Genomic DNA, 119,425 nt, shown 5'->3' with positions numbered 1-119,425 from the left:
CATTCTAGCCGGACGGAAGCCATTTCGGGGATATTAGACACCTGAAGATGAGGCAATTTGTTGCTGGGCGCATGGGAGATTTAGTTGCCTAGCGACTAATCGCCTCTTCTTCTGGGCAACAATCTCTCCAAACTACCTTCCCCTACCTTCCTGCCGGTTATAATGAGGAATTGCCAGCGGGATGGCACTCGCGGCACTTCGTTTTCTGAAGTCGCCCGAAGTTGCCTCACAAGGAGATTTAGTCGCCAGGCGACTAAATCTCCCTGAAACTCCCCATGTGCCCTTACCCTTAGTACAGGAATCTGTTATCTGGAATGTTTGGGACCTGGAGTTTTCCGGATAAGGGTTCATCCTATAATTTAAAGCAACCTTCTTTAAGCCTGATCAAAACCATTTAAACTTTAAATAAAACCAGTTGGGTTGTTTTGCCACCAATATGGATTCATGCAAAGTACTATTTTATCACTACCAAGAAAAATTAAATAATTTTGCTTAAAATGGAGTCTATGGAAGATGGCCTTCCTGTAATTTTCGAGCTTTCTGGATAAGGGATCCTATAAGATAGGGAAAACTCTACTAATCCCCCCATAATTCGTATGAACCTATCATCTCAAAACAAATTCTCTTAGTGGGTCAGTAAAAATTTAAAGCCAATTTCCCTTTATATAACCCAACAGAAAATGACCTATGAGCCAAGAAGAATTTTTTGAACGGCAAGTGAAGCTGGTATAGTGGTATGCCCTGGGAAACAGTTGTCTTTGAGACTGACCTCATATTATGTGACTTCCAGGAGATACTTTTCTCACTGCTAACAGGAAAAGTGTATACATTTCAGGAAATACTGACCTGTCTCCAAATCAAGTTCACACTACATGACCCACTGGTTTTAGCTGCATATGGAAAATGTCCTTTCATCTCTGTGTCCTTAATACATAATTTCTACTTGCAGAATAGTGCATTTTTTGACTGACTCAAAATATACAGTACACATAAAATACAAAAATACAAATGCAATATAAGGCTGATTAGTAATTAATGCAGATAATTACTACATGGCAGCACAAAAACCAGTCCAACTAGCATCAGAATTTAAAGCGGAACTATCGCAAAAATGAAAATGTAATAGAAAATTTAATATAAGCTACAATAATCTTCATGCAGCAGTTGGGTGTCAGATGAATGATCCAATATAGCTGATAGGGGAGGCTCCCTTTCCTAGCAGATGTATTAGAGCTTACTCAAATAACTGATTCCAGTAAAAACAAGATCTAACAAAATAACTGCCTTGTGCACAAATTCTGTATGTAGAGAGACAGGATTTCTGGTGATTTTAATAGAGTGAGCTCTTCTAGGCAAAAGGAGCCCCTCTATAAGATATATTGGATCATTCATCTGGCACCCAACTCCTGAATGAAGACAGAATGAGGAGAAACAGATACTGAGAGAGGAATAGTGAAGATAAACTTGATTATTTCAGAAACTGTACAGAATTTTTAATTGATTGTATTAAGAAAGTTTATTTCAGTATGTTGAAGCTTATATTAAATTTTAATTTTCACGATAGTTCCCCTTCAAGTCAGCCTTGTAGCATCAGCTTATATTACAGGTAAACCTAAATCTCTGTTTGATAATTTGCGACAACCCCAACAGCTGCTCAGAGCCCACTGAGCATGTAAATGTCGCAGACACTTTCCAAGATGGTGACCCCCTGTGATCCAAATCCTGGATCATTGCTGTTTTGAAGAAGATGACACTTTAAGCTGGTGCAATAAAGTCATTAAATAAAATATGGTATTTTTAGCCTTATAATTATTTTTAGAATTTAGTTCTCCTTTAAAAACAAACAAGAGGCCGTCTTTAACCAGATCCCTCCTTGTATTAACGAAAACCAGCTCCTCCTTCCTAAGCCTCCTTTTGCATGCCTTAATTCCTTCCATCCAATAACAACGTCTGAAGTCTCCAAGCTTCACTAAGGTAGGGGTGCCACAAGGCTCTGTACTTGGTCTGTTGTTGTTCTCCCTGTACACTCTGTCTTGGGAGATCTCATCCACTCATTTGGCTTTAATTATCATCTGTATGTTGATGATACCCAAATATATTATCTATCCAGCGCCGATCCTGGGGCTGCTGCCGCCTGAGGCAGCAGCCCAGATGCCGCCCCCCTCCTCTCCCGCTCCACGCTTAAAAATTAGCGTCGGAGCGGGTTTCAGGGGGCAGTATCGCTAGTGCATTGAGCGCTAGAGCGCTCTTTGCACTAGCGGAGCCGAATTTCCGGATTAAAACCCGGAAGTTCGGCTCTTAAAGTTACAAGAGGCGGCTTTTTGCCGCCCCTTGTAACTGGCCGCTCGCTGCCGCCTGAGGCAAGGGTTTCACCTTGCCTCATGGCAGAAGCGGCCCTGTATCTATCCCTTCAGCTGGAACCGTGACTTAAGGCCCCCATACACGGGCCGATAAAAGCTGCTGACAAACCAAGTCGGCAGCTTATCGGCCCGTGTATAGAGCCCCGACGGGCTTTCCCAATCGATATCTGGCCGATATCTAATTGCCTTTCCACCTAAGCCTGGCCCTACTCCCTAATTTACTATCTCTACTGATGACATGCTCATTAACCCATCAAAACAGCACACTGGCTGGGGGTACTTTTTGCCGTTTCTCTTTCTCTGAACATATTAACACCACTATCAAAACCTGTCACTTTTTCTAATATTGCTAAAATCTGTCCCTTTCTTTCACCTGCTATGGCCAAGCCACTCATGTGACTATGTTACTGTAACTTTCTACTAACTGTCCTCCCTAACTCCCATCTCTACTCTCTACAGCAGTGATCCCCAACCAGTAGCTCGTGAGCAACATGTTGCTCTCCAACCCCTTGGATGTTGCTCTCGGTGTCCTCAAAGCAGGTGCTTATTTTTGAATTTTAAGCTTGAAAGCTAATTTTAATTGCATAAAAACTAAGTATAATGCCAGGGAGAGCCTCTTGTAGGCTGCCAGTCCAAATAGGGGCTACCAAATAGCCAATCACAGCACTTATTTGGCACCCCAGGGGACTTTTTGCTCCCCAACTCGTTTTACATTTGAATGTGGCTCACGGGTTAAAAAGGTTGGGGATCTCTGCTCTACAGTCTGTATTAAATACTGCTGCCAGAATACTTCTCCTCTCATCCAAGAAGGTGCAGAACAGTCCCCTCCCCTGCTGAAGTCCTTAACATGGCTTCCCATAAAAAAGAATAACTTACAAATTCCTCCTCATAACCTTCAAAGCCTTTCATGCCTCTGCACCTAACTACCTCTCGTCTCCTGGCCAAAACCTGTGTAAGTTACCCTCCCATTTAGAGCTCTATGGGGCAGGGCCATCATTTTGTCTCATTGAGACACATTTAATCTGTATTGTAACTGTACTTTATATTTATGTGTATTGTATTTTTGTACTTATTTGTATTTACAATGACTCAGTTTGTTCTACTAATTTATTGCTCTGCTGTACAGTGTTTTGCCCTCAAGGAGCACTAATACAAATAACATACAACACAAAAAACACCAATACTCCTTGAATTTGCAAGTGCTGGTGACTTTTGTTTTATATGTGGTTCACCCTTAGCGGGGGTTGGACACTGTGCACCCAGAGAAGAGACAATGTGGAGTACTGCAGACACATTGGGGTATTGCAGACATACATACATACATACATTTAGTATCTGGCGAAGTCAGCAGGGCACCCTAGGCATCCAGGCATCCCTAGGCATCAATTTCAGTTTGTGGTTTTTTTTTACAATTTTCTTTTCAATGGTTTGCTTTCCTCTGTCTGGCTTAGTACTAAATAGTTTTTACAAAGATTATATATCAGTGGTAGCACAAAATTGTGAGTTTTATTGAGAACCATTTAATCTGCCTCTATAGTTTTGTAGTGTGGGGGGCAAGTATATACTGGGTAGAAACCCATGGAATCAGAAGGAGAAGTACAGACTTCTTTCTGATCTAATCCTAGGATCCCAGAGCTGCAAAGAAGCACTAAAAACTGCTACAACACTGGAAGATGTATAAGATCAACACATTCAAAACTATTTTTATAGCAATATGACTACTTTAATACAATTATTAAGTGCAATATAGCATACAGTTTACCATTAGCCAGGATGAGTGGCCTTTAGGGGGTGTGGGGCCCATGAGGTGGTATCCCCAGTGAGCCCCAATGTCCCCAGTTCAATGTTGCTATGTGGCCATTGGGTTCAGGTAAATACATCAGCAAAAACTGTTTTCATGAAACAGATTTTTTTCACAATCCTGGCAAGTTTCTTCCATTTTGAAAAAACCCAGAAATTTTTGGGGAAAAATAAATTCCTGAAAAACCAAACAAGTTAAAGAACTCACTTTTGGATTTTGCCTTTACCTGCCTCTAAAGCCGATAATTTGTTAATAATAACAAATCTGCCCAAAGTACTGATTAACTGTTTCTTAGCGAATAGCATAAAATACCAGTCACGTTCATAGTAAATTTCGATTGACTTAACAGTTAAATTTCTACATCTACTGGCACTGAGAGAAATTCTTCTGGCCATAGAAGAAAATAATATATATTAGGGATGTACCGAATCCTACTTTTTGGGATTTAGCCGAATCCTTTCCCATGGGCAAAAATCAGTGTTCTGCACCAAGGAGTTGGACATGTGCAGTGTTGGACTGGCCCACCGGGATACCAGGAAAACTCCCGGTGGGCCAAGGTGTCAGTGGGCCCTTGAGCTGCTAAATATTTGGCCTATTTCATGGCCATTCCCTATTTCTATGAGAACAAAGAGGCTAAATAGATGGAATAATAGATTATAGTATGTAAAACTATGAATAGAGGTTGAGATAGGAGAGGAAGAATAATAGTACTGAGAGAGGGCACCTGGTCTAAATTTTCTTGGTGGGCCCCTGGTATCCCAGTCCGACACTGGACATGTGCATGCACAAACTGGTGTTCATTTACATTGACATGCACATGAAGCATGTGCAGGAAATTTATAATATTATATAATTTTATGGCCAGACTCTTGGATTTGGCTGAATCCAGTTGATATTCAACTGAATCCTGAACCAAGTCCTGGATTCGGTGCATCCCTAACATATGTCAGCATGGCATACATAAACATTCATAATATAAATTCTGACATATTGCTGTAAGACTATACACAATACCAAAGGAACAAACAAATTTGAACATTTAGTAGATATTACTGTTCTGACTTACTTAATAATTTAGGGCAACAGACAATGCCAGAAGTGTAAATGTGTTGGAACATGCATTTTAGGGCATTCTCAGATAAATAATGCTATGGAGACATACAATTCATAGATATATGCACAATTCTAGTGATTATGTATACTGGTGCAATCCATAAAAATATTGATGTAAGGAGATACTGCTGGCAGAAAATGCATATATACATGCATGCATGCACACAGTATAATAGGGCAGGTAGAATCAGCCTGTGAGGATATAGCAGGTTTACGTTAAAAATATTTTTTTTCATTTAACCATTACACTAATATTTGAGTTAGGAAGAATAACTATACTTTAAGTACACAAGTCTAGGCTCTACTCTGTTTCCTGATTGATACATTTATGATGCTCTTTCCATTGTTTCTGATTCTTAATAGGCTGCATTAAGCTGCTAGCTATAAATAAAGTAATACTTATATTGAGTAACGCTGGAAATAGCTGTTGCTCCCTTCTTTTAGTTTTACAGTTGGGGCAGTTCTTGATGGACTTGTAATCATTATGTGATGGAAATGAGAATACGTTATACATGCTTTGTAACTTTGTCCTTTTTCTGCCTAATTTTCCTTTCCAGTCCCTCTTTCTGATACTCTTTTTGCAACTGGACCAGAAAATCTACTAGCCAACCTCCACAATGATTTCACATTTTGGTCTGATTTCAATGGCGTTAATCCAGCTATTATACAATACAAAGATGATGAATAATAGTAGTGATGGAAACTAATTATCTGTTTCTACCATGTACTTCAAGCATTCCTTAATATTTTGGCCTCTTTTTTATAGTTGTCCAGTCCAGTGCGTTTTGTGGAGAAAAGGAAAAATTACTATATTAGTCTTTTGTTCTCATAGGGTAATTCAGAATACACACTGTACTTTCAACAATCCCCAATAGCTTTAGTAAATTGCAGCGATACATTGGTTTTCGCACAGGGTGTTGTTAAGAGCTAAAAGGTTGGCAGCAAACCATAACATTTATGCATTGAATGGTCAAGTCCAGTTTGCATCAGTCCCAAACCCCAGATTGGAAGATTGGGTATAGTTTAGACCAGTTATGACTGTAAATCAAATAATCAATAATTAGATTAGCTCTTTCTACTGCAGGTCGATTCATGTTAGTAATTGAGGCCCAGTGGAATTACAGTGTAAACCTAATAAATGCTTACTTAACTGCTTCATGTTTCATTTCTGCAACCTTCTTTTGAGCTAAAGAATTGAACCTCAAAGAGGGGCTTCAGCTGAAATGTCTGTGAACCTGTGATATAGGCTCAGTGAAATGCATTGTGTTACACATGCTTCTACCACAAGGGTCACTAAGACAAGCCATCCTCTGTTCAGGAAACAGCTAAGACTAAACATCCCTTTTATATGTGCTCAAAAAGTTTGTCTATGGCATGATAACTTTGGTCACACTGCAACTTGCATTGTGGGTAAAAAAGATGATGATGAATATTTGTACTTTGCTCATAGTGGGAGTTTAGTAAACAGGTTCTATAGAGAGTGTATTTACCTACAAGAACAGATAACTTATCATGAAACTCAAAGCAGAAGCACTGTAATGATAACTTAATTACTAAATAATATACAGGATAAACACCTAATGCATGAAGGGAAACAACTGTCCTACTCCCATGAATTTTTCCAATTCCCAAATTCTTACAGCACCTTGCGCATCATGTCTGTCAGTGTGAAGGATGAGCTGGGCACTCCAGACTTATTCACAGCCAAGAACATTCACCAATTAGAATAGTGAGATTACTCAAGCTACTTGTATTTATAGTCTAGAAGACTCTTTAAATAAATCTCAGTTCTATATCGAGCACAGTACAAGGTAGTGATATTATCCTGATTATCTACATTCACATAATCTTGATAAATATGTTTCTATCAATTGCAGGTGGATTAAAGAACTAATAACATTGATCTTATAAACATTAAAATGAGAGAAGCTGTATCAGAACTAGATAGACTCATATGCAAGAGTAATGTTAGGTTTGCTAGAAACAATTGAAGTCTCTACATTTTTATTGAATGTGCTTCTGTACAAATGGGAATCCTGACCCTGGGTCAAAGCCATCTGGTTTCAGCTTTCCCAAAAAAACCCAAAACAGTCTGAATCCCTTTTGGGCTAGGGCCAGTTTATTGTGGATTCTCCTGCTGCTCCCCCCTCTTTTCTTTAGGCAGGATGGATTTTGTTGCAAAATGGAAAATGTTGTGCTTTGGTGCCAAAATCTACTGTGTCTGCCTGCACCCTAGGGAGACAATGCTAATGCTAATGGACAGCTTTTGTGCAATTCTGCTCCCTTCCTCTACTTTCTATGCATCTGCACCATTTACTGTTCTCACCCTTATTGCCTTTGGCCATTGACCACACTTCACACTGCTCTTTCCTGTTGCCCATTTTTTCTGCTCTGCAGTACTTGTATTCATAGTTTGAGTAGAATCTGCAGCTGTACAGTATGTACAGGTATGGGACTAGTTATCCAGAATGCTTAGGACCTGGGGGTTTCCAGATAAGGGATGTTTCTGTCATTTGATTCTCTATATCTTCTTTAGTCTACTAAAAAATTACTTAAACATTTATTAAACGTAATTTGATTGTTTGCCTTGAGTAATGATCATTTACATCTAAGTTAGGAACAAGTTACTGTTTTTACTGTTGAAAAAGGAAGTAATTTTTAAACATTTTAATTATTTATTTAAAATGAACTATATGAGAAATGACCCATAATTTGGAGCTCTTTGGATAATTGCTTTCTGGATAATCATTCCCATACCTGTACCAGTCTATAGCTCAGTAGACATGCTACACAAAAGGAGCAGTAAAAAATAAAAAAACTTTTCAAAAAGCATCATCATAGCAATATTCTGAATACAATGTAAGGTTCCTACATACTAATGTTTTGAAATATTAGCAGGATGACCTAATACCATGAATATGTTCATCAGGTCAAAGGGTCTATCCATTGTGGATAAAAGTGAGTTGTAAAGGGGTGTAGTGACAATAGCATTTCCCATGTTGAGAGAGTGAAGGGAAGGAAGAGCCCTAAATATGTGGTTGGATCAGGTCCAGATTTAACCAACAGGGACCCTTGGTCCTCGTTGGCCCCATTGGCCCAGACCCACTCCCTGCATGAAGCTGCTAGTGCGGTTTCCGACCTTCCTCCCTGGCCCTCCTCACCTGCAAGAAGGAGAAGGCAGGGTTGCTGGATGGGGTTGCAGCGGGGGCGGAGCTTTGTGGCTAGGGCGTGGTGGGCCCCAATGCAGCAGCCCTAGTTGGCCCTTGTTCTTCACTCCAGATAAAGGTCTCTGTGTGAAGCATCGAGTAGTAAACCTTTCGTATATACGTGTGTGTGTGTGTGTATATATATATATATATATATATATACACATACATACATACATATATATATATATATATATATATAGCCAAATCATAACTTTTTTTGGCAGAATTTGGTCAAATCAAAGTGAAAGCAGAATCCTAAAATAACATGACATTAGATCACTTCATCAAAGAAATTTCCTTCCTTAGCCACATTCACAATTCAGATGGATCCCAAAAATGTGAATTCAGTGCATCTCTAGTCTCTGTAGCTAACTGATGGAGCATTATGATGACATGCTAGGAACAAGGCAGGATCTCGCACACCCAATCAATAACAACGGTATGCCTGGTGCACAATTGTAGAGATTCGGCAAGCCCCACAACAGAGTACAGCAAAGGAATTCCAACGGCACACAGGACTGTAGGAAATCTTCAAAATTTATTTTTATAGCGGAGTGAGATGCAACGTTGATGATGCTTGACAAAGGGGTTTTACTCCCCAAAACATTGCATCGCACTCCGCTTTGAAATAAATTTTGAAGATTTCCTACAGTCCTGTGTGCCGTTGGAATTCCTTTGCATTATGATGACATGGCATGAGTATTGTGTCATGATGGTAGGAGGGCTCTCTTCAGCAGAAGCAGTGATTGGTCAGAACAGAGACACCTCTCGGACAGTGACTGATATGGTTGGAGTGCCCTGGCAAATGGTATGCTTCACCAGAGAAAAGTTCTGTCCATAACAAAGTATTCTAACCAGCTGATGGTAGCTGGGGAATTCAGCAGCATCTGGAGGACTACACGGGAAAGGTCCCTGCTCTGTAAAGCTATTGAAATCCTTTCAGTTATACATAGGTGCCAAAGAGAATCCCTCATCTCAAGTATTTTTAAATCTAATATTTGACTATAGAGATGGCATTTGTTCCTACTACATTTTCTGAATGAGGGGGGTGCAGAAACCAACACTGATGTGTAAGGGCCCTTACACATGGGTGTTTTTTTTTGCCAATTGATGTTTGACATGCAGGTTTGAGCTTACCTAAATGCATAAGCTAAGAATTCCATTTTACTCTGCCTGGTTGACTATTCGGCTTTTGCTCCATGTTTGATTGTATTTTTTAGATGCCACATGATGGATTATCTTGTGCTTTGCACAAATTGGGAACTTGCCACTGACAAGTATAGCTTCCACCTGAGTAGAGGCAGGGTCGGACTGGATAGGCTACCCCTTAAAGTGTATAGTGTGCGGAGGAGGGTTCGGGAATGGGTCCAGAGTTTGGAAACCGAGAGGGGACCCTCGTGACTGCCAGGGGGCCCTTGGTGTTGCAGCTCCGGTGGGGCCCCAATGTTCCAGTCCGACCCTGAGTAGAGGTACACTCAGGCCTATACTTTCAGTGCAGATACACGGAGCTGTGGAAGAGAGTGAATCCGCTTCTCTCTACTTTTTTGTATTTTGAAGAAGCAGAGCCAGTATTTTGTCTTTAAAATTCCCTAAATGCATGTACTCATTGGGGGAAGATTTACCAAGGATTGAATTTAGATTTTGATCTCTTCCAAATAGTATGAATAACTATTTTGATGAAGCGTACTTGTATGGAGTAACTAGGCTATAGTTATTAAACTCTGTAATAAAATGTCTTTTATTTTTCTGATGTGGTTCATGAAATCATCCCAAGATCTTTGATTAATAATAATTTGTAACCATATTCAGAGCTTGGGGATCTTTCTTGTTTTGTGGTTAGTACATACATGCCAAAATCAAATAGGATAGTAATTGGCAACATAGAAATTATAGTAGAAACACATTAGTGGTCAAAGCCACAAACTGTCTGCTACTCTTACATGTACATTGCTCATCAGCCTTTCCAGAACCTTCACTATTATGCAAACAAATATATATATATATATATATATATATATATATATATATATATATATATATATATATATATATTTATAGCATTCACAAAGACCAGCAACACTGGTATATAACCTTGTATGTCACCCTTCAATAAAGAATAATTCTGCCATCTATTCTGAGTCAGAATGGATGATAGGACTGTAAATAATACATGTTTTTTTCCAGGTTTTTCAGATATTTGCTCTTTTTTGGCTCGTGGAGTCTGAAACGTTAGAGTTAATTTTCTTGCAGATCCAAATAGATATTAAGATCTGACTTCCACGTGACCAAAATAGAACCTGCAGCACTTAACAGTACACATAACTGCTATTAAAATACCTCCTGTTACCATACCTCTCCGTACATTCTATTATTTCCTTTTACCTTGATAGAATCAATGTTAATGCTGCATAATGCCTGCAATAGTCTTTATACTATTGTGCAAAGAAAGTATAAATTGCAAAACTGGTTTGGACCCACAGGTGATGCAGGGGGGGGGAAGTATTGCTCTTTCTACCAAACAGCAGCAGTGGTCAACATACCTTGTATGCCATAGGTCCTAGTTGTAGCATTATAAGAAGCACATAAGGGGTCCATGTAACCAGTTTAATGTCAACACGACTGATCATTAGATAAAGTAATAATACTATAATTAAATATGTGATTTGGCAGTGACAAGCTACTGTGTGACAATGACTCTGCATCCCTGTCTAATCTTTTAATATAGGAAGTATGGGAATCATGGTTAATGATGGATGGTTTGTAGCTATGTGGGACATGCTAGATAAACGGTAGTGTGACTAGTGTCAGAGTTAGATGTAAACTGCATGTGTGCTGTTCAGTGACCACACACATCAATTGCTATTCTAGGAGCAGCATCACAGGAGAAATATGAATGTCCCCCTCCCCTACATGTCTCTCTTCTTTTCCCTTCTTTATTTTTTCCAGTCATTTCCAGTCATTTTTTTTTCCAGTTATTTTTTCCAGTCACTTCATATTGGCCTTTTCAGCTTCTAGTTTTAGAGGACAATCCTTTGAATGATCCTCATTTTTTTACTAGCTACATTGATTACATTATTTGCATTTGCGTTTTAGCTTCCTTTTTTGTATACTTTCCCAAAACTCCAATCCCATGACTGGGTTAAGCAAGTATCACACAACAAACTGAAATATTTTTTACACATTTATGTTGTACTATTATGAAAATTACTAATAGTATTAGTTAAATGTTATGTTTGGAAAACTAACTTGTAGTATTAGTTAAATATAATGTTTGGAAAACTAACTTGACCTATCTCCCATTTAGCTTATTTATAAAGAAATCAGGTTGAAAAAGTCAGGTTAAGAAAAAACTAGAAAAAATTGTGTAACAATTCAAATCATCCGACTTTTTAAAATTGTCATGTGACAAACTTCAATTTATCGAATTTAAAGCCAAAAAACTTCCAAGTGAAAACTAGCTTCAAATGTATAAATGGACAGCTGCCACTGACTTTTATATGAATTTGACAGGTTTAAGATGGAGAAAAAATTAAAAAATATATTTTTCACTGCAAGAAATTGAGTTTTCATAAATAACTCCCAGAGTTTCTTGTTTACTTTTTACCATGAAGCACAAAAACATGTGAAAATTTGGAAATGTGAACTTGAAAAATAAAGGTGTAAAGATATCATATATAGGCTTAAAAACATATAAAAATTGTGCAATATTAAGCCAATTCAGAGTTAATGCAAAAACTTTAGGTCAAGAAAGGGTTTTTATTTTTCATTACTCAGTAACTTCTACATTGTCTGAAACATATTGTGCCATGTCATTACTATACTGCTTATTAAACTTGTTTATTATGAACTGGCAAAAACATCAGCTGTTGTCATTCACAAAACTACTCAAAAGAAGCACCCATCATTTAAGGACCATAAATTGATGCACATATACAGTAATAATGACTTAGATTTTGTAGAAAAAATGGTTTCAACACTATCTGAACTTATAAATATAAATGTATGTGTTCTACACAAACATACCTAATTGTACAGATTGAGAAAAAAATTTATTTATATCTGTAAGTTCAGATAGGGGCCCGTTTAATATCGCTTGTGCCGGCACCTAAAAGCTTTTTTTATTACGAAAGCCTGTTCAAACAAACGTACGAAGATTGCCAAGCTATTTTTTTTTAGCACAAAACCCTGTGTGATTAGTAAATTCACATGGGGGTTTATTAAAGATTGTTTCAAAAAACATTAGCAATCTTAAATGGGCCCAATAGTGAGCGGTATATTTACCATTAATTTCCATTTAGCTGCTCACCTCAACTTCTAAGGACTGGTTGAACAGACAGCTTAACTTTATTTTTATATCCTTAAACATCTGACAAGCTGTCAACAAGCTAGAAACTGCAAATAGCTCACGCAGCACAGAGTTTAGGAGCTTATTCTTCTGGGCAGCACCCAAAAATTCTTTGTTGCATGCTTTTGTGCCTAAAACTGTCCTAAATGAATACTGACAGCCGGGTGTCATACCTTTCATTCTGCTGAATCACAGGGTGGATGGCAGAGCTTTGGCAATTTGCCGTTTGTGACAGCCTAAGGGGTAAATTTATCAAAGAGTGAAGTTCCGCCACTAGAGTGAAATTCCGCAGCTCTCAATTCATTTCTATGGGATTTTGAAAGGCGTATTTATCAATGGGTGAAAGTGAAAGTTCACCCTTTGATAAATACGCCTTTAAAAATCCCATAGAAATGAATGGGGAGTGGCGGCATTTCACTCTAGTGGCGAAACTTCACTATTAACTTCACTCTTTGATAAATATACCCCAAAGTGTTTGTCCAGTTTCCTAGACTTTGTTCCTTAAAAGTGTACATTTCATTATGATTACCATTTATTTGAGATTAAAGATGTTGTCAGTTAGGTTGGGAGAATGGAGACTGATGAACAATTATTTTAGACCACTGCAAAAATACATATAAAAATGGGGAATCCAAGTAAAAAAAATAAGCAACTGTGTAAGAAGTTATTGTACAAAACTCTTACATCTACACGTCAGTGTGAAACAATGCAGCTATGCTTTAAAATCTAATGTAACTTGCAGAAAGTACACGAGGCATTTTTCATCTGAGGAAATAAGGAGCTGAGTTAATAATCCAGATTATATAGGTACTATAAAGGTACACAAGATATGTAGCAAAGAAGCAGGAAATACCAGGACAATATATTCAGCCCTGAACCAAGGGACTCCCAGTGATTCTACTCAAGGCTTGAGGATCCCAATATAAATCAGATATGTCCAATAAGGCCCTGCAACTAAAACTCCCTTCAGCTGTCAGAGGAAGATGGGTGTTAAAGTCCAACAAACAAAGAACTGCATGCATCCTTGATTATAACAAAATAACTTTATGTTATACCCCTACTCCTGTAAATAATGATGTCAAAGATGAAAATGTCTTTTAAAACAAGTAATGCAATCTGTATAGGCTCTAGTTCTGGTTCTGGCTCTAGATCTTTCAGCCCTAGCTGAATTAAATCAAATTAACTTTACTGGCCTTTAAAGAGCTGTTCTGATGTACTCTCTTACTGCATAAGTATTCATTTGCTTTTTTTTTTTTTTTACCAAGAGCTGGTTAAGAGATTGCCTTTATGGTGTGCACTATGTGCTAACATTTTTTTAAATCTCTCTTTATTTAAGAATTCAAATTCAAGTATACAAAAAAGTCACCAATAACTAGTGTTTGGTGTTATTTCAGACAAAAGTATGAAGCGTATTCTGAATGGCAAAATCAGGTGTAATTGTAACAAATTGGACATATTGGCAAAGTGTAGACTTCAAGATAGACGGACTAATTCCCAAATTTGTTTGTACTGATCAATTTTATCCCTAAATAGAGCCAACACATAAGACATAGAAGGTACATAGTCCACTCTGAATTTTAAGTTGAGACAAGGAAAGAAAGGGTGATAACCAGTTCAGGGCTATTGTCCATCTGGCTGCTGATGAAATATGAGAGGCTAATTTGTTTTGAAGTATGGAGAAGTTTGGAGTTTTTACTGAAGGAAAAATAATCGGGCCATTTACAGGTCAGGTCTATTTGTAACATGAATAGTTGAGATTAATTTGCAAGCATGTGCCTAATTTTTAAGAAATTGGTCTGATTTCCAGATCAGAAGAAGTTTTGGCTTCTAAGAATGGGGTTGGATTATGACCAATTTGGGTGGTTGCAACACATTAAGGGGAAGTCTGGGTTGACTACAGGCATTACCAAAATCTGCCATTGTTTGAATTGGAAGTGCTACTAATGCTTTCTCTTCTGTGGCCTGTGACTATTTCCAATTGGACTTGTATATATATATATATTTTTTTTATATAGCACTACTTATGTACACAGCACTGTACAGCAGAACAATAAATTAATTGAACAAACAGGGAGTCATTAGAATAATAAATAAAATAAGTACAAAGTACAATAATAAATACAAATTAAAACAAAGTACAGTTACAATCAAGATTAAGACTGTAAGAGAGACAAGAGACTATAGGACCCTGCCCCTTAGAGCTTATAATCTAAATCGGAGGGTAAGTTACAGGAAGTACAGCAGGTTAAAGTGGGTTTCACTGCAATAAAATGGCAATTACCAGTTAAGGAGTAATCTAAGTGTGCCAAAAGGTAGTCTTTGAGTTTAGATCCAAAGAGACTGATGGAGGATCCTTTCCAGAGAAATTCACAGATGGAATTCCAAATTTAAGGAGCAGCAAGACAGACGGGTTTAAGGCGGAAAACAGCAGTAGTAGTGGGGTGAAATCAAGAGGTTGCTCTGAGAGGGGCAGAAGAGTGGGCCAGGAACATATGGATATCCAAGAGAAGAGATGTAGTGAGGCATAGAGAAAATAAGGGCTTTGAAGGAGTTTGTAGGTTATGCTTTGCTGTATGGGAAGCCATGATAAGGACTTAAGCAGGGGAGGGGTCTGTACCCTCTTGGATGAGAGGAGGAGAATTCTGGCATCAGTATTTAATACAGACTGTAGTGAGGAGACAGAAATGGGAATAGGATGAGCGGAGACGTGAGCTATACCAGGTGAAAGCATTTTGCCAATATTGCATTACAAAAAATGACAGGTTTTGACGGTGGTGTTAATATGGTCAGAGAAAAGACAATGGAGTCAAATACTAATCCCAGACAACATGTGTGTTGACAGGATTAAAGAGCATGCCATCAATAGAGACAAAGGGGTATATTTATCAAAGAGTGAAGTTAGAGATCTCCACAATCTGCTAGAGTGAAATTCTAGAACTTTCCATTCATTCCTATGGCATTTTGAAGGCATATTAACAAAGCGTGAACTTTCACTTTCACCCATTGATAAATACTCTTTTAAAAATCCCAGAGAAATGAATAGAGAGTGGCGGAATTTCACTCTAAGGCTGTGGAGATCTATAAGTTCACTCTTTGATATATATGCGCCAGTGATTGGTGGAGTAGGACCAGGCTTAGGTGGAAAGATGATTAGTTTAATGTGGGCTTGGTGTTTAACTTTATGGATTTAGAGAGTTTCTCTTTCCCCTCTGTTTCCTTACCTACCTAGTTGAGCTCACAAATGCATCTTCATTGCTGATCCAGTGAATTCTGAAAATTATCGTCAGTTGTGCTTAAAGAGTTAAAAAAAAATCCTCATTTCAAAATAAATCCATAGCAAATGGAACTGATCTCTGCATTAACATTTTATGTCTCTGAAAAAATTAATAATTTTGGCTATTAAAGTTTTTCCACATCCAGACTGAGTAAGTGCTCTCACAAATTCTCCTGGCAGATTGTCCATATTTGTCCTGCTAAAACCCCTTTAGGTTTTTTCAAGTAATAAAACCTCTCCTATTATCAAAAGAATTGTTCTTTATACATTTCTATGAAATGTGTGATCTGTGAGATTCCTCCTATATTTCCGTGTGTTTTTACAGAATAAATTCCTAAATGTGTCATATTTAGAGCTAACAAGCCCAGTCTAAATAATATACTGTATATTCCTCATAACTTAAATATTATGTTCCTGTCCTGCATGCACCTCCAGTGCTTGAACTGGGAAAAGGGTGGAAACAATTTAATTTAACCTCCTGGCAGCAATATCAGAAGTTTCCATTTTTATTTTATTGCCCTTCTTTGCCCTTTTCCCAGCACAATAGTTAGAATTCTCCCTAAGAGATGGTACTAAAGGATAGTCAAGGTGTGGCCTTACAGGGACTTAAAACAAGGCAACATTATTCACGAACATACATTTCATACAGTTATTTACATTTCACAATGTACCCCCACTCCTGTACCCCTCTTTTAATTAAAGTCTAACATTTCAGAAACTTTAGGGTTTATTGAACAAAGTGTGATTTTGAGAGTGATTGCCATGTTTTATTCCCCATTTTACAGAATTCCAGCATCCCTGTGGTCATAAGGGGGTGTTGCATCTGACACTATTGGGAGCAATAGGTCAAAATTAACACAATTTTACACACTTTATCATAAAAAGATTGCAATTGTGCTAAACATTGTCCAAATGCAGTTTGTATCATTTCTGGTATTTGGAGTGACACATGCTCCTAGTTGTTTAAGTGCACGTGTGCTGTGCCTGTTGATGCAGGTTGCTGAGGGAACCCTAGAGCTAATATCTGTTCAGAGGTGGCAGTAGCTCCAGGGTTCCTCTGCATCAATAGGTGCAACTGCGCTCGATTTGGAACAGGAGGCAGGAAGGACTGAATGGTGGCAAGAGCAAACCTCTAATGAATGGAGCTTTACATGCAACTGACTGCTGGGAAATGTGTCCAAACACAACTGAGCTTATTGTAATAAATGATCCCTCTAGTCCTTGTCATTTATAAGTTAAAAATAAGTGGTCAAAGTAAAAACCTTTAAAGGAGAAGCAAAGCTTAACTAAAGAAGTATGTTAAAAATACTGTACATTATGTTTTGGGGTTCTGTACCAGCCCAAGGCAACCACAGCCCTTTACCAGTAAATATTTATGCATCCAAGGATGCCCCTGTAGCTCCCCATCTTCTTTTCTGCTGATTCACTGCACATGCTCTGTGCTGATGTCACTTACTAAGCTTAGGGACCGACTTAAAATGTAAAGTACTTATGACTTTTCTTCCAGGAACTGCTATTTGCAAGCAAAGGGCAAATAATAGTAACTGAGGTCAAGTAAGTAAACCAAGCCTGACATTTGCTGCTCAAGGACCTACATATTTTACCATTGCCTTAAACACTAATTTGCACCCAGTGTATTGTTTCCATCACAATCCATATGCAGCATAAGTTGCCTGAAGTTTCCTCGTGCGGCAAGTTCGGAAAACGAAACGATCAGAATGCCATCCCGCCGGTGATTTAGATTCTAGCCAGCAGGGAGGTAGTTCGGGGAGACTAAATCCCCCCTAATCTTCTCGTCTGTCTCTGCCCTAAGACTCTTCAGTTGTTACTGTACTACAATTCCCAGCAGCCTCTGTAAGTCACTGACTGCTGTAGCGACAAGCAGTCAGCAGCAGATATGTGCCAGCGGCTGCATAACTGTGCTATCATACATTGTATACAGCAGTTAGCACTGAACAAAACTTGTTTTGATTTATTTTTCCCTGAGGGAATTATCCTGTTTCCCTTGTGGGGCCAGCTGTGAGCTGTAGCCAACTGCCATAGCAGTGTAAATGTTAACATCTGTGCGGGGAAAGTTCCTCCCTCCTTCTGAGTTCACTGCTGGAGTAACTTCTCCTCCATTGCCCACTGGAACAATGGGTTTGTTACAGCCCAACCATAGTGCTTCATTAGACCATTCATAAAAAGTTTCCTCATATTGCCATGCATGCCATCCTCAGACCTCATCATCAGTTATTTTATTGTTCCAAGTCAAGCCCTTTTTAGGTCTTGTAATACTAAAACGTCATAGGACTGTGCATAGGTCTAGTCCACTCACATTTGCATTTATTTACATTTGTATTTATTAATATGTGGTTGTAGCGAACAGCTGGAGAATTAAATTATTAAAATGCCTGATCAAATTATACTTTCCTTTAGTTATTTGACAAAGTAGAATCATGTTTTTTTAATTCTTAATTTTGCAAGGACCAGTACATATTTCTTAACTATAATGCATTAAAGCTACATTAAACTGTAAAATATGTCTTTAGACACAGTGTTTGGTGATGTCACAGAAAGCCTACATACACAGAAAAGCTTATCTACATATTTGTATTTATCTGTATGAGCGGTAGATTCCACACTCTGCTGTATTAAAGGCTACTTACCTCAACAGCATTTGCCTGACACTCTTCACCATGGCCAGACCTGCAGCATGTACAAAGGGGCAGGCAGGTGCCATTGAAGCCATTGGTTGGTATTGAGGAGTGGATGGTATTGGGTGGTATTTGACACACAAAATATTGGCAGGGTCCTCGAGCTATAATGAAAAGTGAAATAAAATATTGTTGAATGGATCAATTCCCACTAATGATTTATTCTGAATGGAAACTATCATACAAAGTGTACTGTTTTCCAAATTCATAACTAATCATTAAAATATAGTTTCGACTGGGACTTGACATTTTACTACAGACCTCTGTTTCCAAATATGCTAATACTACTGGTGGAAGCCCTGTGGAGATCCCTATTCCCTTGGTAGCAGATGCAAAACATTTCTAGACAGTGATCAGGGTTAACTCCTTCCTGCCCTGAGTGAATGTGACACACAATCATTGCAACTCATTGCTCTGACTCATGCATCTCCTAGTAAGAGGGACTGGCTTAGTTCTTACTCATTACATTACTATGTATATATATATATATATATATATATATATATATATATATATATATATATATATATATATATATATATATATATATATAATGAGATAAGAATTTAGAAACAGGTTTGGGTTATTTAGATTTTTTGGCTGGTTGGATATAATCTAGTGATGTGTACTGACCTGAAACTCATAGTTTGTTTAGGTTCGGGCTGGAATCCACAAATCCTTGGCAGGCTGAGTGGGTTCATTCTAAACTCTGCCATTTGCACTCTCATCGTGCCTGCTCTGTCCTGTTCCCTTCAATTTCATCAGAGATGGGGCAGTTGGGCACAGTTTGGCTGGTTGGGCATGGCCCTATCAACACCATTATCTTGTTGGGTTGGGTGCAGGTTGGGAATGGGCAAGTTAGGATTGCATATAATAACTGCCAGTATACCTAGAAGCAACCAGACAGGTGTATGTAAAAATAATAAAATAAGGAAATTGATAAAACTTTTAAATCAAGCCTAAAAATGATCAATTATCTGGAAAGCCCCAGGCCCCGAGCATTCTGGATAACGGGTGCCATACTTGTACATCAGTCCTAGTTGAGCTAAGGTCCCTGTCACATTCTGCATATGTATGTACAGGTATACAGTAACTTTATTTATACTATAGATTGGTCTTCTTAGCAAACTTTCCATTGGTCTTCATTATTTTATAGTTTCTATATTTCTAGTCTGCCTCTTTCCAGCTCTCAAATGGGGGTCACTGACTCGAGCAGCCAGAAAACTATTGCTCTGTGAGGCTCCAATTATATTGCTATTCTTTATTACTAATCTTTCTGTTCATGTCGCTCCTAGTCTCTTAGTCTCACTACCTTGCTACTATGGTAAATTGGACCCTAGCATCCAGATACTAAAATTCCATACTGGAGAGCTGATGAACAAAAACCTAAATATTGTCTCAGAATATCACTATTGAAATCATACTAAAAGTTGAGTTAAAGGTGAACTAGCGATTTAACATCTAAGTATATCATTTTTGACATCTGCACACAAAATATGGTCAGTTTTATTAGGGATCAATTTACCTTTCTACAATTAACCCACATATTACCAATTGAGGCATACATAAAAAGGCCAGATTTACTGAGAAGGTTTAGTGGTGCCTGGTATGTGCGGTGTATAGGAAGGGAAAGAAGACAAAGGTATATATAGAGGGTAGGAAAGTTACGAACATACTTTAGCATGGAAGTTGATACACACATTTTTAAGCCACGGTATCTAAATAGAGGTAACTAAAAACAATGTTTAGTATTAAGTAGATACAATTGATAAATTGTTTCTAGAATAAGTACTGATACATATGGAGAAGGAAAAAGCATGTCAATCTATAAAGAGCTGGTATTATGGTAAAGGCCGAAGGGACGTATACAGTCTAAATAAAACATCCTAAGGGCAAAGTTTAATTCAATTCCAGGGGAGTGACAGTGTCTAGTCGATAAATCCACCTAGATTCTCATCTTAATAATGCCAGGTCCCTGTTGCCACCTCTTGGCAGTTGGGGTTGAAAGTCTATCGCCATACAGCAAAATATGGGTAGTCCAAGTCCCATCTGTAAAAAATGTCTCACCACTGGTTTTCTTTTAGTGCTTTACTGATGGCCGATCTATGATTTGCGATTTGGTCTCTCAGTGGGGTAGTGGCTTTGCCTACATAGTAGAGGCCACACGGGCATGTAACAATGTATACCACAAAGGAAGTGCTACAGGTGAGTTTGTATTGAATTTTAAACCTCTTGCCCATGTGGGGATGGGGGAAGTCTTTTCCCGTAAACATTGATCTGCATGTTTTACAGTCAGGGCAGCCATAGCAACCAAGTATTTGTCCAGTCAGCCAATTCGTAGTTGTGTTGTTTTTGTTAATAAATGTTTATTTATATATATATATATATATATATATATATATATATATATATATATATATATATATATATATATATATATATATATATATATATATATATATATAATTTTTGTGTTCCCCAATAGAATTTTTCCTGTGATTTATTTTCTGTACACTGATATAACTGATATAACTATACAGTGTATAGAGCATGGTGACTTTTAAAGAAACTGCTTACTGAAGGATTTTCTCATTGCAGCAAGGTTTCCTGTGTACTTGTGAGTGTCTGTGAGAGGGCTTGCCCTGCTGTCTACAGAATGAGTTAATGCAGAAGTAATGTTTTTGGGTGGTAGAGGGTGATTGATTAGGTGGGTGAGGGTGGTGGTCTCCCCTTGCATTACATCTGTTGCTTTTGTTAACTTGTGTTGTAAGATCCCTTCCTTCTACCCCCTCTCCCTCTCCCCTCACAGCCAGTCCTCCCTGACATGAGGTGTCTAAAAATACAGAGATGTTACAAGCAGTGAGAGAATGGGCTGCCTAAACCAATGGGAGCCCCTGCTATCCTTAGCACCCAATCGTGCCCCTGCTCACTATCTCACTGGGGATTAGGAAAATAGTCATCTTAGTTGTATATGGTCATAGCACAAGCATTCCAGGGAGTCCATGCCTCTGACGTTGGGGGTGGGTGGGGGAGAGGAGACCAAAGAGGGTGGGGGCATCAGTTTTCTTTAAAACCAACTCCATGCAGGACTCCACACTTTCACACAAGTTGCCAAAGACCTGCAGACTCACTTCTCTCTGTCTCTTGCCTGCTTTCTGCTGTGGGATTGAAAGCCCCAGGACTGAACAGCCTCTCTGCTTTATCTCTTTCATTCCTTTTTCCATCTTCCTCTCTAACACAAACAACAGGCCTGACCTGCTGCACTTCTATCCCGTGCTCCCCCTAGTCACCCCCAAAAAGGACTCACAGAAAGGAAACAGAAGACAGGAAGAAAAAAAGAAACATTGGGAAGGGAACTTCGGTCAAAGTCTCTCCTCCCTCGCAGCTCTGAGTCAGGACACTGGGGACTGAGGAAGCCCCTGCAAGGGTTAATCGAACTGTAGCCAAAAAGCATCTCACTGTTTCCGAGCGGTGGACAAATAATAAGGGAACTAATTTGATTGTTGAGGTCAGTTACAGCGGCTTCAGCTTGATTTCACAGAGTTGGGGCTTTGGATCCAGCAGTTGCCTGCTCGCTTTTTCTCTGATTTCCTCCCACCCTTTTTGTTTCGTTAACTGATCCCCTTATAAAAAACAGAAAGTTTCCAAAGCAAAGTCATCATGAGCAGCAACGATTATTATGACCAGCAGCAATTTTACCAAGGCGAAGAGGCAGAAGAGATGCCCGCCACAGAGAAGGACTTGGCAGAAGATGCCCCGTGGAAGAAGATCCAACAGAACACCTTCACCAGGTGGTGCAATGAGCATATCAAGTGCATGAACAAGCGCATTGGGGACCTGCAGAAGGACCTCAGTGATGGCCTCAAGCTCATAACCCTGCTCGAAGTGCTTAGTCAGAAGAAGATGTACAGAAAGTACCACTCCAGACCCAACTTCAGGCAGATGAAACTGGAGAACGTGTCCGTGGCTTTGGAATTCTTGGATCGGGAGCACATCAAGCTGGTGTCAATAGGTCAGTTCTTGGGGAGTCACTTATAGGGGGGCAGCTATGCATACATATATGTATAATACTTATGTTTATAGTGTGTATCACATGTGCTAAATGCACATGGGAAATTATCTTACTTTGATAATGTTTATTTGATTTAATTTTGTCTGTGTAGATATATTCCTTTAAAGTTCTGCTACTGGAGGTAATTGAATGTAATACTTTGTGTATTACATTCGCCAGAAATGTCTAAGGTAAAGAACATAACGTTTAAGAATGACGTTGGGACCAGTGAGGACTATACTTACTTTATGGGAGGTGGCCCCACTGCAGCACATGTGTAATACACTCAGTGATTTACAGTTCTATAAATTTTCATGTTAGAATTAGCTCTTTATATTGTCAATAATGTACCCCTACTGTAAAATATAAGGATATTAGAAGTCACCAAGGAGTTCCATATATTTTACAGGATTTACAGGATATTCCTAACTTTTTATATTTTTATTCTTGTTATAAATTACAATAATCATTTTATATTTTTTTCAAACTTTACCTGTAATTTAAAGATGTCATTGCCTCATTTATGAGCTCACTTCAACCCTTTTCACTGTCACCTCATTCACTGGTAAACTCACTAGAGACCTTACAATGCATTGTGGGATTATAGCCCTTTTCAAATTTTGACAATTTCACACTGACTTTAAAGCACATAATATTTACTGACAACGTGGCACATATTTACTGTGCATTGTGGGAAATGTAGTATCTTGCGACAAGTTGTATACAGTATTAACTAATAAAAGACTACAGCAAGAGTCAGTGCTGTAAAGTGGGTGAGACTGTGGCAGCAGGTTATGATGACTGTTGAATAAGGGTATTTTTAATTGCAATGTTCTTTACCAATAGGGAATTTAGGCAATGGGGGCAGTTTTAGCTATATTAAATTCATTTTATATTGGTTATTATGTTTTCAGACTGGAGAATGTACCTTCTGATAAAACTTTTAAAGATTTGTGCTCAGAATAAAATCACAAGTCAAATGTCTGGCTTAATGTCCAGATAATTTATTAGCTTCCATATGAAATAAGATAATGTATTCAACAATATGGAGCAACATCTGGAAACCTTTTCTGTTTAACTATTGATCCAAGTCCTTGAATAAATGATTCACTAAAGTGCTGAACCACAACTTTAACAACTTATTCTATAAGTGTATATGAGAAAAAAGGGCCAGGTCAGGATTATCTACATCTAGAAAGGCTCTCAGTGGGTAGTAAAAAAATATATAATTTCTCCAAATATATAGGTGGGATTATTAAGGTAGGAGCTGTCTTTCTATATAAAAGAGGAGTGTGCATCTGTAACAGGAGTGTTTGAGACTTGTTTGGCTCAACCCCTTCCGCATTCTCTGGTCCATTATGTGGTCTGATTTCATATAACTGTTTGCTTACAGGGCATTTAAAATCACACTAGTCACTGTAAGTGTTCACCCCAAACTGACTGAACTTTCCAATCACTATTTTAGGCTTTCCTAGGTGGGGCACGTTTCTAACTTGGGAAGTTTATAAAATGAATAACATAATAAACAATTTTAGCAGCCAATGGGACTTTCACTTAATACTTGTGCTGGTGCATGAGAACAACTTGTTTCAATTATTACTGTCCCTTTCAATGACCTTTTAGAGGAATCTTGTTTAAAAAAGAAAAGATTCACTAATGTGAACGGAAGGAGCATTGACAGGGAAATGATCTCATCTGTATATTAAGTAACAGTGGGGTCTACTTACAAAGGTCGAATTGGCATGCAATGACACTGCATACAAAATGACTGGCCAGGCTGAACTTGGACAGTTTGATAAGATGCAAAATAATACAAGTTGCTTGAAAAATATGGCCCTGCACACACCTGCTATTCTGAATAAAACTTTTAATTTTGATGTGTTATCATAAGAAACTATAGGCCAAATAATATTTTTTCAAGCAAGCTTAGTGCATACAAAGCAAAATCCCATATAGTCTATATGTACGGAAGAGAAAACAGAAGAAGTGGCTTGGTACAGGGAATAATAGTTTCAAGTCCCAAGCCCTGGGTGTAATCATAACACCTACAATCCCTGTGTGAATGATGGGAGGTGCAGTTCACCACACCTAGATTTTTTTGTTAAATCTGTGTCTCGTGTAATATAAAGGGGAAGTTACAATTATATTTTAGTATCCTATAGTCTATGTAATATAGTATTTTACATATCTTTTTTGCTTGTGCTTGTTTTTTTAATTATTTGACTTTATATTCTATTCTGGTTGCTAGTCGGTGACCCTAGAAATCAAACTTGGATTTATTTATTATTATTATTTTTTATACTTGGCCCCGAAGCTTGTTTGTTACGGTCAGTATAGATAATTAGAAACGGATGAGGATAAAAAGTGGAAACGACCATTAGTTTATATATAACATTTCATCCTTAGGCTTCTTTCCATGGTTGTTTGAACCAAAGGCACATCAGATTTATTTATTTTTATTATTTATTTTATTTATATATATTTATTAACATAGTAGCAACCAGTGAGCAATTACCTTTGAACAAAGCTACTACAAGTTAGAAATTTCAAGCAAAAGTCTGATTGGTTGCTATGGGTAAATTTACAGTATTCGGAAATCAGCCACACAAATAAAAGATGAACCTCCCATGGTCAGAGGGATCTCGTTTTGTTAGTACATCTTCACACAAATGTTTTATCCTGTATTCCAGTTAAATTGCCTTTTGTGCATTATGCCACATGGCAATTTAAAAGATACACACAGGATAAACACAGAACAGCTTTTGTCATAAAATCCCACTGTTGGAACTATGGGAGTTGCAGATTCGATACAACTGGAGACTGCAGTGTGCAGCTGATATAAAATGCCACTGATTCCGCCTTGCCCTGTTATACATACTTTATCACAGGTACAATCCCTTCCGAAGCAAAGGGATAAATCTTCAGGGAGGTCACCCCTGCTGCTTGCACCCCACAAAAGGCAGAGATCTGCCAAGATTTTACTGCCTTCAGTCTTGCTTCCCCGAGGGCTTGGGTGGATCCTATGATGATAAATACTGGACTGAATTTATATAGCTTTATATAAATGCTCTCACAACTAATATATTTACAGTTTCAAAGTTATGTGAAATTTGTATCACACCTGCTATGAGATATCCCAATGCTTGAGGCAGTGTGAGAATTGATCTGCTTATGCAAACCAGAGGGAACCTTCATTTCCCCTCTTTTACTTGGTGACGATCTGCAAATGTTTATTACTATATGTACTGATAAAACATAAGAACCATAGCATTAGGAAGACATCCATTTATGCGAGGGGTTTTAAACCCTTGTGTTCAACGTTTTTGCACAAACAAAAATATGAATTGCTATAAGCAATAGAGTAAAATGGTGACAGGCAGCAGGACTGATGTTTTCAAAAGGTGAATGTCCCCTTTTAAAATGTAAGCAAAACTGTCATATGAGGAAGATTTAAAAGCATAATATACCCAGGTGCTGTATACATAGCTCCAATAAGATGCTTGCTTTAAAACAGGTGACCAGTAAATGCTTACTACTGATTGGTTGCTCTAGGTGACTATTCCTATTGCAAACTTTGCATCTTTTATTACATTTCTACAGAGCTTTATAGGTACACTTGGAGCAGACTTTGTTTTGACATCACAACATGCTTGAATTTATTTCAGTGGCAAAAGAGATAATATTCCATGTAAATGGAATACATGGTGAGCTATAACATCCAAATGCTGACATAAAGTTTACCCCATCTGCAAATCCTTCTGTAACACAGAGCAGCTGGAACTCTCTGCTCTTGAGAAAATTTTACAACAAAATAAATTCTTGCCATTATTGTGCTGCCAGATAGCATACAATACCATATTTAGTATATTTATATATATATATATATATATATATATATATATATATATTCCATAGTAATCAAGTGTTACTTTTATAAATATGGAAGAAGGACTTTGCAGCACAAGTATTGATTTAATACATGAAGGAACCCAACTTGCCAATGACAGTTTACATGATAGTCTGACTGGTTAAATGACTGGTGGAATGAAAGCCCACGAGAGCTTCCAACACAGGGGCCCCCCTGCCTCCACTACAACCCCTCTACAGCCCCCCCACCTCAGTCATAACACCCCTCTGAGCCCCCACGTGTACCTGTCCTGTAGTTGTGGTGCGATCGGGGCCAAGGGGGGCAAGATTAAGGGCAGGGAGGCAGTGCTGGTCTGGGTTGGCGGGGCCCACTGGGTTTTTACCCGGTGTTCCATCGCCAATTCCGATTCTGTACATCGCTGCCCACTATACATAGTAAACTGCAATATGCATCTGTTCTCAGCCACATTCATAGATTTGGTCAGTCTATCCAAGAATATTGGACATTACACTTCCACTTTCTGTCCCACAGGAGAAAATCCTTATTAAAAATTGTATTATTTTTATGTCCTCCCACGAATTTGATTCATACTGCATGTGAATACTGGGCATTAATGATAAAACTCGTCCTTTTTTTGCTCTCGTTCCCCCTCCCTTAACAGCAGATGGTCTGCCTGTTGCTTGTTTATTCAACAGGAGCAGTTGCTGTGGATTCCTTAAATTCCACCCCCATGTGGCTTGCCTCTGATCAAAACACTCAACATATTCCACAACCCTTGGCATGTGGTACAATCTCACTGGAACTGATGCAGCACTGCGGGGCACATCTCCTGTTTTCTTTTTTTAGAGAAAACTATAGCTAAAAAGTTGTTTGGATATGCTTATAATGGTCACAAATAAATAAGTAAACACTGCATACTGTAACTAAATACATCTGAAGCTGACTGCTTGGCATTGGGAAAAATTCTTGTTTTCAACAAATGATTTTTGAGGTTTTTGAAACCACAACTAAATTCACCCACTCTAAAACCATAGATTATCATTGAATTTATTAAAAGTTCCAATTATAGAAAGTACGAATGAAAAAAGCGCTGAAAGCATTAAAGGCATTCGAAGGTTTTTCCACCTAATAAATATCAAATTTTTAGATCTTTTTAGAAATATAGGAAAACCACACATTTCTTGTGATTTGTGGGAAAAAATACAATTTGATTGTTAGTATACTTACTAAATATATTTCATATATTCATCTAAACCCATTTAACCATTGATTATTAATAGCCATTTTAGTAATACAAATGTATAAAGCACCAAAGTATTACCCATTTCTGTACAATAGATGGGTATATACATCGAACATACAGATTTACATTCAAAAAATTGATCTATACAGGATGTAGGGAGGGCGCTGCTCAAGATTAGGCATAATGGTGATGGTATGAGCTCTGTATTTTTATGCTACAGAAAATGGCAGAGCACAGCAAAAAATTAAATTGATTATTACCATTGTATTTTCATTTAAATTAGGGCAATGGCACATGGGGTGTTCCTTATCGGTGGTTAAAGTTACTCCTTTCAGTAGACTATAATGATCATCACTCTGACGCTGCTGGTACAATCAAGGGTCAGGTTGATAAATGTTTGAAAATTTGGCAGTGAGTGGATACATTGGGAACTTTCCCTTATAAATTAGTGGCATTTAAATGATTTTTAAAGCAGAGCCCATGACTAAGGTGTGAAACGCGTAGGGTAGATGGAGATGCAGATATATTTTTAACTTTTCTACAAATAAAATTATTTTTTAACTGAATCCCTTGGTCCTGTGGATCCATTTGAGTGCCAGTCAGCTCTGCTTTCATATCCATTGCTGTACCGCTCCCTAAAGCTGGGGATCTGGGGCTGGTGCACCCGGACCACTTTAACTGTTTGGTGAGTCACTTTATATTTCATTCTGGAGCACCTTGTTTTCTTCTAACTATTAAATGTAAATGATTTTAACATTAGCATTTTAACAAATCTACTAGTGAGATAATGATCTCCTAATGTCCTAATGTCCTAATGTTGGAGCCATCTGTACTTAGGCTGGATATTCTGAACTGCACTTAAGTTTTGAAGTTTGAGAGGGGGTGAAAATTAGTCCTTAAGTGTATATTTATACTGCATACTGCGTGGTTCTTTACACTACACATGTAATGCAGAATAATTAGGGTTAGGGTCAAAATGCATAATATCACATACAGTTAAAGGTAGCATTGTGCTCAATGTATTCTTGAATCAGTTATACTTGAGTGGCAAGTATCATATTAAAGTATGTCCTACCGCCCTACACAAATTATTCTATTACTTACAAACCTTCAAATTTTTAATCCTTGTTTACAAAAGTGACTTTCAGATCTGAGCATAACATAAACTACATGCCACTAATTCTGTGTTGTTTGAATTGTAGCAAACTTTGGGGTTTATGCAGTGGCGGAACTACTGGGGGGTGAGGTAGGTGTGATTATGTCAGAGGGGTTGGGGGCCCTGCACAACTACTTCTTCCATTATTGTCACAGAATACCAATATCATTGCAGTTGCAAGGGGACAATGCACTTGTTGCCATTGCACTGCCACCACAATTATGCATAGGGTTGCCATCTGTCTGTTTTTGACCCAAATAGCCTGGTTTTTGGAAGGGCTGTTTGGCTAGAAACCGCCTGCCAGGTTTTCCGAGCAGGATTCCCTGAGATTGACATGTCATAGCTCCACATGCCGGCGTTTTGGAGGGGGCGGGTTAGGGTCGGATTTCTCGACCCACATACCTCTAATGTGCTATATATGAAGTGCTATCATTTATGATATATAAACCATAGTAATTGCTCAAGTTTGTAAGAGCAAGTTTTTGATTTGTGTGACACAGGCCTAACTGCCATTTTATGCGATTAATTAAGAGGCTCTCTGTATGAGGTATTAGATAAGCCATGCCTGCTTGTCCCTTGCAGTGAGCAGATATGATAGGTGTGTATGACACAGAGCAGGAGACACATTACTGATAGTGAGCTGACAGCTTGACGGATAACAGGATCACTGGGGCAGGGAAACAAACAACACTGTAAAGCCATATTTTCTGGATTTAAGAGAGACAAGAAGCATGCTGTGAATTAAATACACACATAGTTATATATTAATATTTTAATATTGAGCAGAGCCCTCTTTACCTCTTGCGTTGGTTATTGGCTGTATTCTTGCATGCAATAAGGTGAGTGAAACAGGTAGTCTGAGCATTCTCACCTGTATTATTAATAGCTGCTAGGAAAGGTGACAAAATGCTCATAATGGATCACAATTAATTTTATAGGCAAGGCAAATGTCAGGGCAATTGATGTGGCAAAATTACTGCGGGCCTAAGCTGTTGGTTTAGTATAAGTAATTGGCACATTGGCAGTGTTGGATGACACTGAAAACTCACGGTGGGCCCAGGTGTCAGTGGGCCCTCATGCTATTAAACATTTGGCCTATTTCATGGCCATTTTCTATTTCTATGAGAACAAAGAGGCTTTATAGATGGAATAAAAGATTATGTTATGTAAAGAAAAGAGACTAGGAGAATAGAGGTTGAGTGAGGAGATGAAGAATATTGGTACTGAGAGTGGGCCCCTGGTCTAAGGTTTTTGGGTGGGCCCCCAGTGTCACAGTCCAACACTGCACAGGTATCTTTGATGCATTTGACCTGGTGCTCAAGTTTTTATTCACTAAGGTCACATCATTTAAGTAAGAAAAAAAAGGGGGGGGGGACCAGGGTAATTGCTTTTATAATAAATAAACTGAAAATTGTCCCCAGTGTGTGTGGGATATTCTGCCTCCATCTTGGGACTATGGCACATTGGCACTGAAGCCAACAAGCAGAGCTTAGCTAGATAAGCTAAAGTGAGCTGCACTGTTTATCATAGACATATGCAGTATCCTTTTATTAAATTACAGAGAGCACTAGCAAGACCCCCTTATGTATCCCCAGCTAGCAGCTACTCTTGTGAGTAGGGCACGATCTCAAGGAGCATGAAGGAGGAATGAACTAAAATGAAGGATTTATAGCAGAATCATAGCAAAAACATAAACAATATTAATATATTTATATGCACTTAAAGAAAAATGAAGTTGCACAGGGTCTTATATGTGGTAAGGTATTTAGTGAGTATATGAACAGATTACCATACCAGTGCAGCTTTACAGACAGATGGCAGATCAGTTATAAATAGACATTGCTAGTGTTTTTAGCCTAGACTTCACTAAATGTGATATGTGGCACTGATAAAGCTATATGTTCTATAACTGCCAATCCAGCTTGGAAGTAGGCCTGCATACAGAACATTCTCGGGACCGGCCTAGGCATCATTCACCTTAAAGTTAACTTTTAGCCTGATAGTGGGGTTGTGATACAAGTTGCAATTAGTCTTCATATTTTGTAGCTTTTGAACTGTCTCTAGTCTGTTTTTGTACCACCAGAAGCTCTAAATAAGTCCGCAATGACCATTAATCAGAGATCATATTTATGCTTAGGCTAGATTGTTATTGTTTTTTTTATCTAATTATGCAGACTCACTTCTATTTATCTTCCTTCCTTCAATCTGCCATTCAAACCACTGCCTGGTTGCTAACTTTAGATCTTCAGAATAAACGTTCAGCAACAAAAAACCATATTAAATATAAAATGAAGACCAACTGCAATCTGTGTGAATACCATTGTATTCAGTTCACAAAATGTTTAGATTAGAGGTAACTGTGGTAGGGCACAAGGTAGCAGGGGGTTGTATTATTATAACTGGAGGCTGCGGGGGTAGATGTCAACCCTAGTATTTAATTTGTTTGTTTACAAAAGATTCTGATATTTCATTCTTTTTGCAGCCACAGAGTTTATTTATACAGAATATAAAGCACAGGCATTTTCCACAGTGTTTTACAACAAAGGGCAAAGATACATTTTTAATGCAATTATGTGCAACTGGACGGAGTAAATGGTTTGCAGCAAGTCCAGTTCTCAAATCAGATGGAATTTATATAACTGGATTAGCCTTTTATGAATAAGATCATAAAGCAATTTAATGACAGTGTTTATGAATACCACATGGAATGTTTGGCAGTGTACAGATGTAGTAGTGCATTATTTGGCATGACAATTGCAGATGTATTATCATCCTTGGCATATGTAGGGGAAAATATATCTTTTCTTATTTACTGCCACTGGGGCCTGTCTTTACACAGCACTGAAGTTAATGGCATGGTATGGCTTACAACTCCTAGCTAACCCTCAGAGAGCTGCCAGATTGCTGAGTTTTACTCCAGTACTGCAAGAATGCTGCTTGGCTTGGATCCATTCTTGAGCCCTGGCATAGATGGACACAGCTGTCACCAGGCACCTCACAAGGTTTTTATATAGGGCACAAAAAATAGCCTGTATCAGTGACACAGCAAATAGCCCTGCTTGTTCAGGAAGGTCAGGCAGGGAAAGGCCCACAGCACGTGTCGCTCTGGAAAATGACTGCAACATATGCTGGGATCACACACAGGAACCGTCTCCTCTCACACAGTGGGTTATAAAGCTCTAGGGTGCAGATCAGTGGTATCTAACACTTTCTGCAGTTTTCCTTTTCTGTGTGTCAGTGTGTTTGGGGCTGTGCAAATGAAGGACAAGCACTGAGTGTCAGACATGTGCTCCTGCAGCTGCTTATTGTTGAATCAGCTGACAAGTGCCATTGCGACAAGTTTAGTGGCTGTGCCTCTTTCCACTGAAGTCAGCTGTGCCTCCACAGACATAGTTAAGTCTAGATTTCACAGCAAAACCCCTTCTCTTTTGCCTGACAATTTACATTGCAGTGGTCAGGCCATTCCTGTCATATTTCTAATTATTATATGTCATTGCTATACTTGTGTTTGTAGAGCAAACCCTTGTATAAAAATCTTCCTTTTGTTTTCACTTGAGGCTTATTTTTGAGACAAACGTCCTCTTTCAATTGTTAAATAGTTTCTGCATGTTTGTATTCATAAATAACATTGCTGCCATATTGCTTGCCTGGAAACAAGCTTGTAGGCTGCAAATGCAAAACTGTATTTGAGAGCTATGAAATCTCATCCACATCTAATCTGAATGACAACTGCCATAGCATGTTAAATGGATTTTCATTACACGGACTATGGTATTATTTTATATGGTTTTTGATTGGACTTTGCAGGTGAAATTTCATTGTACCTTGACAAAGGAAGTCGTTTGGCAGCTACCAATAAATGCAAACACTGTATGCAGATACATAAGACTGTCTAATGAAATCGTTCCAATGCCTTTATGCAGTAGTTTTTCCCTATTTGACTGTGTGAATTGAAAGAAAGCAATTTTTTAAAACGTGTATTGAGTGAAATTTTATTTTTGTAGATAAAAAGGCATTTGATGGATATTTTGTAAGGTTTCCTATATGCCCTACTGGTATTCTAATTTACTTATTGGCTGTTCTAGAGAAATTCAGCTTATGAATGAGAGTAATTCATATCAGGTTATCCCCAAAACATGCAAGCTTAACCCCTAATGAGTCAGTAACTTTGTGTCAGATTCACTTAACATGAATCACAGAAACTGATCCTAAAATAACATGCCTTCATTCACTAAGGCCGGCCACTAATGTAACTGACAGAAAATGACTTCAGCTATTTATATTAGACTCAAAACTGAGGTCACGGCGTCAATCAAAACTGCCTGCTGTGTTTCGTTATCCTAGGAAGTTATAATTGGGGAAACTGCTCTTGCTAGTTACTCTATTATTCAAGAGCAGCTCTCTAGATCTTGTTTAACTGCAACTCCCAGAATACCACAACAGCCTAACTCCCAACAAACAGTGAGGAGGATACTGGAAACATGGTTGTTGATGTGATATTGGGTTTTTACTCAGCCTTGTGACATTTGGGATATTGAGGGTCATTTAACTTGGCCTTGTGACTTCTTACTGCCGTTTGCCACAACTGTTTAATGACTACTTACACTAAGTGGAGATTAGACTTCAGGCTTTTGTTTCGACTTTCATCAAGATAAGGATAAGCTACATATGTTTCTGATATTGTTACCAACGCCTGTCATAAATAATAGCAACATAGAAAGTAGTGGTTACTTCTTTTTTTTTTTATCAAAGAGGGAAACATTATTTAAAGCTTGCATCATGCAAACCAGCTTTTGCTAGTCCTTAGCATAAACCTTACATAGATCATTTATGCGCAGGGATTTATGTAGCAATGTGTTCAATATGTTTACGAAGTATTACTATGCATGTCTTTTCTGTAGCTGCTGCAACTTTCAATCATGTCACAATATTATTTTAAAAGATCAATGTCACCAGCAAATTAAAATGCCATAAAACATTGACCCATCACTCCTGAACCTCAAAAATACATCACCAATTCTAAAAAGGGTGAAACTTAGTTTCCAATGAACACAATAGATGGGTGAGCTTTGTTTAAGAAAGACATAAAAGATGGCTGGACTGATAGCAAACTCACTGCAATACAAACATGTGCCTCAAATAAAACATGGTTAAAAGTACAGGATAAACTTAATATTACATTAAATCAAATAATAGTTCTCATTGTTTGGTGCCTTTTATAAAAAGGTATAGGCTCTCTTACCCCTTAAACCAATGCGCAGAAAGCTATTTAGCTATAAGCAAACAATATTTTTTTTTTTTTTACAATTATTATCTTTTTCTCTGTAATACTAAAACAGTACCTTGTACTTGATCCCAACTTAACAGCAGAAAACCATACTGGTTGCAAAATAATCCTATTGGATTTATTGAATATTTAAATGTTTTATTATGTTTTAGTAGATTTAAGGTATGGTGATAGAAGCTATTGAAATAACCATTATTTTGAAAATCTCAGCTCAAGATAATAGATCCTGTACCTTTGTATTTATCTTATTTTTATTATTACTATTATTTTTGTTAATGTTAGTTATTCACAATGGGAAGCCCAATCACCTTTAACAGCCAAAGTTTCTTAGAGAACACAATAGTTTAATAGCCACAACAACAAATTCTTAGAGGGATCCCAGCCTTACTGCATTTCCCAGACATATTTGTTCTTTATCTGTGGGCCTGGCTGGTAGCAGGACAGGTGTAAAACACACAGGCACCCTAGCATTTGGCTCTGAACTACCAGGAGCAGACAGCTGAGAAAACCAAAAAGCTGTGTGATCTGGAGTAAGAACAACATTCTTATTAACGACAGCTGTCTTTCTCTTGTTATCTGGATCAGGTACATATTTTCTTCACAAATAAATGCAAATGGTCTAGTTTTTTCTCCTGTGAATCTCTCCATCTGTCAATGATGATGTCTGTAGAATGGCATTTTCCAGCTCAAGCTGTTACAGTGGAACTTTTGGTTTATGTCTAACCTCACTAACTGGAACAAGAATATTAACGCAAATAAAGATTTCTGATCCAGAAAATTGTCTTTATTTGTTGGCCATGCACAAATAAAAGATGCAGATTTTTGCTCTCCAACAAAACTGGCAACTTCAAAAACAGTCTGTACAATTCGACTTAAATGTTATGTTCAGCTTCCATGTAGTTGCAGTGTGCTTGCAAATCCACTTCATCAGTAAACAAAAACAGAAAATGGAAGGAGAACTCCAGCAGATTAGATCACTGCAAAAATGTATTCCAGGTTGTGGTTAACATGTTGACATGTTTCGGGTCAAAACCCTTTATCAATTTGATCCTCATTTATACCAGTTGTGATCTTAAGTCCAATTAAGCCCAAAGCATTCTGGGTGAACACTTAAATTTAAACCCAGTAATTAAACATGGCTATTAAAAAGTGAAACATTGCAATATAATACATAAAAGGCAACAATAAATAACATTTAAAACAGTGTACATTCAGGGGCAGATTTATATAGGGTCGAATATCGGGGGTTAATTAACCCTCGATATTCGACTGCCGAATGTAAATCCTTCGACTTCGAATATCGAAGTCGAAGGATTTACCTCAAATATTTCGATACAACGATCGAACGAAAAACCGTTTGAATTATGAAATCCTTCGAATCGTTCGAATCCTTCAAATCGATTGAACGATTTTTCTTCGACCAAAAAATTTATAGAAAGCCTATGGGGACCTTCCCCATAGGCTAACATGGTAGGTTTTAGGTCGCGAAGTAGGGGGTCGAAGTTTTTTTTAAGGAGACAGTATTTTGACTATCGAATGGTCGAATAGTCGAACGATTTTTAGTTTGAATCATTCGATTCGAAGTCGAAGTCGTACTCGAAGTAGCCAATTCGATGGTCGAAGTAGCCAAAAAAATCATTCGAAATTCGAAGTTTTTTTTATTCTATTCCTTCACTCGAGCTAAGTAAATGGGCCCCACAATGTTGCATAATGTCTAAATAGTATCCAATAATAAAATACTGGCAATTTATCAGTCTTTATTAGAAATCGGGCAGATATTTATCATTGCAGCTTTAAAAATCCTGTGGTATGAAGACCAAATCAGTGCAATAATGTGATTTTTGAATGACAGGTCTCCGTAGAGCAGCTGTATGATTTAATCATTGTCCCGGGATCTTGCCACAGTAGCAGATATTACAGTATATGGACAGCTTTATCCTATTTGTAGCTCAATCAGTATAAATCTTACTGTACTTTTAACATACTGTGTGCCATCTGATGTAAAGATATAAGTAAGGGATCAACCAATTATTATTTGCTGAGGTCTGTTGCATTAGTTCTGCTCTATATTGACAGTGAGAAAACATGGCAGAAGGTGAGAAATAGACAGAATCACTGTGTGTTTCTAAAGGAATCCTAACTACAGATGACACAGATTGCCAGCAACAACACTTGCTCCTTTCCAGTGCATATCTCACTGCCTTTGTTTTATATTATGGAAAGAATGAGAATCCAATGGAACAGAGAGGATGTATGACTCATAGTAATTGTTGTCACGATTGTGCACATGTCCAGAGAGCTTGTCTGCAGATATATAGTGAAACAGATGTGTGCATAGGTAAATGTAATTGGGTGATTGCATATATTATAATATATCTACTTGAGGGTTATTATAAAGTGAGTCTCAAACAATGCAATACCTCAAAGCAAACCCTATATTTAGTTCACGGGGAAGATTTCAAACCAGACCTAATTTGTTTTGCCAACTACCAAATGTTGTTGTGCTTGAAGGCCAAAATAGAGACAGAACAACTGCAGTTTTTCTCTTCTATTGGCTCTTAATTGCTTTTTTTAGTGAGCATATTATATTCTTGCTAACTAACTAAGCACTTGCTTAGATTATTTGCTCTGCCCTATCCTTAAGTACATAAATCATAGAGATATCACACATTTTTTTTTTGTCTCTTGAACATCTTGAAACATGTACTTGCACAGTTTGCATTAAATCTCTATCTTGCCTGGCACAATAAATAGTTTCAGTATTAAAATAGAAATAAAACTTCTATTGGGAAAAGCAAAGCACACAAAATACTTGAGCACATTTACACTTCAATGTTATTTTACAGTTGTTCTAACAAAGAAGAAGCTTTGAAAAGCCTCTTCCCCTCTGGGTCGCCACCCTTCCACTGATCAAGGGCTACTGGCCCTAAGTGCTGGGTAACTAGCAAGGAAAAGAATGTACCAGCTCTAAGCATGCTTTCCTAGACGTACTGGTGTAGTTCTGTAACTACATGGTTGTATAGATAAGTAAACCATCTGTGCCAGACGCATGTTTAATGTTTGGCTTATGCACCATTACTCATTTGGGGGTATGACCCTCCTGTCTATAGCTGAGCATTTAAATAAACCACAGTTAGCAGCAATGGCCTAATGGCATCCTGTCTGTATTTAAACTTCACTACTTTATCATAACTTGCCATACAGCAAATTTTGGTTTTTTTCTGTGTGTGTCATGGAACAGACATGCCATATGTCCATTCCTTTTCTAAGGAACCGGAAAGCCAGTCTCCATATCAGTGGAATTTCCATCAGTTTTCAGTGTCTGGGTTTCAGGATCACCCTTGTTTGAGCACAGATGGTGTAAAAATGATAGGACCAGTGACTGAACCACTGATTCTTAATGGGATGCATTGCATCAGGATTGTGTTTCTTTCTTCAGTCATTCAGTTGCGCCCAAAACCTTTGTTGATGTACTTTAGTAGATTATTTTGCTGACTGGCAACTGCCATAATGCTATATATATACTCATATATATATATATATATATATATATATATATATATATATATATATATATATATATATATATATATTTGTGAGAGTAATAAGAAGCAAGTCTTTTGTTGGAGACCACCTGAGTTTAAAGGAACAGTAACATGAAAAAATAAAAGTGTTTTAAAGTAATGAAAATATAATGTACTGTTGTGTTGCACTGGTATAACTGGTGTGTTTGATTCAGAAACACTAATATAGTTTATATAAACAAGCTGCAGTGTAGCCATGGGGGCAGCCATTCAAAGGAGATGATAGATAAGCTATGGGCAGCCATTGAATGCTGAAAAAGAAGAACAGCCACAGGATAAACAGCTGAAATTAGATAAGCTCTGTACACAATGGGATTCTTCAGAACATATCTGTTATCTACTGTGTATCCTGTGCTTGAATGCCCCAAGGCTAAACAGCAGCTTGTTTGTATAAACTATAGCTTTATTTCTGTACATTATACTGTCATTCCTTTAAAACACTTTCATTTTTTTGGTGTACCGTTTGTTCCTATCACAAATTGCTCTGTATATCCCAGGTAATTTTAGAGTTGGACTGGTATAAAGTTATGAGATATATTTTTTCACTGATTGAAGACATTTTAATAACAGCCCTCTAAAAAAATAATAACATTGGAAGTGTACAGCTTTAAGAAAGTGCAGACTATTTTATGAATGTATGCATGTATTGCTGCATTTTATTGGATACCGTATGTGTATTTCAGATGTCCCTGTTTTAATTATAGTTTTCATTTCTCATTTTGCCCTTTTTCATTATACCTTGATTATCAGTATGGTTCAGAGGTTGATAAACATTTTATTCTGCAGATTCAAAAGCCATTGTAGATGGGAACCTAAAACTGATCCTGGGTCTAATCTGGACACTTATCCTGCACTACTCTATTTCTATGCCAATGTGGGAGGATGAGGATGAAGAAGATGCAAAGAAGCAGACTCCAAAGCAGAGGCTTTTGGGTTGGATACAAAACAAAGTACCAGAGCTTCCAATCACCAATTTCCACCGTGACTGGAAGGATGGCAAAGCTTTGGGAGCTCTTGTGGACAACTGTGCCCCAGGTTAGTGTCTCCCACACCCTAACACTGCCTCTAATAAGCATATTTTGCTGATGTTACTAAATACGCCTCATTACACCAAGATTTAGAGATTTAGGGAGTGTATCTGAAGACTGGGACTCATATATCAACACTAGTTAAAGGAAAACTATACCCCCCAAACAATGTAGGTCTCTATAAAAAGATATTGCATAAAACAGCTCATATGTAAAATCCTGCTTCATGTAAATAAACCATTTTCATAATAATATACTTTTCTAGTAGTATGTGCCATTGGGTAATCATAAATGGAAAATTGCCATTTTAAAAAATAAGAGCCGCCCCCTGGGATCGTAGGATTCACTGTACTCACAAACATACCAACAAACCATACATATTAGGTCACATTAGCCAATTAACAGACAGAGTTGTGTCTTTTGCTTCCACACTTCTTCCTGTTACAGTTAGAGTTGTAGTATTTCTGGTCAGGTGATCTGAGGCAGCACACAGACCATCACGAAATGGTGGCTCAAGGCAAGAGAAGTAAAAGGGCAAGATTTACTGAAATATATATTCCAGTTTGGTAAGATTCTTTAATATGCCACTTAATATGATATGAACTATCTGTTGCTTAAGTGTTCATTTTGGGGGTATAGTTTTCCTTTAAGCTAGGCAGTAACCTATGGAAACCAATGGAATGTTGGTTGTATTGTTCTAACTGCAACTTGCTAAAATAATTTAATAACTGATTGGTTGTTAGGGGTTACTGCCCATGTGCAAATTTGCCCAAGATTGAGCTCTTAAATGTGCTGTCTGTAGTACTATTCTGCACTGCAAATATTCTTAAAGATTTTGCCACTTTTACTAGTTGTATAAGGGAAAATATTTCATTCTAACCCCTTCTAATTTAGCAGTGATTGTAACAGCTAGTTAGGAAAAATCAGTTAGTAGCATCACATATTATTGTTTCCAAGTATATTGTACATTTAAAAGGTAAAGGGAAATGATCACTTGATTTTGTTATCTTAAATACTCCACTTTACTTGTGTAACCACATTATTAGGCTGAATGGTTGTGGTATAACTGATATTGTTTAGGTTACAGTGAACTATCATCATGTGACTGGAACAAAAGATATGGGTCCTTATGTTCCAGGAACTATGCATTCGTTTTTTTCCCAGTGCTAAGCATATTCATTAACCATACTGTCCTTTTAAAGAACTTTTATTACATTTGTAATTGGTGTTTGTTGTATACTTTGTTTTCAATTCTGCCTCTCTCCATTTTGACGAAAGCAACTACAACATGGGGCATGAATTATGATCTGGAAGCTACATTTTTGTTGTTATTATAAAGAAAAGTATGATGTCAAAGCTTTGGAATCCTTATTTATACCAAAATCCATATAAATATATTTTAATAAAGCAAATCTACATGGCCCTAGGAATGTGCCATGTATTTGCTATAGGTTACTAGTCTCTTTGACTTGAAAGGAAGTCGGACTTCTGTCACTCAGTCAAGCTGTAACACATAAGAATGCTCTATTAATATTAATAACACATATTTGTAAAACGCCAACATATTCTACAGCACTCTACAATAAATGGTTGTACAGGCTGACATGCAAGATTCCAAAAACCTCAACCAATAACAAGTACAAGAGGTAAAGAGGGTCCTGCCAGAAAAGAGCTTACACACTAAGGGGCAGATTTACTAAGGGTCCAATTTCGAAGTTAAAAATACTTCGAAATTCGACCCTCGAATTGAAATCCTTCGACTTCGAATATCGAAGTCGAAGGATTTTTCACCGAATTTAGCATTTGAACGATCGAAGGAAAATCGTTCGATCGAACAATTAAATTCTTTGAATCGAACGATTCAAACGATTTTAGAGTATGATCAAAGGATTTTCGTTCGATATTCAAAGACTTGGAAAATGGTTGTAGAAGGTCCCCATAGGCTAACATAGCACTTCGGCAGGTTTAATTTGGCGAAGTATTGCAGTCAACGTTTTTTTAAAGAGACAGTACTTCGATTATCGAATAGTCGAATATTCGAACGATTTTTACTTCGAAACAAAGTCGAAGTAAATCCGAAGTCGTAGTATCCTTTTCGATGGACGAAGTATTCAAAAAATTACTTCGAAATTCAAACTTTTTTAACACTCGAACATTAGTAAATCTGCCCCTAAATATCCCTTGATATTCCTGCTGAGATCTGATAAAAATAGTGAAGGAGCAAAGAAAGATGGATTCCCAAGCTTTGGGTGGAATTTCAGCTGTTTATATCTGGGATAGTCTTTGCAGCTAACAGCTGAAATTCAAGCCAAAGTATGTGCATACATTTCTCTTTCCTGTGCCAATGAACTTGCCCATAGATGGCACACATTGCTCAGCTTATCAGCAAAGGACTGTCTAGCTAATACTTGCAACTGCCAATGAAATATTTAACTCCAATTACATGGACACTAGATTAGACTCATACTTACAGTCATACTTTGCTATAAGAGGAAAATTTGATATGCTATGCAAACAAAAAGCATATACATAAATTGTTTGCCACTGTAGAAAATGAATGCAAAGGTTCCTTCGTTCAAGCCTGGAAATTAGCATTTAGAGCATTGGATTTCTTAGGATGGAAACAGATAGATTGTTCAAATGAGGTCAAGGCATATCATATATGGATATATATTTAATTTGCACCACCTGATTGTATCATACTTGTCAGCATTGCTCTATAAATTGTTTGAAATGCAGCACGAGGAATGCGAAAATCTCCAGTTGGACTGATCCATCCAACATTCCCCTTCAAATAAATGAATTATTAGTGTATGTATTTAAAGGGCAGTGCTGGAGAGTATGTTATTATGCCATATATAACGTTTTTAGACATTGTTCTTATGGAAATATTGTTTTCAGAAACCAAAAGGTTAATAACAATTGTCTAGAACACACATTACTACTCAAAATCAGCTAAAGGTTCTGTGATCAGTATCCAGCTATTAGATCATAGACAGAAATATCCAGAGACACCCAGGGGAGTGAGTCAATCCCCCTCCTCAGAGGCTAAGAACAGCTGGCAGCCCCCACATATGCTCCTGATTTATCTCAGTGTCCAGTTTATTCATTCATATACAAAGAGCTCCATCTACAAAACCAGTTCAACTCTAGCCATGCGAACAGAAAATGTACACCCAAGTGACAACCTTTTCAGAAACAAGCCTAGACTGTTATTATTCCTTTATGTACATTTGGGGGGACATTTCACTTCCCAGTAACTTGCACAATATCATGAAAATATAATTGGATGTATGAAAAGAAACACGTTTCCTTGTCACAAAAAATATAATTGATACATAGATAAAGATATTGCTACAACTTTATATATGGACAGAATATGTAGAAGTTCCAATCTGCTATTCATTGGTTTTTGAGATACTTATATTGTTCCTCGGCAGCCCAAGATTGGGATATTCTTTATGCTAGTATAGGATACACCAACCTTTGGCAGCCCACGAAACAATAAAATGCATTAACTGACACCCTGTACATATAGAACAATAGGTTTTGGCACCAGTAATTAGCCAATCAAATACACATTATGATAAGCCCTGCACAAACATCTACATTCCCTTTTATATAATCAACTGTAACCGTATAGAGAATACCTTCTACTGTAAATGATCCCATTTTTAATCACAGTGGCCCTTGCCATACTTTTATTTGCTGTTCCTGCATTATTTCCAAATAAGGCAAAGTGGCTTTTATTGATTGCTAAAATCTTACATTATGCTTGCTGGAAGGAGCACAAGCAGTTATAGGAGCATAGCTCCAGTTGATTTTATTCAGACGCATATAGTAATTCCCAGTGTTAATTTGTGCTGCTGCCTGCTCGATTCAATGACAAGGATAAAATGCATCTGTAACATTATCCAGCTTAGCTGTCTGAGAGAGAGGGAGAGAGCTTGGGAGACAACTCTGAAATCACAAATAAGGCAACAAGCTGAGAGTATACCTAACTTATACTTGATGACAGCAGAATACTTCCAAGACTCAAATATATGTAATTATATGATATATGATAATTATGCATAAAATAGAAAATAGACCATATTTTGCCAGCTATACCTGTATACAACGTGTCTTTTCATCTATTCACAAACTACAACTCTCAACATCCAGTAGCAGTTAAAAGCTGTTTCAGGATCCTTGGAGTTATTTGCAAAATCAGATGGTAGGACAGCAATACTTATTAATAATAATAATAATAATAATAATATCTTATAATAATATAATTTTTGTTTATTTTCTAATGCTGACATATTTACCAAGCACTATACAGAGAATACACATCATTCACTGTCCCAGTGGAGTATACAATCTAAGGTCCCTATTTGATAAGGAGCCAATTAACCTGCCTGTTTTTCAGTGTATGTGAGGGAATGCCTGGAAGAAACCCATAGAGAGAGCATACAAACTCCATGCAGATAGTACCTGGGCCAGAATACCCCCAGCATTGCAAGGCAGAAGTGCTACCCACTGAGATACCACATTACCCACATTTAGCTGAATTCATGCTATACAATCTGTAAAGAGAGTACAAGAATTTTGTACATCCACTTAACCAATATTTTTCTTTCTATGGAAACCACTAAATTCAAATATTATTATTAATAAAAACATATTGCATGTTTTTTAATCTTAGTACTGGTCCAGGATCCCCGAACTCCCTCTGCATTGTCATTAAGATCTCATTTTTAGATCTTACAGATGCATGACTATTGTTTTTGATTTTTATCACAGGTCTCTGTCCGGACTGGGAGGCTTGGGATCCCAACCAGCCTGTGGAGAATGCAAGAGAGGCCATGCAGCAGGCAGATGATTGGTTGGGAGTACCACAGGTAAGAATGAGTGGGAATAAACTTGCAGATAAATGATTGTAGTGTTTTTGCAGCCAAAAAGAACATTTTGGTAACTATACTTGCCTAAAAGAACCAATGCAACCATAGTACAACCATTGCTGCTACAAAACACCAGCTCACAGAAAGCAATAGTAATGTTGTAGACCGTTGATACATATATTACTAACTTTTCCAGACAGTAGTATAATTTGGAACCTTTTCCTACCCCAGGTCATTGCTCCAGAGGAAATTGTGGATCCCAACGTGGATGAACATTCAGTGATGACTTACTTATCTCAGTTTCCTAAAGCCAAATTGAAACCAGGAGCACCACTTCGATCTAAACAGTTACACCCCAAGAAAGCAACTGCTTATGGACCAGGTATGGGAACTACGTTTCGTTGCCTCAAAAATGGATAATTGATTTTACAGGATAACATAACTATCATAGGGGTTTTTACCTTATCATGGGGGAGCATTTACGCTAACTGTAAAGTGGCTATAATATATACCCTTTTAGGTCAGCCCTGAAGGGGTTACTAATTTTTTAGCCTAGGAAGCCCCCGCAGTTCCCTTATTGCTGGCGTTCCCAAAGTATCATGATGTTTGGGTGACCTCATAGACTCAATCTTCTCTGCGCCATCTCCATTTGGCAGGATTAAGACATTTATGTTGTTCTGCAGCCCACTGCCAAAATTCCCAAATGTGGACTATAAGAAGACAGTCATGGCTAAAACATAACTGCTCAAGGACCTTGTATTTTTTCCCAAAAAAAGGGAGGATGAGAACTTATTCACCATACAGTTATGCAGAAATATTTGCCATCAGTAAAATATTTCAGAGCATTATAACAGAAGTAGAATCAAGACATATGTAATAGGAATAATCTAAGTATGAATTTAAAAATGCTGGAAGCATTTCACCTTTTTCGCTGGAAGCTTCCAGCTGTATTCCTATTCCGAACTTGATCTATCATATGGTTGTTGAAAGTCAGCTCACTTGGGGAAACTTTTATTGGAGTAATGATGTCTTGTAAAAACATTAACCAAATACTCACCTTCTGTAGTAAATACACTAGACGTATCAGTTGCACATATGGAGTTCTCTGTTGGTTCCATCCATGAAAGTCTTTATGCTGATAACATTGCTTAAAAGTGATAACTAGAATGTAATCTCATGCCCCATGCATAAAACATAGATTACTAGAAGGATTGTTATTACTAAAGGAACAGTAACACCAAAAAATGAAAGTGTTTTAAAGAGGACCTGTCACCGAGGCATAAAAAGCTGTATAATAAAAGTCCTTTTCAAATTAAACATAAAACCAAAATTAATTTTTTTATTAAAGCATCCGTACCTGTTATAAATGCATTTAAATATCTCAGCAGTCAATCATGTTTTGCCTGCCCCACCTCTATGCCTTTCCTAGATATCACTGCACTCCCCACATTCCCACTCATTCCTTACCATCTAATTCTGTAACCAGTGCATGGGCATGTGCATCAAGTCCCCTATTCTAGCACATAAACAAGATTTTGGGATAATGCAAAGCTTGCCTAATAACAGTGTTTATAAAAAAAAAAAGGCACCTGCCTGCTTGCTGTGATTGTACATTTCCAGATTAAAGGGAACAAGACTGAAATAATGTATGTAGTGCGAATAAATTTTATCTTGTTTGACTAACATGATAATATATGATTTGGATTTATTTCCTGGGGTGGCAGGTCGTCTTTTAAGGAATGACATTATAATATACTGTTGCCCTGCACTAGTAAAACAGGTGTGTTTGCTTCAGAAACCCAACTATAGTTTATATAAACAAGCTACTGTGTAGCCATGGGGCAGCCATTCAAGCACAGGATACACAGTAAATAACAGATAAGTTTTGAAGAATACCATTGTATATTTCAGAGCTTATCTACTATCAGCTGTTTATCCGGTGGCTTTTTCAGCTTTGAATGGCTGCCCCCATGGCTACACAGAAGTTTGTTGGTATAAACTATAGTAGTCTTTCTGAAGCAAACACTGTACCAGTGCAAGGCAACAGGACCAGGGGCATAACAACAGCGCATGGGGACACTCCCCCCACCCCACCACTCACGTGATCGCTCACTGAAGCGTGAGCATGTCACGTTAAAGAAAAAGAAAGGGGACTTTCAGTACTATAGAGGAAACAGACCCTTAGGTCCGGGCCCCCCTTTTCCCTTCCCTCCCCCCCGCGACCAGGGGGGTCTGCTTTCTCTATAGTTATGCCAGTGAACAGCACATTATATTTTCATTACTTTAAAATCTTGACCAAAACCACTGTTAATATTAATATTCTTATTGTGGGTGTTAATATTAATATTAACAGAGCTGATTGTAATGTTATATGCTATACATGTAGCATGAGCAATGTCCATACTTTCACTGCATTTTTTGCCCATTGGTTAGCTATATAACTTTTCTCTTTTTCAGTCTTTGAAAACCAGTGTTTAAATCAGCAGTGGCCTTTGCTTAATTGCAGTGTTATTTAACTTCTTCTACAGGTATTGAGCCTCATGGAAACATAGTTCTGAAACCTGCCTACTTTACAGTAGAGACCATAGATGCTGGTTTGGGAGAGGTCTTAGTGTTTGTGGAAGATCCCGAAGGACACAATGAAGAGGCAAGTTCGCTATGATGCTATTATAGTGTTTAATGTTGTTAGAAAATATTTATCTGTGTCTCCAGCTGCATTTTGATTTCATTATTTCTTATCAACACTCATAGCTTAGATTAGAGTTGGCCAATATTTTGTTGAGTGTGTTTCTAATTTACTTTGCTAGGGACGTAGGGAAAAGTTGGAATCGAGAAAGGGGAAAGTACAAGAGTACATACAAACCCCCAGAAATATCCCTTGAGGGCACCATCTGGTCCCTATGTTATATAATAAAGATACAGTAGGCCAAGTATTAATGATCCATATTTCATTGTTAGGCCAAAGTTATTCCCAACAATGACAAGAACAGAACCTACTCAGTAAGCTATGTTCCAAAGGTCGCTGGACTCCATAAGGTAAGAAAATCAGCCTGGATGAAATGCCAGTTTATCATTTTAACGTCTGTTACACTTATTTAAAGAAGTGGTGGGAAGACAACACTAGCATCTTAACATACAGCATGGTGTAATACGTCAATGTCTGTAAAGCTAGAACAGTATAATGTTTCTGGATTATTATTCACCAATTTATTAGAATCCACAAATCTGCTGGTATCCATCTTTATTGACCTTTGACTTTGCTACTATAGGTTACTGTGCTGTTTGCTGGTCAGAATATCAACAAAAGTCCATTTAATGTTAATGTTGCCATGGCATTGGGAGATGCTAATAAGGTTACAGCACGAGGACCTGGACTAGAGCCTGTTGGAAATGTTGCCAATAAACCAACATATTTTGATATCTACACTGCAGGTAACATATTTTAAAATGACAGAATCACTAAATAAGCTCCATTTGCATTATGCATGTGTCTTAATAAAGATTTGAGATAATTATGGGTTTCTCCTGTGCTTTCCAGGTGCTGGGTCTGGCGATGTTGGTGTAATCATTGTAGACCCACAGAACTGTCAAGATACAGTAGAAGTCATTTTAGAAGATAAAGGAGACAATACATATCGCTGCACATATCGTCCCAACATGGAGGGACCCCACAAAGTATTCATTACTTTTGCTGGTTCTCAAATCCCCAAATGCCCATATGTTGTCAATATCTCAGAAGGTAACTGCATTTGCACTTTACCCCTTCCCCCTCTTGTTCATAGTGCTTTTGCTTCTACACAGACAATGTTTTCAAATACCTTTACCACTACTTTGAATGGCATCTTTTGGCTTCTCAAGTGTCTTATCTGTTCATACATTGTGATGTTTGTTTCTCTAGCTGCTCTTAACATTTTAGGTACATATGTCATTTCATGTGAAAAATTTGTCTTTTTTCAACACCCACTTTCTTACTTTCTCAGCTATTATATCATTATAATTGTATATAATAATAATTAATAATAATAATAATAATAATTATAATTGTATAGGTTTGGGTTTGTGGGGAGGCAGTCAATCCATGTTGAACATACCTTCCTAGGTGTGTTCAATTGCATGTCTAAAATCATCTGATCAAACAGGGACTGGGAACCCAACCCTACCCTTTATTTGTCAGATACTCTTGTCCTGGTTAATAGATGAAGATTAGAACAGTGGCAGTGGCAGTGACATTACAGAGTTTGTGCAACAACAGTAACACAATTACTTAACACAGATCCTTCATTTATGCAATACCTGCTTTACTATACTATTTTTTATAGATTTTGGCAGATCCTGTGTATATATTTCATATTGCTGTGTTTCTCCTACTAATTGTTTCTGTCCAGTTTTGTATGTTGTTTCTAACAACAAATGTGTTCATTAATGTGTTCTAACTTACAAAGCACGTGCGATGTAAGTATTCAGCTGTTATACTGTATTTTGGTAGGAAATATGTATATGTGTGTGTACTTATGTGTGCAACTGCTTAGTATTAAAGTAGTGATTGTGTGATTGTCGTAAACTGTAATACAATGCATCCACTTCTTTTCTGCTTGGAAATATACAGCAGAACGGGTTTTAGTGCAAAACGTTCTGACCGTGCATTAATGCATAACTCTGCCTTTGCTTATTTAACTGTATTTCCCCATGTCTTTTTGCTTCTCCATTAGCTGTAGTGTTGCCTCAGGCTCCCAGCACACCTCCCCTGCAGATCACCCCTCAGGCAATTGTCACCCCAACACCTGATAAAGCCAAGAAAGTGGCCCCCCCACCTCCACCCAAACCCAAACCACGCAAGTCAAGTTAGTATGGCCTTGGCATGGCCTCCCTAGCATGAGTAGTTGTAGAAAAAGCACAGCTTGCAGACTGAACAAGCAGAGCTTGAGCATGGCTTTCCCTGTGTGAACGAGTAGTGAAATCAGTTCATGGTCCATCTAGTCAGTACCTTTCTATGTGTCTTTGTATTGCTTAAATGCATTATACCATTCATACTCATGGATGTTCAAAGCCTTATCTTTGCTAATGGCCAGTATAGGAGCATGGCTTAGCTGCAGAATGACTATATGGCACATCATAGATGATACTAGTTAAGTAGCTGGATGTATGTTTATAAAGTAAAAAAAAATGAGAGTGCTCAATTCTTTTACTTGAAACCTTTCTCACGGTCCCCATCCCCATATAAGTAAAGTGATCTGACCTGGGCCCAAACTATGTTTAAGTTTAAGGTCTGAGAGGGTTGCATTTGGTGGCAAGATTATTCTGGGTAGGGTTCTCTGTATATTGTTAGTGCCTCTTGCAAAAGAGACTTGAATGGGCAAAAATGATGATGGGATTACATCAAAACAGTTTTCCACATGGTAAGAGCTTGACCACACTCTCGCTTTCCAGAATGTAACTTTTTTTTGAGCTTTTACCAGTGCATGTTGAACTTTGCATTGGATGCGCTACAGGTCACTGTGGGTATGTGAATATAGTATTGCTTCTTCAGGGTCACATCCATGCAGTTACAGCTCATATATACATGATTTTATTTATATATATTTGTATAATTCATTTATTTATTTAAGGGTGAATTTCATTGATGTTAAAACAAGCCCACGAATAGGGTGTCATTACAGAATCCACTAGGATATATATGTGGGTGGAATATCCCATCATCTCCCTCATATATGTCCTACCTAAGATTCATTAATCCACCGGGCAGGCCAATTGTAGCCGGTATTGGGTCATTAACCAGTAAAGCTGCTGAAATGTTGGATAAAATTCTTAGCCATTTGATTCAAACAACAAAATCCTATGTAAGGGATACTTCTGATTTTTTACTCAAACTTAAAACACTGGGTGAGGTTAATGGACAGGTCTGGCTTGCCACACTAGATGTCTCAAGCCCGTACACGTCCATACCCCACACCCAATGTTTACATGCTATGGAAATTTTGTTGCAACAAAGTAACCTATATAGCCCCAAAGAGATTATTTTTTCCTGGAGATATTAAGCTTTATGCTACATAGAAACTATTTCAGATTTCGGGAACCATTCTACTTGCAACTCCGGGGGACGGCCATGGGATCCAACGTGGCCCCGGCATATGCCAACTCATTCATGAGTTGGTTTGAGGAGGGACACGTCTATACCAATGGTGGAAAATTGATGACGTGTTCCTCCTATGTCAGGGAGACTTGGCTTCCTTGCATGCCTAAATATAAAATTTACCATGAATGCTAGTCTAAAGGAAATTGTTTTTCTAGATGTCACAGTAATACGGGCACAAGATAAGTTTGCAACTTAAATATTCACCAAACCAACAGATCGTAACCAGTTACTATCATATAGAAGCTTTCATCCAGCAGCGGTGAAGAAATCCATTCCCACTAGCCAATTTACTAGGGTACATCGGATCACAAATGAGCCAGCCCAATTAGAACAGGATCTAGATAAAATGAGAGGCAAATTATCAGATAGAAGTTACCCACAAGAAATTTTGGATACTAGTCTAACCAAAGCCAGAGAAAATTTGAGGAGAACAACTAATAGAAACAAAACTGCAGACTGGCAGCGCTTGGTTTTTGTTGGGCTATTCACGAAGTGATGATTTTTGACAGTTTATGCAAGCATTGACATCTGTTGAGGGATGCTTATCCCACAATTTCAGAATTTGAACAAAGCCTGTGATGTTGTTCAGAAAGGGTTGTAATATAGGCACAAAAGTTACACAGGCAGAAATAACACCTTCACCCAGACAATACACCTTTATGGGGCCCCCAAAGGTGGGTATGTTTCGATGTAGGGGATGTGCACAATGCCGGTTTGTTCTAACTGGAGCTACCTTTACTAATCCAACAACAAACAGTGAATATAAAATTCAGGGTCATAATAGCTGTGATACTAGTTTTGCAGTGTACATGTTAGTCTGCCCTTGTAATCTTGTATATGTGGGTGAAACCACTCAAAAAGTAAAGGATACATTTTCACAACATAGATCCATGGTCAATTCTTGCAACAGTGTTCTGCCAGTCTCTAAACACTGTATAGAAAAGGGACACATAGCGGAGGATTTAAAATTTAGGGTTATTCAACAGGTGCCCCAGCCCCGTAGGGGAGGTGACAGGGTACTCCTATTGAAAAAGACAGAAGTTCAATGGATACATAGGTTAGAAACCCTTAGCCCATTGGGCTTGAATAAGGATTTTGACCTTCATCTATTCATCCCTCTGGGATACTTATAACATTTGTTTATTCATGCATTCTATATAAACTATTTCTATTCCTTCAAAGATGTTCATAATCATGCCAATATTATCAATGTATGTATTCTGGCTATTCTTCTATTTTTGTGTATTGAAACAATAATGTCTTACATACTGAGCCCATTTCTAAAATGGTGGCCACTGTTGAAATGTCCATGGTGAGGGAAATTACGCCAGCGTGATGGCTTTATGCTTTAGCAAGCATATGAATCACAAAAGTGGGACAGTTTGCCTTAAAATTAACGTACATTATGTTATGGACCACAATATTTATCCACTAACGTTTTCACATATACCCAAGCCTCACCTATTTAAAACAACACTACTATTAGCATTACTGATGTCTGCACACATTTTTGTAATCGACACCACAATGCAACATTTTATTTTAGGAATGTAAAAGATAGTCTTGTGGAATCATTCTAGAACACAACCTTGGATCAGGTTCCATTTGGAGTTTTTTGATCATGATTAAAGGCATACACTTGTGACTTGCAAGTGGTCCTCAATGTTGAGACAAGTCTACATCAATAATTTTAGAACTTTAAATGATATGGTTTGCTCTGTGGCCTTCCAGTTTGAAATATGTGATTGCTAGGTATTCACTGACCCTAGTAACCCAGCAGTAGGTTGCATGCTAGAATATAAGACAGATAGAGGGTTTAAAAAGAGATATAAATAACAGTATATCACAAGACCATTTTAATGTTTTAACAATGGAAGCAACTTTATTAATTTTCAAATATTAAATACTCAGTGAAGAAGAACTGTTGTTTTGCCCACTATATGTTGCCTGTGTAAATCTCTAATGCTTTCCTGTGCTCGCATGGTTGCCAGCTCGTATGGCACTTGTACACTGAAAGGAGCTGCTCTGTTATCTGCACAGAATTCTAGAATGGGCTGTGAAATATGAGAGCCATGTAGTAACTTGGCAATGTTTTATTTTCTAAGCTAGATGAGAAGATATTTAAGCAGTGATATCTCTAAATATACTGTATAAAAAGGACAACAGTTATAAACATGCCTTCATAGTTAATATCATGTTGTTGCCTGTACAAATGTTAAAGGAATAATGTTAATGAGATGTTCTTGTTAACCCCAAAACAGTTTGCTCTAATTTTTTGTGGGAAAAAGACTACTTTTGTTGTTTTAGTCGTTTTCATGTATTTACATGGAGTGTACCTACAAGTTTTTGACATTTTTAACAGAAAATAGCTCAACACTACTTGTGCACAGTATTAAACAGGATTAAATTAAACAGGATTAAAAAGACGTAATTATGTGGTGACATTATCCTTTTAAACATCTTCCTTTGTTACACTATGAATAACACTTCCAACCTGCAGGCAACATTTCAGCATATTTTTGTTTAAACTATTCTTTTGTATTTCAGCATGTAATCCCAATGCCTGCAGAGCCACAGGCCGAGGCCTACAGCCCAAAGGTGTGCGTGTGAAGGAGGTGGCTGATTTTAAAGTATTCACTAAAGGAGCTGGAAGTGGAGAGCTAAACGTCACTGTTAAAGGGCCAAGTGAGTAAAATGAATGGGTATTTTCTATATTGGGGCTTGAAGCTTATAATGAAGGACAAGAGAATATGGGTATAAATATTTTTTGTATGGGAAATGGAATATAGAAAAGAGTGGCACAATTGCAGATAGAGAAAAAAAACTGTGATTTAATAGTGAAAATTGTAAATTGTATTTAAATTCATATTAAAGGGTTGCAAATCTGGACTATTGCCTTCAGAGTAACAAACGGGTCTGGCATGCAAGATAGGAATGGTAAATAGCTTCAAAATTATAGACAGATTTTTCTGCACTCTTTTCATAGAAGTAATATTAAATAGAAATGTGTAATAAAGAAAAGGAAATTTATGCAGAACTAACTAGCTAGCTAAATGGAATTTCATAGAAGGCTAATAAACGCACTCCATGTGTCTGCTTATGGGACAACCCCATGGAGTAGATATGAGCGCATCTGCTTTTCTCTGCTGAAAAAACAATAGTAAGAAACAGCTCACTGTGCCATTAGCCTTAACACTGAACAGTAACTGGATGAAGTTCCTGGATGTCTCAAGATGTTTTTTTAGCATCAATAAATGTGTCACTAGGTAGACATGGTAGTATTAAAATGTGTTTCTGAAACACTTATTATTAAAGGGGACCTGTCACCTTAAGAAATAAATCCAAATTATTTTCTATCATGCTAGTTGAGCAAAATAAACTTTACTTACACTCTATTTATTATTTAAATTGTGTTTCCTTCAGTTTTGGAATTACACAATCCCAGCATGCAGGCAGGAGCAATTTTGTGGCAATTTGTTATTGAGGCAAATTGTGTATCACTCCAAGATCTTGTATATGCACCAGTGCCCTACACCATTATAGAGTGAGAAGAGGGAAGGGGGAATGTGAGGAGGGCAGTAACATCCAGGAATTGCTGAATTAAAAGTGAAAGTAATTGACTGCCCTAACTCTGGCATAGAGGCGGAGCAGGTAATATTTGATTGACAGCTCAGATATTTAAACACCTTTATAACAGGTATGGGTGTTTAAATAAATAAAAAATAATTTTGGTTCTATGTTTAATTTTCAAAGGACTTTCATTATATGTAGGTGACAGGTCTGCGTTAACAAATTCCATCTTATATTTGTCTGCAGGCTGCTTATCTCTTAATGTGTGTTATATTCTCTTAGAAGGTACAGAGGAACCAGTCAAAATCCGAGATGCAGGGGATGGTGTATACGAATGTGATTATTATCCAGTGTTGCCAGGAAAATACACAGTGACTATCACATGGGGTGGATTTGCGATCCCCAGGAGGTGAGCATATAATACACAATCAATACAAACCCGACACATAAGATACCTTTGTACCCTTTCTATTCATCATTTATAGCTCTGACTTCTCTATAGTTTTTTGAGTGGTCCACCATTTTTGTTTTATTTTATGTCAGTTATATCAGTTTTTCTCATAGTCTATTCTTTCTTTGCACAGCCCCTTTGAAGTCCATGTTAGTGCAGAAGTAGGATTACAGAAAGTGAGGGCTTGGGGTCCTGGCCTGGAGACTGGCATGGTTGGTAAATCAGCTGATTTTGTAGTGGAAGCAATAGGCATAGAAGTTGGAACTCTTGGTAAGTAACAGATTATAGCCATGGAATAAATGGTGAATTTAGCTTCATGTAGACCATGCCAATCTCATTGCACTATCCTTTTTCCTCCATAGGCTTCTCCATTGAGGGCCCATCCCAGGCAAAGATTGAGTGCGATGACAAGGGTGATGGGTCTTGTGATGTGCGCTACTGGCCCACAGAACCGGGCGAGTATGCAGTTCATGTGATTTGTGATGATGAAGATATAAAAGACAGTCCTTTCATTGCTCATATCCTGCCAGCTAGCAACAAAGGATTCCCTGAGAAGGTAAAACTTATGTAAAACTAAGTAAATCACATTGATTTATAAATAGGTGGTTTGCTTAAACTATTTTTCAAGACACAAACCTTTAGCATTTCTTTTATAGTATAAATGCATTTTAATTTGGAAGTTAATTAATGTGGTATTTGTTCTTTATAAACAGTAGTTGAAAAAGCCAGTGGTCTCATGAAGTCTCATGATATCAGGGGTGTTAGCTCTTAAAATCAGATTAGAATATGATGTTAACATGCAGCAATACAGAATGACATGTTATTGTTCTTTTTTGTACACATTTGTTTATTCATTTTTATTAAAGGGACCACTTTCCACAGAAGTCATCAAAAAGTACCAGAAAAGTCACTGTAATTGCCTCTTTTTATAATTGCACTGTAAATAATATGTTATGTGCCATCAGTCAACCAGCTGCCACTTTGCATCGCAATGGATTATGATCTTTCAGCAATGTCGTTTGGAAAGAGCAAGCCCAAAGTTCTCTGCCAGGAACACTGACCTTTGTAGACCCATCTCTTAATACCTTGTTCCTTTCCAAACATAACATATATTGCTGAGAAACTATTGCAAACTTCAAAAGCTCAGTATTCCTGACTCATGGATTGATAGATGGGAGCATCTCAGGAGAGATAATCTCTGGGTTTAAAGCCAGCTGATAAAATGTAAGGGCCTCTGCCTGAGAAGTATTGAATGTTGGAATAAATAAATGAAACACTCTATAAAGAAAATGAATTAAAACAAAAAAAAAAGAAAAAACAGTGCACCAAACAAAATAAAGAGACAGAGGAAAACAAACAGAAAATTGCGTATAATGATAACACTGTGGCAGGCCAGGGTCATATAGCTTTTAGTTATTGCAGAGTGTTAGCTCTTTTAAGACAACATTCAAAAATGCACCTAAGAGATGGGAATGCGTAAAGTACCCATGTCTACTTTACATTTCAGGTCAAAGCATATGGACAAGGCTTAGAACCCACAGGCTGCATAGTAGAACATCCTGCTGAATTTACTATTGATGCTCAGGCTGCTGGCACGGCCGAACTGAAAATATATGCTCAGGTGAGTGAAACATTGTGATGAACAGAGCAAGGACTGCCAAGGCAGTATAATGCATTGTGGTGCCCAAGGGTGGACAGTCAGTTTTTTTAATATTATGATGTAAGTTATACATTGGAGGTGAACTGTGTTATTTATATTTTACCAATTTATTTTACACTATAATGTCTTAAACCTGTCCTTTTGCTTAACCCAATGCAGGATGCAGAGGGGTCAGCAATTGACATCAAGATAAAGGACAATGGTGACAACACATATGTGTGTGTCTATGTGCCAACCAAGCCAATCAAGCACACAATCATCATAACATGGGGAGGAGTCAATATTCCAAATAGCCCTTACAGGGTGAGTTTACAGTTTAAATGCAAATGAATAGGTAATTACATGTGTTTTAGATGTTCCATTTTTTGCATGTAATAAAGAATTGGATTATGCTTTTGTCATCTTTCCTTCTTTAGCATATAGGAGGATATAGTCAATGCTTGGGTTCAAAGATGTAACTGTAAGAACATTCTCTTGTGTACAATTCATTAGGTGTCAGTAGGAGAAGGCAGTCATCCCAGTAAAGTAAAGGTTTATGGACCTGGTGTAGAGAAGACAGGACTAAAAGCAAGTGAGCCAACATATTTTACCGTGGACTGCAGTGAGGCTGGACAAGGTATAACTTGCATTCTGTGATGGAGCATTTATTTTGTTTGTCACTGGATTCATCTTATTAGGTGTATTACTAAGTGTTGGCGGTATTAATAGCAATGTTATTTGTTAATCTTGTCAACAGGAGATGTAAGCATTGGGATTAAGTGTGCTCCTGGAGTTCTGGGACCAGCAGAAGCAGATATTGACTTTGACATTATCAAGAATGACAATGATACTTTTACTGTAAAATACACACCACCTGGAGCAGGGAGATATACCATCATGGTGCTTTTTGCTGACCAGGTATGAAGCTAATTAGGACAACAAAAATGTAAACTACCATTAAGATCCATTTCAACATATACGTTGAGTTCTTAAGAGTTCTTAAGAAACATGACCTAAATGATATGCATTAAGATGACAAAGATATCTTCCGTAGCTAATCTTAATCTTTAGATATCCGAAACATAAATCCTACCCTACCAGAACTCACATTTTCGCATATTCACATTCATCAACGCATACATGCTTCTTTAATGCATTATCAACATGCATGGACACTGACTGTTTTCTTTCATGTAAGGCATTTACCCAGCAGCACACAGATATTATATGGTGACTAACTGTTCCCTCTTTAGGAAATACCTATCAGTCCATTCCGAGTTAAAGTAGATCCATCACATGATGCTAGTAAAGTTCGTGCAGAAGGCCCAGGCTTAAACCGTACAGGTAAGAAGTTTTGTGAAATAGTGAACATTGCAAAAGACTCGAACACAGAACAAGGAAATAATTTATGAATATGTATAAATATATATATATATATATATATATATATATATATATATATATATATATATATATGTGTGTGTTTGTGTGTGTATGAAGTATATAAATTACATTTGATTTGTTAGCTGTAACTCTATCTAACACACACCATGTTCTTCTTCTGATATAGGAGTGGAGGTCGGAAAACCAACACATTTTACTGTTTATACCAAGGGAGCTGGCAAGGCCAAGCTTGATGTTCAGTTTACTGGGAGCATTAAGGGTGAAGCTGTGCAAGACTTTGAAATCATTGATAACCATGACTATTCTTACACTGTGAAGTATACAGCTGTGCAGCAGGTAAGCTGCCTGTTCAGATTTGTTATAGATATGTACTATACTCATACTTGGATTATTACATATCTTATTTTTCCTTTTTCTTATCATTTGTAGGGAAGCCTGACCGTGTCAGTAACTTATGGGGGGGACCCAATCCCTAAAAGTCCATTCATTGTTAATGTGGCACCTCCTCTAGATCTAAGCAAAGTCAAGGTTCAAGGACTTAACAACAGTGAGTATTCATTTGTAGTAAGTGTTCATCTTGTCCAAGTACCTTGGTAAATGGGTTTTAAATGGGTGTTTATGTACCCATTTTGACTACTTTATCCTGAATCATTTTTCCTCTTGCAGAGGTGGATGTCGGGAAAGATCAGGAATTTTCAATTGATACCAGTGGAGCTGGAGGTCAAGGGAAAGTGGATGTGAAGATCACATCTCCTTCTCGTCGCCCAATACCCTGCAAAGTAGAAACAGGAGTCACAAGTGACATTCACACAGTGAAATACATGCCTCCTGAGGAGGGCCCATACAAGGTTGACATTAGCTATGATGGACATCCTGTGCCAGGAAGCCCCTTCTCTGTGGAGGCAGTGATGCCACCTGACCCTTCAAAGGTAAAAAAAAAAACTATCTGGCAAAGCAGGGCTATGGTTTGGTAATATGTTTGCCCTTTGATATTTTTATTGCTTTTTCCCTTGGATTGTCTTGCAGTTTTGGGAGTAGAAGATATAAACAATAAACAATATTATTCCATTTATACAATGTCTTGCATGTTTCCATGCCCAAAATTGTAACCCAAGTGAATTCCAATATGTACAAACTCTGTCTAAAATACTGATGCAGACATACACCCTTATACTGTATATCTATTTTATATGTTCAGGCCTTTATTGTGTTTCCTGCCATGTGTTATTCATTGCTGCATGTGTATGTGTGTTGGATTTAGGAGTGAGTATCAACATTTAGCAGGGAGAGAAGAGGGAAAAGCACGGCTGTATTGAGTGAGCAGCTTAACATAGTGGCCTGCAGTGCTGATCCCAAGGAGAAATATAAGATCTTGTCATATAATGCCTCGGTTATATCTCAGTCACACCTTTCTCCAGCTTCTTGTTCATAGCAGTAAGATTATGACCTGTTCAGTTGGTCTCTAGAGAGATTAAAATGTGGTCTGACTGTGGAAACATTTCCACATGGCTTATTGAGACACAACATTATTGTCTGCATCTGTATGAAAGTATAGGATAAGGACTGCGAGTGGTTAGATGAACAGATAGAAGGGGGTTACATGGTGAGTCTCTGTTGCAGGAATCAGATGATAGGAAAAAAATAGAAGACAATACTGGGTATGAATATTATGAGGAATATTAGACGCTATTGACACAGTTTGTGTGAAGTAGACAATATTGAACTTACCAGACTTACATGAGGTAGGATGTTATTTGACATGGAAAGCGGTTGAATAGAACAAAAAGTGATGAATTTCAGTCCAACGCAGTGGTTTGCTGCAAAATCAGTGCTTTTATTCAACACAACATGTTTCGAGCTAGGCTCTTTATCAAGTTAAAAGCGGTTGGTTTAGATAAGTGGATAATATTGATATATATTTGTATCTTAGACAGTGAATCATTGATGATGAATCTTGTGCATTGTCATTTTTATGCTTATCATGGAATACACATTTCAATTTATATTTTTTACTTGCTGCTTTATAGGTTCGTGCCTATGGACCAGGATTGAAAGGAGGTTTTGTAGGAAAACCAGCTCCATTTGCCATTGACACCAAAGGAGCTGGTACGGGAGGATTGGGTCTTACAGTAGAAGGTCCATGTGAGGCAAAAATTGAATGCCAGGATAATGGGGATGGTTCCTGCTCAGTTTCTTACCTTCCCACTGAACCAGGGGAATATTCTATAAACATCCTTTTTGCAGACTCCCACATTCCTGGCTCTCCATTTAAGGCTGACATCCGTCCTGTCTTTGACCCCAGCAAGGTCACAGCTAGTGGGCCTGGCCTTGAAAAGGGGAAAGCTGGTGAAGTGGCCACCTTCACTGTGGATTGCTCTAAAGCTGGGGATGCTGAGCTTACAATCGAGATCCTGTCAGATTCAGGTTCAAAGGCTGAAGTACTGATCCAGAATAACAGTGATGGGACCTACAGCATCACGTACATTCCATCATGCCCTGGTGCCTACACAATTACCATCAAGTATGGAGGACATGCTGTGCCAAAATTCCCTGTGCGTGTGAATGTAGAGCCTGCAGTAGACACCAGTGGAGTGAAGGTGTTTGGCCCAGGGGTGGAACCCAGAGGTAAGTGAAAAGATAAATCAATATACAGTAAGTGTAACTGAATTTGTAGGAGAAATTGTGGTAATATGAAGCTCTCATCAAATAAGAAGGCACACTTGCGGGGGTCACATGCATAATTAGCCCCTGCAGGGTGGCAGTAGTACGTTAAAGGAGTGTAGAATTGCTGAATCATACACTAGAAAGTTCTTTGCTATTTATAATGTGAAAAATGAGTTCCTTAACAAAAAGGTTCCTTAATTGTACAACATGGAGGAAATAATAGTTATATTCATACTGTCATTAAAATAAAACACTTCAGTTCAGTGTTGAACAACAAATGCCAGTGTCCATTTTTATCCTGAAAAATATGTAGTAATGAAGTAATGTTTTGTATAGTGATGCATCAAATACATCATTTTTTGATTCAGCCAAATACTCCACCAATAAGCTTTCACTGCTGTAATTAGATCTAATCTTCATCCTCTACATTAAATTACAATGCACTTTGCAAATTAAAGTGAGTGATATAAGCAGGCAGATTGTTTTGCAATGGCAATTATGTGCTAAATTATTCATACTCTATGTCAGAGTTGCAGACCAAAGAGAAACTGAAGGCTCAATGGGAGTCTCAGTCCAATACTTTCTGACCATATAAGCTTGTGGATATCATGTTATCTCTCTTGTGCCTAAAATTAGAGTGTGAGTACTACAGAGCTATAACCTGTTATGTAGAACACTCTACTGACACCTGGCAATGCTATATTAATTATTTTCTATTGCTGCCATAAATGTGTGGGTTAGGACATTTTTATTCTAGTACACCTTTAAGGTTTAGGGCCTAGCCCATAAAAGATACATAAAAGCAGTCCTGTATAAACCAAGCAGCTGCACTTTCAAGAACATCAGGGCAAATAAATGCTCACTCCTAAGCTCACGATACAATACCTTCAGGTTGAACTTCTGAAGTATCTAGGAAAGCAAATAAGCATTCTTTCCAAGTTCATCATAACTGCCTTCCTTTCAGGCTTGGCCTATACCAGCCACTGTCCAAGACCTCCCAAGGCAAGCCAAGCCCACCAATTTGAAAAAAAAATTATGCATTAAGCACGCTTAAACAGATTTTCCCATTTAGGAGTTCTTCGCGAGGTTACTACAGAATTCACCATTGATGCTCGCTCTCTTACTAAGACTGGTGGCAGCCATGTGACCACACGTGTCCTTGGTCCTTCTGGAGTTGTCACCGAGAGTTTTATATCAGACAATGGAGATGGCACCTACCATGTGCAGTACACAGCCTATGAAGATGGTAAGATTTGAATAGACGATGCAAAAGGAAATTCACTGGCACACAGGTAGTACTAGCAGGGTAAACCCTTGCTGTTTTATTCGATGAATAGCAGCATGCAGATTTGAATAGACACACAAGATCAACCACCAACCAAAACATTATTTACAAAGAAATTTCAGACACCCCAGTGAAAGTTCAGCAACTGTTATCTGAGTAGCAGTTTAGGCAAGTCCTTGATTGCATTATGAACAATGATAATATTCACTGGGTCTATATAATTTAGGTATTCTCAAAAATGTGAGGGATGCATGTTGCTAACACCTGATAAAGTACCTATGTTAGTTTGTCTGTGCCTCAGCTCTTACATGCATTCAAGATCCAATAAAATATGATACATTCTGATTTGTAACACTTGTAACACAGGGGGTTATTTACTAAACTCCGAATACCCGAAAATACCCGAAATCTGAAAAATTTGTGATTTTTTTGTGTTATTATAGGCTTTTAAAAAAATCACAAATTTTTCAGAATTTATTAAACCACGAGGGCTAAAAAGCCCGAATATAAAAACACGGCATCTCAAACCTGTCGAAGTTGCATAAAAGTCAATGGGAACAGTCCCATTGATTTTTGGTTGTGTCGGGGGTTTCGGGCAATTTCACAATGTTTTCGGAGCTTTCACGAAAAAATCTTGAAAATCTGAGCTTTTCCCGCAAAGATAATTTTCAGGAAAAGGTAATAATAAATAAGCATTAAAAACCCAAGCGGCTTAGATCGGAGTTTGTAGCAGCCGATATTGAGATAAATTCGGACCTTGATAAATAACACCCTTAGCGTGTTATTTATCAAAGTCTGGTCGAACCTTCAAGGGGGAAACTACCATTTTTTCATATGAAAATTTTTCATAATTTATTAAACCCAGATGCTGCTAAAAGTTGACTCCAACTCCAAGTTCATGTAGAAGTCAATGGCAGATGTCCCATTGATATCCTGATCAGAGCTGGGTTTCTTTCAATAATCTGAAGATTTTGTGGGTTTTCAGGTGTCAAACACAATCGCAATTTTGGGCAACAAAACCCGAAAAATTCTTACGATTCAGATTTTTTTCACGATTTTAACAATTTTTTTTCCCAAACAAGAAATTTTCAGAAAACTTTATTGATAAAAAGGGGGAAAAAGCCAGTTGGAATTGGTCAGAGTAGTTTTCAGAAAGTAGTTTCAGATTTTGATAACCCCCCCTTAGATCCATACTCATCCTGCATTACAAATTGTGACTTGCTACTATTCCTTCTCTAGGAGTGCACTTAATTGAAGTTCTCTATGATGAAGTTCCAGTGCCCAAGAGCCCATTCCGTGTGCCTGTGACTGAGGGCTGTGATCCATCTCGTGTACGGGCATATGGTCCAGGGCTTGAAGGAGGTCTTCTTAACAAGTCTAACCATTTTACAGTGGAGACACGGTAAGCATTTCATTTTAGAACTTTTATATGACCAAAAGTATGTGGACCCCTGCCTGCCCCACATTAAGGTTCCTGCCTTTGCTTTTGCTTCCTATAGAAATGGGGATATTTTTCACATCAAATTGAATATATCCCATTGTTGGTGTCATTACATACTATGAAAATGTTCATATTTTTATGTTTTATTTCAGGGGAGCTGGCACTGGGGGGCTCGGTCTGGCCATAGAAGGTCCTTCTGAGGCAAAAATGTCATGTAAGGATAATAAAGATGGAAGCTGCAGTGTGGAATACATACCATTTACTCCAGGAGATTATGATGTGAATATTACATTTGGAGGACGTCCCATACCAGGTGTGTGCATAAGTTTCCCTGTTGTAACACACTGCTCTATTATCAGAATTTAAACATACAGCACACTTTTAATGAGGCCTGTATGTCTCTTACATAATCACTGCCACTAAAGATGCCATCTGACTGGTAAAAATGGTGCCTGATGACAATGTTATTAATATGAAAGAAATATAAAAATAGTTAGTATTTTTTTCCAGAAAGGTGGCAACTCTAACTGTAGCATGTTATACTCATTAAGGTTAGTTAAAAAAAAAAAAGAGACGAAAAAAGCGATGAAGAATCCTCTTTTCCCTTTCCCCAGCCTTAACATGGGATGTCATTGTTTGAGCCTTCCTTAGCCTCTGATTTATGCTGCCTGTTTTTTACCCCTTAAGGAAGCCCCTTCCGTGTTCCAGTTAAGGAGATTGTGGACCCCAGCAAAGTGAAATGTTCTGGTCCTGGTCTTGGATCTGGTGTCAGAGCCCATGTGCCTCAGACTTTCACAGTGGATTGTAGTAAAGCTGGACTGGCACCACTTGAAGTACTGGTGCAAGGACCCTCAGGTATGGTGAAAAGAGAAGGCAAGGAAGAAGAGCATAGGAGTAGTGTGTTAAAAACTGAGCAGGGGATAACAATTACAAATATTAGGGAACATGGAAACGATATTAGTTTCTAATGCATTCTTCTTCTTCTTTCCCAGGTTTGGTGGAGCCTGTAGATATAAGAGATAATGGAGATGGGACACACACTGTTAACTATACTCCAGCTACAGATGGACCATACACTGTGTCTGTAAGATATGCTGATCAGGAGGTGCCACGAAGGTAAGGCACTGAGTGACAGAAAGAGTTGTGAGCACTGAGAATAACTAAATCAGGAACATTTATGATCTTATGCCAATTTTCTTTCTCCTTCGGGACACAGCCCATTCAAGATCAAAGTGATGCCAACCCACGATGCCAGCAAAGTTCGTGCCAGTGGCCCTGGTCTCAACACAGCAGGTATTCCAGCCAGTCTGCCTGTTGAGTTCACCATTGATGCCCGTGATGCAGGGGAAGGTCTGCTAACTGTTCAGATTCTGGTGAGTACCAAAATGTATCAAAACTGCTAGATTGTCAGGTGTACATTTATATGTTATTTTATTTTTTGCCTGGTTAATCAGAATGTACAGCACAGCTGATAAAACAGTAAACAACTGTAGAAAACTGATCTGTAGAAAATACTGATCAGTCTCCCAGTAAATAATAATTTATTCTTCATATCAGCCCTGTATGATCAATTGCAACAAGCAAGAATCCATAACTATTTTTTTCTGGGTTAAAACTGATAGTACTAGAGTAAGGCATACAGGCTACTTACCAATAAGTGGATAAATGTTCTCTTTGAACTTTTCAATTCTGCCGCAGAACTTTGACATTGATGGCATGAAGCATAGGGAATTATCTGCAAACAAAAAAATAAGCCATCATATATTTTTGGAGGAAAAATTCATATTATTTACATTATACTGCATGAACCACTAATCTAGGCAAACTATTCCAGTCCACATGGCATGTTTATAAGAGTGAGTGATGTGATCTCTAATATGTTCCTGGAACAGCTGGGAGCTTTGTGCATCCCATTAGAATGAGCTCATTTATATTTAGGGCTTGAACCAGAGTCCAATAACTCCATTTAGTGTGGAGAGGTGGAACTGCAGCTAACTTTGCTCATGCTAGAACTAATCACTAAGCTTATCTGGCTGCATTTCTCACATCTGATTTACATTTTTTATTCTATTGCATACAGACAGCCAAATTCAATTAAAATTGCATAAATATTAGTAAACACCTTAGCACATGATGGCCTCATAACATGCCATGTTATACCTTTTAACATGGTACGGGTAACAACCCTTGTCTCTACAGTTCTGACACTACTACTAGTACACCTCCTAGAATACTCAGTCTTTATAGAGCATTATATGCCATAAATAAAGAAATCTGAAAAAATATATAAAATTGATAAAAACTCACATGAATCTGGTGAATTCTTCTTCACATAGGACCCAGAAGGTAAACCAAAGAAAGCAAACATTAGAGGCAATGGTGATGGTACCTACACAGTGTCTTATGTACCAGACATGGCTGGAAGATACACTATCACCATCAAATATGGAGGAGATGAAATTCCTTACTCACCTTTCCGAATCCATGCTGTGCCCACTGGTGATGCCAGCAAGTGCTTAGTGACAGGTGAGTCTGCTATTCAGGACTGTGAGATGTGCATGAGAACGGTTGTCACTAACAATTAGATAATTGACTGGAGAACCATGTTCGTACTGAACTACAGTTGGCAAATATTATTATTGGATGCAGGTTGGCAAAGACCTCAATTTGTCACCCTCATAAATGAATTGAGGATATTTAGGCTTGAACATGTATTATGTAGGGCTGATGGAATGTGTGAACAGTATTACTGTATGTCTCTGAAAAGTGGGGTGGGGTGAACTGGTTAAAGATTTCACTGCACTAACTCCAATTGTATTTTTTTCCAGTGTCTATTGGAGAGCATGGATTAGGTAAGTTCTCGGTAAATCTAGCCTACGCTACATTTATGTTTAGTTAGTAGTCTAGATGTAGCAGATTGGTGTAAAGGTTCTTACTTATGAAGATCTGTCTGGGGGGGTCGGTTGATACATTTGTTATATTTAGCCCTGCTGAGCAGAATTCCTGAGTTTCATTAAAGGGCAAACAAACCCATAACATAAAAACCCTACCCCCCTACGCTTTGTTGACCCCCCTCCCTCCCCCCCCCCCAGCCTAAGTTGTACCCGCAACAAATGCCCCAAACTTTTTACTTACCCCTCGGTACAGATTCTGTCCCCCGCAGTTCATGGCAGCCATCTTCTTTTCTTCGTTAAACTTCGGAAGCAGACCTTCATTTTCGGCGCATGTGCAGTTAGAGTAATTTTCCGGTCCTGAACAACTGCGCATGCGCCGAAATTCTTTTTAGTGCAATAGTACACACTAGTGATACAAGAGGAGCACAGGTGAATTGAAAAGGTCTTGTTAGAGTTAGACTGAGCCTCCTATACTAACATTAAGGGCCACTCTCACAACAATTAAATAGAGTCAGTGTTAGTGATTGTTATACACACTTAAAGTGCGAAAAAATAAAGGGCTCTGAGAGGTCAGACCAACCCTGGGTTTGATTTTTGACAGAACTCTATAACAATCAGGGCTTCTGTGTGAATATCTAAATAACATGCACTATACTGTACCAACATCCTTACTATGTTGAGTTGACTGTTAGAAGCAGCATTCAACAGTTAAGACATTTCTTAGAAAAAAAAATCCCTACAATATATAGTCTGTGAATTTCAGGAACCTGCCTGGGACCCTCAATTCAGATTGGAGAGGAGACTGTAATTACAGTGGATGCTAAAGCTGCAGGGAAAGGCAAGGTGACCTGCAAAGTATCAACACCTGATGGAGCAGAGCTGGATGTCGATGTAGTGGAAAATCAGGATGGAACTTTTGACATTTACTACACAGCTCCTGAGCCCGGCAAATATGTAATCACAATCCGTTTTGGTGGCGAGCACATACCCAACAGCCCCTTCCATGTTGTGGTAAGTAAACAGGAAGTCATGAAAAGTGCTTCCAGTTAAGCCTTCAATGTGTAACATGTGTGACTTCCCTCCCTTCTACCAGGCATGTGACACCATTCCCATCATAGAGGAACCGTGTGATTCAGTACAGCTACATCAGCCCTACCCCGCACACCTCCCTGGCTATCCAACTAACTGGGTATAACTTAAAACCCTGTACTCCTCTGCCAAGAGACTGTCATATTCCTCTGCCCCTTGCTTAATCTTTCTTCTTGCATACTGCTGCTCAATCTATGTGAGCTTGTGTCTTGATATTAAAATTAAATACAACATTATGCAGTATTATAAAGATTCAGGGGATTTTAATAGGCCACCAAAATAGGGTGTGGCCTGAACCAGGGAGCTGAGTATTTAAAAAAAATAAAAACAAAAATGCACATAGGAAGAACGCGCTTAGCAAAGTTACATGTAACCCCCAAATACAGTATACATATATATTGTGCAAAAAAATCCAAAATCTGTATTCATATATACATATATACTGTAGATAGCAATATATAATTTATAATCATATGTAGTTAGATGCCACTGAAGTAAAAAACGTATAAAATGCTCAATCCCCAAATGGTGGGGTTCGCCAAATCCACTTAACCATTTGAAGTGTAGTTAAACAATATCCACTGCAGTTTGCAGAACCAGAGGAAGAACCCCTGAGATCCGAAACATGGAATGCGATTAATCTCTAAATAAACTACACAGAAGCTGTACCCGCATGCTTTCTAGTGGAACTACAATATAAACTTTCCCTTCTTCTTTGAAGCCAACCTATCAGAGAGCCTTTTAGCTTTCAGATGCCTTTTCTTTTACTTCACTATGTTACTTACCACTATTTGTGTTTTAATAACTTAATTTCTCCCTGCTCCTGGATGATCTTTGCCTCACAGACTCAGAAATGACTTTTACTATTATCTGTATTATGTTTCTCTTTCAAAATGTCCATTTGTGGGCTACTGTCATATTCTTCTACATTTGAGATTGCTTGACATTTTATCAGAGGTAACTGACATTTGGCCAGAAGTTTATAATTTCTGTAACATTCATTCTTCATTTTTTCTTTCTTTGTCCAATACAGGCCACAGAGGAGCCAGTAGTCCCTGTAGAGAATCTGGATACCATGCTAAGGCCATTTAATCTAGTCATTCCCTTTACTGTACAAAAAGGGGAAATTACAGGTATATTTCCTAAACTCGTCTGAATAGAATATAATTATAATTACAACATATTGAATTTTTCTTGGACATGTTTGCACATGAAAGGTGTACCACAATGACACCCTTTTACAAAAAACCCAAAATGTAGTCAATAGTGAGAGGCACTGAAACCTTACTGAGGCCTTGTTTGCTTCTAAATGTCATTGCCTTAACCAGCAGAACACACACACACACACACTGGGTTTTTACTCTAACTTACTTTTATACATCTGTATAACAGTCAAATACTTCAGAATGTAAAGATATAGATAGCTCTCTATGAATTCTACATGTCTTAGTTATCTAATATGTCTTTTTATGTTGTTTTTGAATATAGGTGAAGTCCGAATGCCTTCTGGGAAGACAGCTCGGCCCAATATTACAGATAACAAAGATGGGACGGTCACTGTGAAATTTGCACCTGTTGAAAAAGGACTACATGAGATGGACATAAAGTATGATGGAAACCATATCCCAGGTAACTAAGTCACAGTGAGAACCATAGACCTTCAGTGACAACATAGTAACTGTTGTAAGGATGTATTATATGTGTCATCCTACCTGAAAGAAAAAAATTCATCTTTTATAGGAAGCCCACTGCAATTTTATGTAGATGCCATTAATAGCAGACATGTAAGTGCATATGGGCCAGGACTGAGTCATGGAATGGTGAATAAACCAGCAACATTTACTATTGTTACAAAGGACGCCGGGGAAGGTAAGTGCATTTATAACACTCATTAACAACAGTCATTTCCATCAGTCAACAATGAATGTCTTCTTACTTTGAAGTCTAATGTTTTGCTTTGTATGTATGCCTACACATAATGAGACTCCTCTGTTTATTCTCTGTCTTTTTTTCGGCACTTCACTTTCATACTTTTAAACATTGATAACAGACACCTACGTTTTTTTTTTTTCTGATAAAGGTGGATTGTCCCTGGCAGTAGAAGGACCATCCAAAGCTGAGATCACTTGCAAAGACAATAAAGATGGTACTTGTACTGTATCCTACTTGCCAACAGCCCCTGGTGACTATAACATCATTGTGAGATTTGATGATAAGCACATCTCTGGTAGTCCCTTTACTGCCAAAATAACAGGTGATGAACAATAAAGATTTCTATTGATTTTGTGCTTACTCCACACTTTGCAAAATAGTATTTTGTCTTCAGACATGATATGTGTTGTCAAACCTGCACACCATCTTTAACAATGATGTTACCCTATACCTAGGTATCCAATTTTTTTGTTTGTAGTCACACAAGCTTATTTTGCTCCAACAGGAGATGACTCAATGAGAACTTCCCAGTTGAATGTGGGAACCTCCACAGATGTTTCTCTCAAGATTACAGAATCAGACTTGAGTTTGCTTACTGCTAGCATCAGAGCTCCATCTGGAAATGAGGAGCCATGTCTACTGAAGAGGCTTCCCAACAGGCATATTGGTGAGCAATATAATATAGCACATACTTAGCAGAGAACTGCTTCTTACAATAGTAATATACTGCAATGTATAACAGACCATTTGTACTCAAGCCACTGTTTGATATACAGTAGAACATCTAACTATAGCACTTTAATCTTGTTGTGTATGACAGATTGCTATCACAAGGAATTTATAGAACAGCAAAAAAAGTGTTCCACCCAACTCTGACCTTAATTTCAGGCTAGGCCTGAAATAACATCATAGTCTCTCTAGGAAAAGCTGCACAATGCATTAGGTACCTCTAATTAGTGTATGCACAGAGAAACAACATTTTTCTCTTCTACAGGTATCTCATTTACGCCAAAAGAAGTTGGTGAGCATGTAGTGAGCGTAAAGAAGAATGGAAAGCATGTCACTAACAGCCCATTCAAAATCGTGGTGGGTCCATCTGAAATCGGGGATGCCAGCAAGGTGAAGGTGTCTGGAAAGGGATTGCTTGAGGGAATAACTTTTGAAGTGGCTGAATTCATTGTGGACACCAGGAATGCAGGTAAGAATTGGAATGCAGCCTAGGCATTCTACTTCATGCAGTTCTTTTTTATGACTTTAAGTTTACTGGTCTTATTTTCATTCTCAGGATACGGAGGATTGGGCTTATCCATTGAAGGTCCAAGTAAGGTGGATATTAACTGTGAAGATATGGAAGATGGAACATGTAAAGTATCATACTGCCCTACTGAGCCTGGAACATATATTATAAACATAAAATTTGCAGAAAAGCATGTGCCAGGTGAGTGAGGGAAGCTACAAACATGTTATGGGTCCATCTCTGCTATTACAAACACATTTTAGGACTTACTTGCTAAATATGTGCAAAGTCAACACTCATGCTCTTTTTTTTTCTACAGGAAGTCCATTTATGGTAAAGGTAACTGGTGAGGGACGTATGAAGGAGAGCATAACCCGAAAGCGTCAGGCTCCTTCTATTGCGAGCATTGGCAGCACCTGCGACCTCAACTTGAAGATACCAGGTAGATAGCTGAAAAGGTCAAGAACAGGCAGCAGTGCATGACCAAATGTCTAAATATCTCCAAAGAACAAAGAAGTATTAAAGAAAGATAGCGTAACGCATACAGTTGGTTCTTTCATAAGATTCAGGTCACAAATTGGGCAAAGGAAAGCTGCTTCCCCATCTTGATGGAAAACAACACATGTTGGCCTTTGCACAATATTTGGCATAAAAGGGGTTTTAAAGCATTGCATGAACCTTGGACCTTGAACATTGATCACTGTCCTGGCACCAGTCATGAAACAGTTATTTAGGATGGATTGCTCTGTCAAGTACTATGATATAATTATAGCCATAAATACCACATTACATCACAATTCCTGTTTTTCTGCTCCATAATTTGAAATAGTTAACTGGAAATGAAAATGATCACACGCGATATAAACCACTATATTCATTGAAAGAAAGCTTTGCTCTACATGCCTTTAATAATATTATTATTATTATTATTATTATGATATTTTTGTAACTTTTTCAATTTGTCTCTGTAAATCCAGGCAATTGGTTCCAGATGGTGTCAGCTCAAGAACGTCATACTCGCACATTCTCGCGCAGCAGCCACACATACACACGTACTGAGCGCACAGAGATCAGCAAGACCAGAGGAGGTGAGACAAAGCGAGAAGTACGTGTGGAGGAGTCTACACAAGTTGGTGGTGATCCTTTCCATAACGTGTTTGGAGACTTTTTGGGTCGGGAGAGCCTAGGATCATTCAGCAGCATTGCACGGCAGGAGGGTGAGTGCTACTCAAGTACATAATACTTAATTTAAAATTGGAAATGAGAACTTATTGTACCTGTTCTCCTGTTCTCTATTATACATTATACATACATGTGATCCAACTTACATTCACCTGCTACCAAAAACTACACCAAGAAACCACATTCCCGAAGACCTCAAAAAACCACCCTTCTAACCCCTTACATATTTAAACAAACAAAACACCACATTTAATAAGCATATTATTCCATTGATAAGATTTGGAAGCCCAAGATCATCAAACTTAAAAAGTATATTTATGTGATAAGCCTTAAAAACATATAGTATACCAATACATTTCCTAAATTAAAACTTCTTACTTCCTCAGCCATAATAATTTTGTTTTGCATTCACTGAAACCATTAACCACCCCCCCACATTTTAGTAAAAAATACTGCAGAAGGTGTTGATATAGGATAGCCAAAAGCTAAGCTATATGTTGTATCTTACTAGCAGTATAGGACAATGTAGAACTGTTTTTATCTCATAAATAATGAAAAATAATTATTGTAAGGTTTCAGACCAGCACCACATGTTTTCCCAAGTATTCTTAAAACTTGCAGGATTACCTGTTAAATTGGCAATTTAAGGAACCACTTTAAATACTTTTGTTTGGGAACTTTTATTGGCATGTACGAAGAAATGTGTTTTACAATGTTGTTTTTGAAAAATATTTGTGCTGAACAATGTCTCCAATGTAATTATGTGTTTGTACTTTGCTTTTGAGCCTAGTACAAGCACTTTTAAAATGGTGCTATATTACTTTTCATCTAGGAGAGGCAGGTGCCCAGGAAATGACAGCCCAAGTAACAAGCCCCTCTGGACAGACAGCAGATGCAGAAATAATTGATGGTGAAGATAACACATACAGTGTGCGTTTTGTGCCACAGGAGATGGGTGCTCACACAGTTAGTGTCAAGTACCGTGGCCAGCATGTTCCTGGTAGTCCCTTCCAGTTCACTGTTGGGCCTATGGGTGAGGGAGGCTCCCATAAAGTCAGGGCTGGAGGCCCTGGCCTGGAAAGGGGAGTTGCAGGTGTAGCAGGTAAGAAACTGGAAGGTGAAAAAGAAAATTGAATTAAATTAAAAAGGATTGTAGTTATTAAAATACAATTCTGAATGTAAATTTCATGATTTTACAGAATGTTTTCCTTTATTCCTATAGCTGAATTTAGCATCTGGACACGAGAAGCAGGAGCTGGAGGTCTGTCAATAGCAGTGGAAGGTCCAAGTAAAGCAGAAATCTCTTTTGAGGATCGTAAGGATGGATCCTGTGGGGTGTCTTACACTGTACAAGAAGCAGGTTAGTTGGAGAAATTGACGATGGGTAAACCAGTTAATTATTTGACTATACAAAATACAGACCCAAGTCTTTCTCATTCCCACAAATGCTCTAAAAAAACAGGCGCACTGCATGGCTTGCAAACATAGTCAAGCAATCATAAGAAAGTATGTAAATACCAACATCTAGTAAAATTATAAATGTACTGTATGTTGCTCTGTGCCTCCATAGATATACTTAATAGGACACATGTAGTAATAGTTTGTCTTCTATGGAAACTGCCTGACACCACATGTACAGAAGGGATACAGTCTGAAAATGCAAATTAAAACAATTGCACACCACATACTGCCACGTTCCCATTAAAGTCAGTGGGAGGTGCAGGCAGTAAATGGAAACAGGTCATTGTCCTTGGTTTCTTAACTCTTGTACAGATCATATTCACCAAATATCTATGATTTACTGAACCGATTATATTATCAAAACACCTTTCTTAAAATAAATTGAAAATGCATAGAGAATTTATTCAGACAATGAACAAAAACTTAGTTTATTAATGGCATAAACCTTTTAATTTTTGTCTGTTCAGGTGATTATGAGGTTTCCATCAAATTCAATGATGAGCACATTCCAGACAGCCCATTTGTAGTACCTGTTGCTTCTCATTCTGATGATGCCCGGCGATTGACAGTCACCAGCCTACAGGTGCGAATGTCTTTGTGCTGTTATTGGGACACTCCTGAGTTGTTGTTATCAAATGTATTGTTTAGCAGCCTGATTGATGTTACAGCTCATTTACTAATTTTGGGCATAAAAACAGAGCAACCATTTAACATTATCCTGGAATTCCAATATTATTGTGAGTGGGGAAAAAAATGTATAATGAGGTGCAAATTTCTGTGGCATCAGTGTGGGCATTCTGAAGTATACATATCAAGAAAACTACATGATTCAGCTGGCACATCTATAGAGTAAAGGGATCACTGTACTTACCTTATGCTCAAGGCAGTATAGTGGTCCAATGTAGCATGGAAGGCATAAAGCACTTTTGTTTTTCATAAAGCGCAGCACCATATTATCATAAATGAACCATATTATGAATTATAAATGACAAACCAAAACTCTGTGGGGGCAAGATTTCTCTTTTGTTTACTCAAATGTTGGTTCATGCTATTCAATATAACCATTATTATTTACAGGAGACCGGATTAATAGTTAATCAACCTGCCTCATTTGCTGTACAACTGAATGGAGCCCGTGGAGTGATAGATGCCAAGGTTCACACCTCATCAGGAATGGTTGAAGAGTGTTATGTAACAGAAGTTGATAGTGGTAAGATTGATACACAAGGACATGTTTGGTTGATGAAATGCTGCTTTGTATGCTTACATTATTTACCTATACTCTTTTTGCTTCCAATTTCTTTAGATAAGTACTCAATCCGTTTCATTCCACGGGAAAATGGTGTGCACTCCATTGATGTTAAATTCAATGGACGCCACATACCAGGCAGTCCCTTCAAGATTCGTGTGGGAGAACAAAGTCAAGCAGGCGATCCTGGCCTTGTTACTGCTTATGGGCCTGGACTGGAGAGTGGAGTCACAGGTAACATTTGTGGCTTATTAGTATATATGACATTATTTTTGGATATGTTTTTTTTTCTTCATATTGTTTGGTAATGCTATATAAATATTAATGTCTTAAGTGAGCTCATATTTTTACAAGTGCTTTCAGCACTATAACAGTTTGCGGCATATGCAGACATAAGATCATAATCATTGGCCTCTCTGACATGCCTCCTCTACAGGCAGACCCTCTGATTTCATTATAAGCACTCTGAATGCTGGAGCTGGATCTCTCTCTGTGACTATTGATGGACCTTCTAAAGTGAAATTGGATTGTCAGGATTCCCCTGAAGGCTACAAAGTCTCCTACACACCAATGGCCCCTGGAAACTACCTGATTTCCATCAAATATGGAGGTCCACAACACATTGTAAGAAGTCCATTTAAGGCCAGAGTGACAGGTGCGTGAAAAAATGGCTTAGGGGCACATTTACTAATGTTCGAATGGTAAATTAGAATTTTTTAATTTTTTTTGGTCAAAACTCACAATTTCGAATTTAAAACCACCAACTCGAATTTGAATTTGAATGTGAGATTTATCACATCTTGACCTTAGAACAGTTCTAATTCGATACTTCGCCACCTAAAACCTGGCAAGTTCATGTAGAAGTCAATGGCAGAGGTCCGTTGAACCATTTGAAGATGGGGGGGTTTTTTCAGTGGAAAACTACATTCAAATTCGATTTGGATTTTCAGGTCGTTCCTATTCGATCAAGTTTATTAGAGTTAAAAAAAATTCACGTAACTTCAAAATTAAACTTTTGATAAATAACCCCCTTAGTGTGCCTTGAGGCATTTTTAAAAAATTTTATGTTCCATGGCTTCTCATACAGTATCTGTGGTGCAATCAGCCAGATATTATTCAGTATCGGTAGAAGACAGAGATAAACAGAATATAGCATGTGCCACACACATGATTAATAAGGAAAATGGCCTTACCTAAGATGCATTATTAACAAAAACATACTTAAAGGTATTCCTTATATACAGGTTGTGTACTACTGACTTATCTATAAATGTGTGTTTTTTTCTATATCTATTACATACAAATGTATAGAAAAAGAATTTGCCAAACATGGCTAAAATGTGCTCCATAATAATCAGGCCCGGATTTGTGGAAAGGCCACCTAGGCCCGGGCCTAGGGCGGCAGGATTTTAGGGGGGCGGCATGCTGCCCAACCACACCCACATTTGTTCACAAACAGAGGGGATGCGCTGGAGAGACAATAATTTTTTTAATTTCCCGTGCCCCAATCCCCATTGCTCCTGTCCCCCTGGAGGCGACAGGGGTGATGAACGGTAGTGGGCCTAGGGGCGCCCCCTATGTAAATCCGGCCCTGATAATAATACAGTGCCATTTGGTTTCTAACCCATTTTATTATTGTTTACTTTCACAGGTGCACGTCTTTCAGGTGGCCACAGCCTTCATGAAACATCCACAGTGTTGGTGGAAACTGTAACCAAATCCTCTGCATCTGTTGGGGAATATGGCATGGCAGGGCCTAAATTCTCATCAGATGCTTCTAAAGTGGTATCCCGTGGGCCTGGCCTGTCTAAAGCCTTTGTGGGACAGAAAAACACATTCACTGTAGATTGCAGCAAAGCAGGTAAAATACAACATCCATTTTAAAAAAATCATATATTATTAAATTAAACTAGTTCTTATTTTTCATTCAGGTGCACTTAATACAAACAGGTATATGAGTTGATTATTTTTATAATAACCAATATAGCATAAGCATTTGCATTGAATAAGAAAATATCCTGTATTAGGTTTATTTTGTATTATTGGGTTTATTATGGGATTGAATTGATAGCTATATAACGGATAAATATTCACTGACTGACTATTGATTTGTATTTTACAGGCACCAACATGCTGATGGTAGGAGTGCATGGGCCAAAGACCCCGTGTGAGGAGGTGTATGTAAAGCACATGGGGAACAGACTATACAATGTGACCTACACTGTTAAAGATAAAGGGGACTACATCCTGATCGTCAAATGGGGGGACCAGAGTGTCCCTGGGAGTCCATTTCAAGTTTCTGTCCCTTGAGACAGTTCTATATTCCCTAACATTGGGGTGGCATCACAGTGAGCAAGCCCTATGTGCCACTGAAGGACATGACACTTATTTTTTTATGCAAATGCACTGAACCAAAAAAACAAACTGTAATAGCAAGATACCATAATTTCACTAAGTGCCTTTGCACATATAACCTAAGAACTCTCCTACTGCATGCAGGCACAGCAGATATGCCAGAAGCAGGGCACAGGGAGAGGAGGGCAGCAAGCATGCACGTTACCCACAATGCCCATTTTGCTTCTTACAAAATGTTCCTTTATATTCCGGCTGGTGTTTTATTTTATAATGTTGCTACCTGTTGTGTTTTATATGCGCTTTTTGTGTTTTTTTCTATTGTTGGGTGGGGGTTTGAGTTAAATGATTAAAGGAGGTATCAGAGGTCAAGGGGTCAACAAAGCAGGTTACTGCTAGCCATTGGCAATATCGACAGTGAAATTCCTTGTACTACAGCACATAGCTGCTTTATGTCCAACCTTACTTTATTTACACATATCTGGTTATTTGTTTTTCTTAGATTCCTCATTTCTATTGTGTCAAAATAACATATTGATACACTAGCTGCACAAAAAAATCGCAGCTAGAAGGATTAGGGTGACTTTTAAAGTAACCTGACATATGCAGTATAATGCATCCCTGAAGGAAAGTTCAAAGAATGAAATATAATTGTTTCAAATATAATAAATCAGAATTGATTTGATACAAATGGAAGAAACTGAGGCTACTGATCCAGGTTTTTTTATAAAATATATTCACATTTAATACCTTATCTCAAGCAAAATATATATTTTTTAATAAAAACATTTAAGCTATAAACATATTGATCCCTTGACCCCTGATATGGCCAGTCTCAACGAATAAGATTGGTTGTCGAAGCACTGTGATAAAGAATCAAGGTCATGTGGACCTTTGCCATGTGACTGCGTTGCACAGGCCTTAAAAAGTCTGTGTTTATTTGTTAGAGATCTTTTAATTGGTGCATCTAACGTAAAATAAAATGTATTGCTAATGTGACTTTGATGGCTTTATTCTGACTGCTGTACTCTCGGGACTTAGTCCAAAATTGTGTATTTATTCCATATCGACCCTTACTGAATAAACACACTCTCACAAGGATGCAACCAGCAGCCATAACAACTATAAGAAGTGCATACATCAGGTAGAGGAAAGCCCATAGTCCATATGTGTTGATATTGCACTGCCATCTAAAGGTGAGAGAGTTGTTTACAAATACATTTCAAACAGTAATATTTTCCATTAATTTAAAGCCATATAATTTATCATGTATGCAAAAATAGCAAATATGAACAATTTTGATCCCTGAAGACCCCTACATCGAAAAACGTTTTTCCATTTTAACATAGTAACATAGTAAGTTAGGTTGAAAAAAAGACATATCCCTCAAGTTCAACCTTTTAATTCTAGATATAAACTGCCTAACTGCTTGCTGCAATTTGCCGCAGAGGGGGAAAAATTCCTTCCTAACTCAAAGATGGCAATTGGACTAGTCCCTGGTTCAACTTGTACTATGATCTATCTCCCATAACCCTGTATTCCTTCACTTGCTAAAAAGCCATCCAACCCTTTCTTAAAGCTATCTAATGTATCAGCCAGCAGGACTGATTCAGGGAGAGAATTCCACATCTTCACAGCTTTTGCTGTAAAAAAAACCCCTTCTGAATATTTAGCCGGAACCTCCTTTCTTCTAATCGGGATCAATAAAGAGGTGGAAAAGACCTACTGGTAAATAAAGCATTAGAGAGATTATTATAATAATCCCCTTATATATTTATACATAGTTATCATATCAACCCTCAAATGCCCCTTTTCCAGATTGAACAACCCCAATTTAGCCAGTTTTCCCTCATAGCTTAGATTTCCCATACCATGTTCCAGCTTTGTTGCCCTTCCCTGTACCCTCTCTAAAAACTGTACAGCGTATTCCAGATGGGACTTTACCAGTGCTCTGTACAGTGGAAGAATGACCCCCTACTCCCGTGACTCTATGCCCCTTTTAATACAGCTCAAGACCTTATTTGCCCTTGATGCTGCTGACTGGCATAGCTTGCTACAGCCAAGTTTATCATCTACAAGGACTCCAAGGTCCTTTTCCATTATGGATTTGCCTAGTGCAGTCCCATTAAGGGTATAAATATCTTGGATATTTTTAGATCCCAGGTGCATGACTTTACATTTAACACCATTGAATCTCATCTGTCACTTAGCAACTTAGATTGCCAGTTTGTCAAGATCATGTTGCAAGGATGCCACATCCTGGATGGAATGACATGGGCTGCATAGTTTTGTGTCATCTGCAAACACTGATACATTACTTACAGTAACCTCCCCTAAGTCATTAATGAACAAGTTCAATAAAAGTGCAGCCAATAAAGAGCCCTGAGGGACCCCCCTAGGAACCTTACTCCAAGTAGAAAATGGCAATGTAGCACACTTGTAGGTGGGCCTGACAAAACAAATAAACCTCTTTATTGATAAAGCAGACAGGCCTATAGTGACTGCAGAAGTTCTCAATGGCAGTCTGTACTAATTCACATCAATCCCAGAGATCCTCTCAATAGATTGACACACTAACAGATAAGAATCCTCTTGGTAAATCTCTTCTTCAGAGGTAGTACTGCCTGTCTTAGTGATCCTTTCCCCAGCAGAGGTATACTCACAGTGGTATCTTGCTCTCTGGCAGCTCCCCCTGCCCTTGTGTTCACCCATGCTCTGGTGGTATCTTGCTTTCTTGGCAGACCTCCTGCCCCTGAGTTCACCCACACACCAGTGGTGTCTTGCTCCCTGGCAAATCTCCTGCTCTAAGCTCAGCCACTTGTGTCCCTATGCTGGTGACTGATCACCACAAGGGTACTAACCCCACTGTCCTCCTCGTTGGGACCTCGAGCTGCCCGGCTACACAACCTAGCCCTGCCTTTTGCTCCTAGAGCTACTATAACAATGTTAACTATACTGAACTTTTAACTAACAGTCCTGAGAACTGCCCAAACCCAATCCTGTATTCATCTCCCCCCAGGAAAAGCCCTGAGAAACTGTGCTCTCCTTTTATCCAAAATGATACTTCCACCTACTGAGCAAACCTTGAACTACAATGGACCCAGGAAGAGGGACATAGCTGCATGGGTGAATCAAAGGACTACGTAGAAAAGCAGAAAGAAAAAAAGGCGCAATAGATGGGGTGCTTTTAAAAAGTTGGGGAGGGTACTTCTGATGGGGCATGGGACAGGGATATCCCGGTGAATGCTGATGCTGGAGTACGTCCAGGGAAAGAACATTATCCATTAATTTGGTCATGTGACCTAACATGTATATGTGCCCTTGGTTTGTTTGTGTGCACCATGAATTGAATGGTGCAATGGGACAACCCTTAGTTCTTAAAATGACAATGTTCTATTTAGGATTACCAAATGGTACATACAGGTATAAGACCTGTTATCCAGAATGCTCGGGACCTGTGGTTTTCCGGACAATGGATCTTTCGGTAATTTGGATCTTTATACCTTAAATCTACGAGAAAATCATGTAAACAGTAAATAAACCCAATAGACTTGATTTGCTTCCAGTAAGGATTAATTGTATCTTAGTTTGGATCAAATACAAGGTACTGTTTTATTACTATGGAGAAAAAGGTAATCATTTTTAAAAATTTGAGTTATTTGGCTAAAATGGAGTCTATGGGAGAAGGCCTTTCCATAATTCGCAGCTTTCTGGATATCGGGTTTCCGTATAACGTATCCCATACAATAACTACTAAAAAACTATATCATTATAAGAAAAGGTTTATTTACATGAAGCAGGGTTTTACATACGAGTTCATTTATGCAATATATTTATATAGAAACCTACATAGTTTGGGGGTATAGTTTTCCTGTAAGCATGCATTAAAATATGTTTAGTGTTGCAAAAGGTGATTGCCTACAACAGTGCTGTAGAACAAGAAGAATGTGAGTCTCATGTATCCCTCCAAATTATTATTTACCTTCCCATGTACTGAGTGTTCCCAAAAACATCATATAGCCAGCCTGTACTAGATGCGTCTGTAAAAGGCTTTAAATGTGCCTGTAAACATTTAATAAACCCAATAGGCTGGTTTTGCTTCCAATAAGGATTAATTATATTTTAGATGGGATCAAGTACAAAGTACTGTTTTATTATTACAGAGAAAAAGGAAATTAGTTTTAAAAATCTGGATTATTTGGCTAAAATGGAGTCTATGGGGGGAAATTCCCTAACCGGTGAAAATTTGCATGCCATCGCAACAATTCGCCAGGCATAAATTCGCTAAGACAACGCTAATTCACTAAAGAGCGAAGTTGCGTCCAGGGCGCCGAACGCTGGCGAAATTTTGCTATCGTTACTTCGGCAATCAAAGCAAAGATGCGGTAGCGTTGCCTAATTTGCGTAATGAATAAAATAGAGTTGTTATAATGCCCTACACATGAGCCCACTGTATAATTTATGTTCCATATGTTGGAAAATGGAGGGGGGAACACGGTTACCCAAAAAAAAATTTCCGGACCTTTGCAGGCTATCACTCAGAAAAAAGGAAAAGACGCCAGCATTTTTGCACTAAAAATTTAGGAAGTCCTATGCACTCCATTGCACTTCGCCTGGTCTGAGCTGGCGAAGGCAAGTCTGGCAAATGAGGTGACGTTCAGTAAAATCCGCATCTTAGTGAAGTCACTTCGCCCTTTAGGGAATCTGCCCCTTTGGGAGGTGGCCATTCCGTAATTCAGAACTTTCTAGATAATGGGTTTCCGGATAACGGATTACATATAGTACCTGTACTAAGATGCATTACTTAGTGGAGGGTTTCTTATTATTTGTTCATATTGTTGTAAAAAACTGTTTAGGTGGCAAGCTTTGTGTTTTTTTTCTTAAAAAAAAACAGATTGTGGATTGCAAAAACATGATTGTGAAAAGAAACTATTTAATGAATGTAAGTAAGATTTCTATCATATTTTCTTACAATGATAAGCCTGAAACTAAAGTAGAAATAATATTAATCTGTTCCTTACAATGCATAAACTTTCCATTTCTGAAACCGTGTTGTAACCATAAAATGGATTACCGAGTTATACTGTACCTGGTAATAGTGATTTCAGGAGATGTTTTAGGAAGAGTTATGGATCCAACAGTGCTATGGTAAACTCTAAAACTGGCAATATGTTGGGGGGGGTTTAATAGGGTTGGAAAATGTTACCGCACTCTGCCTTTCAGATCTAACAATTTATATTCCTAAATATTGTCCAAATAATTTCTCCACATAAAACCTGAACCCCTGATAATAGGATCTAGTGCTGCTGCTGGGCACTGTTTCCCCACAGATCAAATTAAGTAAATTCTTTGTCCCTGGCAAAATCAGGAAGCGGAATGGAAATTTCTCTCAGGATTCCCCAGTTTCATATACAGGTATGGGATCTGTTATCTGAAAACCCGTTGTACAGAATGCTCCGAATTACGGAAAGGCTATCACCCATAGACTCCATTTTATCCAAATTTTTTAAAATGATTTCTTTTTTCTCTGTAATAGTAAGACAGTATCTTGTACTTGATCCAAACTAAGGTATAATAAATCCTTATTGGAAGCAAAACCAGCCAATTGGGTTTATTTAATGTTTATATGATTTTCTATTAGACTTAAGATATGAAGATCCAAAATTATGGAAAGATCCATTATCTAAAACCCCCAATTCTATAATATTCTGGATAACAGGTCTCATACCTGCATAATAAATCAAACCCATGGTCTTAATGGAGGTAATGCATTGAAATGGCGCTCCCCTCATACTGTACCAAAAATATAAAGGCTTTGCTATGTGAATCATCTGTGTCAGGCAACCAGCATCTACAGAAAACCTGGCTGATTTTCAGTCATCCTGTTTGTGGAAAAACTTCTGACTCAGCCTCTGCATTGGGGAAGAAGGTTTGATTAATGAATTAGACTAAAAAGCCAGACATTTAGGAACAAATATGGGTAAAGTCCTTATCTCCTTGCTGAGGTAATTGATGCTAGAAACCAGGGTCGTCACCAGGGGGGCACAAGGGGTATGGTCATACCTAAAGGGGAAAAAAGAGCAAAAATTTTTTTCAGAAAAGGTGGCAACCCTAAAGGTGGGCCTGGCTGTGCAGCACTTTCTGAATTAGTTAGAGTTGGAGGGGGGCCTGGCCACCAATTTTTTTTAAAATTTTGAATGGGGCACCTGAGCACCAATGTGTTTTTAACTTTTAAGGGGGGGCTGGCAACCAATATTTTTTCTGCCTTGTAGGGTAGGACCCTGGCCACCAACAGGGTTTTCTAACCTGTGGGGGGGGGGGAGGCTGGCAACCAATTAAGTTTTTTTAACCTTTATGGGGGTCCCCTGATCACTACTATTTTTTTAACTTCTAAGGGGGACCCTGGCCATCAATAGATTTGCGTGCCCCTTCCTCAAACATGAGGAAGGGGCATGCCCCCGAAACGTTACATCATATGACTAAATAAATGTGCAGGGGATTTCCCCACTACACTAGCCTTTTGTGTTTGGCAAATTTCTTCTTTGATACAATTGGGAGAGGTGCCGACCCCTCCAGCCAACACAAGGCAATTACAGACAGGAGAGAATCAAGGGGTAATAGGAAGTATTTTGCATCAATAGGTTTGCAGCACCTATGTTTGTGTGGCTTTTTTACTGTGGTGAGGAAATATGTGTAGGTCTGAGGCGGGGGTGATGGGCCAGGCTAAGAAATGCATGTCCAACAGCCTGTGATTTCTGATGGGGCCGTGCAAACTGTCAGCAAATACAAAGATATCATCTACCCATTGTCAATTTTGGAACGTTTTAAAGAACTTAAGTAGGTAGAAATTTTGTACATTATGTTTGGGCTTCTGAACCAGCCTAAGGCAAACACAGCCCTTTAGCAGGGAAGACCTGTATCTCCAAAGATGCCCCAGTAGCTCCCCATCTTCTTTTCTGCTGATTCACTGCACATGCTCTGTGCTGCTGTCACTTACTGAGCTTAGGGACCAACGTACAATATACTTAATATATATATAATATAAATGTCAGAATATAAAGCTGATTCGTAATTAATACAGATAATTACTACATGGCAGCTCAGAAACCAGTGCAACTAGCATCAGAATTTAATAATCAGCCCTGTAGCTTCAGCTTATATTACAGGAAAACCTCATTTTCTGCTGGATAATTTGTGACGACCCCTAAGCTTAGCTTCTCAACAGCTGCTCAGAGCCCACTGAGCATGTGAGTGTCACAGACACTTTCCAAGATGGTGACTCCCTGTGACAAGTTTGAAATCCTGGATCATTGCTGCTATTGACAAGCTGAAACTTTAGTTCCAGTGGCGTAACTACCGGGGGAGCAGGGGGTGCGATTGGGCCAGGGCCTGCACCCCCTCAGGGCCCCCGGCAGCTCGCACGCCACTCTCTTCTAAGGGAAATGCGGCCGTAAATGCGTCCGTTTCCGGCCGTACGGAGGGGGGTGGGGCCCGGCTGCATGTCCCACGGCAGGGCCCGTCCCCCTCTAGTTACGTCTCTGATTAGTTCAGTATATAAAATATGGTATTTTTAGCCATATTCATTTTTAGGGTTTAGTTCTCCTTTAATAAAGCTGCAAAGAAGGAATTCTGGGGACGAAAGGCCAGTATTGATTCCACATACATGGCGTTCCCTACATGCTAAGGGTCATCCACAAGGTTTGAAAGCGCAACCAGGGCAGAAGGCTGATCCTATTCGCAACTGTGGACCAGTTATTGAGCTACAGATTGACATTACTAGGACACGCCCACGTACAGCTCAGCTGATACAGTCGCGTATTTGGGCGTGACGTTAGAGTCATGTGACAGGTTCTTCTCATCAGGTGACAGCAGGCGGAGATAGTGCTTGGAGCAGTGTATTGACGTTCGCGCTGGTGTGCGAGTGTAACTGACAGAAGATGGCAGGGGGTCTAATTCGAGGCAAACTGATAGCTATTATCGGGGATGAGGACACAGTCACCGGCTTCTTACTCGGTGGAATAGGGGAGCTGAACAAGAACCGAAAACCAAATTTTTTGGTGGTGGAGAAGGAGACGAGCGTTACCGAGATAGAAGAGACGTTCAGGTGAGGAGGGAGGGACAGGGGTCCTTCTGGTGAGTGCAAATGTGCTGGAGTGAGGGACTAGAGAGATCGCCTACAGGCTGCCTTGTGTTTAGCGAGGGATGCTGGGATTTGGAGGAGAATTTGGGCACCTCTCTGTATAATGAAAAGGAATTGTATAGAATGAAGCCTTAGAGTAAGTGTTAGAGTAATAAATATGTAACTGGCAATATTTTGTGCTCCCCCTTTACTGTATGGAGACTCATTGTTCCTCTTTTTGTCAGCTGACCTTATACATAGTGGCCTGTTCCAGTTCCCATGGCTGCTGTGTGTAGGGAACAGCCTGATTATTGTAAACTTGTGAGAGACTGCCTGGCTCTTTGCTCTCTTGTAGAACCCAGTCATTGTTGGTTTATTTCTCTGCCTTGCGCCTGCTGTTCATGTATTTACAGTAGAACCCCCATTTTACGTTTTCCAGGGGACCAGAAAAAGTGGTGTAAAATCCTGCAGAATGTAAAATCAGGGAAATGTATTATAGGCAGGGGTGATTCTGACCTTTCTGCTGCCTGAGGCGAAAGCATAGCAATGAGCCCCTGTGCCACGCCACTTCAGGAATTACATTTTATATTGTATTGTTAATTTTATTTAAAAAAAAAACGAGGTGCTCATAGTGCCCAAAGTAACCCTAGGTGCCATTGCCCTCAGGCTAATATTGTGAGATTTGTTGGTGCCTGCACAACTGGAATTGGCAAGGGCACCTGGGCAAGTGCGGACTTTTATACATACTGGCTTTTGATGACACACACTGGAGAAATAACAGGCAGACTCAGTACGAGTATAAAATTATTCCAAAGATTTCTTCTGTACCTGTGGTGGATGTGGTTTCTGAATAAACCCTGCCTGCCCTGAGCTTGTGCACATGAGACACACCAGCACCGGTCCAGCGCCACCTAGCCCTAGAATTCACACGATTGCTGCGCAGAACTGATGATGTAAGGTTCGGAGCGCTGTGCTGCTGCGCAGGTACTCTTGCACTGGACAAGTGAGGGCAGCAGGAGGGAACCGACGCAAGGCGCATATTTAATTGACGTTAGTTGCAGATATTACAGCGGCTAAAATGCTGCCCCTTCCGTTGACCCAAATTTTGCTGCCTGAGGCGAGATTCTCAGGCCGCCTCATTATATAAATTATATCAGGGGATGTAAAAATGAGGTTTCACTGTATTATATTAGAGGTGCATGTGACTGTTCTTGTAGAACAGCTTGTCCATCTGTCTGTAAGTCCCCAAACTACATTATTGCCAACGGATTGGTTTACAGGCTAATATTGCATAAATATATTGTGTATAAGCAACAGGAGCAAATATTTGTATCTTGTAGTTATATGTCCACCAACCTTCTAAATGTACCCGTATAACCGCTGCGCCAGCTATATCTTTTTATTTCTCACAGTTCTGAAGCTACGTGGCCACCTCAGTCTTTAGTGCAAACCTAAACAGGGGTCATTGCAATTGAATTTGAAATTGTTGGCACATTGTTAACAGTGTTGGGCCCCCAGGTTGCCTTAAAGCTTTAGGTGGTACCATGGGATTCATATGATTCTTTTAAAAACATATATTATTGCAGATTTTGCTTTGAATTAGTTGAATTGCTTACTGTATATTTACTTCTATAATGATTCTTTTCTTTTCTATCCATTATATCTGTAGAAGTTTTCTAAATCGTGATGATATAGGGATTATTTTGATCAACCAGTTCATTGCTGAGATGATTCGCCATGCAATTGACGCGCACACGATCTCCATCCCCGCAGTACTTGAGATCCCTTCAAAAGAACATCCGTATGATGCAACCAAGGACTCTATACTGCGCAGAGCCAAGGGAATGTTTACAGTGGATGATTTGCGGTAATTCGGGAAACAAATGCAGGGATCTTCCATACTTCAGATCCTGCCGGATTCCTTATTTGGTTGTATGGGTGTTAAATCTCGATTATAAAATTAAAATGGAATTGTCTCTCCTCATTTGTGTTTACATGCTGTGTGTTATCTCCTCAACTGCAAATGCCAAATTTGCTTTGCCCCCTTTTTGTTAAAGTCTGTAGTGTCTAGAAATGTCTCCATATTGCTTTTGCTCAGCTATAGACTATTTGATAGACTATTTATAATTAATTTAAAAAATATTTAAATGCTCATTAAGGTTACTGAGAGGTCAGTGTTTGGCAGCTTACCCCATCTACATTTAAATGTGTACAGTGGCTACTATAAATGTTTTTGGGACTGTACTACTGGAACAAAATGTCAATGCTTATAAGTCATTGTTGGTAATCCTAAAATATATATGAATCCCAACCACATAAGGAATGGCACCAAAAACCGAGATGTTCAGTATGTCTTTACCTTATAATTGAAGTTGTGATGGTTTTCCTAATAAAATATATTCTTATAGAACTATAAAAAAATAAGCTCTGTTTTTGGTTATTTGCAGAAAAATAGCTTGTGTGCATTAAGCCATTGTAAGTGATCAAGGCAAGTAACATGTAGACACTCCTCCATCATCCACCAGACTCTTATAATTTAGGTGACTAGTAAAATGTTAAAGATTTTGGTATTCTTGATGTGTATAATTTTAAAGTGCACCTATTGTGAAAACGAAAACTTCTTATGCACTTCATATCATACTGGTATGGAACATTCTACGTTAAGTAGTACATTCTGAGAAATTAATTTATCCTCCTATCATACCAATCTCTTTCTCTCTCTCTACATGCAGGAGTTGGAGTCAGATTCTGCTGGGCAGTGAGGTCAAACACATTGGCATGTACTCTCTTTGCCTAGACACTGTATTATTGCATATTGTCTTTCACTATAACCAACTCCAACACAAAGCTGCATGAAGAGAGGGGGATACTATAGATAGAGTAACATCATTCGTACAAAACTAGAACGTTTCTTTCAAGAGGTAAAGTTTATATAACATTTTTCATTTTGGAGATTAAGTGATGAGCACAATTTAGGGCAAGGACACACTTTCCGACATGTGCATTAACCTGCAACCGATAAGTCGTGCGATTGCAGGTTTTTAAAAGTCACTGTGACAAACCACCACCTGTTTTTGCCTTTAAAGAACTGACGCTTAACTAAAGAAGTAGGGTAGAAATGTTGTACATTATGTTTTGGGCTTCTGTACCAGCCCAAGGCAACCACAACTCTTAAGCAGTAAAAATCTGTATCTCCAAAGATGCCACAGTAGCTCCCCATCTTCTTTTCTGTTGATTCACTGCACATGCTCTGTGCTGCTGTCACTTACTGAGCTTAGAGAGCTAAAGCATATTTCCACGGGGATTTGCAGGGTTTTGTTGAAAGGTTACCCCACTGGAACAGCTGGATTTAATTATGCAACTCGTATTCCTCCTCCGTTAGATGTAGTTTGTAAAATAAAGCATTGTGGGAGGTTGTCATACTGGCACAGTTAATATCCAGAAAGCTTATCCAATGAAATGTTTCAGCATAAAGGAAATTGGTCTTGATCTATTGACCATTTTTCATTCTCTACTCTCTGCTTGCAGCTGCTTAATAAACTGCAGACAAGTTTACAAACAAACATATAGGCAATGTGTCTCTGTGATGGGACATATAACCCAACTCTTACCACTAGCAACAGACTATGCCACTGTACTACACAATCACATTTTAATCAGCTTTTCAAATGGGCCCCAGAGCAAATTCAATTTAGGGACCAAAAATATTAGTAAAGTGACCTATTCTACCAAGATATATTGAAAATGCTCATTAATTAGGGCCCTGCAGTCATGCACTTGGTTTTATGTTTTTCCTCTAATGACAGAATATAATTTCTTACATTATGTGATCCTACATTCTTTTATCATGTATTTGGCCATTTTGATGTTGACAGCTGTGATTGGTATTTTGAGAATCCATTGACTCAGGACATTAGTAAACTCAGGGCTGGATATTCAACCACATGTCTGTTTTTACTGACATTTAGTGGCCACATTAAGACCACAAATCCACTTTTTTAGTAATGCTCTTGAATGTCTTTTTGAAAGGAAACCAATGCAACCAAAATTATTACATTATACAGTAATCTGTGAAATGTAATGTAGTTCCTTTTAAAACCATGCAGGATGAGTCATTGTTAAAGCATGAGGCCAGTAATGTGCATTCATCAGAGAAGCATTTTAGATGGAAAATTTAGATGGATCACTCATGCCTCATTTGAGATCGTTTTGCTTGCAATTTTTACTGTGTAGACTTAGGTTATTTTATTATTGGTGACTGATGTTTCGGCTACAACTGTAGCCTTTCTTAAAGCGAAAAAACACAAACAACTCGTGTCTAATTAACATGAGAGGCGGGAGGTGTTAGTTGTGACATCATATTACATCACATGTTTCCAGCAGGAAACATTTGCACATAACGTTTGCATAATGAAAACTGGACCCACTGCAAAAACCCAGCAAAATTGGCTCAAGAGAATCAACCTGTTTTGTCATCAGCAACAAAAAATAAACAACTCTTCTAAAGAAACCATTTAGAAGTTAGTTGAAGATTGTCCATGTACAGTGGTGTGAAAAACTATTTGCTCCCTTCCTTATTTCTTATTCTTTTGCATGTTTGTCACACTTAAATGTTTCTGCTCGTCAAAAACCGTTAACTATTAGTCAAAGATAACATAATTGAACACAAAATGCAGTTTTTAAATGAAGGTTTACGTTATTAAGGGAGAAAAAAAACTCCAAATCTACATGGGCCTGTGTGAAAAAGTGATTGCCCCCCTTGTTAAAAAATAACTTAGCTGTGGTTTATCACACTTGAGTTCAATTTCAAAGGTTATAAAGCCATTTCTAAAGCTTTGGGACTCCAGCGAACCACAGTGAGAGCCATTGTCCACAAATGGCAAAAACATGGAACAGTGGTGAACCTTCCCAGGAGTGGCCGGCCGACCAAAATTACCCCAAGAGCGCAGAGACAACTCATCCGAGAGGCCACAAAAGACCCCAGGACAACATCTAAAGAACTGCAGGCCTCACTTGCCTCAATTAAGGTCAGTGTTCACGACTCCACCATAAGAAAGAGACTGGGCAAAAACGGCCTGCATGGCAGATTTCCAAGGCGCAAACCACTTTTAAGCAAAAAGAACATTAAGGCTCGTCTCAATTTTGCTAAAAAACATCTCAATGATTGCCAAGACTTTTGTGAAAATACCTTGTGGACCGACGAGACAAAAGTTGAACTTTTTCGAAGGTGCGCGTCCCGTTACATCTGGCGTAAAAGTAACACAGCATTTCAGAAAAAGAACATCATACCAACAGTAAAATATGGTGGTGGTAGTGTGATGGTCTGGGGTTGTTTTGCTGCTTCAGGACCTGGAAGACTTGCTGTGATAGATGGAACCATGAATTCTACTGTCTACCAAAAAATCCTGAAGGAGAATGTCCGGCCATCTGTTCGTCAACTCAAGCTGAAGCGATCTTGGGTGCTGCAGCAGGACAATGACCCAAAACACACCAGCAAATCCACCTCTGAATGGCTGAAGAAAAACAAAATGAAGACTTTGGAGTGGCCTAGTCAAAGTCCTGACCTGAATCCTATTGAGATGTTGTGGCATGACCTTAAAAAGGCGGTTCATGCTAGAAAACCCTCAAATAAAGCTGAATTACAACAATTCTGCAAAGATGAGTGGGCCAAAATTCCTCCAGAGCGCTGTAAAAGACTCGTTGCAAGTTATCGCAAACGCTTGATTGCAGTTATTGCCGCTAAGGGTGGCCCAACCAGTTATTAGGTTCAGGGGGCAATTACTTTTTCACACAGGTTTGGATTTTTTTTCTCCCTAAATAATAAAAACCCTCATTTAAAAACTGCATTTTGTGTTTACTTGTGTTATCTTTGACTAATAGTTAAATGTGTTTGATGATCAGAAACATTTTGTGTGACAAACATGCAAAAGAATAAGAAATCAGGAAGGGGGCAAATAGTTTTTCACACCACTGTAACTAGATTAATAATGGTATTTGATTTTGTACCTGGACAACATAGTGAGCCCCACACAGAAAAGGTGCAGCGTGATAAAGAATGAAACCAGGATGATCAAAATAAGAATATAAAAAAGTACCACAAGCCCCACCTGTACTAGCCACTGTATCAGTAATGTCAGGAGCAATTATCAAAGCAACAGCTGTATTGCCTCTGGTATAACACCAGTATTAGAATAAAACACATACATAGTAACATAGTAAGTAGGGTTGAAAAAAAGACACACGTCCATCAAGTTCAACCTTTTAGTTGTTTTTTTTTTTATCTGCCTAACTGCTAGTTGATCCAGAGAAAGGCAAAAAAACCCATCTGAAGCCTCTCCAATTTACCTCAGAGGGGGAAAAATTCCTTCCAAACTCCAAAATGGCAATAAGACTAGTCCCTGGATCAACTTGTACTATGAGCTATCTCCCATAACCCTGTATTCCCTCACTTGCTAAAAAAGCAATCCAACCCCTTCTTAAAGCTATCTAATGTATCAGCCTGTACAACTGATTCAGGGAGAGAGTTCCACATCTTCACAGCTCTCACTGTAAAAAAAAACCCTTCCGAATATTTAGGCGGAACCTCTTTTCTTTTAATCGGGATGGGTGACCTCATGTCAGCTGGAAAGACCTACTGCTAAAAAGCATTAGAGAGATTATTATACGATCCCCTTATATATATTTATACATAGTTATCATATCACCCCTTAAGCGCCTCTTCTCCAGCGTGAACATCCCCAATTTGGCCAGTCTTTCCTCATAGCTAAGATTTTCAATACCTTTCACCAGCTTAGTTGCCCTTCTCTGTACCCTCTCTAATACAATAATGTCCTGTTTGAGTGATGGAGACCAAAACTGTACGGCATATTCTAGATGGGGCCTTACAAGTGCTCTATACAGTGGAAGAATGACCCCCTCCTCCCGTGACTATATGCCCCTTTTAATAAAACTCAAGACCTTATTTGCCCTTGATGCTGCTGACTGGCATTGCTTGCTACAGCCAAATTTATCATCTACAAGGACTCCAAGGTCCTTTTCCATAATGGATTTGCCTAGTGCAGTCCCATTAATGGTATAAATGGCTTGGATATTTTTACATCCCAGGTGCATGACTTTACATTTATCAACATTGAATCTCATTTGCCACTTAGCTGCCCAGATTGCCAGTTTGTCAAGATCCTGTTGCAAGGATGCCACATCCTGGATGGAATTAATCGGGCTGGATAGTGTCATCTGCAAACACTGATACATTACTTACAATACCCTCCCCTAATTCATTAATGAACAAGTTAAATAAAAGTGGACCCAATACCGAGCCCTGGGGAACCCCACTAAGAACCTTACTCCAAGTAGAGAATGTCCCATTAACAACCACCCTCTGTACCCAATCCTGTAGCCAGTTTCCTATCCACGAGCAAACGACTTCATTAAGCCCAACAGACCTTCGATTAGAAAGCAGACGTTTGTGGGGCACAGTATCAAACGCAAAATCTCCCCCACTCTCCAGTATCTTACTTACCTCATCATAAAACATACGTTTTGGGTTTAAATGAGTCCTCTGGACCAATGGTATTTTATAGATTAGGCAAAATACACATTACCATTTAAGTGAATGGTAGTATCAGAGAAAAAAGAGAAAGAAAGGACAGAGAGAAAGAAAGGGAAAAAGGCACATTACAGAAATATGAGAATTCTATCATTAGTGTTTTTATTATAGAGCCAGAGGTTAGCAACCTGGCCTGTCCAAAGTAATGCTCAAATATATCAATTTAGCTAACCAAACCATGGCCAGTATGGAAGCAAAAAACTACACACCATTTGAATGATATCATATCAACACAGAAAAATAGATAAATATGGAATTATCTCAAAAAAGCAATAGAACAATAACCATAGACAGACTCAGGTTTCCCGCATATCAACCCAACCTTATTAGTATTATGACAAAGTCCGGGGTATAGGAAATTAGTTCATTCAGTCCAGAGGGGCTAATGGTCCAGAGTCTATGTATCCATTTCAGTTCTTGTTGGAGTAAAAGTCTCTCATGGTAGCCTCCTCTTGGGGGTTTTGGAATGTGATCTATGATCATGCATCTTAGGCTGGGCAGGCTATGTTGGTAATGAAGACAATCTTCAGCTACTGGAGTATCTGCTTTGCCTGTAGCCAGAGCTCCTGGTATGGCAGAGCAATGTTTTGTCATTCTGTCCCTAAAGTTAGTGGAGGCTTTTCTAATATACATAAGTCCACAAGGGAATGAAGTAGATGATATGGTCGGTGGTGCAGGTACCGAGTAGAAAGGGAGTCTATAAATACGCTGGACAGTGACCCTAATATCATCATTCGACCAGCTAACAAAGGAGGGGCTATCATAATAAAGAAATATTCAGGATCGTGGTATTAAAACAACTTACAGACAGTAAAGTCTATAGGAAACTTGACAGTGACCCAAAATCTCTATTTAAAAGAAGGATACATTTGACTTTATCTACTGCCTTGAAGCAGGTACACATTTCAGAAAATTCTTTTTTTTGGACAAAATACTCATATCATGCACTGGAACACATTTTTAGATGCAGATTTTTCCATTCAACATTTTAAGTAGTTCCATTGTTTGCTTCTTCTCTTTAACCTACCTTACATGTTGTACGTACACCTGCCTATTTCTCCCTCCTCCTCCCCAGTAGTTGCTTGCCTCAGCCTCCTCTCTGGGTATTACTTTAAGCCCTCTGAGCTTTGTATCTCCCGTCTGTTAACTCTGTCTAGAGTGCAAGTGTTGTGTGCCTGTATGACCCTCCTTGCCAGATTATGGAACTCACTGAAGAATAACCTGGGCACATTATGCTAAGAGAACCCCCCTGGTACATATTTCACCAAGATTATCGCGTTTTGCAGCCTGATGAGTAAGGTAAGGACACACATGGCTAATTTTCTCTACTTAATGTTAATAGTTTCTCTTCACAGATCAGTTTAGAAGGTTGTAATCAGGGTTGATTATTCTGCAAGTGGAGATGCATTCAACATTATTGCAAAATGTAATTTTAGTTGTGTGTGGTCCTCCTTGCAAATATCTTACCTAATAGGGCTAAATGGCAAAGAGCAAAAGCATTCTGCACTTAAAATTTGGCATTAAATTTGTTTACATGCAGAATATTTTGTATTAATACATTTTATATTATTATTTATTTATATTACATTTTACATTTTATTCATATATTTAGGTTTTTACACCATTAAGAACTATGAAGGTTTTAAGGAGGGTTAGTAACTGAGAAGAAAGTAAATCTGCCCTGTAGGATGCATGGAGAAAAAGTGAATAAGGAACTATGACGATGCGCAAAGCCCCTAAACTTAGCTTCTCTTATACCAAACAAAAAAATCATTCTCTTGTGTCCTCAGGATTTGATGGTGTCTTCATCCTTCCAAATTCTGTTTGATGTCCCCCACACCTCACTGTTTCTCTGCAATCTTCTTTTCTTCCCATTGCTATACATCTAATCTGCTTTTCATCCTTGCTCTTATCTCCATAACTAGATATTATTATGCCTGTAAATCAGTGGCACTTTGTTTTAAATACAAATAAAAAATAAAACCATGCTGTATTTACACACTATGGATACTAGGTTTGTATCACACTCAAACGGCCAATCATTTATCACATGTTCAATGCTGTCCTAGAGATTATGTTATCAAACTCACAGGATGCCCGTGGTTCATGCTCAGTCACTAGACAAGGGAGGGTGACAGGTCTACAGCTCACAGCATGATAATCTCTTGGATAATAAATCATTATTGACAGCATCAATCTGTAGGCAACCGTTCAGGGATTATCACACACAAATATACCCAGGAGCCTGGGCTGGGCATGTGTATCCTAATTTATAGGAAAGTACACTTGTGGGCAGTTATATTAAGCTTTAGCATTTATCAGCTGCCCAATTTCTACATTGAAGAATATTAAAGAGAGATTAGTTTGTTGCCTTTAATTAAGGGGACCATCTATTACTGAAAGAGAGCAGAAAATGAAATTAGGTTATACTTTAAAATGAAATGCATGGGGCATTAGCACCTACAGCTGTTGTGAGCACATGTATGTGATAAAGGGAAATCTGGAGCAGAGGTGAATGCATGTGATACCAGGAGAAAGTAATGTATTAAACCTACATTATACTGATTGCAATAATTTCCAAAAAACAAACAACAAACCTTTTTAGAACTTTATAAAAGGCCACTGTCCCTAAAATAATCCTCGCTTAGCTATTGTTCCAGGGGTAAACAGAGCAGCAAATGAGCACTCACTCTAATTATCATCCTCCCCTAAACTCCCATAAATTCAAAATTCGACCAATTGAAATTAATTTAAAAAATCTAATTTTTCAAACTCGGATGAATTAAACTTGATTCAAGCTTTTTCTCAGAAAAAAACTTGAATGTCAGGAAGGCTGCAAACAACTCCAACTTGATTCCTGGACGTCTCCCATTGACTTAAACAGCAATTCGGCAGGTTTTAGGTGGCTTATAGTTGAATTTGAGTTCTTAAATGGCCAGGTATGATAAATCTCGAAAATTTATTTCAAATTTTTTAAAAAACTCGAATCAAATTTATATAACTCCCTAGTTGAATTTGACAGTTTTGACCATAAAAAAATTCGAAAATTCGAATTTGAATTTTCAATTCGACCCTTGATAAATCTGCCCCTAAATGTCTGGTCAGCCATGCACTCACTTTCAACGCATTAAGTCATTAAGGATTTAAACGTTTTACTATGCATATACTGTAAGTTTTGCCTGAAACTTGCATTGCCAATACCAAAGTAAAACAATATCTGAATACTGAATGTTTCATACATTATGGAAAAAAGGTTTGGCTGCACACGCTCTTGTCCTTAGTATTCTAAATTGAGCTTTTAGCTCATCATACTATCATGGAGTTTGTACGTTATGTACAGTTTTTGTGGGTGTCCCTTATATTTCATAGCATAGAAAGGCTCCTCTGTGGAGTTAGTAAGTACACCTTTTTGTGAACTTAATGCTGTCACTTTTCTCCCAGTAAACTGTGAGCTTATTAGTGTAGTTAGAATGTAGCTGGTGCACTGCTTATGGGAACCACTCTGATCTGCATCACTTTCAGGCAGGCCCGGACTGGCAATCTATGGGTTCGGGCAAATGCCAGAGGGGCTGCTATAAGGTCCCATAGAAAGTCAGTATTTAGTGGGCTGGTGGGGGCTGTTTGGGCCTCTATGTGGGCTGATTGGGCCTCTGTGTACCTGAAATGCCAGGGCCTATTTTAATTCTCAGTCCGGACCTGGTTTCAAGCAGGATAAAATATAAATTTCATCAAGCATCCCTGGCACCCATAGTAATTCAAAGAATTTGTTGCCATGTGCCTTCCTAATGAAACTAACATTAGGAGCAGAAAAAACATAATACATTAAGATGTGCAGTGTATGCTTAGGTTTGTAGCAGAGATTTTTCAAACTTTCTTAATATCATGGAAATTAATTTCTCTAAAGAATAAACAATATTTGGAGATTTAGACACTCTGTAAGTGCTTATATTATGGCATTGTTCTCCTAGCTGATCTATTGCATAAACGTTAGTATAGGCAATGCTATTTATACAGGGTACAAGGTAATCATGCCTGTATCTCTGCATAAAACTCGTAATGTTAAAGAGCTATTGTTAGTGGCATTTAATACTACACCTAGGTGGTAAGGTTTATGAATATGTGTGTAAGAGCAATCTAGCCATTGTGTATAATAATATTATTTCTCCATTAAAATCAGTAAACCTAGTTACGGTATCAATTGATTTGATTTATCTCCTTTCTTCCTGCAGGATTTTATATATTTCATTCATTTGTTGCACTGGGCATCAGAGCACCATCGCCATGCCTCCTCCTTTGGAGATCTTGTTGCTAGTGCTCAGTTTTTATGTCCAGATGACCTCAGGTACGGCTAAGAAATTAATTAAGCTGCAACCCCATATTACTGGTGCTTATTCATTCAACAGCACAAGGAACTACATATGCATTCTGTTTGAAATTGTTCATACAGGGGTGCCTAACTTCCTGCCTGACCAGCCTGTACAGTTTTACATTTTCTCCATATTAAATGGTCAGTATTAGTGATGGGTGAATTTGTCCCATTTCGCTTCGGCAAAAACTTTGCGAATGTCCAGCGAAATTCGCTAGCGTTAAAATCAGTGGGCGTCCGAATAATGTTGATGCGCAACGGTTTTGACTATTCCGACACGCATTCATAATTTTTTAATGAAATTTTCACGCCAGTTTCGCAAATTTGTTCGCCGACGGCAAAACCGCCCATCACTAGTCAGTATATCCTATTTTTCAACATTAATTTATTGAATGAGTATACTATGTTGAGTATACTTTTTGACTATAGTTTTAATTAAGAAATATTTATGGGTTTTGTTACACCTTGCACTAAACAGGGCAAAATATAAGAATTTAAGTAAATTCACATTCTGCTAAACTACAGGGGGCTGCTCAGTAGACGACTTTGTTGTGATTGTGCCATTGTACAAATGCAGTATAATGTGACTTTACTTTTCATTTCAGAGCTTGCTCTGTTTAGATGAAGAACTAAACGCATACATATTATTTATAACAATAGGCAACAATTATATTCAGTCCTAATCATTGCACTAATGTTGAAAAGGGGAGTATACTGACCCTTTAAAGGCATATGATTTAGATTAATTTAAGCAATTTCAATTTAAATCAATAACTTGCAACTTCATGTATTATCAGTATAGAGAAAAGCAAACTGGTCCTGGGAGAAATATAAATGCTTGGATTGTCACAGCAGTGTGTGAGTTGTCAGTTAATACAATCCTATCACAGCTATGGAAAGTCAGCAAAGGTGATGAATGGAGTAAAAGTAAAAAGAAATGCAAGGTCGGAAGGGAATGAATGTTGCAACAGATGTAGCCAGAGATGATGAACATGGAAGTGGTGTTGAGATATTCCTGTAAAAGTCAACTGTGGTGCTCAGCTAACAGGACTGCACTGGTCTGCAGGATCACTGACATTGTTACTTTTTCATGATAGACCTTTGATGTAAAAACAAAACAATTATTTTTATATAGAGATAGAACTAATATCTTTTATTATGAGTATTCGCCCAGCCAGGGATTTAAAAATTTTTTCATATGCAAACAATATATGGTGGAGACCTAAAGGTCTTGTCTGCAGCACAGATCGGATTCTGATTGTTCAGAGAATACAAAATAACCTATGAAGAAATTACTATTTTTGGTAAGAGTTGATGCAAGTAAATATTAATTATATAGTCTAAATTTCAAGGCCATTACATTTTATTAAGACAAAGTATGAACATTTTTTAGGAAGACTGCCTTATTTTTAAATGAAGATGTATCATGAACATTCTGGAAGTGATTTTTTGTAGAGGTTTACTTTAATGCCATTTATGTTATTTAGTTCTGATAATATTCTGATTTGCCATATTGTTAAAATATTTCAGTAGTATTCCTGTAATTCCCAATTTTTATTTATTAACAATACTTGGGTGGCTGTGTCTCATAAATAATAAAGAATGATCCATTATAATTTTCTACTATTTCTAATCCCAGGTGATCAGTGCTCAGGTGGTGGCAACATCTTCAGAGAAATCCATGAGAACAGCCCAAGTGGAACATTTGTGGCCAACCTCAGTGTGTTTGGTGACCCTGTAACTAGCACAGTGAAGTTCTGTTTGAGTGGTACAGACGCTGACTGGTTCTATTTAGATGGAAAAAATATCTGGCTCAATGTGTCCTCTGGAAAAACATTGGACAGGGAGGTAAGGTAGTATGGGCCATTGTTCACTATCTGACAGGATCATTTCTGGTTTTAGCAGGAGTTAGAAAAGTGTTTGTTCATAGTAAGGGACAAACTGACCAGCAAATAAAGTCTGTCAGCTGTAGCAGATGATGTGTTTTTGGTGAAAAACAGAAAGTTTTTTGTCACACTGGTGGTATAGAGAGTAAGAGATGTGTTTACTATGAAGCTGTTTTCAGATTTTAGAAATATAAGAACAAGACACTTTTTCTGGCCTAACATTGGAAATATATTCTATTTGTAACTATTGTGTGTTATGCTTTCATTTGTTGCAGGCATTGAATTCCTCAGTCCTCTTGGTCACTTTAACCTGTTCAGAAGAAGGATTTCCAGCGGTAATACATTTTTACATATATGATATACAGTTAATATGTATGACAATATACATGTCTTAAAGGAACAGTAACATCAAAAAATGAAAGTGTTTTAAAGGAATTGTTCAGTGTAAAAATAAAAACTGTGTAAATAGATAGGCTGTGCAAAATAAAAAATGTTTCTAATATAGTTAGTTAGCCAAAAATGTAATGTATAAAGGCTGGAGTGATTTGATGTATAACATGTCAGTCAGACACTACTTCCTGCTTTTCATCTCTCTTGGTTTACACTGAAGTGGTTACCCTGGCTACCAGGCAGTAACCAATCAGAGACTTGAGGGGGGCCACATGGGTCATATCTGTTGCTTTTGAATCTGAGCTGAATGCTGAGGATCAATTGCAAACTCAATGAACAAAAATGTACCATGTGGCCCCCCTTCAAGTCGCTGACTAACTCAGAGTTATAGAGCTGAAAAGCAGGAAGTTGGATTCTGGCTGTTTTATTAGACATCTGTTCACTCCAGCCTTTATACATTACATTTTTGGCTAACTAACTATATTAGAAACATTTTTTATTTTGCACAGCCTATCTATTTACCCAGTTTTTATTTTCACACTGAACTATTCCTGTAAAGTAATAACATTATAATGCAGTGTTGCCCTGCACTGGTAAAACTGCTGACTACTATTGTTTATATAAATATGCTGCTGTGTAGCAATGGGGGCAGCCATTCAAAAGAGAAAAGGCTCAGGTTACACAACAGACAGCAGATAAGCTCTGTAGAACACAATGGTGTTGTCTGTTATGCACTATTTAACTTGTGCTATATAGCTTTTTTTCAATTTCCACTGTTGCTACACAGCAGCTTGTTATAGTAGTGTTTCTGAAGCTAACACTACATTAGTTTTACCAGTGCAGGGCAATACTACATGATATTTTCATTACTTTAAAACAATTTCATTTTTTGGTGTTACTGTTCCTTTAAGTGAAGAGTTGTATAAATGGTATGTCCCTAAATGTTATAGCATGTGTCTGGCCTTTTGCATCTTTCTCCACCAGCCTATGTTCCCTCTAAGCCAGTGGTTACAGTACAGTTAGGCTACAGGACAGTGAAGGTGAAATTTAGGAGTAATGGCTATGTAATAGCTAGAAGGTCCATTAGGGTATGGTTTGGGAAAAACACTTTTTTGCTGTCCTAGATATACTTGGGGCTATGGCTAGATTGTTGATAAGCTGAGGATTTCTGAACCTTGTTATGCCTAAGATTGTCCCTCCAGGGCCAAGAGTCATGAATCAAAAAAACAACTTCTTCTCCAAGCTTATAACTCACAATTGCCATGGAACCATCTACCATACTGTGAACATATTTTCCAAACATTGAACACTTAAGATCATTTAGAACAACAACCCGTTATGATTATAGGGAACATTGGCTTGGAGTCCCTCGAGTATGGGTTTCTTCTACAGTGCTCTAGTTTCATCCATTTTTATATGTTTTCTTGTTGAGGTAGCAAAGACTGCCCTGTTAATGTGAATTTGGTAGCTGTGGACTTGAATTTCTGGGTTACATAGTCAATGTTCAGTCTTATCTCTCCAGGTTCATTATAGAATTATTGTCCAAGTTCTCAACCAGAATGACAATATACCAACTTTTTTAGAGGAGTCAGTAGCTGCTCAGAACATCAGTGAAGTAAGTTCCATGATGATTAGTCTGCTGCCATTCCTTTGTAAGGTTAATGCATTTTAGCAGATGTTTGAATTTGTCTTTGTTTTTGGGCTCCATGGTATAAAATACTGGATGTTACTTGCTCACAATTTAAAAAGTGTTTCATTACATATATTTGTATAATCTTCCATTGTCAAATTACTTTTTTTAACAGTCTTTTGTGTCTGATGTTCCACACATTAATTGCTTGTCAGTTTGTGACAATACTGTTCTGGTGGAGTCATACAATTGCTGACATATATAGTCATAGCAGACATGGCAACTCATTGTAGCCCTGATAAAGATCAAAACACCTGTCCCTGAAAAGCTATATGCATATAGACTAGTGTGTAATCTATATTTATTTTGCAGATTTGTGTTATAGTGCCTTACAACATACCTAGAATAATTAAACTATAGGTGTTCAGTTGCATTACTGCATCCAGGCTAGGTGCATTGATCCCCAGAAGGCACAGCCATTCACCTTAGAACCGACAGCTAGATTAAAGAGCACACATAGGAAGATTTACTGTTTACTGAATCTATTGCAGGTCTATACAGGCCCTCTCTTTTATCCTAACCCACCTAGAATACTACTTACCTACTTTATTAGACACAGATGCTTCTGAATGTCATGGGGATGGATTCACATGTTTTTTTTATAAGGGACTGTGTACTGAAACAAAGTACACATATCTCACTAACATAGACTTTACTTAAGGGCAAATTCCCTAACCAGCGAAAATTCGCCAGTGACAGCTTCGCAGCCATCGCAACACTTTGGCAGGAGTAAATTCGCTAGGACAACGCTAATTCACTAAAGTGCGAAGTTACGTCCAGGGCGCCGAACGCTGGTGAATTTTTGCTAGCATTACTTCAGCAATCAAAGCGAAGATGCGCTAGTATTCCCTAATTTGCATACGGTGGGAAATGATAAAGTTGGTTTTTTTTGGGACTTAGAAAAATTTTGCACTAAAAATTGAGGAAGTCCTATGCACTCCATTGCACTTTGCCTGGTCTGAGCTGGTGAAGTAAACTCTGGGAAAGAGGTAACGTTCAGTAAAATCCGCATCTTAGTGAACTTGCAGAGTTACGTCCATTCGCCATTCGTCGTTAGAGTGCGAAGACACTGCGAAGTCCCTGCGGGCAGTAACGCTAGCGTTAGCCACTTCGCCCTTTAGGGAATCTGCCCCAAGCCTTAAAATCACTCCTGCCGATAGTGTCAACCTTTGTTTTTTAAAAGACTGCTATAGGAGGTTGGTTTATAAAATAATTGAAAAAAGCTAAAGCAAAGCTCTCTAACTTTGGATACACCTCTGAATAGGGATACATGTGATATCTTTTTAAGCAGGATATTTATCAATGGGTGAAAATTGGAACTCACCATTTGATAAATATGTTTCAAAAAATCCCATAGCAATGAAAAGAACGTGGGCGAGTTCTCTTTATTAAAATCTGAACTCACATTTTGATAAATCTGCCCCTTGAATATTGTTATGCCACAGACTATAATATTTATTTATTCAAAGGCCTGCACCTCTGTACTCCTCCTGTTCCTGGGCATTTATATCATGAGAGTCAAAGGGCCATGAATATTCTACATACTGTATTTAAATGTATAGCTAATATAATATATTCTACAAAACTTTACAAAATTGTATGTTCAGGTTTCTATGCAGACCCAGCAGAACCATTAGATCAGGGGTGTCCAAACTTCTGGCTTCCCTGGGTCACATTGGAAAAATAAAAATTGTCTGGGGCCACACATGAAATACACAAACACTTTTGATTTGTAAAAGTAAAGAAAATACACAGAAAAGAACTACAATACCAGTTGGATAACATGATGGAGCTATACACTGGAATATGGGACACTTGGATATTAAATAGACGTATTATTAAATTATTATGACGTTTCCTCTGGAACTGAATGGACCACATTCATATCCATCCTGGGCCGCATGTGGCCCTCAGTCCGCAGGTTGGACACCCCTGCATTAGATTATCATGTGTCCTGGGGGCCAATCATTGTTTGCACCAATTTCTCTGCTTCACTTCCTTTCCAATTAGCAACCAAACTCTGTTATGTTTCATCAGTGTGCATGTTTCTCTTCCCAGCTAACTGAGGTTGACTCGGTTGTATTCACAGCTCAGGCCATGGACTTAGATGGTGATATCCTTATGTATGTCATAGACCAGACCACAGTAAGTTTCTATTCATTGGAAGATAGATTACTTTCCTGTTTGCCTGTCCAGTACCATGGTGAATATACTGTATGTTCAATAAGAAGTGCAGAGCAAATATTCATTTGTTTCTGTCTGCCTGTAAACCCATGTACCATCTGTTTTAGTGAAGGGAATGGGGCACATAGTGTTGCACAATATTGTACTATATTGGCTATATGAACTTGATTTTACTACAAATGTTTGGAAACTCTTATGTACCTGGTTAATTCTAAGGAGCGGGCCACAGTCTGCATAATTTTATTGATTAGTATGTGAATTGATTTATTGGTTACATTGTGTGTGTGCCAAGGTAAACTAAATTATCATCAGTAAAATGCCAGCAACTCATCATTTAAGCAACTTTCAGACATAGGTATTGCAGAGCAAGAGGCAACTGATGTGTGTATTCAGGGTGCATAATTGGTTGGTATGTTTCTTTAAGAAGGCAGGGAAATAAATAAAATAATTGGTTGCATATGCACATAGAAAAACTTTCAGAGACATTGAGATTGTCCCTTAAAAACCAATCTCTTGATATCAGATTCCTTTGGTTTTCCAGGGTGACTTCAAATATTTCCACATGGATCTGCCAAGCAATGGGAAGGTACTTCTGTCTCGGCCTCTGGACTATGAAAGTAAACAGGAGCTGGAGGTTGTTATCCATGCTGTGGTGAGAAAGCTCTTTTTGTTCTAACCTAATGCCTGTGTGCCATTGAGCTTTTGTGCTGAGCCAGTCTTTTCGAGGTGACCAGCCATTGTATAGCCATTGTACCAGAAGTTTATCTGTATCCACTGTCTGCTTTTACTGCCCTTGTTAAGCCTTGATAGAGCCGTCACTTGAACTGTAGGCACAGGAGTAATCTGAGAGATTCCAGAGAGTTCCGGAGAGTTAGTACACCAATATAAACATTAAACAACTGAAGATAGAAAGCAATTGGGAATAGCAGTGGCATTAGCCTCACTTTACACATTACTCTGCTGACCTGTGTAATTAAGCAGTCTTTGCAGTCAAGAGAGGGATATGGCGGGATTATAGCAGCTTCTCACTCACTCCTATTAGTGCCTTATTTTAGTATATACATTACCATAATCCAGGATCTTGCAATGTTTTGGTGTTGTGGTTACATATGATCTTTAAAATCAGGCTTTATGTTTAGGATTAGGCCTTAGATTTAGGATTACTGTAGCATCCAAGAGGTATAACAGCACTACTATGGTTAAGAAATGTCCAGACATGTCCCCAGAAGTTTATCATCTTTCTTTGTTAAATTTCGGGTTGATTTATTGAAACTTTCAGTGAAAACCCTACTGGTCCCGCCCATCTATTCCACCTCCTGCTGCCTCCTTTTCCAGGCTGTACAGGGGAGCTAGCAGAACACTGCACTGTAGAATCTGAACCAATCAGCAGTTAGGCTGACCTGATAGGGAACTGAAGTATGTCTTTGCTTTTTGTGAATACAGGGCTGTGATTGGCTATTCCCCTCCTACTGTGCTTTTGGCAGGGACCATTAGTACACTCCCACCTCTCCTTTGAATCACTGTAGCAGATCTATAGGAAGCTCCAATAAAGGGGGACATTTCAAAGATAATGATCATTTTTTGCCCATAATGAAACCATACATTATTCATTATTGCCTACAAGATAAGAGTCGATTTAACTTATACTATATGTCTCCTTTAAACTTGCAGTTTGTTTGCTTCCTTTACTGAAGTAACCTCACTTTCTTTTAATTAATTTTCTAATTAATACACCTTTACGTGTATGAACAGCTTTTATGAATGAGGTGGCTACTATGAGCAGGGGAGTGTATCTATAATGAGTGCTACGATAAGCTATCTTGACATCAGCGGTTTTCTTTCGTTTTTCATTTATGAAGGACCTCAGATTAAGGACACTTTTATCCTTTAAGTGGTCTAAATAGTAAGCTGCAATAGAGTCTCAACAGATATGTAGATTCTTTCAAACTAAAGCTGGCCATAGACGTGCAGATTTTATTCTTTGTTTCAGTCTGCTGTTCTATTTCTTTTTTTTTTTCAACCATATTTTTATTGGTTTTAAATCACAATACATGACAGCATAAGACAAAACATGCCTCAGGATGATAATGCAAAGGATACAAAAGCGAGTCCCAATGTTACAATCTGTGACAAATAGCAAAAGATACACAGTGCAATAGTTACATCCCCATAAATAGATGTCATCAAGGACGGGGAGCAGCACGTGCCCACGAACCTCCAATAGAACCCCAGATATGCAAGACACACAAAAATAATATATACATGGAAACTACGCTTTTACACAATGAGCAAATATGCAAAAGACAAGAAAAGAAAAGAACCCCATACCGTAGGCGCAGGGAGACACCACACCCCATTCACAAGAATCCATGGTTTACCGTGGAATTTGGTCATGATAAGAATCCCAAAGATACCAGTCCTCCAGAAAGGACATTGAGTTATCATGTAACAGAGCGGTTAAGTATTCCATTCTCCATATTTGCTGTATTTTGTTCACTAAAGCTAATGTAGTCGGAGCCGTTTGCACCTTCCAATGAGCTGCAATTACTGCTGTTCTATTTCTAAACATTCAGATTAAATAAAATAGGAAAAGCAACAAATCAGACAATGTTCTGCCCATTAATTTACAGGCAACAATTGTACAAAAGTCATGTCCGACAAATAGTAGTGACAGTCACACATTGATATGTCAGATATATGCAGAGATTTTATTGGTAGTTGACAGTATTTGAGTAACTTTTACAGTTAGTAAAGTAAGAGTTACTAGTAAATCTTACAGTTTCTAAACTCTAGAGATGTGCATTCAGGGAGTAGATATAATTTATACAGCAGTTTTGGAATAGAATTTAAGAGATATTTTGTCAGGAGCAAAAGTGGTTAATATGGTTGATAATCCGATACATTGCCAGTAATCTTACTTTTCTGTAAGCACTTCTAATAGCATTTCTCATAACCTATAAGCCTAACAAGTGTCCCTAAATGGTCATGGCACTGGAAGCGTGAGGATAAGTCTTCCCTTTATCCTCTTTCATCTCTTATCTTTTAGCCTAATTATACGTTACACTACTTCTAGCTGCAGTGAACATGAAAACATGAGGGGAAATGTGGTCAGTCTGTCCCTCCATGCTTTACATGTCGAGAAGGCTTATACTTTAGCTGTGGATCATTTTCTCAAACTGACATTTAGGAATGTTAGCCCTTTATTAGTGAAAACCGAACAGAACATTATGCCCCTAAAGATGGTCCTTCTCTTTTTAAAGACAGCGGGGATCACTTACAGCAGCGGGAAAGCATCAATATCTTATACTAATAGGGAAAAACACACCATTACACTGTACAGGTTTAGGATCCATTATCAGGAAATCCATTATCCAGAAAGTTCCCCAAATACAGAATTGCTGTCTCCCGTTGACTCCATTTTATCCAAGCAATCCAAATTTTTAAAAATTATTTACTTTATTTCTGTAATAATATAACAGTACATGTATTTGACCTGTTATCCAGAATGCTTGGGACCTGATGTTTGCTGGATAATGGATTTTTCAATAATTTGGATCATCATACCTTAAGTCAACTAGAAAATCATGTAAACATTGAATAAACCAAATAAGCTGATTTTGCTTCCAATAAGGACTAATTATATCTTAGTTTGGATCAAGTACAAGCTACTGTTTTATTATTACACAGAAAAGGGAAATCATTTTTAAAAATGTACATTATTTGCTTAAAATGAGGTCTATGGGAGACGACCTTCTGTAATTCAGAGCTTTCTAGATAATGGGTTTCCAGATAATGAATCCCATACCTGTACCTTGTACATGCTCCATACTAATGAATCCTTATTGGAAGCAAAACCAACTTTTCGGGTTTATTTAATCTTATTATGATTTTCTAGTAGACTTAAGGAAAGATCCATTATCGAGAAAACACTAGGTCCCGAGCATTCTGGATAACAGTTTACATACCTTTATTAACATATTCATACATTGTAATGCCATCATCATGCCAGAAACAAGAAGGTGGCAATTTGCTGTCAAGCTGCTCAACCCTCAACATTTGTTTCTAGTAACAATCAAGTGTCATTGGGAAGTCCCAGTCATTACAATATATGTATATATATATTTCACTCTGTGCACAGTTGCACACCATATACTGGGTGCGGCAGCAACAAAAACATATAAAAATTAATAAAGCTGCAGCATTCTCATGATTTGAAAAATAGCAAAAAAGATTGATCTAAACAGAAAATACAGTACATGCAGAATACTCAAGATTTTGGTCCTATACAGGGACCTTCATCAGGTGTTGTAAACAAGTAACAAACAGAGCTGGGGTGCCCAAAAGGTATATCAGGATCTACCAGTAGACCTTCAGTTGGTGATCAGTAGATCTCAAGACACTGTCATCAAACAGCTTGTCTAAATTACCCTTCTGTTTTATTCTTTTTAATCCGATATTTAGTTTTGTTTTAAATATAGTAGTGAAAATTCTCTTATAAATTAATATAATATGTAAGTAATATTTTCCATGGAACAGAATGCTAACAAGTTAAGACATCATCAGGAAAGTAAGTGTAACCAGTTAACTAGAGAAAGATCAGAGAAACTGCAATAGGGAGTAGTATACTGACCATTGTCTATTATATAGAGGCCCTGTCCTATTGTGTATGTCATAGCTAGTGCCTGTATGTTTCAGAGAATAGAGAATCCTATGCTGCACTGTTGTATGCCACTGGCATATCTAGTACAACAAAACCATCGCCCAAGGAGAACAGAGGTGGATTTTCACTTGCACACTGAGCTTCCATGCGTACCAATAGGTGCATGCCCTTGCCAGGCAATGCAATATCCACAAAGGTGACTAGACAGTTAGCCATTGTGTCCTGAAGCACAATCTCCAGTGGTGCCATTGCCCAAATAGGAATTTTGTGGCAGTGCCCACATCTTCTGAGCCTTGGTGTGGCTAGGGGTGACCATCTTATAGCACTATTACCTCCAGATGCTGACTGTGTGTCTGCCATATTTTTAGGCACACAATGGAGTCACCTTTGTGGATATCACGTTGCCTGGAAAGGCCAGAAAATTACATAGTGCTGTAAAATAATTTAACAAGGCTTACAGAATAATATATATAATACTGAAAGCTATCATTAATAAAAAGTACTTTTTATACGGTAAATATTCAAATTCCATAAAGTTTTTACATAGGATATAGTGTATAGTTTTCTTAGCAATGGGTTACATGACAATTCATTGTTTTGTCTGCCACAGGAAATAAGTACCCGAGAGCGCTATGGTACCTCTGCAAGGGTACGGATAACTGTGCTAGATGGAGATGACCAATACCCTTATTTCCTTCCATGCATCTATATGCCACATGATGGTCTCAATGTCTGCGTGAGCCCAACTTACCGGGCAAATATTACAGTAGGGATGGAGCAGGTAAGTGTTCCAGGGCTACTTATCCTTACTTTATAGGAAAGGTTCCTAAACAGCGAGGATCATCCTAGGAAGGTGGATTCTAAAGAAGTTAAGGGGGCCCAAACGGAAGGCAGCTAGATCAGTTAATGCATCTGAAACCTTATTGTGAGCTAAGGGTGAGCCTTGTCAACCATATAATTCTGAAAAACATTGGTCTGTAGTACATTGGAACTAGACATCATGCTGGGATGTAAACAATAAAGTGACTCACAAGGATGCCTTCATATAAATAGCAATTTCCCATGTGTTGTGTCTCCATTTGCATTGACAGACAGTGCCCCTTGTGTTCTCCCCTGGGCCTATTATTGCAGAGGATGGTGACAGAGGAATATTAGCTCCAATAGTCTACTCCTTTCTATCAGGTAAGCAAAAAAGAAATAATTATACAATATTTGACATATAAAAACTGTCTGGTTTTCCATATACTTCGCATAGGAAAGTATTTAAATGTCTGACTGACCCCATAAGGCTAATATCTCACATGAGGGCTCATTTACAAAGGTATTTGCATCCATACATGGAATGTTAGACAAAACATGAAAATCTACTTGCACCCCTGACATTTATGCATATGTTCCAATATCAGTTATGATACCGTTTATTATACCTGTTTTTTCCTTTTAATTATATGCAGGCTCTGACAGTGAAATGTTCCATATAGACAATGTTACAGGCTCCATCTCTCTAACTCATCCTGTGGAGATCAGCAGTAGTTTGTCTATCCTTGTTCTGAAGGTGATGGTGAGTGCTTTCCTAGGACAAGCACATAAAAACTAGAGAAGACACAGCTATGACTTAGTCAAGTGCACACATGCCAGCTCACACAGAATGGGTCAATAATTTCAGTGCAGTGAGCAAAATGCAGTTTTGAGTGCAATTGTATTTTTTCCCATAATGCAGCACTTTAGCAGAATTACAGTGTTGACGCAATTGCACCTAATGTGTCAAAATTGCACCTGCACTTCACTGCAAATCAGACGCAATTGTGCAGAATATTTTTGAAATCCAGTTGGCGTAATTTCTGCCATTTGGAGTGTAAGTAACACCTGCACCCTATTATTATAGCGCAACTTCACTGAGGCGATTGACACAAACCAATGTGGGATCCCTAAAGCTACCTCCTGGTTTGGTGGGGGCAGTTGCTACAAGGTTGGCCATTATCAATAAGCACAACTGCACTCAATTTGGAACAGGAGCTGGGAAGGACTGATTGACGCAAATCGAAACTATACGAAAATGAGAAGACCCTTTGATGCAAGTACCTTTAATGAATGGGGGTTCTGTGCAGAACTAACTGCAGGGAAATTTTCGTGATTTCAATTGAGGTAGTGGACGTAAATGTCTCTCTTTGCCCACTCAGTCACTCACAGCAACAGCCTAGTGTAATTGTTCTTCAAATCCGCACTAGAATTTTGCTATGCATCAAGATTGACCCATGTGTCACACTGTCCCTGCATCAAGATCCAAACATCCAATGTGCTGCTTTGCAAGTTTTAGTCAGACGAAGCCTTCGCTATATCTGGTGCACCATCTGGCCCTTCAAACATGAACCTGTTTCTCTCATCATTACTTGTGGGAGCTTAAGATAGACATATTGGACATGGTTGAACCCAATACGAGCAGGAAATGATCAGCATGTAATATTAGGGTGACTTATAAACATTTATTTTTTATTATTGGGAGTTTACAGTTCAGTGGGGTGTTAGATCTCAGCCCTGCTGCACAGCAGAATGCACATAGAGCAGAATGGTGTTTAAAGGGATAATAACATCAAAAAACAAAAGTGTTTTAAATGACAATATAATGTAGTGTTGCCCTGCACTGGTACAACTGGTGTGTTTGCTTTAGAAACTCTACTATAGTTGATATAAACAAGCTGCTGTGTAGCCATGGGGGCAGCCATTCAAAGCTGGAAAAGGGGAAAAGGAGAAAAGGCACATGATACACAGCAGATAACAGATAAAAGCTATAGCATACAATGGGGTTCTACACAGTTTATCTGTTATCTACTGTATATCCTGTGCTTGAATTGCTGCCCCCATGACTACACAGCAGCTCGCTTCTATAAACTATAATTGTGTTTCTGACGCAAACACATCAGTTGTACCAGTGCATTATATTGGCATTCCTTTAAAACACTTTCATTTTTAGATGTTACTGTTCCTTAAAACTGCTTAAAATATCAAAGCATTTTCTGCCAAATGGACAAATCTATTTGCTTTGATAAATGTGGCAATGTTTATCTCTTTCCAGACTATAATAGAGAAAATAACACAAAATGCTCCCTGATTATGTCTGTTTATATTACATGTTTAAATTGATCTTAGTCACAAAGACATTGAAAATGATCACTGTGAAGGTAGTGAGCGGCAGGGAATGTGTGCTTATTAAAGGGATCCTGTCATCGGAAAACATGTTTTTTTCTAAACACATCAGTTAATAGTGCTACTCCAGCAGAATTCTGCACTGAAATCCATTTCTTAAAAGAGCAAACAGATTTTTTTTTATTCAATTTTGAAATCTGACATGGGGCTAGACATTTTGTCAATTTCCCAGCTGCCCCCAGTCATGTGACTTGTGCCTGCACTTTAGGAGAGAAATGCTTTCTGGCAGGCTGCTGTTTTTCCTTCTCAATGCAACTGAATGTGTCTCAGTGGGACATGAGTTTTTACTATTGAGTGTTGTTCTTAGATCTACCAGGCAGCTGTTATCTTGTGATAGGGAGCTGCTATCTGGTTACCTTCCCATTGTTCTTTAGCTGCTGGGGGGAAAACGGAGGGGGTTGATATCACTAACTTGCAGTACAGCAGTAAAGAGTGGCTGAAGTTTATCAGAGCCCAAGTCACATGACTTGGGGCTGCTGGGAAATTGACAATATGTCTAGCCCCATGTCAGATGTCAAAATTGAATATAAAAAAAATCTGTTTGCTCTTTTGAGAAATGGATTTCAGTGCAGAATTCTGCTGGAGCAGCACTATTAACTGATTCCCAATTTTTCCCATGACAGTATCCCTTTAAGTTAATGCGTAATAAGTTTTTCTACCTGCTCTTTCTGCAAATATCTTTCTCTGACTGATCTTTATTTTTGTAGGCCTCTCAAGTTGGCGATCCCAGGAAGTATGCAATAGCTGAGGTGGAGATAAGAGTTATGGCAACTAACCATCATGCACCATTCTTTGGCTCTACTGAGTATCAGGCCTTTGTGCAGGAGGATCCTAGTCCGGCAGCCCTTGTGAGAACATACAGTGGCAAACTGCTCTCACTCCTGCCTTCTGATGGAGACTTTCATAATGTAAGAGAGAGAAAAATCTCCTGATACTAACACAATCCTCATCCTCAGTTAGTCATAAGTTTTTCCTGTCTCTTATTACAACCTTACAACTCAGAGGCTCGTGTACTGACATTAGAGCTAATTGTTCTAATAGAAAACAATCAGCCGTACGTTTTAATGAAATCAACGGCCTGATTGGTTGCTCTGAGCAATTGCATTTGTGGCTATAGAGCACATAGTAAACTAATGCTATATCTTCTATTTTCTAATTATTCTGTTTACAAAACAGTCTGCCTTCTTTTATTTTAAGCACATTGTTGCTTCTCTCCAAAAAGACAAAAGGCTTAAACCTACTAGCATGGCTACTCACTGGCACTGCTGTAGGTTTGCAGTCACTGAAATAAGATATGGGCTTATTATGTGATTTATAATGTGATTTATATATTTGTTACTCAGCAGTAATAATGGTTACCACACAGTAAAACAATATCTTCATTTCATATTTAACAGTGTATTGTCTAAATCCTTTCTCCCTGCATGATATTTACATAAAAGCATATGGATTTGGATAAACACTTCCACCCCATTAAACAAAATGTTTGTGAATTGCTTGATCATTCTGACCCTTAATCTGCAATCAAAGCAGCATTTGTGAGACTCAGAGCATGGACCTAAGGTTTCATGTCTAGCTACATCCATTTGTTTTTGCTCATTTCATACATTGCTCTTTTTTCTCTTCAGTTTATTTGTCTTGCTGGTTTCAGGGCACCAATCCCCACATTCGACTTAGTCTGAACTCCTTGTCTAATAACAGTCAGCTTTTCCAGATCACACAGAGTGGTCTACTGATTGCTAGAACAAACCAACTACAGCCAACAAAAAGGTATTTGCTGCAGGTAAGAGCCTCTGAAAAGCAAGACCTACAACAGGTGGAGCAAATAAGGCTTAAATACATTTCCATTTTTTTTACCATTATCCCCAAATTTAAGTTTAACATTTAAAGGGGCAGATTCACTAAGGGTCGAATTTCGAAGTTAAAAATACTTCGAAATTCGACCCTCGAATTGAAATCCTTCGACTTCGAATATCGAAGTCGAAGGATTTAGCGCTAAACGTTCGATCGAACGATCGAAGGATTTTTCGTTCGATCGAACGATTAAATCCTTCGAATCGAACGATTCGAAGGATTTTAATCAAACGATCGAATGAATATCCTTCGATCAAAAAAAGTTTAGCAAGCCTATGGGGACCTAGGCTAACATTGACTTCGGTAGGTTTTATCTGCCGAAGTAGGGGGTCGAAGTTTTTTTTAAAGGGAAAGTACTTCGACTATCGAATGGTCGAATAGTCGAACGATTTTTACTTCGAATCGTTCGATTTCGTTCGAATTCGAACGAATTTAACCAATTCGATGGTCGAAGTACCCAAAAAATACTTCGAAATTCGAATTTTTTTCATTCGAATCCTTCACTCGAAGTTAGTGAATCTGCCCCTAAATGTTCGCGTCTCTAGTGTCTTAGTCTGGCAGCTCAGTGATCCAGGAGCATTCTGGACTGTTACAATTTGCTCTATTTATACTGCATTTCTCAGCAGTATATGTGGAATATAAACATATTGTATCAATTAGAACAGCTGCCTTTAATGAAACTTCAATATTAGAAAAACACAAATAGAAAATAGAAAGTAAATGGAAAAAGTCTTTATTCCTGGTGAACAATCTGACACCGAAAAAAAGTGTTTGAAGGTAAACAACCCCTTTAAGACCATAAGTGACTATTATCATAATTGCCAGGGTTGTATAAGGGCTTGCCACTGTCAGGTGGCCAAGTTCATTGGAATTTTGGCTTTTTGCAGCCCCTGGTAACTTACAGGGAACTGCCACCTGAGGCAAGTTTCTCAACTCATCATATGGCAGCAGCACCCCTGATAATTGTTTAAACAATTCATAGTTAAATAGTTTAAATGGGATGGACAAAGGCCAAAATCTATCAAGTTCAACCCCTCCAAATGAAACCCAGCACACATGCATACACACTCACACCAACCCCTCCATACACTTACATTATATATATATATATATATATATATATATATATATAACCTGAATCACCTTGCACTCTAAACCAGTCTTCCATGAACGTGGGTGCTGGGTCAAAATATTTATGTAAAGTTCAAGAGGACCCACACACCTTGGTTAGTGAACCAAAAATTTCTTTATTTTTCAAACTTGTGCATCCAAGTTTGAAAAATAAAGAAATTTTTGGTTCACTAACCAAGGTGTGCGGGTCCTCTTGAACTTTATATATATATATATATATATATATATATATATATATATATATATATATATATATATATATATATGCACTATAAGTACAGTTAGTTTCCATGTAGGTATTGGTTTGCTGTCCATATATCTATATATATTTTCTTCTGCCTTGGTGGTAGGTTATTGCAAGAGATGAAGAATCAGGAGAAGCTGCAAACTGTTCAGTGGTTGTGAATGTCTTGGCTTATGGTCAGTCAGGTATGATAACAAGCCAGAGTGTTTTTCATTATTGTATGTCACTCACATGCATGATCTTCCAAATTCCTTTAATATTTATTCTGCTTAAAAGATTATGGTAGTGGATGTCTAATTAATCAGTTTCACAAAAAACGCAGTTTCACAAAAAAAAACGCATGTACAATGCAACTGTTCTGATATCACCGTTTTGGTGTGTGAAGTGAGACGCACAGTGCAACAATATCAATACCCAGGCAAAAGTTCTGCCTGAATGAACACTAGCAGACATGCTCTTACACTCATGGGAAACACTTTAGTTAACATTTTTTATCACATTAACTTTTTTTTATCACATTGACACTTCCCTTTAGATTGTCTCCTTTACAATTTTGATCACTACCCTGTAAATGTTGAGTTACCTATTAGTTCTCAGATCCTGTGTTGTTACTTTCACCTGATAAAGTTATAGCTATGATACTGTAACTGTCTTTTTAAGGTCCCTAAATGTCTTTTCCAGAGTTGCTTAATAAAACTTCCCATCTGTCTAATTATGTTTCCAGCTCCTCTGGATCCATCAGAACCACGACTTATGTTCACTGTGCCAGACCTCCCCATTGTTGCAGGTGGACTAGGTGCTCTTGTGATCTTATTTGGGATCCTGCTGTTCTTTTTGATTTGGACTCTGAGGGGTCACCGGCAGCAGCAACACAGGAGGAGCCGTACCTCATTAGTAACTGAGAAGCACCCAAGTGTGGTAGGCTGGTAACTTTTCCCTCAAATAAAGAATGATAATTATAATGTACTACTTGTACTTCCATGAAATACTTTCCAAAAATTGTCATACTACATCACCTCCATACATCAGTTATAATCCCATATCCGCATTACACCCCTATTATTATATATCCTTATTTCCTCCACACAGACACACACACAATTTGCATGTACCATCACATGAACTACCACTTGCCCACACTGCATGCCATCTAATTCCTATTCCCCACCATTACAGTGGCTTCTATTTCATCTGAAACAGTCTTCTATCTCTACTAACTTCTCCTGCTTTTACTCATTACCTCTCAAAATGCCTTTGTACTCCTACCAAATGTGCAGTCTTTTACAATGATAAAATTCTGTGTTTAGGTGGATTATTTTAGATGATCCAGGTGAATATCTCAGTGCAGTCGGTCATTTTTGTTTTTACATATACTGCTTGCAACACGGTTTTCTGCTCTGTTTTCATTTGCATCTCTTCTTTCCTAAATGTCATAGATCATCTATATTTCATTTTTTTCAGTTTTTCCTTTGTTATCCTGTACAAAATTTGTCCAAAATTCATATATTTTCTCAAACTTAAATATATGATAAAGGGTTTGGATTTGGTTTGCTATTCAACAGAATCTTTTGTGGAGGGTCAGCATTCAGTGCATCCCTAGCCAGCGGTACTATTTCTAATCTTTATGAGGGATCTCCTAAATTTGCCTTAGATTTCACCTTTAGACAAAGGCCCCTGCATTATCTGCTGTGTTCATGTCTTCTTTTCTTTCTTTTTTGATGGTCTGAAAGAGCTTGCAGTGGTTCCACACGGTGAGTTGTCACAGTACTATATGAGGAGCAATAAGCTGTAGAGTCCTAGTACAGTACAAGTTGCTTTTAGTTACGGAAAATAAACATTAAATAGAGTAACAATTATATTTGGGATGTTTATGAATCAAAACAAATTATCTATATCAAGTCACACCATTTGTGAACAATATGATTGTCCAAAGCATTAATGACAAAAAGACATTGAAAAAAACATTTGTGGTCAGGGCCCCACATTAAAAAATATTGGTGGCTAGGGCCCCCCCCACACGTTATAAGAAAATTGGTGGACAGGGCCCCCCTTAAACGTCCATGTAAAAAAACGTGCCCCACCAAACAACAGGGACCACAAAGGGTTACCTTTAGGGGGCCCTGCCATGTTACACTTACTTCATTAGTGTGGCCCACCTGCTGTCAGTTAGCTGCCAACTACAGAAGGGAGGAGGGGAGCACAGGTGGCTGCATCTTCTTCCAGTGACAGCATTTTCTTCCCTTATTGGTCACAGAATTTCAAATCCTGGTAAAGCTGCATGGTGATTGGATGAGCTGGAGGGAAATTCAAACCTCAGCTATCCAATCCCTGAGCAGCTCAACTGGGACTTAAACTCAATGACCAAAAAGGTAAAGTAATGGACAGAAGATACCTCCCCTTGTGCTCCCGCCCTGCATTCCCGAGGTCAGCAGCTCTCAGAAAGCAGAGGCCCGGTTAATCAAGAAAGTGTGGCGTGGCCGGGCCCCCTACAACTCTCCCGCCTGTCCCCCCCTGATGGCTGCCCTGGGTTTAATGGATACTTATGGGCAGATTTATCAACGGTCGAATTTCGAATTTATGTGAATTTTTTTTACTCGAATTAAATTAAATTCAAATATACTCACAACTCGAGTTATTAAAGAAAAAATTCAAATGTTTTATATTCGATCAAATAGTCCCGACCTAAAAGTTCGAAACAAGTTTTGAATGTCAGGAAGGCAATTAACATATTCAAATGGTTCAAGGGACCACTGCCATTGACTTGTAAATGGACTCAGCAGTAGTGATATGTGGGCCGGCCCGATACCCGTGGGTCGGTTGGGTTCGGTCTGACACCGCACCCCACTTTGCCGGTATCAAGCTCTTATTCCTGCTCTCCCTGGCCGCCACCTTCAACTGCCAGCTTCTGACTTTATAGCCACGTGTCCCCTGGCCCCTTTGTGACATCTTTGGTGGGGTGGGACGGAGTGGGTCTATAAACGGAAGCCAGAATAAGAATTTTAAGTAAACAATATGCAAAAAGCATGTTCAGCACAAGCCCCATACTGTCCCTTTAACCTTTTTTGTCTAAATGAAACCTGCCTAATTGTTAGTTTATCCAAAAAAGGCAAATAACTCCACCAGAAGCCACTCCAATTTGCTGCAGAGGGGGAAAACAAACAAACAAAGTCCCTGGTATACCCTGCAGTTCTTTGGTGTTGGTATTCCACTAACTGTAAATAGCACTTATGCCACAGCCCTACATTAGTGTGCACAAATTCTTCTCTTCTAGTTGATTCTGGAAAATCATCATATCATCGTTACAGGCAGAAGAACAAGGATACCAAAATGCAGCATACATGGAGAGTCCAGGAGAGGAAAATAGTAGCCAAGAGAGAACCCCTGTGCACCTCCCCACTGGGAAAACCACTAAGAAGGAGCCAAGCACAGCAGATGGTCATCCAGCTAAACAGCAGCAGAAGAAGGCACCAGCAGTGGCTGTGATTTCCCCTGGTAACCAGTGTGTAGAAAGATCCCCATTCAAAAATGGCAAGGACAAGGAAGGCAGGTTTTGCAAAGATCTCACAATTCATAATCTCCATGCTTTAACCAGGATGACTGCTCCCATGCCATCAGATTGGCTCTAGGCGCAGACATAGAAGAGCACCCATGTGCAGGGGTGGATTCTCAGCCTCCGTTTATCTGCAGGACAAAAATGGGCAGTAACCCATAGCCACCAATCAGCAGGTAGCATTTACTGGTCACCGGTTTAAAAGCAAGCATCTTGGTTGCTATGGGTTACTGCTCCTGGGCAAACTTAGTGCCTTTTATAACATTAGGGGGTAAATGTGCTACGACATGTATAGCATAGCGCCAGACATGTGGCCATACATGCTTTTCAAAGGATCGACCCCTTTTTTTTTTTTAAGTGGAAGCAATCAGGGATACATACAGGTGGTGGTGTGGATGGTGGCAACAATGTTGTCAAATATATATAACGTTTAACCCACATTCTTTAAAGTACACTGAGTTGCCTACAATTTCTCTAAAGCAACATTGCATTACCAAATGTATCCCTCATTTATTTTTGAGACATTTTTCAGTAAAAGCACTATTTTGTGGCTTTATATTGCAAAGCTAGTTGATCAGCATGAGGCTTAAGTTCATTTTGGGGGCACTATTTGCAGTGAGCCAACATTTCTACTTGGCAATCCAGTTCAAAGCAAACAGGCCTCTTGTGTTTGTTTACTTTTAGTAGGGGAACTCATCCACTATTTTGGATCTGGCTGAACCCCCGAATCCTTTGTGAAAGATTTGTCCGAATACCGACCTGAATTTGCATATGCAATTTAGGGGTGGGAATTGGCTTTTTTTTTAACTTCCAAAAAGTCACGCAATTTCCCTCCCTGACCCTCATTTGCATATGCAAATATGCAAATTAGGCTTCAGATTCGGTTTGGCCGGGCAGAAGGATTCGGCCGATTCCTGGATTTGATGCATTCCTAATTTTTAGGCATAATATTACTGAATATTATATTAAGTATAATTGTACATAATGACTGAGTAGAGTGTTGGAGCCTGATATAAAATAAGCAGTATTTTGTATAAAATATTACAAGGGGCAAAATACAGCAATAATGCATTAACATTGTGGCCTTCATATTATTATGTTTTCTTTCCTCTAGCGGATACTTTAAATGCCATTCCACATACACACCTTGATGGAGAAAAAGATCTACATTCAGGAAAAGTGGGGATTACTCAAGCTCTGGTTTCCAATGAACAGGAGGAGAACCATCCACTCAAGTCACGGCCAGCAGAAAGTTACATCTTCCACCCTTCATCTGCGCAACCCTCAAACCCTGCTGCCAGTAAGCAAACTGCAGAAAAACAAGATGGTGCAGTGCTATGGCCAGATCCCCCAGTTCTCTCCAGGTTGCCTGTAGTTGAGGAAGTGAATGAAGAGGCAGTGGAGACTGAGGGAGATCAGACAGAACAGCACCCTCCAATGGGAAGTGAGATCATTACACCAGCTTCGCTCATGCAGCTTCCGGAGGACTCAATTGAATGTTAATCCCCTCATGCCTACTCACATTCTGCAAATCCATTAAATTTGTCTTCCAGTAAATTAAAAATTGTAATCTTTGCTACCCGGAGATTTTTAATTGGACTAAATCATTCAATGAAAAACTTTCACATAAAGCTCATACAGGAAATGGGGCAACGGACTAATTTTATTCAAATATTCCAAAAAATGATAATCTGTAAATTCTTGCCAATTCATTAGGATGAAGTAGAGGGACTGGGTCGCCACTTCATGTTATGCATAATGTCTGTCCATTTGATTGTTAATAAAACAAAAATTTCTCGATGACAGTTTTTATGACCCTTGTGTATTTGGCCTGGTACATGGTTTATGTAAAATGTAAACATTTAGGTAGTGGGTGTTTGTTAACATTGCAGTGTTTTTTTTATTTCTGTGTTGAAAGACCTAACTCTTTGTGCCAAGAGTCAGTGGTTTTCATTTTATGAAACTATTTCTAAACAATGCTTGAGACGAAAAGTGGCACAAAACTGCTACAGTCATCTGACCCTCAACTAAACAGAGGAGTGAGAGGTGAATTTGAATCACATCCATATTCAATATTCGGCATGCCTTTGGCTGCAGCCAGGGAAGCAAAGTTAAAAAATAAATTATTAGCTTTGCACCTTGTCTGCAGTTTAGTAAACAAGTTGTAAATATTTTCAGCAAAATCAGGACACACAAGAATCGCATTGATGTGTTTTCACTCCTTTTTATTAGGTATGTCATTTATTTTACAATTGATTTAAGCATTTGAATGGAAGCAATGTTTATAGTGTTAGTATTGTCAACATTTGTGTCTCTACAAGGAGATAAGTATAAATCAGGGGTCACTAACCCATTTTACCAGTAAACCACATTCATTTATGCAACCAAAGTTTGCCTCCAGGCCAGGAATTCAAAAATAAACAGCTGCTTTGAAACCACTGGGAGCAACATCCAAGGGGTTGGAGCCACTGGTTGGCTACCACTGGTATAAATTAACAAAATCTCATATAAAAGGCAGCTGAAATATGTAAACATGTTAATGGTCACAAAAACTGTTAAGGGTTAAAGGGGAAATAAAGCCTAACAAGGACACCAGTCCTGTGCTGACCTGCTCTTAAATGCTCTGCAGTTAGACCACATTAGAAAAATGTTATAAACAC

The 119,425-nt window shown here is 38.3% G+C and overlaps 3 protein-coding genes across 8 annotated transcripts; all 3 read left to right on the top strand.

Moving 5' to 3' along the window:
- Positions 1-21,876: 21,876 nt before the first annotated feature.
- Positions 21,877-76,880, top strand: LOC733321 (filamin-C). Of its 4 annotated transcripts, XM_018255683.2 has the most exons (49): positions 21,877-22,810; positions 38,774-39,022; positions 43,801-43,898; positions 44,130-44,280; positions 46,427-46,545; positions 46,857-46,934; positions 47,168-47,330; positions 47,437-47,637; positions 48,608-48,739; positions 52,579-52,716; positions 53,884-54,010; positions 54,186-54,322; positions 54,415-54,608; positions 55,560-55,673; positions 55,872-56,015; positions 56,205-56,328; positions 56,449-56,609; positions 56,945-57,035; positions 57,262-57,431; positions 57,525-57,642; positions 57,762-58,024; positions 59,123-59,720; positions 60,832-61,005; positions 62,284-62,446; positions 62,638-62,798; positions 63,173-63,340; positions 63,478-63,601; positions 63,702-63,858; positions 64,822-65,011; positions 65,314-65,337; positions 66,143-66,390; positions 66,473-66,568; positions 67,502-67,601; positions 67,957-68,097; positions 68,209-68,337; positions 68,549-68,722; positions 68,906-69,067; positions 69,395-69,598; positions 69,686-69,838; positions 69,957-70,079; positions 70,615-70,854; positions 71,652-71,921; positions 72,042-72,179; positions 72,748-72,863; positions 73,358-73,490; positions 73,587-73,763; positions 73,966-74,184; positions 75,181-75,390; positions 75,652-76,880. In XM_018255683.2, exons 1-49 carry the CDS (start codon positions 22,459-22,461, stop codon positions 75,837-75,839), a joined length of 8,304 nt encoding a protein of 2,767 aa, XP_018111172.1. In that variant the 5' UTR covers positions 21,877-22,458; the 3' UTR covers positions 75,840-76,880. The 4 variants fall into 4 exon arrangements, with proteins under 4 accessions (XP_018111172.1, XP_018111173.1, XP_018111174.1 ...); XM_018255684.2 differs by lacking the exon at positions 66,473-66,568; XM_018255685.2 differs by lacking the exon at positions 48,608-48,739 and having other exon boundaries at positions 21,878-22,810.
- A 6,916-nt stretch (positions 76,881-83,796) lies between these two features.
- Positions 83,797-86,421, top strand: atp6v1f.S (ATPase, H+ transporting, lysosomal 14kDa, V1 subunit F S homeolog). The gene is made up of 2 exons (NM_001090922.1): positions 83,797-83,985; positions 85,670-86,421. The coding sequence occupies exons 1-2, from the start codon at positions 83,819-83,821 to the stop codon at positions 85,869-85,871; spliced, it is 369 nt and encodes a 122-aa protein (NP_001084391.1). The 5' UTR covers positions 83,797-83,818; the 3' UTR covers positions 85,872-86,421.
- Positions 86,422-92,180: 5,759 nt separating this feature from the next.
- LOC121402174 (protocadherin-15-like) lies at positions 92,181-118,565 on the top strand. 3 transcript variants are annotated; one of them, XM_041588437.1, is made up of 17 exons: positions 92,181-92,905; positions 95,836-95,948; positions 97,612-97,820; positions 98,134-98,193; positions 99,771-99,863; positions 101,997-102,083; positions 102,664-102,774; positions 107,393-107,563; positions 107,874-107,964; positions 108,237-108,343; positions 110,694-110,894; positions 111,638-111,769; positions 113,322-113,400; positions 113,940-114,133; positions 114,946-114,966; positions 116,521-116,707; positions 117,880-118,565. In XM_041588437.1, the coding sequence occupies exons 2-17, from the start codon at positions 95,888-95,890 to the stop codon at positions 118,266-118,268; spliced, it is 2,193 nt and encodes a 730-aa protein (XP_041444371.1). In that variant the 5' UTR covers positions 92,181-92,905; positions 95,836-95,887; the 3' UTR covers positions 118,269-118,565. The 3 variants fall into 3 exon arrangements, with proteins under 3 accessions (XP_041444371.1, XP_041444370.1, XP_041444372.1); XM_041588436.1 differs by having other exon boundaries at positions 92,184-92,905; positions 116,521-116,758; XM_041588438.1 differs by lacking the exon at positions 99,771-99,863 and having other exon boundaries at positions 92,184-92,905; positions 116,521-116,758.
- Positions 118,566-119,425: the final 860 nt, after the last annotated feature.

This window comes from Xenopus laevis, chromosome 3S (assembly GCF_017654675.1).
Source record: "Xenopus laevis strain J_2021 chromosome 3S, Xenopus_laevis_v10.1, whole genome shotgun sequence".
NCBI lineage: Eukaryota > Metazoa > Chordata > Amphibia > Anura > Pipidae > Xenopus > Xenopus laevis.
This window is presented reverse-complemented; position numbering and strand designations above follow the sequence as displayed.

Bases quoted from the DNA above. Each gene is read 5' to 3' on its own strand.
- LOC733321 (XM_018255683.2), top strand. From the start codon at position 22,459: ATGAGCAGCAACGATTATTATGACCAGCAGCAATTTTACCAAGGCGAA. The intron at 62,447-62,637 runs GTAAGCATTTCA...GTTTTATTTCAG, and splicing joins CATTTTACAGTGGAGACACG to GGGAGCTGGCACTGGGGGGC. The intron at 62,799-63,172 runs GTGTGTGCATAA...TTACCCCTTAAG, and splicing joins TGGAGGACGTCCCATACCAG to GAAGCCCCTTCCGTGTTCCA.
- atp6v1f.S (NM_001090922.1), top strand. From the start codon at position 83,819: ATGGCAGGGGGTCTAATTCGAGGCAAACTGATAGCTATTATCGGGGAT. The intron at 83,986-85,669 runs GTGAGGAGGGAG...TTATATCTGTAG, and splicing joins GAGATAGAAGAGACGTTCAG to AAGTTTTCTAAATCGTGATG.
- LOC121402174 (XM_041588436.1), top strand. From the start codon at position 95,888: ATGCCTCCTCCTTTGGAGATCTTGTTGCTAGTGCTCAGTTTTTATGTC. The intron at 113,401-113,939 runs GTATGATAACAA...TTATGTTTCCAG, and splicing joins CTTGGCTTATGGTCAGTCAG to CTCCTCTGGATCCATCAGAA. The intron at 114,134-114,945 runs GTAGGCTGGTAA...ATGGTCTGAAAG, and splicing joins CTGAGAAGCACCCAAGTGTG to AGCTTGCAGTGGTTCCACAC.